We start from the raw sequence: 144179 nt of genomic DNA, 5'->3' as shown, positions 1-144179 counted from the left end.
TAATTTCTAATGGGAACATTTTAATGTCACAGTTTGGTATAAGACGCTAACTGCATGCATTGTTTTGTCATGCTAGATGGGAACATGACAGTTGTTGTTCTCCAGGTAATAGGAGGATGACGTGTGGCCCCATCTCAGCAAAAGTGTGTTTTCAAAGGATTTAACGCAAGCTGACAGATGCCGGATCTAAACAAACACACAATAAGTTTGCTATACAGTGAACTCAGTATATTATTGCAAGTTCAAGAGCAAGGCACAAATTATGCTTCCAGTGCAGACGCACACAAGCGGATGACAGTAGGAGACAAAGAGTGTGAAGACACTACTGTATATGCAAATATTTAGCCCTGCTTAGCATTCAGGCTCTTTTATGAGGGTTTGTACAGATTATCAAATTAGTTTGCTCCATCAATAGCCTCTATCATGTAGGGGAAAATACTGTTGTATTGAGAATAATAGAGAATAATTAGCAATAAGAAATTTGCATAAATACATCAGAAGATATTCCATACTGAATTGCACTCTGGCAGTTGTACGCCACGTAACACAATTTCCACTATAGATGTTAATCAGATCCATGTGAATCACCCTTTAATTGCACATGTCAATTATCTTTGCCATGTGCATTTACTCTAAACAGGGATCGTCAAAGTAACATTCATTTAGCATTGGACATGTTTGCTATTTGAATGAGCCATTTCCCTAAAAATGTCACTTCAGTTCAGCACTTGGATAAAGCAAATGGGCAAGTCAACAAGTGCCAACATTGAGCTGCATTTGATTGAAATCATGGAAGATTTTCAGGCCTCTGATCAGGCTTCGGCAGGCATGTGCGAGCTGCCAGCTCTCCACGAGCAGTTTGAGAGGAAGCTGCTTCAGATCCTCTTTAAGGCTCCTGTTGATGATTTCTGATTCTCTGCTTGTACCCAGAGGTGACCTGGGCATTTGGTGCCTGAGACACTCAGCTGTGGAACGCCACTTCTTGGCACATGAAGATCTGATTACCACACATTTACTGCTCGTTTTGTAGTTTAGTGGGGACAACAGACCATTTATGGAACAGACCATAACAGAATTAGGTGGCATAATTGAAGATTTTTCTTGGCAATTAAAGCAGTCTTATCATTTCTTCAAGACCTGCTGTTACATGTTTGGAGGCAACGGGCAGTATCTGCAGCCAAGCTTTGTGATATAAGACCCTTTCCAGTTAGTGCTCAGTGTGTAAATGAAAAGGATAAATTGAAAAGTTTTTTTTGTTGTTAATAGCTTTCTTAACTTAGCTCCCTCAACAGCAGGCTGTGTAATGACTTGTGAGACTTCTTTTTTTTTTTTTTGCTGGAAAATTGAAAACAAATATTACACAGAGCTCGAGTGTCATTGGGTAAATTTAATAACCATCTGCACCAGTTCTGTGGTACTCAGGCTGACGTTGTTTGACCTCAGTGGAGAAAAGCAGGAAAAAAAGAGAAATTTAACACATCAATAAGTAATAAATATGAATCGATTTCCTTTGGTGTATTCATGCCACATTTAAACCCCACAGTTTTTGTGGTTTTAACATTTTGCACATTTTCAAAAAATCTTCTGTTGTTGGAATATTTATCCTTTAAATCTTGTTGTAAATCTTGTGGCACTTCTCAGCTGCTGCTTGCTGCCATGCTGAGAGATTTCAGCCAAAAGGGGCTGAATGAGGCTAATGAGGCAGATGAGAGGTTAATTAAGTGAAATCAGTTTTTTTGGGGGGGGCTGTTTTCACAAACTGAAACATAAACAGTTTTTAAATCTCATAATAATAATGATTATTTTGAAATGAACTCATGGGCCTCTTGAGTCAATTCCACATGACATGAAAGCCTAATTGCGTTTAGATTGGTGGTATTTACCATCAGCTTTTTACAAACTGAGTTTTATTGTTTGATTTGGCTTATATATAAGATAACAATTGTATTTTAATGTATTACTGCATATTTAACAGATGTAAGGACATTGTTTCTCATGTCACCTTGGATTGTTCCTTATTACACCACACCATAATCCTTCCCCATGCCCAAAGACTGGCAAAAGAAACGTATCAGTAAACATTCACTGATATGTACTGTATAGTACCAACTTTCTCTCAGCAGACAGAATACGTTGAACCTTGAACCAGATGGGCTACAGTAGTAGGACCTGTACAGTACAGGTCCGATGAGTCTGGATTTCTCGATTTTCATCATGAATGTGATGCTATCATGTCACGATGGACCAATGGATGCATTTTCTTTTCTTTTTTTTTAACATATGAAGGAAGGCTCAATTCTTTACTCAATCTCAAAAACTCAGTCAGTCAGTTTGGATGGTTAAACAGTAATAAAAACAGAACTTTGTTTGCGCTTTTCAGAAAATAGTTAAAGAATTTAAAGTGCTTAAAGGACAAAGCACTTTAGTTCTGCTTCTTAGTTAATTGTACACTTGTGACCAATGTAAACTGGTTGATGAATGAATATTCATCATGGAAAATAAGATATTACCATTATTCAGGTGAACTCCATTACTGAGTGCATTTGAAGTAGCACTGTCCATTAACAAAGAAAACAAATGATAATGAACTTGATTTATGTAGTAATTTTTCCATGTTACATCTTTCATTTTCACATAAAAAATGCAGAACATTTTTTAAACACTGTTTCAAATTAGAATTGGAGATTAAATGAAAGAGACGGACAAAACATTCACAATCACATCTCCGTTGCCTCCAGCTGAACATGCTGGCGTTCTCCATTATCTCCCTGATGTTACGTTGATTAGCGCTCTATTTCATATTTATTTTTAATGTGAGAGGTTACAACTCTGTAATTCCATTTGTGCAATATGATTGTGCTCCAAGGGACTAAAATTAAATTGTCAATGTCTGGACTGGATCTGGACATTGTACAGCTCCCCGGCCGCATCCGTCCCTTTAGTTGTCCCTGGTTGGTGAAGTCAATGGAAAATTAGGATTCAATCTTAAATACATACATCATGCAGTTTCTCCTGTTTCAGCCTGCAAACACTCTTTAATATACTCGCCATCAGAGAATGGCTTACTGCTTTTTTTGTTTGTTTGTTTGTTTGTTTACTTGTTGTTGGAAATCAGCTCACATAAAAAAAAAAAAGAAAAAAATGATACAGGATAAGTTTTTAACAAGACATGGATGTGTACTTAGTTTGTGGAGAACAAATTAAAGTTTGAATCACCAAGACGTCTTACCAAGCTTTACACACCCAGGGATGGTGCAGTCAAGACCAGCTATGTGATTTCCCACAAAATCACAAAAAACACTAAGCCATTCCCTGATGGGGAGTTTATCAAAGAGTGTTTGGTGGACTCCAGCACATTAATAAGCCCTGAGAAAAAAAAGCATTTGAGAATCTGGAGCTTCAGTTGAAAAACAAAGAGGACAATTTTGACTTTTTTCCTTGGCTGTGGATGAGAGCTTTGATGTTCATGACATAGCCCAGTTACTCATTATTGAAGAGCTGAAATGGGAATGTTTATTAAATAGTGATAACATTTTGGCATTTTTATCATTGCCTAATAGTAACATTTACTCTTGCTAATAGCAGTTTATAAAGAAATAAAACTAATATTGAGCAGAATTTAATTTGGCTAATTGGCGTGGCCCTCCACAACAGTCCCAGCTTCTCTTGTGGCCTCAGGTCAGGACAATCATTTTGAAAAAGATGATCTGTCCAGGGTGTACCCTGGCTCTCAAACCATTACAACCCTAAGCTGGATAAGTAGTTAAGAAAAGATGACAGTGCTATAAAATAATCAAAGTTAGGTATTCCACTGCCACCACTCTGAAATATGCATGTATGTACCTTCAGTACTGACAGTTATCTTACAATGTGTGGACGTGCTGCAGTTATGTTCACTCTCTTGATCATCAACTATCATGAACTATTCCATGAATTTGTTTTGATACTTTGGGTGAATTTTCATGTTTTGTTTTTTTTTCCTGTCTCAGGCCAAAGTGCATTTTGGTTATTTGAGCATGTTTAGAGTGAAGATAACTTGGAAAACACCGGACACGAAGCCATAGAAGGACATAAAGCAGCTCTGCAGTATCTCCTGTATCACATTCCCATCATCTTATCTCACCAACAGGGAGATAAAACCAACAAAGGAGGGTGACTAGAGGGAGAAGTTGGGTTCCAGTGACAACTGTGGAATATTTGTGAGATCCGAGTTTATCTATCCGATAAAAGCTTATTAATTTTTACACTTGTTCATTATCATAAACATAATTGATATGAGGGGAGTGGTGGCCTAGGGGAGAAGAAGAGGGTTCATCACTGAGAGGACCCTGGTTCAAATCCTCGGGCTGGCATCACTGTGGGTCCCTGAGCAAGCCCACCCCCCCAGGTTGCTCCCCAGGTGCCCCTTGGCTGCCCCCTGCTCCATGCTGTGCTGTGTGTACTACATACTCCATGTGTGTGATGGGTTAAATGCAGAGAATGAATCTCACTGCATGTATATGTATGTGACAAATAAAGCTCTTTCTTTCTTTCTTTTCTTGATCATCTTTGAGTTATTTCTACCCTCATCGTTAGATTTTTGAATGATGCTCACCTGTCTGACAGTTGACAGTGCATGTGAGTTCAAAAACATTTGTACATGGAAATAATCAGGAGCAACCAGGACTTGTGCTACTGCTTGTATTCTGGCCAAACTGGGCATTTGGGGGAGAAAGGGCCTGTAAGACTCCTGACCAAGTAACAGAATGTCACTGGGTTGAGATGTGAGAAACTTCCTGAAGAACAACCACCACTGCAGCACTCCATGAATCTGGTCCATTGAGGAACTCTCAGACTGTGATAAACAATTTTCTGATGAAACTATGATTGAACTTTTTGGTTTCAATTCTAAAACTTCTATCTGGAGGAAGCTGGGTATCAATTAACAATATTTTCAATACCATCACGACAGTGGAGCATGGTGGTGGCAGCATCGTTCTTGGTGTGCATGTGTGGTAGGGATAGGTTCAGCAGCAGAGACAGGGAGTCTGGTCAGGGTTAAGCTGAATAGCAGTACAGTACACCAAGAAGCGAACATGTTCGAGACTGCTCAGGCTCAGGCTAGAAGGTTCTGCTTCCAACATGACAACGAATCAAAACACACAAATGAGACAACAATGGGTGAGCAATATCTTAGAGAAAACTATAGGAAGAATTTTTTTTTCCTGGCACTGTTGAATGGCAGGCGGTTACAGCAGCTCCTGTATTTGTTTTTCATTTCTTTCATTTTAATGACGTCATCATCAGATAAAGTTGATTTTCCTTGCCAGTTGTGTCTTATGTGAAGGTGAAATAGATACTTTTCCTTTTTTAAGTCTTGTCAAGTGTTGCAAGTCAGCTTGTGGTTTCTGGTTCTTTCTGTACTCTTGGCAATGGAGATTCTCATCAGCTGATCGCGCTGGCAGTTCTAGTGCCCGGAGCGAGGCCTATAATCCTGGAGGACCTACGGGGAGGCTGCACAATCGGCTAAGTGGAGGGCTAAGAGGAGGAAATATAAAGCATCTGTTCCAACAATCATCATGGGAAATGTGAAGTCCTTGGACAGTAAGATGGATGAGCTCGGTGAGCTGATTAAGACCTAGAGAGAATACTGAGTGTAGTTTGATGTGTTTCCTGGAGCCACACTCACACTTCACAAACCACAGTGTGACTTTACCTGGCGGACAGGGACATTAATCTGAGTGGTAAGAATAAATGGTGTGTTTTTACTAGTTGTAAAGTGGTGTAATTCCGGTAATGTTATTTTAAAGGGACACATCTGTGGCCTGAGTATTGAACTGCTAGCTGTGGGAATTTGTCCATCTTACCTGCCAAGGAAATTTTTGTCCCATCATTGCTGTTGCTGTTTGAATCCAGTTCCTCCATCATTCCTCCATTAGCTGCTGCAGAAGTAATCCGAACAACTGTGGGTGAATGCATAATGAATGAATTCTGACCACCCTGTGCACCACTTAGCAGACAGGCAGAACAACACTTTCTCTTTGAGGACAAATGCTGACATTTTTTTCTGCTTCATGCCACAGTACCCATATTTATTTGTTAGAGTTTACTTATAAGACTCCTTGTTCTATTTTATTTAGATTTTTATGTATTGAGCTTTTTCTATTTTATCAAGCTACTTTTTTTCTTTAATTATTAAAATATTTTTTGAGCTATTTTGTTTTCTGAAACTGCATTTACTTTGTCAAGGTAGGTTGACTTTCATTTGTAGGGTACCAAGACAGTAATTTCCCCACTTTTGCAATAAATAGGTCATATCTCAGCTTGAGTCACCAGAAGTTCAGTCAAAGATAACACGAGACACTTGAAAATGTCTGTCTTGATCTCCTTTTGCAGCATATCATTCAAAGTTTAGTTTAACATTTACATTACAGTTTAGTCTCATGAATTGTACTGGATCATACTTTGGGTTCTGGGACAGTGAGGGGAAATAATTATTTGATCCACTGCTGAATTTGTAAATTTGCTCAGTTACAAAGAAACAAACAGTCTCAGTCAATTGTTATGGGAGTTTTTTTTTGTAATGGAGAGAGACAGAATATCAACCAGAAAAAAAAAACAAAAAACACACACCATCCATCCATCCATTCACTTCCGCACATCCTGTTAAGGGTCGCGGGGGGGCTGGAGCCTATCCCAGCTGTCATAGGGCGAGAGGCAGGGTACACCCTGAACAGGTCGCCAGCCTGTTGCAGGGCCAACACAGAGGGACAGACAACCTTTCACACTCACATTCATGCTCTCATTCACACCTATGGGCAATTTAGATTAGCCAATTAACCTAACCCCAGTAAGTGCATGTCTTTGGAAAGTGGGAGGAAACCGGAGTACCCGGAGGAAACCCACGCAAGCACGGGGAGAACATGCAAACTCCACACAGAGAGGGAGAGGCCTGGGCCAAGGTGGAATCGAACCCAGGCCTTCCAGATGGTATTCTAACTGTGAGGCAGCAGTGCTAACCACTACGCCACCGTGCTGCAAAAAACACACACATTACATAAAATTTAAAAATAGATTTACATGTCATTGAGTGAAATAATTATTTGAGCCCCTTCAAACCAGTCAGAATTCTGGCTCCCACAGATTGGTTGTGTGCCTATGTGGTGCACAGATTACAATCAATTACAGATACTCCTGATCTCAACTCATTGTATGCATGAAGCACACCTGTCCACAGAATCAATTTCTTCCATTCCAACCTCTCCACCACCATGAGCAAGACAAAAGAGCTGTCAAAGGAAGTCAGGGACAAGACTGTAGACCTGCACAAGGCTGGAATGGGCTACAAGACCACCAGCAAGAAGCTTAGTGAGAAGGTGACAACTGTTGGAAATTTAAAATGACCATCAGTCACCCTCAGACTGGAGATCCATGCAAGATTTTTGTAGCATCCACAAGGTCCCCCTGCACAATAAGGCAGATGAAGAAGCCCAAAAGTACTGTGGTCAGATTAAACCAAATTCAACTCAACCTGACACATTTGGAGGAAGAGGAGTGATGAGTATGACTCAATTGACATCATCCCACAGTCAAGTACAAAGGTGAAAACATCATTCTTTGGGGCTGGTTTTCTGCTAAAGGTACAAGATGACTTCACCCCATTGAGGGGCCAATGGATGGGGCCATGTACCATCAAATCTTGGACAAAAATCTCCATCCCTCAGGCAGAACACTGAATATGAGTCATGGATTGCAAGACAACAAAGGACTGGCTTAAGAATAAACAAATCAGGGTCATGGAGTGGCCTAGCCAGTCTTCAGATCTCAATCTTATAGAAAATCTGTGGAGGGAGCTGAAGCTTCCAGTTGCCAAGCGGCAGCCCAGAAACCTAAAGGATTTAGAGAGTTTCTGTAAAGGGGAGTGTGCCAAAATCCCTCCTGAGACGCGTGCAAACCTGGTGACCAACTACAACAAATCTTACTGTCTTACTGTCATGTACTAAGTCATGTTTTGCTTGGTGATCAAGTGCTTATTTCACTCAGTGACATGCAAATCAACTTATAAATATTATGTAATGTTTTTTGTGGATTTGTTGGTTGATATTCTGTCTCTCTCTATTGAAATGAAGCTACCATAAAAATTAAAGACTTCAAATCTTTGTAAGTGAGCAAAATAACAAATTTAGCAGGGGATCAAATAATTATTTCCCACCCTGTATTTGGCCAGTGATTTTGAGGTACTGAACAGTAATTGATACGACGTGCATCCCATACTGGCAGAAGGTGTGGAAAACTTGACTCCAGGCAGTAATCACTGCAATGCAATGTTGCCACTGCAATGCTTCAACTAACCACACAGTAAATGGTCAGAAAAGATAATGTGATATTTCAGGGTTTTTTTTTTTTTCCTTTTTAAAACAAGTTTGCAATAAATTCTAATTCCATTCATGTCATTATGGGGTATTGAATTTAGATTGGTGATAGAAAATGTGACGTTACAGTAGAATGCTATGGAGAAATCAGTACAGGTCTCTGGATAATCTGCTTTAATGCTTGTTGAACAGTTCTTTGATTGAGTTGCTAATACATAAACAAAGCCTGAATTTGTTTGTTAAAGCTAATAACTGTTTTCATCTGTGTTTTTCCTCTAAGGGTGTGCCTGCATTGTTTGGTGTTTATCAGGTTTATCACGATCCCTTCATCCCCTAGACCATGCCACATCTTTACAAATCACATCCGCCAGCTGTAACATATGCCTGAGAACGTCTCTTAACCACTCCCAGTTTCAGTGTGCCTCTTGCAGTAACTGGGATGAGGTTCAAAAGAGTGTGGAATTGGATGATTTCATTTCTATCTATGCCTTCCAGGTCTCTTTTTTCCTGGCACGTATACAGCTATTTCTCAGCAAAAAAAATGCCAGTGCTTCTACACTGCAATCTTTTTTTTTTTTCATGTAAAGTTTCTCCTTCCTTTTTCTCTCCAGCTATCACTTCTGTTTTGCCTGTTTTGCCTCTTTCCTGGCTGTCAGAACTTATTCTTAAAGGATTGTCTGATATTATGCAAACGCTGTGTAGAGCTAGCGGTAAAAAAAAATAAACACTGAGAAATTGAGCAGGAAATTGCAAACATCCGATGAACAATGCATGCTCTTTGGGGTTACAGTCCTGTGGATGAAGGTCATGAGATTATTATAGCTTTACTGTTCCTGTTAAGCGCTAACACTTTCCCGTTTTTCCAGTCACGGCAGTGTTTTCACATTTGTGAAAATAGTACCTTGATGAATGTTTTAAGAAAATCAGAAAGGAGATCACGTGAAGACAAAAACATCCCTTTGAAATACGGTACAAGCTGATATCTGCTGCACTGTTACTACAAACTCAAGTGATTAAATATCAGTTTGATATTAATTACTGAGGTGTTGTTATTGATGCTATCAGTATTTGTCACCAGGCAGAATCCTTGTGACTTTTTTATTTGGTTAATTTTGAAAATACCTTTGCTTATTTTATTTTTTTAATTGTTTGCTTTTTTTTTTTTTTTTTTTTTTTAGTTAATTGATATGACAATACAAGTGCTAGCCAAGTGGTTACATTTTAAATCAGTGGGCAGATATTACATTAACCACTGGAAAAAAAAAAAACATTAGTACAAGAGAAAGCAAGTGAAAGCCTGCAGCAGCTGAAGAGTGTAAAGGCAAACAACATGCATAGCAGAACATACGCAGTGTAAATGAATAATATACCACAAAATAAACAATGCAGGCAGCTAAAGAGTGACAGTTTCAAATCCCATTAATTCACAGATAACATAGGTGAAACCAGTAGAGGCGCAATCTGTCATCACAAACAAAAAGCCAGCTTCCACTTTTCACGGATCACTTCACATATACTTTGTTCTTAGTTTTCCTCTTGATTGCCTTCTCCGGGTACCGGCCTTATTTTTTTCCCAGCACAAAAGCTTCCTCGGCTCATGGTAATAACTTCCTTTATTCTTAAGTAACTGCTTGTACCTGAGCATAACTGGGCACCTCACATATTACTTCATGTCTATGATATTGCACAGTAATTGTAACATTTCCAAAGCTTCGTACTAGAGCAAATGAATTATTACATACAATAAAAGAATGTGTTGGCTCGTGTCTCCCTTTCTACAAGTTGTGTGATTTAAGGTCCAAAGCTATCTTGTGTCTTTTATTCCCCAAAAGTTTGAAATAGATAAAATAAACAGAGACGATGAGACATGTCCTGGCTAAATTTCCACCACCATGACAAAAAAGAGATTCACAGGTAATTCAGTGTGAAAGTCTGAGCAGCTGTGGTGATTCATCTTTAATGTTTAATTGGGTTGTTATAACACTAACATTAGTGGTGAATAAGCTTCAACTTTTTTTTTTTTTATTTTTTTTTACAGTCTTAGTTGGTAACGCTCAGGAAAAAACATTGCTTTTAGAGGTTCTTTCTTGGGAGTTGTGCACCCTGTACTATTGTTTGCTTTTCGTACATACTCCAGCTGCGTAATCCCTGTCGATCACATTATTTCAGGGATAAAGACCTGAGGTGAGGCATGCTCTGACTACTGATGTGTCCCTGCAATGCCAACACAGAACAAAGCAGCTTTGCAGTAGTAGGGAGGACATCTGTCCTTTTAAGGGGCAGCATTTCATTTGGCTTTCTTCTCATTTGCCACATTCGATCTTATTTGTTACTGCTGCCAGTCGAGGCTCCACAGGGTGTGAGAGAGATCCATTTCCAAGCTGTCGTACGAGGATGCTGTGAGACTTAGAAAATAATAATTATTCAGAAGGACTTCAACAATAAAATGTATTTTTGTTTACTCAAATCAGTTTTGTTGTTTACTAAAATCCTCCCAAAGATGCAAATCTAATGTTAATAATGTAAGAGATTGTCCAAGAGGTGTAGGAAAGGCAGGCAAAGAAAAAGACTGAAAGGAAACAGTCTAACTACATCACAGCTCCTTGTTTTTCTAAGCTGCTGACATTTCGACTAAGTTGATTTTATTAACTCATGCGCTGCCATTTCCATAAATCTCCAGTTGTCTCCTCCCTGATGGGTTCCTTAATGATCTATGTTGGAGCGTGAAATGGATAGAGAATGAAATGTGTTTAATAGAGCCAGATCACACTTTCAGTTGTCAGGGGCATTGCAAATAGGACAATACAATTGAAGAGAAGAAAAACTTCAGCTTTGCTTCAATACGTGAAGAAGATTGTGCGTGTAATCATTTCAATGGCTTGTAAATTAAATGGTTCCTTGGAGACAGCACATAGTGTCCATGTTGTCAGATCTATTATCAGTAAGAGGGTTGTCATAGGGGGGCAACTACATAATTCTGTGTGCTATGAGATTACAGCTGTCCACAGTTAGCCTGTGTGTTATTGACTGTACTCTCTGTTCTGTCGACCTGCTTCATCATGCAGTAAGACCAAGGGAGATGCACATAAACACGAAACATTCTGTGCTGCCCGTGCAGACAGATGCTTCACAGGAACTGGTGCCATTTATACCCATAGACTCCCACATGTGACACTCTTGAAGCTGCTCCATTAAAGTGAATGCACTATTCTTCAAATTTATTAGGGCTAACAAGGTATTCCTTTAAATCCTGTTGTATTTCCACTTAGACCAATTGTCTGCTATGTGCATCCCAATTAAAGTGTTGCAGTTCATGCATAATGTATGCTAATGCAATATAAAATTTACAGTTGCATCACCTTCCACTGCCCAGTGGACATCATTTAGTCTTTTTGAAAGATATGATTATTAATCTAAAGAATTTCTGGGACTGGGAAGCTATTCTTATTCCTTCTTCGTATTCATTAAGAGTTTCATTTATTTTTTGCTCAGAAGACTCTAGTTGTTAAATGTTGTTTTGCTTATTTTGTACTGGTCTGTGTAGAAATGCAAAAGTGCTTATAGCAAAGTAAAGTAACCTTTGTCTTCAACAGAGTTTCTGTTTAATTCCTACAAAGTAGGCCTAAAGCAGCTGCCTTTGAGTACATGTTGATAGTAACATTTTAATTGCAGCGCAGTGGAAGGCCATGCTGTCTGTTTTCCTGGAAGGACAATAGAGGCAATTTAATGTCTGACTTCTGTTCTGTAATATACCTTTGCCCCTAAACTGAGATACTCAGAGAGCAGCCTGCAGGTAGAAATGTTTGCTATTTGCCGTGTAATTGCAGAAACAGTGAAATGACTAAACATCATGCCTGTTATTCTGCAAATGAAACAGTATATACTAACAAAATTAAATGTAGTTGGTCGTTGTTTGCTAAAGCTACAAAATCAGGTTCCAGAGGAAGCAACATTAAAAAAAAAAAAAACAAAACCTGCAGCTTTGTGTGCACCACACTGTGTATGCTTATTAAATACCCCAGGGGCCCATTCTACCACTCTTTTTTTCTACTCTAAGTACATTTCACACTATAGAGTCTATATACACTTCTCCATTTACTATCTGCACGCCTAGAAGTATTAAAGTTCAATTTATCCATTTAATGTGAGTTAAAACTTTCTGAAAGAACAGAGCAGAGTCCTCGAGGACCATGCGACAGATGTTGTCAATTGCCTTCATCTTCTCTGGTTAGTGTAATGCTGTGGACAACAGTTGTTCCCGAATACTGAATCTATATTTTAAGCAGTTCTGGGAAAATAAATGTATGAATTCAGAATGTAAAAGTAAAGTATTAATGTTAAAATAGATGTTTGCATTCAGAGTTGGACACGCTTATGAAATCATGCCAACAGCTCTCCAAACTGCGTTGTGTCTTAACCTCTGTGGAACTAATTAGGACCTCACATTACACTTGCCTGAAAGTATTTCCATTCCCAGGTGGCAACTCCGAACCAATTCTGCAAGTCAGATATTCTAAACAAAACAACCAGTGCAGTCAGTCAGTCTGATTGCAAGACTGACCACAATGCCACTCTGTAAAAGTGACACTGTAGAGTTAATTGCTGCTGACATGCAGGGCACATTTTGGTGCCGCAGTTGGCTTGATTTCCTGTCTTTGGGTCTATCATGAAAACACTCCAGTCTTTCTGTCCACGTGAAGGTAATTGCATTTTAAGCTAAGAAGACATACTCTTCCATTCAGGATTGTGTACAGAGTCATATATGCAGGAGTTATTGGTATGCATCATATGGCCCCTCCTATGCACAGTCCAACAGGCTCAGCACCACTGAGACGGTGTAATGGAATAGCTCAGCCCTCCACATCCATCTTAGCGAGACCGAGTGGAATGTCTCAACCCTACTATCCTCACAAAATGAATGACCACTTATGGTCCTTTTCATACATATGAGGAAGCGATCTGGTTTGTGTGTGTGTGTGTGTGTGTGTGTGTGTGTGGCTTCATTTTATTCTGCTCATGCCCTAAATATGACAGTCATTCGTCTTTTTTGTTTCAATATTTATTTGGTTAACGATGAGTTGATAAGGAACTCACAAAACACATTAGAATTTCTCACATTCAGTTTAACGTTGAGGTGAATAACAATGATGTGTCCAAGTTCTTTTGCACGCTGTTGGTATTTCAGACTGATGGTGATGATTTGACAAGTTGTGCAACATTGAATTAAAATGTGGGCTAATTGTGTAATAACTGCGTTAATTTAAAGTCCTTCTTTATATTGTGTAATTGAGCATTCTCTGGATTTCCATTTTTTTGTGGTCAACAAGCTCTTTGTAAGAGCCATTTCTTTTATTAATTTGGCAACAGGCTTCAATGTCCTGTCATCACTAATAAATTCAGAACCTTCCAAAAACTGAAAATCTCTCAGTACTTTGATCTCCCAGTTATTCTCCTGTTTTTTCCTTTCTGACCATGCTTAGCCTAATGATGCATATCATATTCATTATTCGTTTTTCAACATATATAACAGCTGGCTTTTAGAGACATTTGTTATCGCACAATTTAATAATGTATAATCTTATTTAAGGCATGGTATGCTGCTTTACTGTGACTAATTTTAACTTATTAGCCCCCAAATCAGATTCAAGATAAAGATGTTTTATTAAGTCATTAGGAAGAAATCTCTTTTGCGCGTTCCCACAGGACATCCTCCCTGATATAATTAGTTGAAAATATGAGGAAAGTTATCATAGCAGATGTGAAATCTCTGCATGAAACCGGGCCCCGATTGCACTCAGGTTAAGATGGCAAAACACTGCTCCAATTAAACACTGCCTGAAGTTTCCTTCCAATGTTCATTAAACACTGAGATAAATACAGTAAGCTGCACTATTATAAATGCAATTGATTAAAGTCTCTGTCATGGTAAATGTCTTCATTGCCATCTCTATAGTTTCCTCATTTGAGCTTGTGTTGTTTCTAAATTAGTTGTATCCTTCTTGTTGTAATTATTTCAGTAACTTATGTTCATTGCAGCTTCATCCATGTTAAGTATAATTTGTAATTATGCTTAGCATGGATGAGACAGGAAGTCAGTTAACAAATTAAATCAAATCCAGTTACTGCACTGTGATCAATGCAAGCTGGAAGAAAAACAAGCATATTCACTGGGAGCTTGTCAGCAGAGGTCTTGAAGAATGTGTGAGCAATTACTGTCGTCTGTGCGTGCAGTCTTAGTTAAAAGAAAGTAAACCCTTTTTAAAAGCTACTGTATTATGGATCAGAACATGATGAAAAATAATCTGGTCCACCCTTATGTAGAGTAGCAGCCAGGTGCTGCTAATCAAATGCACTTAATTGTTAATCAGCAACTGTGATCACCTCGATAAATGCTTTACAAATGTTTTGACAGTTTGCTGGTCTGGAGCATTCAGGTGTGCGTTAACACAGTGCCAAGGAGGAAAGACATGAACAGTGATCTTAGAGAAACAACTGCTGCTGCCTGTCAATCTGCAAAGGGTTATAAGGTTCTTTCCAAACAATTTGAGGTAATCATTCTATAGTGCGAAAGATTATTTACAAGTGGAAAACAACAGACAGCTGCCGATCGTCCCAGGATTGGGCGTCTTGGCAAATTTACCCCAACTGTGCAAAAAAACCCAAGAGCTTCATCTCAGACTCTACAAACCTCAGTTAGCATGTTAAATGTTAAAGTTCCTGACAGTACAATTAGAAAAAGGCTGAACAAGTACAGCTTGTTTGGAAGAGTTGCCAGGAGAAAGCCTCTTCTCTCTAAAAAGAACATAGCAGCACGGTTTAGGTTTGCAAAGTAGCATCTCAACAAACCACAAGACTTCTGGAACAATGTGCTTTGGACAGACACAACCAAAGTGGAGATGTTTGTCCATAACGTACAGCACCACAGCGTATGAACCTCATTAAAACATGTTTTTGAGTCACTGAGTTAACCATGAACTCCCCTGTATACCAAAGTTTTCTAGAGTTAAACGTGAGGTGATCTGTGCAACAGGTAAAGCTTGACCCAAAATGTGTCATGCAACAGAACAAAGATCCCAAGCACAGAAGCAAATCTACCACAGAGCAGCTGAAAAAGAAAAGAATGAAGGTGTTGCAATGTCCCAGTCAAAGTCCAGACCTCAACCTGACTGAAATGCTGTGACAGGACCTTGAGAGAGCTGTGCATAAATGAGTGCATATCCTCCGCATTGATGTGAAAGACCAAGAAAGTTATACAGAAAATGTCTACTTCAAATTTTTGCTGCTAAAAGTGTTCAAGGCCAGTTTGTACCATTTGATTACACTGAAGTACCTGGTACCAGATTAATCCAATGTCCCCGTAAAGCGGGTATAAGGTATTTTTACAGAAACATCATACCACATTATGCTTATGCTAATTAGTAGCTGTAAAGAGTCAGAAAGAAGTAATGCGTCTGCAAAACACAAAACAGCACAATACCTTTTTCCAGCTTTATATGCAGTACATTCCTGATTTATTGTACCAAGGACTTTTATGCATGTCTTGAGAAGTCTTCAGAGCAAACAAGTCATCAAATTTTAAAGTAAAAACATAAAAGAAGGAGTGAAAATGATTGGTACAAACAACCTTAAAAGGTAGCCTAAAGTATCAACTTCCTAGTCTCCTTTGTGCTACTGATTATAAAGAACTGGAACAAACAGGTAGTGACAAGTCCCTGTGTGGGCATAAATACAGGGTATAATGGATGGAAATAAAAATAGTGGACTTCCCTATTTTGCTTGGAATAGATGCATAGTCCCTACAAGTACCCAGAGTATGCACTTGTGTCCTTCAACAAGAAGCACCCTAATTGCTAAAATGAAATTTCCAAAGTAGATGCACGGAACTGATTTGTACCACTGGAAAGCTTCACTGAGGAACGTGTTGTGTTTTTAGATGAAGCTCAAGCTAAAGCAGTGTTTGCTACTACACGGGAGGATTTCAGAGTTGCTTTGAATTTGCCAGTGTCGGCATTAAGGACAGGTCCCAGGAGGCCAGGTCCACCCATAAAGGTCAGTGTGTCCCCTCAGCTGAATTCTACTAACATTGTTTTACAGCTATAAGTAAAATTAAATCCTATAGTTTGGCCATGAAAAAGTTAAATAGCCAAATCACCATTAAGTTATTACAGTAACAACTAAGCTCATGTAAATGATCCAGTAGCTTCTTGCATCTGCAGCAATCGCAGCAGCGTGACTGGGGAGGGTGCAGATTTTGGAGTGTATGCAAGTCAGACTTTGGGAAGTAGCCCCATATGTCTCTTTGGAATGAAAAGAAAGGTCATTCTTCAGCTAGTTTTTTATCTCACTCAAAACTTGTGAAACAAATGGAAATGTGTTTAATTCAAATCTGCATTTAGAAAAAAAATGCCTCTCCTGTTTTGCACACTATGCCATCAGAAACAGATATTTTTGCAACTGTGGCTACATTCCTCTACCATATTATGTATTGATGATTATAATTATGCATACTGGTTCATGATTTCAAAGATGCTATTTATGCTTGAATTTCTTGATTTGTGAGTTGAGCCAAATGCACCATTGTCAGGTTGGTTGCTCATACAGCCCTTGTGCTCTGGTGCTGACTATGGTGCTAGCTATACAGTAGCTACAGTAAGACTGAAAAGCAGTCATGGCTTACTTGGGGCTTGGGGGTTTCTTATTAAAGACTGTGGATAGTGGTTCTTTTTGTTTTTCATTTACTTTAAATTGTTTTTGGTTTTTTGTTTTTTTAAATCAACCACAAAACTGTATCATGATCTTTTTTTACCTTTCATTTAACAGCTGGCTTTTGTGGCTAATTAGCTTACAACCTTCAATAGAGACCGAAAATGTCTTTCTGGGCCTAGGTACCTCATGCTAATGATATTTTGTGGGGCTACACATTATAGCAAAGCATTGTGTGAAATCAAGAATTAAGATAATAAACCTGTCTCATCTGTTAGCTGCATATGCCCTGTGTAAACACAGGGAGGCTTGATAAACAACTTTAATCTAGTAATTGAATGGGAGGGTTTTTTTATCAAAAGGTCAACAACCCCTATGTGAAAAATGCTGACACTTAATTGAATACATGATGAATAGCTATGTAAAGGGACAATAAGGACAATAGCACACTGAGATCTCGATTTACTACTGAGGCAGATGAACCAGGTATCACGTAAAGTAGTGACATAAGTGATGTTGACGTCCATCTGTTCATAAACCAATTAAAGATCCAAATTGTTCATGCCTTATTGCCACCAACAGCAACAAGATTATTTCTAAATCACTTTGTTAACATTGAGAAAAGCTCTGAATTATAGTCTTCCAGCTGTTCTAAGCATTTTAAGAGAGAAACAGAATCACATCAGCTGCAGGGTTTTACTATGACGATACTATCATCATTTTGGCTCTTAAAAGTTATGTTTGGGGAGTCTAATGGTTTCTGAGTATACACATTAAGCAATGCCAACATGTTAGTGTTTTAAGTCTTATGAGTTGGTTTCAGCAGTGCTATTGATGTTTGAGCTGGTTTCTGCTCTGGATTGTCTCTTTTCAAATAGAAGATAATGAAGGGAAAATGATGTGAAAATGACACGGCATAACAGACCCTCGGCTGCTCAAACTGAAGAAAAAACCTGACGCTAATGCAGGGTAAGCATGATCCTCAGTCTTGCTCTTAATGGGGTGATAGAGGACTTACTGATAAGCTAATAATAGCTTTCATTTGGTAAGAGGATTATGTTTTGTTTCAATTAAATGGGATTATTAACCTCTGATTCTATCCTCTTTGGTGTTGGGCAGGATCATGAGAAAAAGTTCACTTTCATGATTGCTGCCCACTGTCTAACAATAACTCTATTACACTCATATGACTGTTGAAGCATGACGCTGGGATGAATAGTGGGTGTACTAAGAAACTCATGGTTCTTTTTTTTCTTTAAAAAACCCCACAAAAACTCATGGTTCTGTAGGACAGTTATATAATCATAAATGTAAATGTAAATGTAAACATAAAAGTGGTAAAATTATCTACTAAATCTCAAGTCAATAGTCTAGCTGTCTCTCCTGTGGAATATTTAAACACTCGGCAGTCAGATGTCGTTTTAAAAATGTGATTTGACAATAAAAGATGTTCTGACTCAGTATGCCTCTAACCTCCTGAGACCCAAGCGCTTGTCTCCTAGCTACATTGTATTGCCAAAAGTATTCACTCACCCATCCAAATCATTGAATTCAGGTGTCAATCATTCCATGGCCACAGGTGCATAAAACTAAGCACCTAGGCATGCAGACTGCTTCTACAAGCATTTGTGAAAGAATGGGTCGCTCTCAGGAGCTCAGTGAATTCCAGCATGGTACCGTGATAGGATGCCACCTGTGCAACAAGTCCAGTCGTGAAATTTCCTCACTACTAAATATTCCACAGTCAACTGTTAGTACTGTCATTCCCAAGCCACTGGAATTGCAACAAAGTAGTCCATGTAAAATCACAGAGCAGGGTCAGCAGATGCTGAGGTGCATAATGTGCCGAGGTCACCAACTTTCTGCAGAGTCAATCACTATAGACCTCCAAACTTCATTTTCACAGATGAGGGTAGGTTCACCCTGAGCACATGTGACAGACATGAAAGAGTCTGGAGAAGAGAACATTATGCTGCCTTTAACATTATTCAGCATGACCAGTCTTGGGGGGTCCGGGGCATATCCATGGAGGGACAAACTGACCTCTCCAAGCTAGGCAACAGCACTCTGAATCCCATTAGATACCAGGATGAAATCCTTGGACCCACTGTCAGACGCTATGCTGGTACAGTGGGTCCTGGGTTCCTCCTGGTGCACTACAATGCCTGGCCTCATGTGGTGAGAGTATGCAGGCAGTTTCTGGAAAATGAAGGAATTGATACCATTGACCGGCCCCCACGCTCGCCTGACCTAAATCCAATAGAAATCCTTTGGGACATTATGTTTCAGTCCATCCAACACGCCAGGTTGCGCCTCAGACTGCGGTGGTGTTTTTAAGTGCAATTAAACAGGTATGACACTGTATTTCTAGTGGTGCATTAAAGTATCTACTTTGCTAAGGAGCCAAACAAATCTTTAGTTATCCTTAATCCTTAATTAATTTAACAGAATAACATAATTATTTGTGTCTAAAAAGAGTTACAGTATGTTTATCACCTTAGAAATAGTGTTGTCAATTATTTTATTGTTTGTATTGTCCTAAACTTTATAATATTTTATAACAATTTAAACTAGTTCTGGGCCCCTGCTATAGGTCACCTGGTTGAGCTGGCAACCTATGTACCAAAGGTGTTCCAGGGGCCTGGGTTTGAGTCCACCCCAGACTATTTCCATTACTCCATGATGAGTTGTGTTATGTTTGCTTTTTGTTTAGTGAAACCACAACACAATGTAGGCAAGCAAAACTAGATGCTGACTTAATGACTATAGAAATGAATTTTATCCAGCATATTAAATCCTCCAAAGATAATAAAAGCAAGCCAGTATGACTGATGTCTGTCATCGCCTTTAAATCCTCAGCAGCATACTGTTTTCTTGTTGCAAGTATATAAAATTAAAACAGACTTTATATAATAGCTTTTCAAAGTCATACTAATCTGACCAGAAGACGGAAACAAATGGCTGATGCTATGAAGTTCTTAGAGAGTTGACAGTATCCCTTTAAACTTTGTCGTTAATGATATGTTCTTTAGTATTTATATTGGCTGCATTAGAATATGGATTTGTTTACACTGTTGCTGTGTACATTTGCCACGTGTTCACTTAGCATTACATTTTTGTATGTATATTGACCCTAAGTCAGATAAGCGGTTAAAAAAGTGGTCCAATGAATGGATCTGTTTGTTTGAACTTCTTTTTTTCTTTTTCTTTTTTTTTTTCCAGAGAGGCCGAGGAAATTTGTTGTTCAAGAAACCAGTGAACCAGCGAACTTGAATCGTTCATGTTTGCCCTTAAAGGAGAACGCAGCACAAACACTTAAATTAAAATGCACAGCCACATTTACTAGACGTGAGCACGTTAGGTATACTAATGATTGTTGGCTGGTAGAAGAAATAATCTTACATTTACAGTAGAAATGGGAGCCACAGGCATACTGCTGGACAGATATTAGAGCCAGTGATGTAGTGTTTGTTTTTGTACCTCATGTAGAAGTATTATAGACTTCAAAATTTCCAAGATACACAGGTACACAAACACACACAGGATAACAAACAGTCCAAAGGCCACCAGCCAACTGGTGTATTTTGGAGGTAATGGTCCGAGAAAGGGGACCTACCAGTTGTTCAAAGAGCTCTAATTATCCTCCCTCACGTACCGCTCTGTGCCAGTAGTCAATAGCCAGGTTTCTTGTGTAAGTCTGTGTCTGAGGCCTTTTGAATAATTTAAAAGAAACACTGGCTTTACCAAGTGCCACCAAATCTGAGCTTCCATTTCTAAAGCTCTTGGTTCCACAAACATAGAATATCAACCCAAAGAGAAGATGAAGAAAACAAGTAAATAGTGTGTTTCAGTCTCGTTTACAGTCACATTGCAAACATCAGTGTGACGGATTTGTTTTTGGCTGCATGTTATCAGAAAAGCACCATTGTGCACCTAAATATGAGAAAAAAAAGAATTAAAGACAATTTATAAATGCTGACTAATGGTTGACTGATGGTGTGGCAGGTACACGTGTGACAGAGTCTCTGATTGCCATAAACCCAACTCTGCTGTTTGCTCCATTCACTGATAACAGACTCTAAACACTATCACACTGAGGCTGTGATGTATTTTTGCAGTGTGTCTACCACTTGAACAATGATGTCCTTGACTGCCTCTCAGTATTGCTGCTGCCATCATTCCCTTGTTTTTCCTATGGTTTGAGGTCACAGTGTAAATGGAAAACAAACATTTTCCTGTCACTGGGAAACAGTTAAAAAAAACTTGGCATCATGTTGATATGAAAATTTGTTAGCATGTTTCTGGATTATTGAAATCTGTGCCATACTTTAGCAAATTGTTAAAAAAAAACAAAAAAAACAATAGCTGCAGTTTAATATAAATAAGGATCAAATTTAACCTTACACTGAAGGACTTATTGAGCAAATCTAATTTCTGTTCTGTTCTTTCCTTAAATGTAGGCTACTTCAAATAATAGATACTAAATCTTGTTCATAGGCTAAATTACACAAAATACAGCTATTTGGTCATTAATCAAAGTGTCTAAATTTAAAATGTTGACCTCATTAAAGCTCAGGGGTCACCTAAGGTATGGAAAAGCTGCGAGCATGCCTAAATATATTCGGTTAGACTTCGATCTCACGTTTGTTGATAATTCTTATCTTCTGTTTTAATTTAATTTGACTATTTATTCAATGTAAAATGTACAATGTACTTTTTTTTTATTACAGCTGCAGTAATAAGCACTGCTGTATTCATGCATTTCAAACGGTGGGATATAATGGATAAAACATTGTCCATTGTGATTATAGCCTTAATTTATCTCACCAATCAAAAGAAAAAAAAATACAGTTTTCTGGTCTTAAAGACAATAAGCTGAATGCTCCTGCTTTTATATACTAAGGCATTATGCATGTGGGAAAACCCAGTCACGTTTATCTGACATGAATGCAGAGTGTAATGAAAAGTAATCCTCAATATTACACATAGTAAATGTCCAGTCTTCATCCCTCTGTGACATGAGCCATCTGTAGAGATTCCATAATCACCTTTTTTTTTTCTTTTTTTTTTTTTTTGGCAAACAGGCCAGGTATTATCCATGGATTGTGTTAGTAGACTGAGTCAAACAATGCATGTTTTTTTTTCTCAACAAACATAAAACTGGCATTAGTAAGGGTTATTGTTGAGTTGTTTGGTTTATTTCCATTTAAGATCCTGTAAATTCCCTTCAGAGCAGGCAAACCCACAGGTAAGTAGCTTTTCCAGATGCACCACAGGAGGTCTTATTGTGTTATTGTTCTGGACGAAGATGTCTCACATCCAGACTTTTAAAATAGCCCATGCCTCAACTCAGGAAGCTCCTGTAATGAAGTATGGCATTCCCTTAGATCTGAGGCCCACATCAGGAACTCCGAATGCAATATTGCACAACGAGCCTGTTACCCAACAAGTTACAGCTATCGCAGCTCCGTGCTGAGTGAGGTATGTCTCAGGCTGGTGCGATGCATGACTTAGTTCACTTGTTTAGACAATCTATCAAGCTACTGAAACCTGTGGCTGTGATCTCAGAAATCGCTAGCATCCTCTCCTCTGTGAAGACGCTGCTTCTTTGCAATGTTTTAAGTGACAATAGCGTGCAGAATATATCATACTCCCACTGAGCTAGGAGTGGCAGCATCCTGATGCACTTTAGAGTGCATTAAAATGCTTTTTCATGCACCAAATGACACAAGATCACCCAGAAGAAAATGGCTGAGAACATCATGATCTGAGTTATTACAAAAGCAGCAGGAGCCAAAAGTATTAGCGTGCAGATTCTTTGTATCCTACTTCAATAGAGGTTTGGGCTTGAACCTTGTCTCTAATTAGATCTGTCAACTGAAAGCCCAATATGTGTGGGAACAGCACAGAGAACTGCTGAGCAAATGGAATCAGTCATGAGGAGGGGATACATATGCTGAATAGGTTTTAGTGGCTAGAAAAAGTAAAGACCAACCTTATTTGTTTTAATAAGGCTGGATGTGATTGCAGCACATTTATCAGCACTTAAGGAAAAAAAGCTTTGCCTGTGTTTACTATAGCTCTAGTGTCCACACCTAGCTGTAAACTTATATTGTTTTTATAACAGCTGTCTCAGTGCCCTATCAGCTGTATGTCTGTACAAACAGCAAACATCTGTCAGCTCAGGCCACTGCGTCTTTCTACTGTAACCTGGGAAATTCAGATTACAGTGGAACAAAGACAGGTTAAAAGGTAAGAAAACAGATGCAAAAAAATTTTTTACAAAAGAATCTTACATAACCAGCTTTATAAAAACTGGATATGTTCATTTTATTAAAGACCTGACATTATAAATAAATGATTTATGCAAATATTTCTGCAAAAGAAGACAAGTACCTAAGTTTGACATCCATGATTTGTAAACTTTATGATATAAGAATATATAGCTCTCAGTATGTGTAATATAATACAATATACAGTGTTGTGCAAAAGTCTTGAGCCACCCTTCATTTCTTTATATTTTGCTTCCAATGAGCTGGACCTTACTGTAATTTTTTCAGTGGTCCTGCGCCATAGTTCTCCAGGCTTAAAAGTTTTTCTTTGGATTTTGGCTGCTTTTTCACTCATTTTCAAACCAGTTCTCATACCTGACCATTTTTCAGGGGATGTTTTGTTTATTTGTTTTTTAAACCACTTAAGACTGACCTATGATTCATTCAAGCATAAAAAGGCACCTAACTAAAGGGATGAACATATGTCATGTCTACACATAACAGACAACTGAGCAAAGAGTCATTTTTCTCTAGAAACGTTACATACTGTAATGTCTTCCTATTTCTTTAGTTGAATCTATGAAAAATGCCAAGAGATAGCACTATTCGACACACGCAATAAAAGCATTTGTGCACAAATAAGATAATTCCCATAGAGCTACCAGCCAATACATATGGAGGAGGTCAGGAAAGAGGTACAACATTGAGTGTCTACAGCCATCTGTAGAACGCAGTGGAGGCTCTGCTATCATTTGGGGCTATTTTTCAGCCAGTGTTGGTGGGGAGCTTATCAAAATTGATGAAATTATGAATGCAAAAAAGTTCATAATTGGCAGTGCAGTAAAAGCATACTTGGATAGAAAAACACAGAATGGAACACTATCAGTGATGGACTGGCCTCCTCAGAGCCCGGATCTCAACATTATTCAAGCAGTGTGGGATCATCTTGACAGAGAACGAAGGAAAAAAGGCAGCCAACATCCAAAGAGGAGCTTTGAATGTCCTTCAAGAAGCCTGGAGAACTATTCCTGAAGAACACTTAAATAAATGACAAGAAAGCTGCCTAAGAGAGTTCAGGCTGTGTTGAACAATAAAGGTATTCATAAAAAGTATTGACTTTCAATCTCGTTAGCTTTGTAAAAACTCTGTTTTTGCCTCATCTACTGTATTTCCATGTATGTTTGCAGATGTTTCAATAAATAACTACATTTATTTTCCTTTTCCTAACAAAATATAAAAAAAATGAGGGGTGGGTCAAGACTTTTGGAAAGTTCTGTACATTATTAGGTACAATTTTCCCTTTACTGGGTTTATAATGTTAATTTAATGTTTGGGGACACTGTCAGAAATGTGTTTGGTTCATTTGTATGTGTATGATTGAGGTCATAGTTAAAGGGGATGCTGTACTGAGAAACATTATTTTAAGATTTGATTTTAATCTCAGAAATGACTATGACAAAGTTTTTTTTATAAAATATCTACTACAATAGCTAAATAGTGGTGCTACATTTTTTTAATTACTGTGCAGTGTTATTAATTTCAGTATAATGCAACGTCTAGTACTTGCGCTCCCAGGGTAATATTAGTTTGTAGCCAAATTGTTGGATTTCTTTTTAAAGTGAACTAATACTGACTTTCAAAATAAATGGGACATGTGGACAGAGATGTGTCTGCAAATGAATCACTGCAGTTAGAATGTGTGAGGAGCTTTTATTATGGTATTCTCTGTAGGCTGTAACCTCCAAGCTGAGTCTTTTTGAATTATAACATTATACATATGCAGACTTAATTTACCATCTTCTTCTCCTTCATCTCCCAGACATGGGTAATACCTTATGCAAATCCATTCCAGTAGTTTCCGATGAAATTTCTCCTTCAACGTCGTTAATATCAGGATATTCTAAAGCATCATATTTTCCATCTATAATCTTTCTTGCTTTCCGAATGTTTCCATGACGGTTTATGCTCACCACAAGGAACCTGGACTCTCAGCCTTGTCAATTTTTCTCTCTTCATGGGAGGAAGGATCCCTTCTTCCACACTCCTCTCTGCTTTTCCACTCAAGCCTTTAACTGTTGCAGCTTTCTTGCCTTTTTAATCAATCAATCAAGCACAAACTTCGAACCAGACTTCCTGCTGCTTAGCACTCGAAATGAATTCACAATGATCCTCACCTAGTTAAACCAATGAGCACCATTTGGATGATTTATTGCTTCTTTTATTTGTACTATATTTGGCCAAAACTACACAAACTAAATGCTGAGACAATATCAAAGAATAAACTACACACTATTACCTGTGTCACATTTCAGTGGCTGGATCTGTAATAGATGCACAGCAAAGCAGTGTTCTTTAGACAGCCTGCAACTCAGACTGAATCTGTGCTCCTTCCTCAAATAAAAAGGTTTCATGTTATTTGGGTACATAAGCAAATTAATAGCATATCAGGGTGCTCGTCATCATCTCCTGAAGCCAGCTGTTTTCAAGTTCATCACCAGGAGGTTTACTTGAAACAAAAACAAAAAGAGGATACCAAGGAAACTTGGAACATTTCAATAAAGCCTCTCATAATTGTAAGTGTAAGTTACAAGAACTACTGAATTACTGACATTAATACATAATTAGAATTCTGTGTAGGAGAGCCACAATAATGCATTGTTATTACTGTTTTTCTGTGAACACAAGGGTGTACACTATGTTTGGCTTCCTTTACAACTTGCAGTGTTCTATTTTTTTCATTGCGTGCCACAGTTATTACAATATGGATTAACCAGAAGTTTACCAGGACCAATCTGTTCTCTAAATGAGCATCCCTACCTGCAGATAGAATCATACCCCGGAGATTGTTTTTTGTTTGTTTGTTTGTTTGGGGGGGGGTGCCTCTGTTTTCGTTAAGTTTAGACATAGAATGACTTAGATAGAGCTTCATTTTTCATGGTTTCAGTAATAAACAATGTTATGGGGCAGCTACAGTTAAAATAAATGTTAACTTTCTGCTCAAAACAGGAAACAGTGGTATCTGTTGTCAAATGCCACTTCTTTGTTGACTCACCCATTATGCCTGACATCCACTTGTACCTCATTTAATCTTTGGCATTTCTCATGATTACTACCGCTATTATAGGTAAAGGCTTTTAAATAGGACATATTTTGGAGGATCCAGGCTCTGAACTTATTTCATACAACCCTAAACCTAATTTCAGTGCTCTATATGTCCTCCTGAGACCTTATGTGGTCACAAAAAAAATAATTTAATTGACATACTTTTTTTTCCTCGGTTCTCTGGAGGGTATGTCTACTCACACAGATATATTTATACATAGTCTGCCTTTTTGGTAACTAACTTGCAAAACCCAGACTCCTTGGCAATGTGACTTGAGCCTTCCAGATAGTATCAAGACACTGCCTCTGACAAAACCCCCTTAAAGCTTTGCAGCCCTGATGGACTCAAGAACGAACTTTTACTTTCATATTAATTTTCAGAACCATTTTGCAAACATTTATCACTTTATTCAACATTTACTTCCACAAAACATTTTAGCACTCATCAAACTTTCTGCAGAACTGCACATGGTGATGTACTGGATGTATGAAACTTTTCCATTTTCCCTCCTGCTATACTGGGACAATTTCTCTTCCTATTCTGTTATTTTCAGACGTCCCTATTTCATTACTCGCTCGCTGACTCAGTCTATATGGCTCACCAGAAATCTAGTTAACAACCCCATTAAATATTTTCACTGCAGATTGCACAGTGGATGTAATTTATTGCAACGCTTCTTTCTTCCTTGTCTTCTTAATCTGCAGTCGCTGCTATGTCATCTTCAGTTTTTACATAACTGCTTTCAAACTCCGGGGTGCCTCTGCCTTTTTCCAAACCCAAAGCCACAAAAGTGGGAGGGACCCTGTGGCACAGATATATTTTCCCCACAAAGCTTTTAAGTGTGTGTTGGTAGAAATGTAAACAGCATGCAGTAGCAGGCAAATCTTATTTTTCAGTGCGCTGTGATAACTGTGTCAAAGAAATAATATAAAAGAGTATTTTTCTATGTTTTTTAAACAATGTGGTCATTTAAAAAAAAAAAACAAAAAAAAAATCTTAGGACTCATTAAGTATAATCATCTGCACATTATTGGTTTCACATTGTCAGTATATTATTTCTCTATCACTGGGAGCTAAAGCAGGAGCGTGGCACAGTATTTCACATGGAATTTAGTACAAGTCCTTCTTACAGTATGTGTTTGCTGTTGTTCTTCTTCTTCTTTTTGTTTACTAATTTCTGTTAACTCTCCAAATTCATCTATCACAGTTCATATTGGTGTGCGACTTGTGTAACACCCTTCACACTTAAGTGGTATTAATCACCAGTGTCATTTTAGTCCCCAAATCCCAGCAGAGCTCTGCACTTGGCAGCACATGTGGGAAGAAGAAAAGAAGCATATGTTCAGGGGAATCACTTAAATGTAATACAGAATTATTAACATGCAGTCACAAAACTAATATAATTTCAAAGGCAAACGTCTTCTCCCCATCAGTGAGAGGTTAAAAGTTATCATTCTGTCTTCCTGTACTATATAGGAGCCTGATTAGGTTCTTCTTCTGCTTATACTTTGTTTATACACAAAGTATAAACAGAAGAAGAACAGCCAAAAGCGTTTTTTTTTTTTTTTTTCCTCCTGTCAGAATGGGGCTGGTCATACAAGCAAAAACAGTGTTATTCTTGTCATACTGAGCAGTTAAAAGGGACCCTTAGAAAATCAGTAAGACATTTCCAAAACTTAAAGCAGCGGAGTCATGCATCTGATGTGAGATGCCTTTTGATTCAGCCAATAAAAAACATATGCTGAGAGCACCAAGGTGCCTTTAAGAATAGCTCTTTGTCAGGTCTTAGTGCCTCTCCTGAAAAAGCTTGTGCCTCAGACATTTCATATGCCAGCCAGCACTTCCTCCCATTCATAACCAGATCAGCTTCAAAGGGCGAAGATGATGTCACACTGTTGAATCCATTACCATTTATGGCCTGGCTTATAAAAAGGAACTGTTTGCTTTTTAAAAAAAAAAAAATAAATGTATATATCATTTCATATATACAATCAAAATGTTTTGGATCTTTGTTATGCAAATGTTTTCATAGCACAATTTTAATAAAGTTATTCACCTGTACTTTCCTGTACTCACATTTAGCCTGTGGCTTGTTTGGGAGCTTCTGTTTATTAAACAGTTGTTTACTTATCGAGCTGTTCTGAAATGTTAGTCTGCTTATCTTGACGTCAGGATCCCTTCAGGTCCCCAGCAGAATGAAGAAATATTTCACTCTGGCTGCACAGACTGTTGCACAATATGAAAATAGCTTAGTGTATCTTCTAGATCAGATTTCAGTTTGCAGATTGTGTTTTCGTCTTAGCTTTCTTGATATTAAATCTGACAACAAAAATCTTCGCAAATGAGGTTGTTTGGTTATAACATGTGATCTGAGACTTATAGCAGATCAGAGACGAGTTGGTACTCCGAGCTGGAAGGACCACTGACGTTACTGAATAGTTGATATAGCCACCTAGCGGTGGTGGTGATGAGTAAGACTTGTCTGTTTTTACCGAACTGGGGACTTTATAACAGGGGCTTATGCTGTAGCGCCGGTCATTCGGATTCTTACCACAGATCATGGTGGAGCTTTCCATTCTGTAGTTTTTTCCCCCTGATTGTAACATTTTCCAAACCTTGATTTTGAAAGCAGATGAATATATAATTTTAAGCTCACAGCCTCTTAATTGAGATATAATGTTTTTTGTTTTTGGAGTATTCTGCTCTACTCATCTATTTTAGACCCAGTTGTTGGTCACTGCTGTTGTCTTCTGCCGCTTAAGTTTCTTTTTCATTGGCCTTTTTGTGAACCGTTTTATATAATTTAGATAAGTGGAGGCATTTTGCTCCTCTCTCACACGCATATCCTGCTTTCAGGGGGGAAAGGGTATGGGTGATTGAGGTTCAAAGAGCGAATCCCTTCCTTTATTGATAAGGAAACATTTTTGAGCATGATTATGTCTTGCCACTTTTGAGGACGCAAGGAAGACTTAAAGACCCTCCAGGTGACTCTTTCAGCTATTGCATGACTGCACAACCCTGACGCATCCGCGGAGGACGAGACTGCGGCAATGGAAAGTATTTCAAATGAAAGTGACATTTGGCAGTTCAATGAATCTTGGAGGAACTCGAGTCTCATTAACGGAACCGGTGGCTCGAATCAGACAAACCCCCTGAAGCGAAATGAAGAAGTGGCGAGGGTGGAGGTGACTGTGCTCGCCTTGGTGCTCTTCCTGGCGCTCGCGGGTAACCTGTGCGTCCTGTTGGCTATCCACACAACCAAACACAGCCAGTCTCGTATGTATTATTTCATGAAACACCTGAGCATCGCCGATCTGGTTGTGGCGATATTTCAAGTTCTCCCTCAACTTATTTGGGACATTACATTTCGGTTCTATGGACCAGACATCTTGTGCCGGTTGGTGAAATACCTGCAGGTCGTTGGGATGTTCGCCTCCACTTATATGTTAGTTTTGATGTCCATAGACAGGTGTTTGGCAATTTGTCAGCCGCTCCGTTCTTTGCACAGGAGAAAAGACCGTTTATATGTCATATTTTCTTGGATCCTGAGTCTGCTCTTCAGTATCCCGCAGATGTTCATCTTTTCCCTGAGAGAGGTTGGCTCGGCTGGATCAGGAGTGTACGACTGCTGGGGCGACTTCGTGAAACCTTGGGGAGCCAAAGCTTACATCACTTGGATCAGCCTCACCATATACATAATTCCAGTGGCCATACTGAGCATTTGTTACGGGTTGATAAGCTTTAAAATATGGCAAAACTTTAAACTGAAAACTAGACGGGAGCAATGTATAAGCCTGACGCCTAAAACCACCAAAAGCAACACACTGGCCCGTGTAAGCAGTGTAAAGCTCATCTCCAAGGCGAAGATCACAACAGTGAAGATGACCTTTGTGATCGTGGTGGCTTATATCGTGTGCTGGACCCCCTTTTTCTCGGTTCAGATGTGGTCTGCGTGGGATCCAGCTGCCCCCCGTGAGGGTAGGGTAAATCTTTAAGTTTAATAATACATCAAGTGTGCGCCAGTGCGCAAAAGCTATTGTGCCCCGTGCGTCATTACGCAGTTAAAACAGTTTAAAACATGCAGTTCCCATCAGCGTTTTACGCAGTATCCACGCAGTATTTCCAAGTGAAATGAAAGAGTTTTTTAATGTGGTCATCTTTCCTTTGTGCACCAGCTTTTCGCGCACGAAAAATGCGAGTTAACCGAGGCACATTGACAAAGAAAAAACCATTTAAGCTGCGTGTATTTGGTGATTCGTGTCTAACGTTTTATATTGACTCAAAGAGAACCGGGTTCTCCATGTTTACCATAAAGGCAAACTGTCCAGGGTGGGGTACACATGAGAATTTACGGCCACCGCGGAGGAGGTTTGACTGTAAAACTAACGCAAAAAACACAGAAAAAAAGATTAAAGTTTAATTTGTTTGACAATAAATGTTTGTAAATGCAACGCCAATGTGACATTTGAATGTGATCTTAGCAAAATTAATTACTACAGTAGAAACATCTTAAAGTGCGTGATCCATCTATTCAGTTGGCTAGCTGAAAACTAATTTTATTATTTTCAGTAACCTTTTTCTTATCTTATAATACACAGTTTTGCGGTTAGAAAGATCAGTGTTTGGGTCTTTAAAGGGCAAAGCAGGGTTTTTCAAGTTTCTTCTCAGCTTGCCTGCACTGCAGAGACTAACTGACGGCTAATCATTAACCAAATTAGTGTGCGCCACCACGCGCCCAACAGCTTTCATTTGCGCCTGTGGGGTCCACTGACATTTAGCTACAACGGGCCAATAAGCAGCCATCTACTGTATGTGGTCTCATTGTGTATAGATCTGCAGGGCTATGGCCATACCCACTTAACAACGTAAGATTTAATGAGCCACAATAGAGTTGCGCAACTGAGTGGCATGCAGTAAGTATAAAAGATTAAAAGTACAAATGTATGAACCTGATGATGAAAGAAAAAGAAAATCTTTTTTTTTTAAAAATCATTAAACTGAGAGATTTGCTAAATAATGTGCTTGCATCTCCCTGTGAATACTAAAAAACACTCAAAGGACATTGAAAAACTTTATTTAATCATGTTTTCTCCAGTGACAAAAAATGTGTCCTTTTCCACCCAGCAAACTAAGATGAATAAACTGCAAACTGTCATGAGGTCCCTATGAGCAACAAGGAAACATTCTATGGTGATGCAAACTTTCACCGTTCTCTTCGGCTTCTGTGGGTTTGCATTAAAAAGGTTCAGCTCACTGGATCCTCCTCAAGCTCCAGTGTTCACACCAGCTATTTACTCTTATACTTAAGTATCAAAATAGGAGGGGTATTGTTTGATAGTCTGATGAAAAAGGCTAATTGATGTAGGGCCGCCATAGTCATAATTAGAGTAGCGAGAAAAGAATGCTTCATCCTGCGAATGGAAAATGAAGTGATTCCTTCGTTTTCTTTTGCAGAGGCTGCGTCAGTGCAGGGAGGAGGGTTGATGTCTGAAAGTGAACAGCACTCAGAAAGTGCAGAACTGGCAGTGACACATGCCAGTGTTTATGCACTAAAGACATATTGGAATGTTATCTGTTTCCAGGTGTGCAGATAAACTTTTCATTAAAGTCATAAAAAAAAAAAAAAAAACATAAACAAAAAAAAGTAAAAAGACCAGGAAACAACAGGAAGACGCTCTTCATTCAGTATTTGTGTTTCAAAAAACTTCAGTAAATATCAACCAGCACTAGTTTCACATAAGGTTAATAAGTAAAATGTAGCAGTTTTAAGTGCAGTCTGTAATCTATTTGTCAGCTTTCAAATGGTGCCAAATTATAATCATTCGTTTGTTTATTCTAATATTTGGTTGGGATACAGATGGATTACAGATCATACCTTTAGAATTGTTTGCATTATAGTGGAAAATTAGTGACAATCATACAATAAAACCAAATCACTGCTTATGGCAATAATCAACTGCCATAAGGGAGAAATAGCTACCCTGCTTTGTCCTAAAAAATTCCAGACTTTGGCTGTGACTGCCTGGCATTCCCTGTTTAGTTATAGGGCCAGGAAAGATTTTGGCACGCCAGTTCAAAAACCAATTTAAATTTGGTCACTGCATATTTTTTTCACAGATTAAATTAATTAGATAAAACATGTTAATAAGCTAATTTTAACGGTTCTGATTACAAGTGGATGGAGCTAGCCTAGCTGTTTCCTGTTGTTTCTAGCCATTATGCTAAGCTAAGCAAAGCAGCTGCAGTGCAGACGTCACAGTGGTATCACTCTTTTCTCATTTAACTTACAAACAAACCAAAGGATTCTTTGAATCCAAACATTTTTATACTGTCTATGGTTGTGCAGCTTCCATACATTTAGTGTATGAATATCTTCACCGAGCCAGTCAGTCTTTTTGAAATGTTTAAACAAAGAACTACATTACTCCACTGAGCCAAGTTCCTCTCAAACTACTGAGATGTCAGTGTTATTATACTGTGTTTATGTGAAGGAGACAGGGCTTTTCACAGATAAGAATTTTACCTTCTTTTTTTTTCCTGGCACCTGGTTAGGCTTATCAAAGCTATTCCTGGAAATGTCATAGGACAGTAAAATGTCCCATTCCTCTCAGGTTTGTTAGAAGGACATCAGTAGCATCTGTGATTTCACATTTAACAGCCAGACAGACTTCATTATGTAGAGGACAAAAACAGAAGAATGTTAAAGCCTGAGTCAGACACTCACAGAACCACCCCACCAAAATAAAAAGAAAATTTAACACAAACCTCCCCGCTGAGCCTGCCGCCCTCGGACACAGACTCACACGCTATATACTATTGATCTGCATTAAGTGCTTGAGGAACACAAAGCCCAGTTGTTCAGTCTCCAAGTGTTACATTTTTAAAGGTCAGTTCCTTTACGCTGTCTTCACAAGAAGTGAGGAAATAAATGTAATTTACCTGTAAATATCACATATTGTAATAATCAAAATGAGATTACTGCTGATGTTTTTTTTGCCTGCAGGAAAAAAGACTCCGTATTAGACCATCTCAGTAATGAATTGCTGAGAAGTCTTATGTGCTGGCTATTATCTGTTCTGGCAGCCAGACAGATGCGCCACCTGGGAGATGATTTCTCTTATTCTTTTCATTTGCCAAGTGATTTATCATTCCCTTGTGAAAGACACCAAGAGCTAATTCATTAAAGACTTTTTTTTTTGCAATAGTTCCCGATGTATTCAGAATCAGTGCAGGCTGTGCTCTCAGTATTCTGATGATAAATGTCTGAAAACTGCTAGTTGATCTTTTGCTCTGTCCATCTAGCACACTATTCTAGCAATTGCTCAATTGCCTATGACTCTCAAAGAGGAGTTGTCATAAATCCAACCCTTAATGGCTGACAGCCACCTACTTTTAATCATGCACGTGACTTTTATGCCCTTCCAAAGATCATTTACAATGATTTTTTTTTTTCTTTCAAGCTTAGGGATTGTTATTAAAGACAACATGAAAATGGCAGGAGCATGAACACTCTGGGGGGAATGATTTGCAATCAGTGAGATGAGATAAAGTGCAGGGTGCGACATAATTATATAAATTCCAAACTCATTTGTTAAATGTCATTTGAAAAGTGTAAATGGCATCCTGCATGCTGCTGCAGGTTACTTGGTGTAAGGAATCATGACGACATAGCACTTCTCTCATTCTAACTTTTAAGTAGGAATTTTCTTTGTTTCAGAAAGTCATCAGGCAACTTAAAAAAAATAGGTCACCATTTCAGCTGTTTGTGTTATGTATTATCGCCTTTGTGCTTTGCCAGCATCCTGAAATGTGGACTGCTTTCAGTAATGTCTGAAATGCATCAGCACAAGGAATTATATTTCAGGTATCAAGCACTGCTCGAGCCACTGTGCGGCTTTTAATAATGACTGGGATTCCAGTGAAAATGCCAAACTGCTAAGAGGAAACAGTGAGTCCGCAACCAGGCTACCTGCTCTGTGAAGCTAAACTGATACGGCGATACCTTGAGACATTAAAGCTAACATATAGATATACACTATATTGCCAAAAATATTCACTTACCCATCCAAATCATTGAATTCAGGTGTTCCACAGGTGTATAAAACCAAGCATCTAGGCATGCAGACTGCTTCTGCAAACATTTGTGAAAGAATGAGTCGCTCTCAGGTGCCCAGTGAATTCCAGCGTGGTACCGTGATAGGATGCCATCTGTGCAACAAGTCCAGTTGTGAAATTTCGTCACTACTAAATATTCCACAGTCAACTGTTAGTGGTGTTATGACAAAGTGGAAGGGATTGGGAATGAGCAACTCGTCTACAAAGTGGTAGGCCACATAAAATGACAGATGCTGAGGCGCAAAGTGCACAAAGGTCAGCAACTTTCTGCAGACACAGTTGCTACAGACCTCCAAACTTCATGTGGCCTTCAGATTAGCTCAAGAACAGAGTGCAGAGAGCTTCATGGAGTGGGTTTCCATGATCGAGCAACTGCAACCAAGCCTTACATCACCACGCACAATGCAAAGCCGTGGGATGCAGTGGTGTGAAGAACGCTGCCACTTGATGCTTGAGCAGTGGAGATGTGTTCTCTAGACTCATACTTCTCTGTCTGGCAATCTGATGGACGAGTCTGGTTTTGGCAGTCTCCAGGAGAACAGTACCTGTCTGACTGCGTTGTGCAAAGTGTAATGTTTGGTGGAAGGGGGATTATGGTGTGGGGTGTTGGGCTCAGCCCCTTAGTTCCAGTGAGAGGAGCTCTTAATGCTTCAGCATATCAAGACATTTTGGGCAATTTCATGCTCCCATGAAACAGTTTGGGGATGGCCTCTTTCTGTTCCAACATGACTGCACACCAATGCACAAAGCAAGACCTATAAAGAGCAAGTTTGGTGTGGAAAAACTTGACTGGCCCGCACAAAGTCCTACCCTCAACCAAATAGAACACCTTTGGGATGAATTAGAGTGGAGACTGTGAGCCAGGCCTTCTTGTCCAGCATCAGTGTTTGACCTCAGGAATGCTCTTCTGGAAGAATGGTCAAAAATGTCCAGAAACACACTCCTAAAATTTGTGGAAAGCCTTCCCAGAACAGTTGAAGCTGTTATAGCTGCAAAGGGTGGACATCACATTAAACCCTATGGATTAAAAATGGGATGTCACTCAAGTTCATATGCGTGTGTGTGTGTGTGTGTGTGTGTGTGTGTGTGTGTGTGTGTGTGTGTGTGTGTGTGTGTGTGTGTGTGTGTGTGTGTGTGTGTGTGTGTGTCAACTTATGGACTGTGAGTGACTAAAACGTAGATGAAAATTACTAATATTTATCTTCATGTGTTTTATTTTTGTTTTATTCTGGTGGTATCAAAGTGATGGACTGACTGACCAGTAGCCTAAAAATAATAATCAACATTTTTTTCAAGGCAGACAAGCAAAAATTAATGATTGCTCCATGATGGTTTAATCTATGGCTGTCATGATGTCAGATTTTTTCTGCATGATTATCATTCATGATATCTGTAAAAAAAAATAAATAAATTGACAACAACAGCTTTGCTATCAGTTAAAAGTTACTGATCTTTACATTTGTTAGGTTTCTTTTTTAGCAAATGAATTATAGTGAAAATAGGAGTGAAGGGAGGTGGGGAGATTGTGGGAGCAGAACTGTAGAAAAATGTACAAAAATAAAACGTGCAGTTATATCAGTATTATCACATGTATATTATGAGCACAATATCAATATTTCATTTTAAAAAAATCACAGTTATGATTATTAACAGTGAAACACAATTCCTCTAGTTCAATGTTATCATTCACTGGGACACTTAATGGAACTGTCCCATTAATAATCCACCATTATTAAGGTTTTATGACTCGTCAAAATATCTACTGTGGAAAAACTACTGTCAGCCAGTCACCAGCTTCATAATTTACTGGAATACAAAATTTCACAGAGTAAACAAGCTGCCTTTCAGTCCAGATTTTGTGTAACACTTTCATTTTTGTTATCACGTCACAGTGACTTCTCTCTCTCTCCCCACTCGCAGCCATGCCCTTCATTATCTCCATGCTGCTGGCCAGCCTCAACAGCTGCTGTAACCCTTGGATCTATATGTGCTTCGCCGGGCATCTGTTCCAGGATCTTAGGCAGAACTTTCTTTGCTGTTCCACTCGCTACCTCAAGTCATCCCAGTGCCACTGTGAGCGTGACTTTAACTCCAGTCACAAGAGCAACTCATCAACCTTTGCCATTAAGAGCACAAGCAGTCAGAGGAGCATCACACAGACTTCTACCACATAAGCCCTTGCCCTCTCTTTCCCTTCTCATGCTGTGCCCTCAGCCCTTCACTGCGTGCTGTCGACCATAAAATATCCAGCAGTTTGATTTCTTTAAATACCTCCTCACTGAGGTTTGCTATTCAGAAGGGGGGAAGTAAACAAAAGTCTTCTTCTTCTTCTTTTTTTAATATCAGCATGAAGTGAAAATGAAATTGTGAAAAGAGAAAACCTTCTGCAAAGTATTACAGGCGGGGGACGGGCGGGGGGTAAAGTGTTGTTCTTTAAAACTCACAGAGGTAATCACAGACTAAGCTGTATAATCAGCTGAATCTTTTTGAATTTTTTTTTTTTTACATTTTTCTTTTTGAATATGCTTACAGTACATGTTTATGTGTTTGAAATGCAGAAGAAGTAAATGAGTATTTAAAAAGCTTCTGAGCACAATCATCCATCAGTTAGTGTCACCAGCAAAGCTTGTGGATCCTATTTGTCATGCTGTGTTATGATGAAATTGTTCTTCTGTTGTAAATATTGTGCACCACATTGTTCACCTTGTTACGTTTTCAGAATACTGCAACCTGTAAAATGTTACTTGAGCTCTTGTTAGATGTGACATGGTAAAAATTTTATAAATGGATTAAAAATAAAGAATAAAAGCAACTAAAAATAAAAATGCAATTATGATATAATTGTTTAAATCCAGCTGATGCTCATTAGTTTTCCTTTTGCTTCCTGAACAGACACAAAAATTTCTGGTACCCTACAAATTCTTCAAATGGTGAACATCCTGTTCAGCCTCAGCCGCAAAATTCAGCACAGGGTTGAGACCTGGAGACTGTACACACCACAATAATGAGTCACTCATGTTTCTGGGTGATACCTTGACGCAACAGTACCTGTGTGTGACCATGTTTTAAGACGCACTTACAGTCTTGATTTATTAATTACAGCACAATGATTATCAATACTGGTAATCAGAAGCAACTTGAATTAAAAGCCAAAGCTGTAAAATAAATGGACTCCAACACAATATATATGATGTCTGTTTGTACAGTTCAGTTTTTTTAATAATATAATATTATATTATATTATATTATATAATATACTAATATTGTAAGTGCAGAAACATTCCAAAATACAACCTCATATGTATAATGGATGTCATCGTGATCATTTCCAGCTTTTCAAGTTAATATTATTCAGCTGCATTATATTGTTCAAGTCAGGCTTTAGATTTAATAATGAAGTGTCAAAATGATGGATTTGAATAGGCTAATATTTGATTTGAACAATTATACACTCACTGGCCACTTTGTTAGGTACACCTCTTCAAATGTTCATTAATGCAAATATCTAATCAGCCAATTACACTGCAGCAACTCAGTGGATTTAAGCATGTAGACACAGTCAAGACAACCTGCTGAAATTCAAATCAAGCCTCAGAATGGGGAAGAAAGACTTTGAAAGATGGGATTTTCCTGCAGAATCATCTCTAGGGTTTATCGAGAAGGGTCCAAAAAAGAGAAAATTTCCATTGAGGCAGTTCTGTGGAGGAAAAAAATGTCTTGCTGTTGTCAGATTGGACAATAGAATTGCAAAACCATTATCTGGTGTAGCAAGTCCTGATTTCTGCTGCGCCATTCAGATGGTAGGGTCAGAATCTGCATAAACAACATGAAAGCATGGAGCCATCCTGCCTCGTGTCAATGGTTCAGGCTGCTGGTGGCAGTGTAATGATGTGGGGGATATTTTCTTGCCACACTTTGGGCACTTTAGTTTCATTGTTTAAGTGCCAGAGTCTGTCCAAGTATTGTTGCTGACCATGTCCATCCCTCTGATGGCTGCTTCCAGCAGGATAACGCACCATGTCACAAAGCTCAGATTATCTCCAAATGGTTTCTTGAACATGACAGTGAGTTCACTGTACTCAAATGGCCTCCACACTCACCAGATTTCAAGCCAATAGAGGACCTTTGGGATGTAGTTTGCATTTGCATCATGGATGTGCAGCCGAGAAATCTGCAGCAACTGTGTGACGCTATCATCCCAACGTGGACAAAAATCTCTGAGTATCAGCACCTTGTTGAATCTGCGCCACAAAGCATTAAGACAGTTCTGAATGCAAAAGGGGTCCCAACGCAGTATCAGCAGGGTGTACCTAATACAGTGGCCAGTGAGTGTATATATTTCTAGTTAACAGGTATACGTATGTATGGTTTAATTCCTGTATGACTTCCTTACTGTGATGTTTAAGGCCACTGATGGCATCACTATGATTAAACTACTCATAAATGAGCAGATCAGTAACTTCATTTATGACTAGTTTATGGTTACTTAAAAATAAATATGGAGAGCAATCTATGTTTGTGGAACTTTTTTATTTATCTTTGGCAAGAGGCAGAAAAAAATAAATACATGTGAGCCATTATGTTGTATAAAGCGCTTTGAGTGCTTGAGTAGAGTAGAAAAGCGCTATGTGAGAACCAGTCCATTTACCATTTACCAAATAATGAGTATTTTAGTCATGGCAAACATATATTTTACTTACTGAGTGGCTTTTTTTTTCAGGACATTCAGCAATTAATTCAGTGCTCTTGAAAGTGAAAATCTGCTTTTGCAGATAAAGCTCTGTGTTCAGTTTTAATTTGCTTTGCAGTGGACTCAACCCGGGAATCCCTGGTAAGAATCATAAATATCAGTAAAAATGTGTGTCTTGCTTATTAAAATGTGTCGTCTACAGTGACAGTTTAACCTAATTAAGTTAGGAAAATTAAGAGTGCCATTCTAGCGAAATAAAAGCGATTAAAGCTGTTTAATTTTTAATAAAACGTGATTGCATGTGATTGGCATTAAACAGTGAGATAACACCTTAAAGAGTTTGCTGTTTCTCAGCAGTAACTGTATATTTTCTAGAGCTTTGCATGGATTAAACAAAACCAGTGTATAGATAAAACACACTGAGGCATATAAAAAAAAAGAGAGAGAGAGCGTGGTGACAATGAATTATTGATCAAGGATCTCACACACACATGAAAGCACACAAAAGATACACAACAGTAACCTCTGGTGGGTCACAGTTCACAGGTCACCTCTTCCAGAAGGACGGAAACACAGATGTTTGGTGTAGATATTTTCTGATGCCTCTCAGAAGGATTTGAAAAATGCACATAATATACTCTCAGTCAAACCTTGCAGCAGTGGTGTAACATATACTCATCAAAAAATAAGTTTTTGTTTCATTCCACATATAATTCAGCTTCTCACACTACAGGTCCTAAAGGGCAGCAAAGGTGTGTTCTCTGCCAAAAATAACACACTGTGAAAAATTAACACAGATCTCACAGAGAATTTATACTTCACTCCATACTTATATATATGTATAATTGACTGAAATATGCAAATAAGCATTTTTATTATTCATCTCATCACACTTTGAATAAAGGAAGAATTTGAAACATATGTGCACGTATAAGTCATCAAAACAGTGGGTTCTGTAGAGTCATCAGAAATTAGGGGGAAAAATATCAGAATACATAAAGAAACTGGATCAAACAAAGATAAATTCCTTTAACTAAATTCTTTCACGCTTGTTAGGGAGTTCCAGACACAGCATCATCAATATCATTTTTAAGATAGCCAAAATGCAATGCAATAAAGCAGCAACATCCACAGGCACAGCAGTATTGTGGACTTGTGCAGTGAACGAGGGGCTGTTGTCCGAGCTTTTTGTGTCACAAATAATAAATGAGGGCAGTCCTTTTCTCCAGGAGTACCAGAGCTGTCAGAGAACCACATTGCCTGCTTCAGCTGTCACAAAACGTCTGCTGGCAAAATCCACAGTGGGCATGTCAGAGCTGTGAGTCTGACGCTGGGAGGGTCGGGAACAACATGTCATGAAGGGTGGAGGAAGAGAATTAGACAGCGAGTGAGATGCCATGTCTGATCTTCTGGTGTATAAAAAGATACCAAACTTAATCCGATCACACTATCAACACTACTGAATGAGTTCTTAGACTTCTTTGCGCAGTGCAACACGAACACTGCTGAAGATCTTGCCCAGGGCTTCAAAGAAGGGATCGCAGAAGGTCTGGATGCAAAGGGAATAGATGCGGCTGACGCACTGCGACTCAATCACACAACTCTTGATGCAGGGCACCACAGCCCAGATGTGGCAGAAGGAGATACAGGCAAACAGGAAGCCCCAGAGCAGGGCAACGGGGATCCCAAAGACAGCAGACAGGATGCGGTAGCACCAGTATTTGGACACAGTGAAAGTGGTGTAGCTGAGCTTCCACACCCCATCCAGGCTGTGTGTACCATCAGGCTCTGCAATGACATCCTCAAACTCCACCTAATAAGACATTTTAAAAAGCCATTCATTAATACAGATACACAAAGGCACACTGCTTTTATCCATCTATCTCCATGAGACCTCTTTGGGCTCCAGGTAACACACACCGGCCAATGATATGCTTAATAATTAATAACCATCTGCCTTAGAAAGATGCAGAGTGTTAGTGTATGCAGAGAAAATAATTACTCGTTGCACTTCATGTGGTTTCACACAGAGAAAAACTGAGGAGTGTGTATAATGCAGCATCTTAGTAATTCCAAAAGCTTTATTGCAGCACAAACCAAAGTTAACCTTATGTAAAATTTATGAGAACTACTTTACACTGGTCTATTTCGTTTTCAGTTTCATAAAGTGCAGTCTTGGAAAAGTTCCATTCGCAGCTCAGACTCAGCCATGAAATGTTACTCAGCTCAAAGTAGTCACATCAGGCAGACAAGTTTGCATCTAAAACATTTTCTTTGCTTCCAGTACATTAGTTATGATCAGTGTGGGAAGTAATGAGTCTGTTTCCCACAGAGATAGCAGGGTGAAATTATCCTGTGAACGAATGAATGAATGGACATGCAGTGCTGTTCTATATTTTTCTGCATGGTCTGGGCCATTTCAGGCATTAGAGGACTATTAGAGTCATAGTCTGCAGAGGCAAGATCAGTGTTTTTAGAATAATTTAACACCCAGGTGGTTCATATAGAAGCTGTAAAATCCTCCGAAGAATTCTATGACTAATTCGGGGACATTCACAGATCATAATGACTCATTTTATTTTAATGAAAAGAAAAAGAACTAGAAATGTTAGCAGGGAAGAATTTTATGAATTTAAAATATAAGTGCTAGTTCATCAATCTAATTATCGCCTGCACAAGAGTATTTGGAATAAGGATAAGAATAAGGAACTTACAGTTTATAGGATATTCAGCCAATATACCTTAGTGTTGTATACGTTTCTGACAATTGACACAACCAAGCCTGTAATTCATGCATGCGCGCCCATATCTTACACACTATACACAGTTGTAATCCTTGTTGACCATGCTTACAATAGTTATATTAGTCAAACGATGTATGATCTAAAAGTATGCAGAGTACTGTCCTTACATAAAGGATTTTGTGGAGATAACATGGCAACAATCACAGTATAAACAGTAGCTTAAATAACACATCGTGGCACAGTGGATCAGTTTCAGGCTCCCCTGCCCCTTCCCAAAATAAACTTTGTGTTCTGCACAAGCAACAGGAATAGCTTTGAGTCTATTTAGAGATTTTTTAGTCAATACATTGACATGTTCTCATGTCTTTTTTTCCCCAGCAACCACTTTTTCAAAGCAAAACTCCCCATTTCCATACATGCAAAGGCAGGTTATACATTCTTAAAGCTTTCGGTGGTAGGGTGTTGAGTCCATGCTGCACAAACCTTCACCACATCGTCATTGATCTGCTTGGGATCTCTGTTAATTAGATCTATCTCTTTGGTGTGGCTGTCCTTCACAAACTTCTCCTCATTGGTGTTGTATTGGTACTGATCCGCCATGGTGGGGCTGCAGGTCCTGGACCGACTGAAGAAAGTGAGGATAAACCTTCCTGGATCAACCTGCGTGCAGCAGCCTCGGTTTACTTCTGACCCCTGTATCACAACTGTGGCACTCCCGCTGACATGCCAGGGGACAGCTGCTGCAGACGTCCTGGTAAAAATGGAGGCCTAACACCCCCCACCCTGCACGCACAGAGAAAGTTTACACTCACACACTTGCACACAATGTAATGCACACAGACATAAAAGGAACGTCTTAAAGGAGAACCCAGGGTTGTGTCACATTTCACATGGGGCTGTTGGGTTGACTGGGCTGGGTTTGCACGGAGGCACCAACTTTCATTTGAAAGTGAGGCAGAAAGTCTCATGCTCTGGCTTTAGTTTGTACAAAATGTCTTAAGACTGAAGTTCATTTTAGAAGATTGATTTTGTTGTGTTTGCAGGTAAACATGCAAAGATTACAGCACTCTATACTATTAATATAGATTAACCCCCTTACCCCGAGGAGGAATTAACATAAGCTTTGCAAAAATTTGTCATCCTCCAGCTTTTTTTTTTTCCTAAGATTAAATTTTTATTATAAATCTGAGACACTGCAGTACTGTAGATTACTTCGAAGCACTTGTCAGAAAAGTTTTGTCATTATTACATGCTAAATATGTTTGCAATTGCCAGTGTTTCATTAAAAATATAAAGTCCCAGAACACACAAACAGAGTGTGGGAACACTGAAGAAAGTGCAACTCCACTGTCAGAACTCGGAGGTAGAAAAGCAATAACAAAAAAGCAGAATTTGCTTTTGTATTCTAATCGATATATTTGCTTTCATAATGGCAAACTTAACAACAATGTGACTCAGTCATTACATTTTTTTATTCTGTGGTAAACAGCATGGAGAGCCCCCACAAAACATGTCCTTAGCCGTCTCATATATTTATGATTTTAGTGACAGGGAATACATAAAATTCAATAGTCCCCAAAATAAAACCACGCTTCAGTCTTCCCTAAGCTGTGCAGTTGTGACTATCAGTCATAGCTTTCTATATCAGTATATTGCACAAACAAACTCAAATAGTATTGCAGCAAAAAAGAGGTAGGGAATAGGAAGCAGTGCAAAGATTGCCCTTATGAAAATTGTTACGAAGGCTATCAGCACTCCCACCAGCTCTATGTTGCTATTTATCTCAAACAGTTGTGTGTAAGAGAAGTACAGGAAGCTCGACTTTGGATCTTGGATCGGCATTCCTTGCCCCAGTTCCCCGTTGGTAGAGACAGAGATGAGGAGGGAGAGGTGGAATGAGATCAGAGTGCATGTGATTGGGTGCCAAGCCAATTAGGGGAGTATTCTTGGCACTGAGGCAGACGGACAAAAATAGCTCTGCAGAGAGTCATGGTGGGCATACCTCTGTCTCCATGGGTGTCAATGCAGTTAGCTGAGACTGCACTGGCTCTTGTCTTCCATTTAATGTACACAGACACACAAGGCTCTCACACCTATATTTAGACTCATATAGAATGCAATGTGTAGAGTTGGTATCACTATCTCAGGTTATATTACTCACACAGGTGCAATGAGCACTGCTGGGTGTGTAGCTTGATACAAATACAAGATATTACTTAGAATTTAAACATGAACTTCAATAACAATAAATTCTCATTTTGTTTAATTTAATAATGAGTTTGATGCTACAAGCTGTTAGGTGAATAGTTAGTTTTGCACGTTCTACATGTTTATATGGGCAACAAGGCATTCTCCTACAGTCCAAAAATATGCTTGGCAGGTTAATTGGTGTATCTAAATTGGAATATGCAGATGTGATTGGGTGCCAAGGCAATCAGATGTCTCTGTATGAATATGCAGATTTCAGTTTACACAGATGATAGGCAGCGTTTGGCTATCATCCTCAGATAATAGCAGATGGATTCCCAGGTTGCACGCCTTCTGGCTCCTAAACATCGATGTCTTTCCGTTTACACTTCATTTAACTTTGAAGGCTTTCTGTTATAAATTTGTTATTTCCACGCCCCAGTCGAAAGAAGGCTCAGAGGAACTTTTTTCACAGAAAAATAAGTCTGAAATGAGTTGTTGGTCCCCACCTTCAATTGTCATCTTATTTTGTAGAACCCACTGTATATAGCTGAACTCAAAACTCAAAGCAGTTGTTAGCAGGTGTTAATATTTTATTTTTTTCAACATATTTGCATTTGTGTTGCTGCATCATCATCGACCTCAGATACACATCAGTCCATCCAGAGGGCTGTTTAGTGGCTCAATTTTATGGGTAGATAATTTTTGCAAATTAACAGCAATATTTTTCATTCACTTTGCTTTCAGCAGAATCTCGTTTACGTGTGTGCGCCACACGTTTTAGTATCGTTTATTTTAACTCTCCTCAGGAAGTCTTTTTTGTGTTACCCTTATCTAGAAAACTTAAGAAGAAGAAGAAGAAAGCTTAATAGCTTTATACATAACACAACATCGTAATGAGAAAGCAGAAAGCTTGAGGAATATTTCAGCATGACAAATAAAATGACAGGTGAATAAAAACAGAACAATCAGAGATGGTTAAAATACAGATCATCATTTCCCTCTAAGGAATTAGTATGCAGTCTGCAGTCCACCTCTTTTTACACCATGATTTCTGTTTTAACCAAACACTTCTATCATTGTGTGTTTCTATCATTTTTCATCTTTTGCCAGAAGGATGGTGACTTGACCACAGCACTTCCCAACACTGGTAAAGAAGGGACTGATAAGAATGTTCGCTATGCTGGCCCACACAGTCTGTACCCAGTGCATATTGATGAGAAGGAGCTGCACACATGGCACGATCAACCTGCAGGACACAAAGAAGAGGACAAAACACGAGCTAATTTAACAAAAAGAAAGTAAAAATCATTTTGAGACTCCTGGAATGTTCAGCTATTCATTCTTGTCTGTAAGGCTGCCTCATCTCAGAGTAAGTGTCCTACCAGATATGAAGGCAGCTGAGCACAGCAAAGAGGAGTCCTGCTGCCAGTGAGACTGGCACAGCCAGCAGGAGAGAGATGAATCGGTAGCACCATAGTCTGGATACCTCAAACAGGGCGTGACTCCAGAGCCACACTTTATCAAAGCTGCGCACAGAGGGGGGTTCTGCAATCACATCCTCAAACATGATCTCCACACACGCACGCGCATGCACACACACACACACCCACACACACACACACACACACACACACACACACACACACACACACACACACACAGTACACTGTAATTGAGTCCCATGCTTTCATTAATGCAATTTGCATTTTACAAATAAATCTGAAAATAAGAATGAATGATGATTCCAATAAAAGTTCAAGCCACTCACGCCACAATTTTTATTAATTATTAGCAATTAAAAAAAAAAAACCATATTGAATTCTGGAAAAATAAACAGCATCATCAAACTAACGCATACGCATTCATCACATTCAACTTAATTTCACCTCTAAATTTTCTGCCTGGCCTACATAGACCCTTCCCAGGCTGTCTCATAGTTTCACAAGCATGAGAGGAAAAATAGCACTATTAGAGTTAGATTAGATCTGATTATGTCCACTTGAGGTCAGTATTGTGCAACACATTTAAATTTAACTGGCAATTTGAGTTATCAGCACTTCATTAACTGAGGTGGAAAATAAGCATAAAGAATGTCTTCAACGTGCGCTAAATATAGCAAAACAAGTTCACAAATTAACTTCACAAACTTTTCTGTTTGATGAATCACCTATAAAATAATAATTTAACTGTTAAAACTGTACTTCTCTGTGCAGATCAGCTTTCCATGAACAGAGGGGGGAATGTATGCACAGCATGTGCAGCAGGGTTTTTTGTTGTTGTTTTTTTCTTTTACTGACCTGTCATAATCTCATGTTGGTTCTCTAGAATAAACTGATTTCACCCTATCTTGTGTCCTTTACTGTGTATTCTCTGCTCAGGTTCATGCAGGTGCACATTGGTTACCTTAAGACTGGTGTTGACTCTTTTGGGATCCCTGTCATGAATCACAGGCCTTGTGTCACTGTGGATGAAGTCCAGATCTTCAGAGTGAACATCCACTTTTACTTCCTGCAGTTCCCCCAATGGTCTCTTCTCTTTCAATCCCTCGTCCTCCATTTCCATTAAGCTGAGTTGTGTCCCTGCCTGCTATCATCGAAAACATGGAGGATAAGCAAGGTTGTAGCTGTGGCTGGAGGGTGGCTGGCTTGTTGCTGACACCCAGGTGGAACATAGTATTCTGCTGACTGACTTGACTGCTGTTGAGGAATGCCTTTATTGGCTTTTACAGGCGTGCCTTGTCATTTTGTGACACACTAGATAGGAAGTCTCATTTGTGCCTGCATGAGAAATATCCATCCCGAGTGGAATAAAATCAATCTTGATTTCCCACTTAAATATGGAAGGGGCGATGATCAGGGGAGTACTTTGGTACTCACCTTAAAGAGTTATTTCATCATAGGGACAGTGTTTGGCAGTGTCGGTCCATTAAATATAGACTCCTCATCAATTCTGCAGCTCCTTGCTAAGAGCTGTTCAGCAAATCGTCCATTTGAGCTCAAACTTGGTTCCTCCGCTCCCGGTCCCTATTCTCACAGCAGACAGTAAAACTATCCCATTGACTTTTTTTTTTTGTTATTCTTTTGTCTAATGTGAAACTCTGCTTGTGTGTAGTCACTTTTCATCTCAGCATGGCAGCTTGTATACTGTATTTCTGAAGGGTTTTTTTGTCACTTGTGTGTGTGGCGTAAGTCTGTTTTTAACATGTTCTTCGGCAGTGCCATCTTCAAGCTGTCATTAGGAAGTTCCACTTTACCCAGTTCCATCTCCTTTACTTCCAGTACTTTCAGTAATTTTCTTGACTGAGTTAATGAAATGTATCTTTCAATTCATATTCTGGATATGTATCATACAGCTGTGCTTTAAAGAGTCTGTTAGATCTGGCCATTAAACATTCCACAGACAGACAGCAGTCTCACATCCGTATAAAGCTTAATATTCTCATGATTGGATTTACATTTTCAAAAAACCATAACCAGGCACTTTGCTGACATCATTCTTATTATGTGTTAAAAATTAAATCAAGCCCTCTTCTTGTTAGAGATGCCAAAGCAAAAGGATGGGAGAAGAATTGACTGGTATATAGCACACTCTGTTGGCCATGGTTTATCTTGCATTTTCTTCTTTTTAATACATCCCTATTACTTAAACTAGTTATTAAATCAGCTATTCCACTCACACATGCCTAAACAGCTCATTTTCCCACATGCTTAGGGTGCAGCTGTACTGCGGTGGTGTTGGCAGGATCTGATTAGCTGATGATTAATAGCGTGTGGAAACCACAGTGATGAAAAGCCTCTAGAAGACTGTGTTGTGATTGTGTTCACAGTCAGGAGATTCTCTTCTTATTAAACGATGCTTACAGAGTTTTATCTATCTCATATTAGGTTTATAAAATTATCATTTTAATCAAAGTCTTATCATCATCCTAAAATTAGGAGGAAAATCACAGTAAAGCGGCATATACTTGCAATTTAAAAAGTTATCATAAGCACTGCAAAAGTACCCAACCAGCACTAAATTATCAAGTTCACTTTATCCAGATTAGGTTCTGCCAGCGTATGCTTTATGAATCTGGCAAGCAATAAATGTATCCACTGGTTCATATTCCTGCTAACACTGAAAACATAACATTAAATAAAACTAATAGTAATGCCTCAGCCATTTTCATGACTGGATTTTTTTTTTTTTTTTTTCATGCCAGGTGCAAAAAAAGAAAAAAAAATCATCAAAGTGTGCACAAGTCTATATTGTCTTTCATCAGCTTATTCCAGATCAGGCCTTTGAAATGTTGTGTCAAAGTGAGAGTGCTTTCCTTTGCTGCTATTCAGCCACATGAGATAAGACTCAACAGATATCTAAAAATGAGCGCTACTCCTCCATCTATCCCTCAGTTTCCTTTATCTATGCAGGTATGAACCATTCCTGGGTCTTGAACCTCTAGAATTACATTTTCAGATTGAAAGGGTGGAAGATGCACACATAATATGAGCATCAACAAACAGGCACAGAGGCACCAACACCAATAACCCAGTGCTGTTCCATACTCCCTACAGCTTTGTCAGATTTGAGTTCACGGGTCAAAGTGCCATCACACCTTTTTCCCATTTCTGTAAAAGAAATACATTTCAAAGCTGTTTCTATTGCAGCTGTGTGTGTGGTCGTGAGAAATGATATGACGGCGATCCAGACTGTGCACTGTAAGAAAATACCCCATCAAAGTACAATAAAGTACTGGGAGGTAGATTTGACAGTATTTAACTGATAGTGTGTTTACTGTAATTTACAACTACAGTTTCTTACTGTAAAAAAAATTACATTACAGTGCTGCAGTGTTAGCATTACATTTAAAATTGTTCCATGCTGCTCTTAATGTTCTTCATGAAGAGCTTGTTAAAACATGTACACTATAACTGCATGTTCTCTTGATTTTCTTTAACGATGAAAAAATAAATTTCCTGGGAAAGCTGCTGTAATCAGAATTTTACCAACATTCCTCAAGGCCACAACACAAACACTGGAAACATGACAACAAGAAAGGCTAAAGACAGAATAACTGAAATAGCACCATGAAAACAGCTTATGAATAAATAATTTGAACTTAAACGTTTACATTCAAATTAGTCTTTGTGTTTGCCAAGGAAAAATACTGACTTATGAAGTAAAAATGTACAGTAGCCTGCAGTTAATATTATTTTCCTCAAAGACATCAGCATTTACACAATTTCCTGTATTTTTACAGCGATGTGTTACAGTGTGTCCTACTACGAATCTCTTCGTTGTGGTGCGTGAGCGGATGTCATGTCCTAAATTCTGGGTATTATCATAAAATTTGCCTTGTTTGTGTTGAGAAGCAGTCTCATCGTTAATAGAACTGCACATATGAGTAAAAGAAAAAAAAAACAAATCCCTTGTGTTCCCATATGTTGTGCTTCTGTCTCATCAATATCCACCTGGTAAAAAAAAAAAAAAGCTACCGCAGTATTCACCCCAGTATTAAGTATACAGCTACAGTTATGTAAGGGTGGTGCATTATCATCACCACAGCAAGTGAAATGGTGTTAGCTGTTATTTGCTGTAACCACACTATTCTGTCTTTTTACCTGTTTGTGAAAGACTAATACAAACAGGAGAGGCCATAAAAACAGCACTTTGTCACCACTCCCAGAGTATTATCATTGCCCAGTAATGATTTCCATTGTAAATTCACTATCTTCACCTCACCATACATATGCCACTTATTATGGTAGTCCATATTTGCAGTGACTTGTGTTACCTACTTTCAGCCTTTCTTCACATGCTAATGTATCTGTATCTGAACTTCTAGATCTTTTCAATGTGAACTCCAATCAGGATCTGATTCTAAAATATACATCCAGCCAAAAGGTCGCTGCTGCTGCTGAGTGAGTCACTCGCAGCCACTCAATTTCTATGACGACAGAGGCAGGTGATGATCCATCAGCATATCTGTTTGCACAGAGGAACTCAAAAGTATTACCTATCAGATTCACAGGACATCTGAATACACTAAGTATTGGCACTCTGATGAGATAAATTGGTCATGTGTGACAAACACAGGCTCCTTTATCTTAAATAGAAAGGATCACAGCTTGACAACATTTACATTTAGCACTTTCAAAATGACAACACAATCAATACTCAGAAATAATGTTATGATAAACATTATCTTGTTACTGACAGAAAAGGGGGAATTCATAAGGAATATATATCACTCATGACCTTGCAGTTGCATACCAGATTTACATTTATAAACATATAGAAAATGTATACAAACACTGTTAAAACTGGGCCAATTACAAAGTGAAAAGTAAATTTACACCATTTCAATACTTCAGTATAAATAGGAAAGCCTATCATAATTAAAAGCTAAAATATGCTAAAGATTATATGTGTACTTCAAAACATTTTTTTCAACACTACTTTAAAACAATACTATAATGTCCATATGTATATTAAAAGGATTATTGTAACTGTTTCCTCTGTTTATAGTAGCCATTAGATTTTGTCCTCTGTTTTTGCCCAGCATGGACAGGGATATATTGATTAAAACACAATGTCTTTCAAAAAGAAACGACAGTGACTGCATATTAGCACTGTAGTCCAAAACATCTACTTATCAGTGTCTAAGCATGTTCCTCGGGTATTTGTCCGGGTATCTTGTTTACTTGGTCTACAGTGTGGTTAGTGGATGGCTGAGGACTGGAGTTGGCACAGTTGGAGCGAGTTTCAGCTGCATTAGTCGTTCTTTGGATGAACTGCAGGAAGTTTTCCTGAAACGAACCCTCTTGGCTGGATGCCCCAAGTTCCGCAGGCTGTGTAAGGCAGCAACGTCTAAACTTTACCAGCTCCTCTCTGATCTGTCTGTTCAACAGGCCGTAGAAGAATGGGTTGACAGCAAAGGAGGAGTAAGCCAGCCAGGTGACGGCTTCTTCTAAGTCCCCAGGACTCTGCATGGAACCGGTCAGAGACATTTGCAGGTGGAAGATGAAGTAGGGCAACCAGCAAACCAGGAACTGGCCTACAATGAATACCAAAGTCATTGCAGCTTTGCCTCCACTGAATGCCCTCTCTGGAGACAGTCTTTGTGGCAGAGTGCGGGTGGTAGTGATTATGGTGGTCTGGCTGTTGATGGAGTCAGAGCGATCCTTGGCAGGGCTTGAATTTGCCCATGTTGGTACTGCAGGGGCTTGCTGCAGGGCTGCAGAACGAGCCACCTTGTACACAGCACAGTAAACAGCAAAGATGACCACTGCTGGAGCCAGGAAACAAACCACACTGAAGAGCACAGCAAATACTCCTCTTAGGCGACTGTGGGTTGCATGAAGAGAGCAGTGAGCTGCTGCAATAGAGCTCTGAGGTCCATAAGCTGGCCATCCAAACAGTGTGACAACAGCTAAGAGGACTGACTTAACCCAGATTAGTAGCATGACACCAATAGCGAGATTGATGGTCATCTTGACTTCATAACGCATTGGGTGTACAATGTAAAAGTAACGTTCTACACTGATGGCTGTGATGGTGAGAATGGAAAGACAAATAAGAAAAACATTAAGAAAGATGTAAACCTGACATTCCAGAACGGTGAACACAATAGTTCCAAAGAATGGTGAGCTGGATATGATCCCCAAAGGCATCAGGAGGATGGCACACAGCAGGTCAACTGCACAAAGGTGACACACAAACGCGAACCTCTTAAGGTGCGGAGCACGAGCAATGGCCACCATCACACCAGTGTTGGCCAACAAAGCAATGAGGTTGAGGGTAACCATGCAGAACAACCCAAAAAGATCTTTGATCTGTGACTGGGAGCTTGTGACAACACCCACTTCAGCAGGAACGGTAGGATTGAGTTCCCACTGGGCAGTGGTAAGATTCAGAACAGAATAATTTGCCACAGTGGCTATCATGGACTTGGTCTTGTCGTCCATTATTCAATGACAGCTTCCTCCATTTGTATCTCAGATTTCTTCATATGTGGATCTGTGTTGAAAGGAAATAATGAACATCTATGAACATCTTAAAAGCAGTTTAGATTTTTTTTATAAGGTTTAGTCAGTGTACTACACTGCTGTTAGATGGAAGCGTTGTGACGACCCTAAGTAACCCTCTCCTTCAATAGTCTGAGTCATTTGCAACCAGAATTATTTTAACAGCTATTTCTAAGTGGTTTTGCAGACTGACTGATTTAGAACCAACTGCAAATTCAATTAAATCAATGGTAAATTAATTTTTTTGTCAGGAAGACATTACTGATTTCTCTTTTTTATTTGCAAAATGTTGATTGATTAAAAATAAATGATGTTATGTAGTAGTTATAATCCCAACTGTGACTGGACAAAAGCTAATGTGCACATGAGATTATGATGTCACACTGACAAAATGAAGTGTGACATCATAAACCCACTGATATCGTAAAATAGAGACAAGTACAAGTTTAGACCTGTTGCATGAACACACTACCTGATAGTGATAAATAGTGATTACGGCAGTGCCCTTTTAAGCATTTCTCCACCTTTATTTCTTATATTGTTGGGAAAATATACTTATTGACTCCATTTTTTGTATGCTAAATATAGAAACACATACAGCATTGAAAAAAGATCATACTAACATAACTTACCCATGCCCCACCCTCTGTTTCTATGGCATAGTTAAATCCAAATAGGTTAACCAGGTGTCAGTGCTGACAAAGCTTAAATCCCACATATTGTTTACGTAGTCTGGGCTTTTTTTCTTAATTCTATGTAAAAACAAAAGTTTTTAAGAATAGACTTCCAGTTATCAGAAAGGTATATTCCCAGTTCTATGATGGTTATGCTTCATCTCTTCTCTCACCCCTCCTCTACTAACATCCTCACTGCTGTTTGGTGCTGTGTACGGCGGTGACTGTCACACATTGTATTGTGTGAGTGATGTTTTTTTTTTTTAACCCTTTCAAACAGACACACACTCCACTGTCTCCCTCCAGTGCGCAGTCTCCCCTGGGTCCTAACAGCCACCAGCTCAAAGATGAAATCAGCGTTTAACCTCTCACAACGAACTTTGTCCTAACTCACATTTACACTACATCTGTTTCATTTTTATATCCACTTTACCTATAATCTACTGTTTCTATATATACTCCTAAAAGTACTATGTGGCAAAAATAAAGTAGCCCCAGTAGAATATTTTCCATTTATTGGGTCTTAGGTCATCTACTCCAAAAGTATTAATCCATTTTGAATCATATGCTTCATAGAGCTGGAACATAGTTTGAGCTAAACTGTGTTTAAATGCTAAAAAGAAAGAAAAAATCTGATAAGCAGTGTTTGAGCTAGTGTCTTGCAAAATGAAGGGAGTAGCTCAGTTTCTGTTATTTTCCTTACAAAATCTAAACCCCTTTTCATAATAAATTACATACAGTGCTTAACAAATGTATTAGACCATCCGTCATAAAAACATGTTTAAACTAATAATTACATTGCTATTTATTAGGCAAATAACAAACCGAATTGGCATTTTTATACCCAAATTTGAGCCGGCACACTGGACTTCTCTGAGAAGTCAGAAATTAATCAAAGATAACCATTGAGCGCTGAAACAAATTTTTCTGTTCAGGAATGCAAGGAAATAACTAATTTGGGATCTTAATCTTCAGTAATGTGCTTTACAATTTTTTTTCTGCCTTTCTGTAAAATAGTAAATTTGAAAATTCATGGACAACAACAATAATTATATTTTAGCAATAAAAATATTATTTTGATTACGAGCTTGGTCATACTGGTGGATTAACCATTACAGAAACATAAAAAATTATTTTGGTAATTACCAACTCTGTTAATTTAGGGCAGCTGTTGGATAAACTTTACACTGAGTGGTGGTCTAATAAACATAAGCATTTCTCCATTTCTCTGGAATATTTTCAGACAGTTCTTTTCTCCCAAAACACATTATTATAGCATTTAATCAATGTAAATCCATGACTGTTTAGCCACAGACAATGCTCAGTGTTACAGTAAGGTTAATCCAAATACCTACATCTAAATGGCTTACCCATCAGCAATAATAGTTAATAGTGAGGGATTTCTAAAAAGCATAGGCAATATGAAACACATGATTAACACCACAAATATTTACCTAGTAAACATTTCTGGGCGCTCTGAGGTTTATTTTAATTATTTACCTGTTTCCAATCACAGTCAAGTTTAACATTTAGTGCATTACTCTTATGGCATCACTGTAAACAAATACAACAATGAAAAAGGTCTGACAAGCTCTATGGTAGTGCAAAACAAACAAAACAGCTTCAAAAGGACACAAGAAAAGTTGCCGGGGCACTTCAGTATATTCTATGTCCATGTTATGTCATAGTGCAAAATGTATTATATTTTGCAGCATTTTTTTCTAAAATGAAGTTTCGTTACCAACATCATATGGTTGTATATGGAATTAACCAAGAAGGCATACTGTAAAGCATGGTTCTCAGAAGAGCCCTTGAAAGATCTTCAATATTAGTTAAAACTTGCAATTTAAACTTCCGTAAATAGGACTATGCATAGGTACCGTTTTTGCTTTTGTTCCACTGCATTATCACTACTCAAAATGCATATTTAAGTGCACATTCAAGATATTTACTTCTTCAAGCACAGGCCTGTTTACATCATTGTCAGTTAGCCTAAATAATGAATATACAATATACAATTCAGTTGTCCTCAAACTTCAGCTGAAAAAGAAAATTCATCCACGACTTGTCAGCAAAAAAAAGGTGTGAATTTAGCTCATTTCTTTTTTTTCCCCCCCTTAAAAAAAGCAATTCAAGTCAGTTACACTAATGTAATTCCAAAGCAAACATGTGCATCTCCCTCATGGTAAAGTCTTTACATTGTTTTAGTGTGCGTAATAACAGTGCAAACTACACAAACGTAAGTGTAAGGCACAGAAGTCATTTATGCATATTAAAACGAACATATCCACATTCACTTTAATAAGACCACAACCTTCTTAGATAAGAAAACAGCATATCAAAGGACTGTAGGAAGCCCATTACCAAGAAGCAAAGAGAAAATTTCAATTTAAATGGGCCTGCATTTTTTCTTCTTTGGTTTGAATTAGCCGTGCATGTTCAGCTCCAGCAGGTAGCGAAGGCGGCACTGGCTCTCTTTGTAGATGAGATATTCACTGTTGCTGAAGCTGCTATCTGAAAACTGGGGCTGCCTTATCGGTCTACCCTGAGGCACAGCAACCTTGTTATCCTCCAGGGTGATGAAGATATCCTCGGAGGGATCTGAAATCAAAGACTCACAGAGTGTCATAATGAACTAGACTCAAGTGGCATTCATATCGCACTTTTTTTAGATTTAAGTGCACTACATGCCATACTTATCTGTTTCCACACACAGGATTTTATTATTAGCTCGGCTGGTTTTTTGTTGAGCAATTGTCATAAGTATTGGTGTCTCAAATGTTTATATTTTTATTAATTCTGGGGAAACTACCATAATCTTGTATATGAATAGCATGTTTCTTTTATGCAGTGCAAATTAAACTTCATCAAAATTCCCAGAGAATTTTAGGGACCAAAGATATGTGGCTTTCGCAACACAATGATAGTTAACTTTTGATATGCTACATTACTTTATAAAAGGTATTATTTTACTGTATAAATAAAACTGAAAAAGTACTGCACCTGGTTCAACATGGCCTCGTGCCACCACACTATCATACCCCGCTGGAGGATTCCTCAAGGAGGAATCATCTCTGGTAATGGTATGCTCTTTGCCGAGGGCAACCTCACTGAGAAACATCACTCCGGTATTTTTGCAAGGGCGCACTAAAAATGGACAACAGAAAGTGTAAAATACAACATTATGATTTCAATAAGAACCAAAATCTGTTACCGTCTTGCCTCCACAGCCTTACCGTAGCCCGCAGACTTGCAGTTCTCAGAGGCAAAATAGATGCCACAACCAACGCGGCCTCCTGAATGGGGCATTATCCTCAGACCACTCTTCAGGATAGCTGCAACCACTGCTATGTTTGTACCATGCCACAGCAGACGCCGATTCTCCAGATTATCGTTCTCACTAAAGCGCTTCCCCTGCAATGTACAACATGTTTTAGGTCACAGGATGCCAGTCTTTGGTGTTCCATTTAACAAAACTGCCTGCAGTGCCTACCTCTGTCTCCCGATTGACTTCCCAAACATTGAGAATTTTTGGTTTGTAATAGTCATCTGAAGTCGCTTTCAGGTATTTTTCTATGATCTTCAAATGCAAAAAACACAAACAAGCATATAAAACAACTAATAATGCACATATTACAGCATGAATAGTAGATCTAAGTTACAGTCCATGGCCTTTGTATTTGCAGGCTCTTATCAGTTAGGAGACAGCACCTTAAACATTTCTGTATTCTTTTCCATCAGAGTCAGCCTGCATTTGAGAGAATTGTAGTCTTGGTCTAGACGGTGAGGAACCACCTCTATCATCTCTTCCTGAGCCTTCTCAGTCTCAGACTTCAGAGTCTGGGCAAGCTCAATGTCAGCAAGCACCTTTATAGAACACATAATAGGGAAACGGACTTTAGGAGTGAGAACATGTCAGAGAAACTGAGCTTATTCTAATATATGATCTATGAAATCTTACCAAAAGCATCTCCTTTTTCTTCTCCACAATCTCTTTGTCATTAATGGTAGGTGGTCTGTTCCTGCCAAAGTTATGAGGGATTGCGGTGTAGAACTTTGAGGAAAGTTCTTCTAGATGTCCTCTTCCACTTTTTTGATTCATAGCAGCTTCAATCTCCTCCAAAACTTCAAAGCCTTTTGCAATCTGGGCCTTGCTGAGCTTGCCCAAAGGCATCTTTTTGATGTCTGCATAATAACCACACACACACAAAAAAAAAAAAAAACTAAATTCCCAAGCACGCTTCCATGACTTTTTTGCTCAGAAAATCTTAAACAATTTTAAATGTTAAACAAAAATTTAAGGCAGGGGCATTTTCACATAATTAGACAAGTAACAGATGATCCATCCAACCATCTTCTTCTGCTTATCTTTTTTTCAGGGTCGCAGCTGCCATAGGGCGAGAGGCAGGATACACCCTGGACAGGTCGCTAGCCTGTCACAAGGCTGACAGAGAGACACATAACCATTCACACTCACATCCACATGGGTAATTTAGAATCACCAATTAACCTAACCCCACTAAGTGCATCTCTTTGGACTGTGGGAAGAAGCCAGAGTACCTGTAGAGAACCAGAGACCTTCTTGCTGTGAGGCAACAGTGCTAACCACCACCCCAAATAACCCATCAATGTATTGTAATTCCAGTGGTCATCAAAGAAACTCCTTTGGGCTTTGGTGCTAAGCTTTAGTAAATGTTAGCCCTAACAGGACACGCTTGCGAACCGCACACCTTTTCAGACCAAATCAGATGGGTACTATAAAGTCTTCATGGTAAACAATTTATGGTTGTGCAGTGGGTTAAGCAGAATAACATGTGAAGCCAGAAGTCAGCATTGAGAGCTGCGAAGCACATGCAGAAGCACAAAGAGGGCATTGCTGCAGCAAGAAGCCCATGTAGTTTCAAGTCTTGGATTATTTTTTACTGTTTTACTTATTTAATTTTGCCTTTTCTAGATTGCTGCCTACTGCAGGTTTAATATAACAACAACTGTGCTGGCAAAGCCCAGAACACTGATCACATATGTGCAAAATGCTCAGATAAGGACAGATATGCAGATGTAGACTTTACCCTTTGTTTGCAACAATGTTTAACCATTTATAAGTCACATTCTTTTTTGTTTCTGACAATTCTTAGTAATAAAACAAGTTAAGCTTAATAAAAAGGAGTACTTTTAAACTCTGCACCCAGTTTATTTTCACAGGCCCTCCAGCCCAACGGACAAATTACACAGCTGTCATATTAAACACAATGAGTGCTTGCAGACTGATTGGATCTTTTGTGTGAAATTGTTTGGCGAAGGAGACACACCCACCTAGGTTCATACATTCCATCGCCTCCTTGAACATGTCATTGCTGAAAATGAGCTGGATGAGGTTCTGTGTAGCTTCATCAAGGGTGCAAGGTAGGACGTTCTTTGTAACCTGGACTGGCTTGCCATCAACACAGTCCACCTGCAATGTCCAAGAGTACACTCAGGGCTAAAGCTGATACAGAGTATCAAAGGTCTTAAATATTAGAAACGCAGTTGAAGAGTTTGGGGGTTTTTTTCCCAGAGACTTTACTTCCCACACTACAGTGAAGTCTGTAATTAATACTGGTAAATATTAGTTTTAAGGATTTGAGGTTTCATAGCCACACTCAATGCTCCTTGTTCTAATGACACCGATATTTCAAAATTACCTTGACCTCAGCATCTTGCTCTCCATCCACCTCTATCAAGGTGTACTTCCCAGGGTGAGAGACAAAATTTGCCCGGTCGCTCCAGTTGTTCTTTGTCTTGTCCTTAAACTTTTTCTCAAAGTCCTTGACAGCATTTTCAGCCTTATCAAAGGGTGGGCTGAGTTTATTTTGTCCCGCTTCCCCCTGGAATGAGGCAATAAGGGGCAAACTGATTTATGTGAGAACAGGAAGCTCAAGCTGCACAAGTCAATGGTGATGGTAATGTGTTGTTATTCTTTACTGCACACACTGCAATAACCATGTAAGGTCAAAAATCAATTACAGCGGGGGTGGGGGTCAAGCCCTTTAGAAAAATGGAAAGATACAGCGTGTGAATGTGGGTGTGCCTAAAATACCCAAAACAAAATGCATAAATAAATAGAACAAACTTACCACTCTGCCCCATCTGTTCCATGAGTAGTACTTCTTGTTTGCTCTGATAACTTGTATGACATAAAACTTATTGTTGTTATGTCCGATATTTGTCTGATTGAGCATGCAGTCGTAATCCTCATAAACCTGGTGAAGACATTACAGAACATTTATCAAAATCAGCTTCCTGCTTCTGCAGTAAGAAATGCCACTGCTGGTGTCCTACCTCTCCACAGGATGACAGTGAACAGTGTTCATCCACCTTCTTCTTGCCTTTTACTTGTGGCCCTGCAGCCAGAAGGGCCTCTTTTGCAGAAGTAAAGGCATCCTTGGCCTTTGGTGTTTCGGGCTCCTCCTTTACCTTCTTCCCACCTGCCTTGGCAGCAGAAGCAGCTCGTCTCTTTGGTGCCATGGTCCTGACTGAGTAACCTGCACACAAACTTGTCACTTGGTCTCTGAGCATAATGGCCGGACAAGTTCAGACATGCCTGCACTGCTCCTAGAGCCATCTCTGGCTGTTCATCAAAACAAGCAGCCATTACCAAGTAATTACTGGCTATCTGCCACAAATAAAAAAATAATGCCCTATACAGCAACAGTAGTTTTGAAGTGTTTTGGAGCAGCGCAGCCACTGAACCTCCGCCCCTTCTTATTTATCCTAAAAAAACGACCAGAATTTCCTTCTGTCCAGGGCTCACCTTGTAGCGATTAGTGGTGTTAACAGCAGACCGAGTAAGGCACTAATCCTCCCCGAAGCAAACCACCGGCTGCGAGCGGGTTCCTCTGATTTTTTCTGGTAAGTTTGCAGTCACTTTACAATATGCGGAAGTGCTGGAGCTCTCCTCCTCTGCTGGATTCAGTGCTTAAATTACAGTGAGCTCACAGCTATGCCGCCACCTAGCTAGCTGACTCCGGTATGTGCTTTTGGGTCCTTGAGACAGAGGTGGAATAACGAGACCCAGAGCAAATTAATTCCGTGATTACAGAGGTTTAGTCCCCCCCCGAAAATGGACAAAAATCCTGTCCACGATTAACATGTATTAGCACAACTATGCGTTTCTTTTTTTGTAATTTTTTGGAAAATATGTTTTTATAAATTTGGAAGCGTTAGAGGAAAAATAAACCTCATACTTGTGCATGAAGTTTAAAAAATCTTTTTGTTAATTACATTTAGTTATGAGTGGATACGCAATTTTAAAAGAACTTGCTCTCTACAATATCATATTCACAGCTCCGAAAGAAAAAAAGAAAAAGAAAAACTCTACCCTCGCAAAAATTGAAAAATTACCCTTTTTTTTTTTAATTAAGGAGATTTAGAACTGGGCACAAATCTCCCTATAACTGATGATCTTTAAAAATTATTCCAGTTATTTTTACTTTATGTTATCTTAAAGCCCAGAACACTGATCACATATGTGCAAAATGCTCAGATAAGGACAGATATGCAGATGTAGACTTTACCCTTTGTTTGTAACAGTGTTTAACCATTTAAAAGTCACATTCTTTTTTGTTTCCAACAATTCTTAGTAATAAAACAAGTTAAGCTTAATAAAAAGGAGCACTTTTAAACTCTGCACCCAGCCCAACAGACAAATTACACAGCTGTCATATTAAACACAATGAGTGCTTGCAGACTGATTGGATCTTTTGTGTGAAATTGTTTGGCGAAGGAGACACACCCACCTAGGTTCATACATTCCATCGCCTCCTTGAACATGTCATTGCTGAAAATGAGCTGGATGAGGTTCTGTGTAGCTTCATCAAGGGTGCAAGGTAGGACGTTCTTTGTAACCTGGACTGGCTTGCCATCAACACAGTCCACCTGCAATGTCCAAGAGTACACTCAGGGCTAAAGCTGATACAGAGTATCAAAGGTCTTAAATATTAGAAACGCAGTTGAAGAGTTTGGGGTTTTTTTCCCCAGAGACTTTACTTCCCACACTACAGTGAAGTCTGTAATTAATACTGGTAAGTATTAGTTTTAAGGATTTGAGGTTTCATAGCCACACTCAATGCTCCTTATTCTAATGACACCGATAATTTTTTTTCCCAAAAATCGAAAAATTACAGATTTTGTTTTTTTGGTTTTTTTTCTGTTTTTGTTTTTTTAATTAAGGAGATTTAGAACTGGGCACAAATCTTCCTGTAACTGATGAGAAAAAATAATTTAATAATCTTTCAAAATTATTCCAGTTATTTTTACTTTATGTTATCTTATATAGAGTGCTGTGAAAAATATCTGCCCCCTTCCTGATTTTTTTTTTTTGCATATTTGTCATTTAAATGTTTCAGATCAAACAAATAATATTAATATTAATATTAGACAAAGATAAACCAAGTAAATACAGAATGCAGTTTTTAAATGATTTCATTATTTAAGGGGAAACTGCTGTCCAAACCTACGTACCTGCCCTGTGTGAAAAAAGAATTGGCCCCTAAACCTGATAACTGGTTGTGCCACCATTAGCAGCAAGAACTGCAATCAGATATTTGTGATAACTGGCAAAGACTCTTTCACATCACTGTGGAGAAAAATGCAGAGTTGTTATAATTCAGCCACACTGGAGGGTTTTCCAGCATGCCAGCTGCCTGTTTAAGGTCATACCAAAGCATCTCATTCAGATTTAAGTCCAGACTTTGACTAAGCCAAAACCTGGCCAGATATTCTCCTTCAGGTTTTACATAAATGTTAATTACATTTAGTTATGAGTGGATACGCAATTTTAAAAGAACTTGCTCTCTACAATATCATATTCACAGCTCCGAAAGAAAAAAAGAAAAAGAAAAACTCTACCCTCGCAAAAATTGAAAAATTACCCTTTTTTTTTTTTAAATTAAGGAGATTTAAAACTGGGCACAAATCTCCCTATAACTGATGATCTTTAAAATTATTCCAGTTATTTTTACTTTATGTTATCTTAAAGCCCAGAACACTGATCACATATGTGCAAAATGCTCAGATAAGGACAGATATGCAGATGTAGACTTTACCCTTTGTTTGTAACAGTGTTTAACCATTTAAAAGTCACATTCTTTTTTGTTTCTGACAATTCTTAGTAATAAAACAAGTTAAGCTTAATAAAAAGGAGTACTTTTAAACTCTGCACCCAGCCCAACGGACAAATTACACAGCTGTCATATTAAACACAATGAGTGCTTGCAGACTGATTGGATCTTTTGTGTGAAATTGTTTGGCGAAGGAGACACACCCACCTAGGTTCATACATTCCATCGCCTCCTTGAACATGTCATTGCTGAAAATGAGCTGGATGAGGTTCTGTGTAGCTTCATCAAGGGTGCAAGGTAGGACGTTCTTTGTAACCTGGACTGGCTTGCCATCAACACAGTCCACCTGCAATGTCCAAGAGTACACTCAGGGCTAAAGCTGATACAGAGTATCAAAGGTCTTAAATATTAGAAACGCAGTTGAAGAGTTTGGGGGTTTTTTTCCCAGAGACTTTACTTCCCACACTACAGTGAAGTCTGTAATTAATACTGGTAAGTATTAGTTTTAAGGATTTGAGGTTTCATAGCCACACTCAATGCTCCTTATTCTAATGACACCGATATTTTTTTCCCAAAAATCGAAAAATTACCGATTTTGTTTTTTTGGGTTTTTTTCTGTTTTTGTTTTTTTAATTAAGGAGATTTAGAACTGGGCACAAATCTTCCTGTAACTGATGAGAAAAAATAATTTAATAATCTTTCAAAATTATTCCAGTTATTTTTACTTTATGTTATCTTATATAGAGTGCTGTGAAAAATATCTGCCCCCTTCCTGATTTTTTTTTTTTTGCATATTTGTCATTTAAATGTTTCAGATCAAACAAATAATACTAATATTAATATTAGACAAAGATAAACCAAGTAAATACAGAATGCAGTTTTTAAATGATTTCATTATTTAAGGGGAAACTGCTGTCCAAACCTACGTACCTGCCCTGTGTGAAAAAAGAATTGGCCCCTAAACCTGATAACTGGTTGTGCCACCATTAGCAGCAAGAACTGCAATCAGATATTTGTGATAACTGGCAAAGACTCTTTCACATCACTGTGGAGAAAAATGCAGAGTTGTTATAATTCAGCCACACTGGAGGGTTTTCCAGCATGCCAGCTGCCTGTTTAAGGTCATACCAAAGCATCTCATTCAGATTTAAGTCCAGACTTTGACTAAGCCAAAACCTGGCCAGATATTCTCGTTCAGGTTTTTCTGGTAGAGAAATCGTCCAGGTCCTGAAGCAGCAAAGCAGCCAGAGGCCATTACACTACCACCACCATGTCTGCCTGTTGCTATAATATTCTTTTTATGAAATGCTGTGTTAGTTTTATGTAAGATGTAACAGGATTCAAACCTTCCAAAAGTTCAACTTTTGTCTCATCAGTCCACAGAATATTTTCCCAAAAATCTCAGTGATCATCAAGATGTTTTTTTTTTTTGGCAAATGTGAGACCAGCCTTTGTGTTCTTTTTGGTCAGCAGTGGTTGTGCTGAGTCTCTTTCTTATTATTGAATCATGAACTCTGACCTTAACTGAGAGAAAGTGAGGCCTGCAGTTCTTTGGATGTTGTTCTGGGTTCTTTTGTGACCTCCTGGATGAGTCATCGATGAGCTCTTGGAGTAAGTTGGGTAGTCCGGCGACTCCTGGGAAGGTTCACCACCACTCTTTCCTGAGTTTTCCATTTGTGGATCATGGCTCTCACTGTGGTTCGCTGGAGTCCTGAAGCCTGAGAAATGGCTTTGTAACCCTTTCCAGACTGATAAATGTCAGTGACTTTGTTTCTCAGCTGTTCTTGAGTTTCTTTAAATCATGCCATGATGTGTTGCTTTTTGAGATCTTTTAGAATACTTTACTTTGTCAGACAGGTTCTATTTAAGTGATTTCTTGATTCAACAGGTCTGGGAGTAATCAGGCATGGGTGTGGCTAGTGATATTGAACTTGGCTTTCCAAACTGTGGTTAATCACAGTTTATTCATGGAGCAAATCCTTTTTTTTAAGGCAATGTACACATTATATGCTAGAAATATGCAATAAATAAACACAAGAAAGGTCACAAAGAAAAAAAATGGTGTACAGCATACACTCACCAGCCATCTTGTTAGGTACTCCTGTTCAACTGCTCATTAATGTAAATATCTACTCAGCCAATTACATGGCAGAAACTCTGTGAATTTAGGTATGTAGACTTGGTCAAGATGACCTGCTGAAGTTCAGACTGAACATCAGAATGGGCAAGAAAGGCGATTTAAATGACATAAAGGTGGCGTGGTTGTTGGTGGCAGATGGGCCGGTCAGGTCTGAGTGAAAATGCCTTGTTGATGCCAGAGGTCAGACTGCTTTGAGTTGAAAGGAGAGGAAAAACAGTAACTCAAATAACCACTCCTTACAACAAAGCAGATGAGCATCTCTGAGTGCATAGCATGCCAAACCTTGAAGCAGATAGTTTACAGCAGCTAAAGACCACACCGGATGCCACTCTTGTCAGAGAATAGGAAACTGAGGCTACAATTCACACTGGCTCATCAAAATTGGACAACAGAAAATTAGAAAAACATTGTCTGGTCTAATGAGTCTCAGTTTCTTCTGTGATGTTCAGTATGGAGGTTCAGAATTTGGTGTAAACAACATGAAAGCATGGATCCATCCTCTCTTGTAGCAGCATTTCAAGCTGATGGTGGTGGTGTGATGGTTTCAGGGATATTTTTCTTGGCACGCTTTGGACCTCTTAGTATCAACTTAGCATCATTTAAATGCCACGGCCTACCATGTCTATCCCTTTATGACCGCAGTGTAAGTCACAAAGCTCAAACCATCTCAAACTGCTCACCAAATCTCAATCCAACAGGGCACCTTCGGGATGTGGTGGAACAGGATATCCTCATCATGGATGTGCGGCTGACAAATCTGCAGCAACTATATGATGCTATCATGCAACTTGCTGAATCTATGCCACAAAGAATTCAGGCAGCACTGAAGAAAACAGAGGGTCCAATGCAGTAGTTGCAAGCTGTACCTAATAAAATGGTTGGTGAGGGTATGTACAGCTGGGTAGCATGTGTTTTTTGTGTTTGTCCAAGGTTTAGTCAGACATATTGGATAAGCAATTAAGCAATTTCGCTGTAACTTAACTTCATAAACACTGTTTAAAAGCCACCCAACATGATAAACTAAAATTAATGAGCCACAGTGGTGGTTTCCTCAGGGTGGGACTATCAGTTCAAGAGTTTACCAGGACTGCTGCAATCAACTGTATTACACAATTGAGTGATATTGAAAATTAATCACCACCACAAAATTGTTTGTCTCTTTATAATAAGTTTGATATGCTGTGACTCTTTTTTTCACAGTAAGGTGCAAAGCAGAACATGCCGAGCCTGTTCCATATAAAAGCAGTAATTTGATGATGTCCACTGAGCAGATCTAATAAAGTAAGACGGCGCTGCAATTATTCATGTACTTTCATCATATGGAAATGCTCTGTACAGTATATGAAAAAACCCCAAAGCTGCCTTCGTGTTGGTCAAATTACTGCAAGATTAAAAAATGTGGACACAAGATGGCAGTGTTAAATTGCTAATACTGTTTGAGTTTATTTTCCAAAGCATCAGGGCCAGGACAGCTTTGGTGGATTTTATCCCATGTCAACAGATGATATTTGTGCAGGTAATTCTCATTTTAGTGGCTGTTTGGTCTAGGCAGATGGTGTAGATTTAAGCTGTTAAAATTTGGACAGCAGAGATTTCAGATCCCAGCTGATGGAAATTTCATACACACTCCATCATTTTAAAGAGTCATAAAACTTGGCTTTTGTATTCATTGCTGGGTTTCTTCTTTTGTCCGAGCGTGAAGATAAAGAGGGCACCAAGTCCCAAAGCGTTCTCGCTGGTCACATCAGTGTTTTGTAAAGTCCCGTGAATAAATTACTGGAGTTAAAGGGTGACTGAGAGGCGAAGTGCAAAAATACTGTATGTGTGTAATCCGTTTTGCATTTAGATGACTCCTGCAGTTGACATGGGTGAAAATAGCACATTATAACATAATGCAACAGCATACTTTACAGATTTGGCTACTAAAAATGCTATGTTTATTCCATTTTTTAGATCATTGTCAAGGGAAGCAAATCAACATCTCAAAGTATTATTGCATATATGACCCTCTACAATATGCATCTCAAAATGATGCGCAAAGAATCAGACTCTGAATCGTTTCAGTTTTGATTAAAAAAAACACCTTTTATTTACATAAATTACAAGAAAGCACAAACTGGTTCACCAGAATCTACATTAAAAACGTCTTGTATATATTACATTTAACAGATTTACTATAATTTACTCCATTGTTGCAAGTAAAATCCTCAAAAACAAGGGCTATATGCGACTTTATTGGCATCTCATTTAAAATATGCTACGAGTCAAAGAACAAAATAAAATAATCGGGACATTGTACTCACAGCACTTTGAGGACAACAAAGTCAGGACGATCATCCGTGTGACCTCTTTGATATCTGAGACACCTGATTCAGGACTAGTGATTATATAACTTTGTTTACAATGCTTGGCAAAAAAAAAAAAAAAAAAAAACCTCAGCTGATCTTCACAAAGAGGATGTTGTGGAGTCCACCACCTCGCGTCCATTACACACTGTTGGAACAACATTGGAGGCTGATGCTGCAAAACATAGAAAATCAGGATATTTAGTATAGCATAAGCAATGCAGTTACAGTCCGTGATGTATGCCAAAATCACTGTACTATGAACAACTCAGAGGGGCACCCAGGGGGGGTGCATGCTCCCAGATGAGTTGGAGGCATGATGATTGACTAATGAATAAAGTGAAATTTAATCAAATGTTGTGTTTTGTATTTAAGTGTGTATATTTAAGCATTGTATTTTAAAATTAATTATCCTAAAAACACAGTGGTCCCCCAGTTACACATTCTGTTCTGTTTTTATTTCTTTTTTCAAAACTTATAGAAATATTCCAGAAAAACACTTTGTTTATTTATTCATTTTCTCATTTATTTTTAGCTATGCCAGATCTGCACTATCAAAGTTTTTCCTGCATGGAGGCATTTTAGGGTTTTTGGATTTTTTTTAGCCAGACGGGAAAAAGAAAAAGTTAAACATGTATAACACCCAGTGTCAGAAGTATGTCAGAGAAGTATGACAGTGATGTAACAATACTTTCATAGCAATAGCAATTGTATTATCTTTTTTTTAATGTTTGCCTCAGTTACAAGAGTTTTGCTATGTATTGGATGGTACCTTGAGAAAAACTGGAGCCGGGGCCAGTGTTTACACTGAAGCGGGTGGTGGCCACCCTGAGGGTACTGACATTCTTCTGCGGCTGGAACAGGATGATGTGGATCTTGGGAGCAAAGAGGCAACCCAGTACCACCGACCCACTGAGACTGACTGAGATGCACATGGTAGTGGTTTGTACCTGGAAGAATAAACAAAATCATTTCACTCCTTAGTTGTTAACTCTATATATGGAGGACCATTTTTGCAGCTCAAGAATATTCATTCTGAGTAGAAAAAAAGCCCTGAGGTGAGAAAAGAAATGATAAGCACATCACTTTCATAATTTAGAACCAAAGCCAGGTGCAACAGAGGAAGGGGGATGTTATCAGCTGGGACTGCTAACTAGAGGTGTTAAGCGATTTGTTTATTTGCTTGTCAATCAACTGCCTAACCCTCACTCTCTTTCAGCTCACCCTGCCCACATCCTGCTATGTGCCTTCAGTCTGCTTCTTGATTTCCAGCACTTTTACAGCCTCCTTTTTTTTGTTTTTCTCAGTAAAAAGATATAACACAGCAACATGGCAGGTGCATTTCTTTTTTGCAAGACGCAGCAGGTGTCTGTCATCACCCTGAATGCTAATGTCGGTATTAAAATAATGTGGGCTCTGAGTGTGGTGCTGTGCAGAGAATGATATAACTTCAGGCAGGGATATAACTGATGCAGAGTCACTTTGCCTGGTTTGTATTTAAGGAACATTTAATTACTGTGTCCATTTCTTACTATCAATTTGATATTATTCATGACCTGATTATACATTTTATGACTAATCAAGAAAAATATCTACAGGAAATTATTGATATACGGCTACATCTCACATCTTTGAAACATAGTGGTTAATGACTACAGGTGGTGTATACCATGTAATGTGAAACAACTATATCACCAAACTGACCTCCATATTTCTAAGGTCCCCATGTACAATGAATTCAACATTAAGATTCTCCTCACACCATCTTTGAAATACAGTGCACACCGACAGACTCAGGTCCTGTGTTGTAATCTAAATTCACAAAGCCTCCCATTCCCACCTTTTACTATATATCTGAATTGTATTTTTGAAAACACGGAGTAACTGTAACGCACTGATGCATAGCGGCTGTTTGAAAATAATAATGTAAGCAATCCCAACGTTGGACAAAGCCTAAATACTTTTGGCCTTGAATAACACCGTGGACAATACTGCATAGAAATAACCTGTTAAGTGGTTTTTAATAATTCACAAGTTGTTGCAGAGAAAGAGCGGAGGACAAGGAATCTGCTTTTCCCCTTATATTTCCCCAGATGTGTTATATTCTGGAATGAGGAGAGCAGGACGTAGAGCACGGCTGCTACGCTCTCTCTTCCTTCTTGTTTTTGCTGTGTTGACCTTTGACGGCACAGTTTTTGTTGCACAAATACAGCATTGCTGCTTGATATAAATGTCTGCTGTGTTCAGCTCACTTAATTCCTACAGAGACCCTCTGAGATGAGAGATGAAATTCCTGTTTTTATTGCACTTTGCACTGTGCGTTTATTGAAAAGCTTTACATGAGTCTAACTAGCCTGGCATGGGTGCTGAATTTGCTAAAGTCACAGGTAATTTAAAGATGGAGACCAGTTTGTGATTCCTTCAGTATTTAGATGTTGAGAGATCTTGTTTTTTTTAACTACTTCAGTTAAAAGTTTGGCCAGTGAACATTTACTTGCAGTACATTAGGTATTCAAGGAATTTGTGGTCCACCTCTTGTTGAGTTTGACTGTGGTACTATGTGGACTGATAATGATGTTAGCTGAAGGAGCTTAATTGAAGACAAATCAGACATAATTTAGGAAAGGTCTGTTTCAACACTCTTCACAAGCAGTACTTACTCTAAGTACTTTCTCCAGCCTTCAGCGATTTCATAGAAGCACTTTGAGTTTTAACAGTAGCAGCTATTTTTAATTAGTTTGCATTTGCTGCTGAGATGACCAGCACTGGCATAAGAGTGGAGCCCTCTTCCCCCCAGGGGGGGTGAGGAGCATCTTCAATATTTCATATGATAATCAAATGTGTTATTCATGGCTCAGTAGATTGTATTTAGCTTTGTTTAACATTTTATGACTGCCTACAACAGATCTGTATTTGTTATTCAGCTGGAGGTTTGCATCAGGCTGTGACAACAATTTGAGAAGTGGTGTAAAGCAAGGAGAACGCTGGTAATGTGTCCCTGCCTGTGAAAAACTAGAGACACCGTGCCAACTCAGTTGCTTCAGTAATTATTCATCGGTCAAAGGGGAGATTTGGGTCTATCTGATGAGCCCGTTCAGGCTGCGAATTGTGTTGCCTACGGGGCCTGGAGGAAGGGTTCCTCTGAGCCTCACTACAGTCCCAAGACGGAGAGCACAGCTGGGACTCAGCAGCCCAGTCTTTCACACTCCATTCCACACAGCTACGCACAGGGACATGCAGGGACTTTCAGTTCCCTTTCAGCCCTCATGGTTGAGCCTGTCTTCGCCATGTTTCTGAAGAGGCAGCTGCGTCAGGAGGTTCCTCTGTCTTTCTCCCTTCTGCCTCTGTATTGTTGCACGTTGTTCAGATCCCAGTGGGATGAACCCACACAACTCAGGCCACCTTTTCTCTGAAATTCTATCAGTTCAGTGTATGATGCTATTCATGCAGATGTCTGGCTGCCTGCCTGCCTGCCTGCCAGTTGTTTCATTTATCATAAGTGCTGTATAAAATGGCAGTGAAAACAATGTAACCAAAACCACAGCAGAGTTTCACTGGGGGACATCTACCTTTGAAGTTCTGTTAAAGTTCTGCACAAGGTCCATAGTCTCAGAAAATGGGTTACTCCTCTCACTTCCCACGTTATTATTTAAACATTAGAGGTAAAATAAGGTAGTGAGAGTGTGTAGATAATTATAAAAAATTAAAGCAACAGTAATAAAGAATACATATTCTTAAGAGCCACAGGCAATGCAGACAGAGCTGACAACTGGATCATTATTAACTGACAACAGTTTGCGATTTCATGAGTAAAAAAAAATCAAATTAGAGCCCAGAAGAAATCATTATCTACAAGGATATATTCTGGACTATAGGAATCTAAAGTCATCTGAATAAATAATATATTGCAAATGATTACCATTGCGCGTGTGTGATTTAGAGAAGTAAAAGTTCAATGATAGTAAGAAGCATGTGCATGTACACAGGTATAACCTCACTTAACTCACCCTGTAGTCACTGGCAGTAACATAGAAAATGGGCTGGAAAGCCAGCCAGATGATGCAGGTGGTGTACATGGTAAACCCGATGAACTTGGCCTCATTGAAGTTTTCAGGGCATTTGCGGGTCTTGAAGGCATAGACTGTGCAGAGGATAATGAGGATGCAGTTGTAAGTGAGAGACATGAGCATGCTGGAGTCCTTGCTGTTACACTTCAGGGTGACCACATCTCTCCTCTCTGGGTTCACTTCCTTTCTCACCCCTGGGGCCTCCACCAGCAGCCAGACCACCACCACTACCAGCTGGCAAGAGATCAGAGCACCACAGATGGCAACCTGGGAAGCTGGGCTGATAAATCGAGGCCTCTGGGCTCCATCCTTCACTCCACTGAAGATCCGAGCAATGCGATTGGTCTTGGTTAAGAGGGCTGAGTAACAGACGGCAAAGGAGGTGCCTAAGCCTAGCCGGCGCAGTGTACACACAGCTGTGGAAGGTTTGGCGATGTATATGAATGTCATGCAATAACACATCAGCACTCCAAGCAGAAGAATGTAGGAGAGTTCGCGTCCACTAGCTTTCACCACAGGTGTCTCATTGTGCTTAAGAAAGAGGCCAATAACAAAGAGTGTACACATGATCCCTAGACATGCGATGGTGACAGGGCCAATGGCCCAGGCATCTTCCCAGCGGATGTACTCCTCAGGCAGATCATAACAGCCTGTCAGATTGGCCAGGGGCCACTGTCCAAAGCTGCAGTCAGCACAGGTAAACTCATCGTGCAAGTACTGGTAGGGCTGACAGGGGATGCAGATCCAGCAGCACACATCTCCCGGCTGCATACTCTTTATCTCGTTCTTCCTGCAGGGGTCACTACACTGGGAGGTGGGCACAGCATCAGCAGACCAGGGAATCAGGGTGTTGTTCAGGATCAGGCTTTGAGCCCAGTAGCCAACTTTACGGTAGACATAGCGTTCCCCATCTTTGTGGTAGTGAAAAATGTTGTAACGACCAAGGCTGTCTCCAAAAGCATCAAAGCGGACTATATTGTCTCTGTCTGGGGGACGAAAGGGGGCTGAAAGGAATAGGAGAGGACAATATTATGTAATAAATAACAGATGTAAGGGACTCATCAAAAAACATTTGAGACGGTAGAGAAGGTATGAAAAGTAAGGTATAATAAATATCCAAATGTGTTAACTTTGTAACAGTTGGACTGTTTCGGAGCAACAGGACTGTGGAGTGTGCACTCATATGTTACAGGCCATGTAACTCATTCTGTTTATTCTGAAAGGACAACCTTATCTTTTAAAATTTGCCTCACAGTATAGACTCATTCGTGACTGTGACAGGACACAGGTGCAAACTGGCAATTTGCATGATGGAAGTCACAGTCTGAGTCTGTTTACCTTGATGGAAAGTCCCTGGATTTAACAAAGGAATGAAAATTCCAGACACATGGAACATTATATGAAATAATGTTCAATTTCTGGATAAAATTAGAGCTGAAATGAGCTAGCATCTAAAAAAAAATTGAAAGGTTACCTGGTTCTGAAAATACTAAGTGTGCTAAGGGCTGATGTTAGTGATGATTTTCATTAGTGGTTAATCTACCTGCTATTTTCTCATTTATTCAATTGTTTTTGTTTTTTATGAAATGTGGAAAGGCAGTGATGATGTCTATTGTTTATTACGTCTGAGATCATATTTTAATTACATTACTCATTTAATTTTTGAGTATTTCTTAAAATTACATTAGTACAATAAAATCTAGTAACTGCTTCAATTTGATTACTGTGATTGTGCATTGCATTAAACAGAGATTTCTTACATATGCTATAGAGTTACACTTCCTTTTTTCTATATTTTCATTTACACCCTACATGTCTATCTGTAATGATTTTAAAATATGTACAGAACTTAGTGGTCCACCTGTTTTTGTATGTTTTCTCCTCAGAGTGTTGCGGTGCCTCTTGGGATAGACTAATTTAAGGCCTTTAATCTAGTTTTAATTCTCTGGATAGTAAAAATCCTTTGGGTATTTTTTTTATTATTATTTTTAGAAATTGTGAAATGCAGAAGAGCACAGCTGGATATGAGCGCAGCGGTCCACATTTATCTCATATCAATGAAAATGATGGTGTTTCCATGAATCAAAGCTAATTTACAAATGTAAGAGCATTGGAGAGGCAATCATTTATGATGTGTGTGCACTGATGCTATGACAGTCGTTGGCATGTGTTTTGCGTTGCAGTGATATTTTCCTAGGCTGTGTCTGCTGTCTTTAAACTGAAGATCCCATTGCTCTTTTCACACTTATGCATGACAAAAGCAGCCTCCAAGCATGAGTGTGGAAATTGGTTCATCTTTGCTAATTGAATCATTATGGAATTGTTGTCTGGGTGCAGTGAATAAACATGCAGTTACTCTTGCACTAATTCAGTATTTTATAGAAATCTATTGTAAATTGATTTAACTCAATCTGACAGCATCAAGTACATGCAGTGGCAACTGGTATTATATTTGGGTTTGTATAGAAAAATGTGTTTCTTTAAAGCTTAAGTGATATTAGTTCACTAAGATTTTACTCACCATCAAACTTGACCTTGAGAATGTAGTCTCTGTAAAATTTTCGTCCATTGCCAGGTTTAAGAGCCTCACACACCTTGGTGGAGTTTGGGCACAAAGCCTGCCTCATGTTGTGTAAGGCAGTAGCCATTGCATAGACAGCATTCACTACAAACATGATCTTAGATTCTGGTTGAAATGGAACTTCCCGGAGTGAGTGTTTCCCACAGCCCAGATCATGGAGGCTGCACTGGAACTGGTTTTCCCAAAACTCTCTGAACCAGGGATTCCTGGTATTGTTGTATGGATGCAGGGAAGTGAAGTAATCATTAAACTTGGGAATTTGATAGGAGGAAAGTTCAATGGTGAACGCCCCATCTGCCACAGCTTCACTTCCCCTCACCACACTCTCCTGGGCTCCCCAGCCGTCGCTTGCCACCCAGGTGAAGGTCACATTCATGCGGTTGGCTGCTACCAGCAGCTCACGGGCATCTTCGCTGCGTGTGAACAGAATGACCACCTTGGCGGTGGACTTCTGCTGCAGAGAGCGGATCACATTTTCATAACTCCAGCGGCTCATGGAGCGGCTCACCTTGGCTGAAGTGGCAATGCAGATCTGGCGGGCACGAGCTTCCTGCTGGAAGGCATCAATGCCAGTCTCACCATAGTCACCTTCCGACGCCACCGTCGATACGTATGTCCAGTTGAAGTAACGGAGGATCTCTGCCATGGCCTTGGCCTGGTAGAAGTCGGGTGGCACAGTGCGGGCAAAGTAGTCATAGCGGGACTTGTCGCTTAGCTTGGCACTGGTAGAAGCATAGCTGATCTGAGGGATCTGGAAAAGACGCAGCAGGTTGGCTACCTGAAGGAAGGGAAAGACAACAAATTAGCCTTAATGCAGTATCAATAATATGAACATACAGTAGCAAGAATAAATTATAATTATAAACACTTTTCTGTATAAATGTAACCTAAACATTTATACATTTATACAAGTTCTAAAAGTAGATAAGGATATGTTGAAATAAACAAATGAAATAAAAATATTTATTCATTGAGGAATAGATGATTCAATATTATAAATCTATGAGTGTGAAAAGTATGTGAAGCTCTGGGATTGGCCGCTAATTTGATGGTGAAATCTGAATCTACTTCTATTTAGAGAACAGGGATTTATGACAGCTGGATTTTCACAACACATCAGGATGGGAAATGCTTACATGGCCTAAAGAGTTTAGACTCCACCAATTCACAGTTAGACAGATTGTGTACAAATAATAAATACAATTAAATCTTATAATAACCTGGGAGGTCACAGGGGGAACCCAGGGTAACTCCTACGCAACTACAAGCATCTTTCACTGACTAATGTTCAAATTCATGAGACAACCATCAGGAGAAGACTGAACAACAATAGTCTTTAATCCAGGGCTGCTAAAGTCAAGCCAGGAAGCTGTTTGACCAATGATTTATGGAAGAATGAGACTGAAATAGAAGTTTCTGATTTAAATGAGAAGCATTATGTTTGGAGAAAGGAAAACCCTGAATGAATTCTGAATTATATTAGCAAATTCCAAAGGTAAATGTTAGGACATCTGTCTGTGAATTGAGTTTTATATGTCAAGCAACAACACAACAACCCCAAGCATGAGTTGTTCTGTCAAATGATGGTCAAAGAAAAATAAGGGTAATTTTTTAAAAAACAAATCTAATCTAAGAGAGCTGTTGTGTGGCAAACAGTTCATGTAAAAAAAAAATCAAAAACAAAAAAACCCACCAACATCCCAGGTTTGAAGCTTTTTTTATTATTCTTTTATTATCAGCTTGAAACAATTAACTTGTTAAAGCTACACAGAAAACATACACAGCTCTTGTTATAATTGCACATTATTAAATATATTAATGAAATTAACTACACTACATGTTTTCCCCCTGCAGATGCAATTAGTCTCCCCTCATCCAGTCTCTTATTTATTAACTGGACCCCTGCTAGGCTCTTCAGAACTTAACACTCCTGTTGAATCAGTGGTGAGATCCTGTATTTAACAATTGCAGGGACTGCCTGTCTACCTCATTATTTCTGATCTGTGATGCTTTAAACAAAACTAAACCGAAAATATGCAGTGCACAAATGGCTGAGTGGCTACAGGTGTTACACAAAATAAACAGAACAAAAGAGAACACCATCCATCTAGCCATCCATTTTCTTCCACTTATCAAGTTTTGCTTTGCTGTTGAGAGAAGAGAGAAGCACAACGAGACAGGAGTAGAGTGAGACTGAGGGTAGGGATGAGACTGAAATGACGTCAAAGTATCAAAGAATCTCAAAACTTTGTGTTTTCTGTGTAATAGGCTTTGTCAGTGTTGTGACACTGCATGCTGTGTGTGCAGAAGCTGCTACTGACTAACTTTTGCTTCAGGCACTTCAGTGGAAGCCTAAGGGGAGCCAGTCTGATCAGTCAAAAGAATGCCAACCTAATTATGGCTGACTTTAATGCCGACTCTCACACCAGCACACTCAAGGCGCTACATCTCGAATGCCAATGAGTCATCCTTGAAAAAGTCAGAAAGGAAATTCACATTCCAGTCCATCCAGTGTGAGTTCATTTATCATTCTTATATATATCGACTGCATGTAGCTGTAGTGAAAGCAGCCGGTTTACATTACAAATAGTGTATAACAGTGGAGCTGCAATTCTATAAGTATGGCTGAAGGATATGGGGGAATTTATTGCCATTTTAATTGCAGTATTACATCTATTTGAAAATAAAGGGACTAGATTGTTCCAGACAAATTCAAATGCATTAATTTATCTAAATCATAATTAAAAGGAAACCTAGATAAAGTAAAAGCAAAGATGGCCAGAATCAGGCAATTTATAGTATTCCTATAGGCAGGCAATATGCAAATTGCAGGTTATTGGTCACAAAGATGCAAAATTACTTGATTTGGATGGAAAACAGTCAGCAGTAAGGAAAAAAACAGGTCAAGCCGAGCACAACAGGCAGATACTTCTTAGATTAGATTTTGTCTTTTAAGAAACTCAAAGCAGTGCACTGAAATAGCTCCATAAATCTGTTGTGATTTGCTTCGATTTAAATCATCAGATCTTTCTTCTGCTGGATCATAGTGAGATGAATAATAAATGAGCCAATAACTGTGGTTCCCAGACTGCTAATTTTATTGAAATTAATGACAGAACGTTTCATCCAAAAATGATGAGCCCAATCAAGTGCCACTGGTCTTTTTTTTTTTTTTTTTTTTTTTACCACCACTCAAACAGACACAATATTAAAGAGTTTGACTAGTGGACAAATTAGAGCTTTTATTTTGAGTATTCTGTGGTGTTGCTAATGAAAGCACCATTAAAATCGAGGTTGTTGAATCACTTTTTCAGGTCAGCTGGAGAAACTCTGGTTATGCAGACAGGCTAATACGTAATCACATTTTAACATAAAATCATCTCTCTGTTTAAACCACCTTGACATCCATTCGCAACATGTGGTAAAACAGCTGGCAGCAGTCTGCTTGCTTCCTTTAGGAAGAAATCAGAATATAACTGAAAGTGGCAAGTGACACAGAAACACAGATTGATCTTTTTTAAATTGCAAAACCAGTTCCCCCTATGATTGCTTCTAATCAAACCAATCCATAATTCTGTGGTGAGAAATTAAGTAAATGTATGCATTTTTTCTCCTAATTTACAGTTCACAGGAGGATGTCAGCATGTGATCCCTGACTACTCTTCAAATGCAAAAAATGCTACTCATGGATTGTTGACACATGAATTTTTGTTTTTAAACATTTTTAGTAATGTTCCAAAAAAAACAACAAAGCTATCCAGGTTTGTGGCAGGTCCTTAAAAAGTTCTATAATGTCCTTAATACATATTTACTATTAAAAGACTTTAAAACGCATTACAACCCCAATTCCAAAAAAGTCAGGACACTGTATAAAATGTAAATAAAAGCAGAGTGCAATGATCTGCAAATCTTATGACCCCATGTTTTAGTCACAATACAATATAGAAAACTTCAAATGCTTGAATTTCACACTGTCTGAAGTTGTTTAGGCTCCTTGTGGGAGAAAATGGTAGCACATCATTTCAATTTAGTTGCCACTTAAAACCAAGAGAATTTGTGAGCTCTTTCAATCAAATGAATGCATCAAATATATCGAGAGAGAAGTGATACAGCTTCAGGCCCTTTGGAAGTTTCCTTTGTCTACAAGCTTTTTTTTTATTTACAAGCATTTTTCTTGTCTGCAGGCATTAATCTTTGCTTGTTTTCATTTGACTGGAACCAACCAAAAGCAGCTCAGTGTGGCATTTTTAATGTACTTTATATAATTCAGTTCATTACAAATTACAAATTTGGAATGTTAGCTGTGTTGTGCAGTCTGCTTCCACCATGGACCCCAAGTGCTTTCGCAGGTAAAGTAATGGCAGTTTTTGAAAGTTATAATACATATTAAATCTTTAGGCTTTTTAAAATAATGGAAACCAGCTCAGAAAACCAGCAGTTAAATCTAAGTCTGGACTGAATATAAAAGATGAACACAACCATTGTGATGTCACCTATTAGTTTGTTAAGTGACAGCTTGAAAGCCCTGACTTGAGTACCTTGGTCATCACCATCTTGATTTTTGCAATCCAGGCATCACAAGTGTGACAGCCCACCCTCCACGCTTCCTGCTTCTCCGTGTTTACTTTCAGCAGCAGTCTCAGTGGGTCATCAGAGAAGTGGTTGCACCTGAGAAGTGGGACTAGTTAAGGGTATAAAGCTTGCTCTTTCAATCCGTTCCCTCTATCCCTCCACCTTCTTGTCTTGTGGTTTCTTAAGTTATTTTGTTTGTGTTTCCTTATCCAACACCACTTAGGATCATCCATGCAGACCACGCACCACTGACACGCCACACTTTCACATCTCACTTAAAGTAACCATTTTACAAAACATAAATATTCTTTTATTAAATAAGACTCAAAAATAGGGATTTTAACCAACAACTCCTCACAGAAAAGTATTTGTTGAGGTAACATAAAGTGTGCAGTAGGGTCATTTTCTCTTACACTTCTATACAGTCTGATTTCTTTCTGAGGGGTGTGCTATGAAGTGAGATTAATGGGTTAGTGAGCTATGCTGAGCTTAAAATCAGTTTTCAGTGGCTTGAAAGTGGTTTTCTTTTTACCTGATCAGGAGCAGGTTATGTTCAGAATTTTGATTTAAAATCGTCTGGAAGCCCCATGTTTTTACTGATTCTTTTATTTATTTCATGTTTTAAGTGTAACATAGATTCTCTACTGGGGGAATACATTTTTTTGTGTGCAAGTTGTTAAACCGTATTCAACTAGCATCAGGAATGAAGTCCAACCGTAAAGTTACAGCAGCACAGACTGTGCGTCTGTATTCATTTGGTGATGAAGCTATGGGATGTAATGTTTACACCGATCAGGCTTAACATCATGACCACTGACTGGTGAAGTGGATAAGACTGATTATCTCTCCATCTTGGCACCTGTTAGTGGGTGGGATATATTAGGGAGCAAGTGAACATTTTGTCCTCAAAGTTGATGTGTTAGAAAAATGGGCATGCATGAGGATTTGAGGTTTTTTTTTTTTTAGTTTGACAAGGGCCAATTTGTGATGGCTAGATGACTGGGTCAGAGCATGTCAAAACCTGCAGCTCTTATGGGGTGTTCCTGGTCTGCAGTGGTCAGTATCTATCAAAAGTGATCCAAGGAAGGAACAGTGGTGAACCAGCGACAGGGTCATGGGCAGCCAAGGCTCACTGATGCACGTGGGGAGCGAAGGATGGCCCGTGTGGTTCGATCCAACAGATGAGCTACTGTAGCTCAAATTGCCGAAAAGTTAATGCTGGTTCTGATTTTTTTTTAAAAACGGTGTCAGAATACACAGTGCATAGCAGTTTGTTATATGGGGCTGCATAGCCACAGAGCGGTTAGGGTGCCCATGCTGGCCTCCAAATTCCCCAGATCTCAATCCAGTCGAGCATCCATGTGATGTGCTGGACAAACATGTCTGATCCATGAAGGGCCCACCTCACAACTTACAGGACTTAAAGGATCTGTTGCTAACAACTTGGTGCAGATACCACAGCACACCTTCAGGTGTCTGGTGGAGTCCATGCCTCGATGGGTCAGGGCTGTTTTGGCAGCAAAAGGCTGACCAACACAATATTAGTCAGGTGGTCATAATGTTATACTTGGTTGGTGTGTATCAAGTTTCAGAACTCTAATGCGTAGCTGTCATAAATAAACAGCAGCACCGAGAGCACTTTCATCCTTAAAATAATTAACTTTTAAAATGTTTATTTTACTGCTCTGTGTGCTAGATCCCAACATTAATAATTTTCTGCAGCATTACTCTCTTATTTGCAATAGTGTTGCATTTTACTGTTAAATTATTTATGTTCTTTATAGATTTTTATCATCATTTTGTCATCATCTAATAATGAAATCTGATTGGATGAGGCAGCACTCATAGATAAATGGACTGGTAATTACATCGTGACTTTCTACTCAGCTGAGGACTCAACGCACTTTTCTACTACAAGTCTCGTTCACCCAGTCACACACACATTGATTACTCTGCTGTTTTATCTATGCCTAAGCACTTTCTAACATTCACACACACTCACACTCGGATGGATGCAGCAGGGGCAGTTCAGGGTTCAGTTTATTGCCCCAGGGATTGTTTTCTGTGAGTCATACGACACGTGAAACGCCCTGTTTTTTATGTGAGTGTACACACACCCTGAAGCAGAAAGCCGGGCTTAACAGAGAAAGCTGATAACCACCACGATACCTGTTATCTCCAACTGGGATTTTAGGTTTTGTCAAGACAGCTAATGCAAAAAAGGAGCCTGGCTGTGTTGAATCTCTTTTCCTTCTGTTCACCATGTTCTCCATTACTTAAGAAACAACGGCCAACACATGAAAACTTCTGTTGGTTGCGCTGATGGTTTAAAGTATGTATTATATGCTCAAGCATGATTAATTAGTGAGATATAAAATGAACTTGAAAAGTTTTAAATAGCTTTAAGGTTTGTATTCACTTTCTAATTTCTTTGGTATGTTTAATAGAAAAGCAGTTGAAAGGCTGAGAGGGCAAGAACCGGGGGATTCGCGGTTCCAATCAAGGCCTGTGACACTGTGATTGTTAAGCTGAGGGTCTTAACCATCTCTGAGCTGTTCTAGACAAAGACGGTGCAGACTGTGTGTTGCTGTATTAATATAAGCAGACATCACATGTGTTACTGAAGGTAGGAAGACAAAACGGTAACGTCAGCGTGCATTTTTAAGGAACAATGCATAAACTACGTATGCAAACTACAAACTGCATTAACAATAATGACTGTTAAGGTCACTTTTTTGTAGTTTTCATTTTCTTTGTTTCTCATATTAATATTTTTCCTTCCCTTTTTCTTCTGTGTTCTCCAGTCTGTCTCCATTGTTGTTTTGTATTTTTTTTGTTTGGGTGTATTCTAGTATTGTGATATTTATTTATTTTAGTAATACTTTTTAGTAATTTTCTTTGGGTTTTTTTTTTTTTTTGGCCACAGTGGCTTTTATGGGCAGTGGAGAGAGACAGGAAATGGGGGAGAGATACAGGGGAAGACACGCGGGCAAATTGGCGACGGGCCGGGACTCAAACCCGGGCCACCTGCACTGCAACGCGGTATATGTATGTGGTCGCCGGCTTCACCACTAAGCCACCCAGGTGCCCGTAATTTTCTTTGTGAGCATTTGGTTGCTTTCCTTGGGTCTCTGAGTTGTTCCCTGCATTTTGTGTTCTGAGAACATTCACTGGTCAATTCATTAAGTATACCTTGCTAGCACCAGGTTGGACACCCGTCTTCCTTTAGAACTACCTTAATGCTTCATGGCATAGATTCAACAAGGTGCTGGAAAAATTCCTCAGAGATTTTGGTCCATATTGACATGATAGCATCACACAGTTGCTGTTGATTTGTCAGCTGCACATCCATCATACCAGTCTCCCAAAGGTGCTCTTGGATTGAGATCTGGTGACTGTGGAGGCCAGTGAACTCACTGTCATGTTCAAGAAAGCAGTTTTACAGGATTTGAGCTCTGTGATATGGTGCATTATCCTGCTGGAAGCAGCCATCAGAATAGTGTTCCCCTGTAGTCATAAAGGGATGGATACAATGGATGGATACAACAATACTGCATAGGCAGATCATGGTGTTTATACAAAGTTTATACAAAGGGGCCCAAAATGTTCCAAGAAAATATCCAGCACACCATAACACCACCAGCAGACTGAACCATTGTTCAATGTTGAGTCAAGGCAAGATGGGTCCATGTTTTCATGTTGTTTATATCAAACAGACTCATCAGACCAGACAACATTTTTCCAGTCTTCTATTGTGCAATTTTGATGAGTCCGTGTGAATTGTAGCCTCAGTTTCCTGTTCTTAGCTGGCAGGAGTGGCACCCAGTGTGGTCTTTTGCTGCTTTAACTGATCTGCTTCAGGGGTTCAACACATTGTGCATTCAGAGATGCTCTTCTGCATACATTGGTAGTTACTTCAGCTCGATGTAGTCTGTCTGTTCTCGGACCTCTGACATCGACAGGGCATTTTCTCACAGAGGGCTGCTGCTCACTGGATATTTTCTCTTTTTCAGACAATTCTCTGTAAACCCTAGAGCTGGCCATGCAGATAGATCAGCAGTTTCCGATATACTCAGACCAGCCTGTCTGTTGCCATTTAAAGTCACTTAAATCACTTTTCTTTCCCATTCCGATGCTCGGTTTGAACTTCAGCAGGTCCCCTTGATCATGTTTACATGCCTAAATCTATTGAGTTTCTTCTATGTGATTGGCTGATTAGATATTTGTGTTAATGAGCAGTTGAACAGGTGCGCCTATCAAAGTGGCTGGTGAGTGTATTCCTTTGTTGGACTGTGTTAATGTTCTTACCTGGATTTACCAGTTGACTTTTGGTCTCTGGTTCCCCTGAGTTTACACCATGTGCAGTTTTTTGCAGGTGGTTTTTATAGTTTGCCTGTTTTGTGTCTGCATTTTGGGCCCTCTGATAGAAACACTATTACTAGTTAATTTCTTTTCATAACTTAACCTCATCATAAGCTGTGTGGTATCACTGGGTCGGTCATAGCAAACTTTCCCAATCCTTGCTTGATTTCTGTCATCATGTGGATTTCACAAAGACCTGAAACATGCTAATACTGTCTAAGATCACCCTAAAGTCACTAAGAGAAAACAAACACGGGCACATGTATGTTAAGCAAATGTAGAACTACATTGTAAAAATTTGTTTGATAATATATTATAGTGATTTATATAAAATGTCTTTCTAGTATGTCTAATATTCAGCCTGTAGTATCTACATTTGTTGTCATAATTTTCTCTATGCAGGTAGAAAACATTTATCCATACTGCTGAAATTTCTCAGTGCACACAGTAACAGTTCTCTGTGGGGTGTTAAATGGAGCTCTAATCTACTTACACGTGGCTTATGAAATGTTGTATAGCACAGTGGCAGGCATGACACTGATACAACAGGCTTAATGGAAATCATTATATAGATGTTATATGGCATATATAAAACCAAAGCCTATATTATACATATTTTACCATATGGTAGATTTAGTGTAGGGGCCACTGGCAGATCAGAAGAAAAATAGGATACTGCGTGCATGACCACAACAGACGCCCCCTTTGCTTATCCATTTATGATCCTTGTCATTTAGATTTTTTTCTCAAACATCATTATGTTCCTTAAACCTAGAAGGCTTTTGGCAGCTGGCTTCAGCGGCAAAAGGATTCTCAGTTAAGAAGTAACTCCGACAGGTTCAAAGGAATACAGAATAAGACAGGAGAGGGCAAGAATTTGAGGAATGAATCCTGTCACTGGAAAATCTGTGGCAAAAGAGGGAGAGATGTGAAACGCATTAAGTCAATGTCTGCAGGAGAAAAGTTTATATCCTGCAGCCTTTTCTGCAATTTGCTCTCGGAGGGTGTCTTTCTGCTTACACCTGCAGGTTTTAAGGAGGTCCCAAGAACGGATCTGTAGGCAGCTATATATAGACAGACCTGCATGTCCCCCATTGTCTCTGCTGTTGTACATTTATTTACTGTCATTATAAATATGTTTATACTGGAAATTAGAAACTTTGATTAATTTAACTCTTAGTTCCATGGGTAATTTAGTACTTGGTTAATTTACTGGTTAGTAGCTCATATCTCACAAACAGGAATTCATTTGAAAAGTAAGGTATAATGTAATCTTCCCCCTGTTTAAAACCTGAAACTTTACAGTCACACCAGTGATTTATGTATATTACTACTACCACCACCACCACTACTACTACTACTACTACTACTACTACTCCTACTACTACTGCTGCTGCTGCTGCTGCTGTTGCTACATATGTTTTGGGGGGCAAGGGTCAGCATTTTGGTCTTTCTTGTTATTATTTTGACAAAAAAAAAAAACAGTTGGTGGTATAATAACATAAAATCTTCTTCTTGCACAAAGGGACACTGAACACTTGTTAAATTGATGAAGTGTCATCCAACCTGTAAGAATGGATGGAAAGACTAAAGTACAATGTAGGTAAAGTGTGTGATATTGCTTCTTAACTGCCTTTGGTTTTAGCTATACTGTATGGCTTACAGTCTCTCACTGGGATCATCCTGCCTCAGACTGCACCTTATTTAATTAAGAAAATTAAAAATTAGCCTAGTGTGGATTTACAGCTCAGGGTCTGGTTCTGAGCAGATTACTGTGAAAGTGGTTTCCTCCCAAACAGGGAGAGCATCCCTGATCTAGTAGCTGCATTTGATACCAGGATGGGCTGCTCTTCTCAGCTGTCATATACCGTTAGGTGCTAGGTGCACCATGAATATATTTCATACTGCATGACTGAAAAGTGAAAATACAGATGTACAACACAGCAAAAAAAAAAAGAAAAAAAGAAAAGTCTAACATTTTTTTTACCTTAATAAAAATCCTGTGAATATTTACAAGTGTATGGAAATGACTGGTATGGTTTATTAAAAATCAATAGACATGCTGTTTATTAAAAATACACTTTGATCTTTGGGAGATTCAGCACATTTCATGCATTGTGAAACAAACCATTCTAGCCTCTTTCTGTCTCCCTCAAAACAACTTCCCTCTCATTGCCTGCCCCACAGAAACAAAAGGTGTGAACAGCAGCTGGGTGGGGCTTCTCTGCTCTGCTGCTGTGTGTCTGAGATAAACATATTACAAATATCACGGATTTTATTGCCATACAGAGCCAATAGTTTATAAAAATGTTTATAAGAGAGTGTTAATAGCAGTCTGATGCCTTAGCTTTTGGCTTCTTGGGAAATTTGGGCCATTTTTATTGTGACCATCCACCATTGTTACAGTGTGTATATATGGGATAAATGAACTGAAAAACAGATGCCCTTTAACATACCAATGAGTGGGTGGGATGTCTTCAAAAGATCTAAAAAAAAAGAGCTAGAGATATACAGGAACACAGAAATAAGAAACTGAAACAGTGTCCTCGTCCAGAAAATATCAGGCCTTCTTTGTAGAGATGTCATGATTTTTTTTTCTACATGAAAAGCCCATCTGCTCTTCCCAGAAGACTTTTTCTGTGTGCTTCTACAGCAATAACACTGTATTCCCAAAGCAGCAGTCCTTAGCTCCACTCAGTATCACACACATACGGCCCACTGCAGCACTGTGGAACACTCAGGCAAACACGTACACGGGGAGTGGACATGCATGCACATACAGCACACGCATAGTGTCATCATTAGCGCTGGATCATTATCAGTTTATTTCTTGTAATTTAGTTGCTTGGCAACAGCTTTAACAGGATGGAAATATGAGCTGTCACATACTTAGAGCAAGGTTGTTTTTGATCAGGTCCTGCCCTCTAATGCTACTGGATAATATGAGTCTCCTTTATGCTGCAATAGTCTTTCAAAACCCCCAGAGCCACACAGCCATTCAGACCACGCTACATGAGAGGCTACGGCTGCACTTCCATTCATTTGAATGCACTCGCTCAGCTTTGACATGTACCGCTTTTAATCATTTTATTTTCCTGTTATTATTTCATTTTCATCTCTTTACATCTAAATCTTATCTGCCACACAAACCTGCCCAGTACAATCCAGCAGGACATCATCAGACACAGAGTAACAAATCTGGGGGTTCAGCTGACTTTAAGCCATGTTATCATTCATATCTGATATCAGAAAAAATGAGCGATATTTATTTCAATCGCACAAATAGTGGATTTGGTCAAGCCACTGAATAATCCAATCACGTGAATTATTTACAAATTCAGAGCACATTCTTCACTTTTATCCATGAATAATGGATTTTCACAGCACAGCTTTACCGATACGTTTCATCATTATCATTCTCTGGAGCTCGCATTCTGTCATGTGCGTATCCATGTTTAAATCCTTCATATGACTCATGTATGCTCCAGAGATTGGCACAGTCTACCTGCAGATGAAGACAATTCTAAAAATAGGCTTGTTTGCGGGTGATATAAATGACATTCTCGAGCTGGGTGAAAGCTCATAAATATACCCTATTATTTCGTGCGTGCATTTTAGTCTTCAAATGTCAAGCAGACTGTTCATATTAGGATTGAAATTTTTATATTCCAGCATACATCCCTGTGAATCCTTGATTCTTCTCCTGTGTTGTGAATCAGTTAAAGTGGCCACATTTTAGCAGAAAAAAAAAAAAAATCACAATTATCCACAAAGTTGCCGTCATACAGAAAGCGCTTTTATCCTAATACCCTAGAACAAGCCGTGTTTCTGCCTCCAGACAGCAATTTTTGTATGCTACTCTGAAACATCACAGTGTGATATTTTCCATTGTTTGCAGATTGGTTCCAGAAATTTTTTATCTATCTGTGTTTCATGCCTGAGCATTGTTCTTTTGTGAGCACTTGAGTATTTGACATTCCAGAGGTGTTGTTCTTCTAATGTGCCCCGGTGATTATGTTTTGCCTGGGGATGCTCTCTTACCAGTGAGTCACATTCAGCAGTGAAGACTGCTGTCGGGGTAACAAAAGTGGAGTCCCGTCCGTGTATTAATCAGAATCCAGCCCTGAAGCTAGATGTTCCTGGACTGCAATTGTAGAATATAATGCAGAGCCTTTCCTTAACCCACCCATTTAGGACACTGCAGAGTAATAAAGCTAATGTCTCCTGTTATATAAAAGCTATATCCACAAAAATTTATATAACATGACACTGGATGTGGACTGACAGAATGCTTTAGTGCCTTTGCTTAAAGTATGCAATGATATGTCTAGTGGGTAAACATGTATCTCGTTGGTGCTCCGGCTCTTCACACATGAACAAAGATGCTGAATGTAAGCGAGCATGTCATCACAAGGTCATTGCTCACATTGCACTGATGACCCACTGTTTAGGAACTCCACAGGGAAAATGGCTAAAAATTTGAATCACACAAATATTTCTACATGTGCATTTAGTCAAACTGTCCAGATGGCATCACAGACTTCCCCCTAACTGTTTAAGATACAGGCTCGGGTTGTGAAATGCTTTGACGCCACATGATGCCATGTGACTCACTCCATCTCCTTCACTCTGTGATCAGTTTTGCATGTCAGCGTCTCCGTGTTTCTGTGAAGCATGAGCTTTCATTCGACCCCCCCCCCCCCCCTTTTTTTTTTCATCCTGTGTGCGCATGCACACCTCTGCCAAACTACCACACAGGCCGACTGCAACCACAGATGGGGAAGACAGGACCTACCCTCCAAGATCGTCATCAAACTTCGCCTCCACACTTAACTCAATCTGTGCCCATGTAGCTGCAGCATGGCTAGGCTGGCAGCCAGATCCGCCCCCATATCTGCGATTGTCACACCACAACACCAGCAGCACAGCAACACGCTTCTTCATTGTGACAGATTTAGACAGCACTCAGCGTTCTCACCACCTGTCAGTACGACTTGTTCCACCATGTCGCCAGAGCGATAAGGGTCTTTAAACTAATAATGCTACTTGTCCTGTAACTGCTGTGCCTTTGGGGTGAAATACACGCATGTATATTAACTCCATGCCATTCACAGTTTCACACAGCCAGGCTGGTTCACCAAAAGGTCTGACAGGCTATAGATTATATACAAATGAGGCCATTATAAAGAACAGACACATTATGCGGAGAGGGTTTCCAGCAGCAGCAGCACAGAAATACCACATATTTCTCATGCCCCAAATGCATATGTTTGTGGAAGAATACTGTCCCAGAAAATAGTAGTAAATCTTTAAAACATCAGGAAGATTAAATATTATTATGTGGTCAAAGTTCATTTTTAAAATGCTAGCAAGTGGGTAAGAGAAGGGCAAATTTATTTGCATAATTACATGCTCACCAACCAGGCAAGAGAAAGAGAAGGCTAGCACACCCCATAACTGAACTTCATTACAAGTTATTCATGGCAGAAAAAAAAAAAAAAAAGACATCTGTATCCTGTGGCGTACTCCTACTGATGAGGAATATTCAGTGAGAAGCTGGGGCAGACCTGAGACCTCAGGCTTGTAATAGCACACCCATAAATTACCGCAAGACAAGGGCACTCTCTAAGGAGCCCGAGATGCAGAGTTTTGCTAAAATTACAGCTCGTTTATCAAGTCCTTTATTTTCAAACTTTCCTTTTAACCAGGACCCTATAGGTGCTATAGGTGCAACTTCTCCCCTTATATCACTTCCCTATAGCTCTCCAGGAGCTCTCCCCCATTACAGGGTATCATTGCATTGTATGTTTGATTTTTTTTTTTTTTGTCCAGACCACAGTAAATGAAGATGCATTTCTATAACACTTTTCTAGTCTGACTTACCATCATTTACTCATTGAAAAACTTTGAAATTAGACGTATCAGTTTTTTTTGCAGAACAGAAACAGATTTTTTATGTGCCCACTATAGCAACTGAAGCAGCTGTTCACAGCAAACAATTTATTTTGGGCATATCATTGTTTGGCATGTCTATATTGTGTACAAATCACGACTGAAAAGTGTGCATAGATGCTTCCCCCACCATACTGTCCTGTCATACCCACTAGGGAAAGGCTCCAAACAGCACACTGCTACTGAGAGGGCTTTCTACAAAATGTACTGTTTATCAGTGACCTGAATCCAATCATTGTTTTTGGATGAGCAGAAGTATGCTTCTTTTCTTTCAACAAGCAGATATCTGGAACGTGAAGCTGCATATCTCAAGTGAGGTGAACCGTACTCTTCAGATGAGACAGCACACTCAGTCGTCTGGCTGGCTGAGCCATGATGATGAGTTTGGTTTAATGCTTTAAGGCATGTATATTTGTGGATGTTTGCAAATCTCGGTTCTACAGGACACACAGTATCTCTCTTCACAATGACTTGAAATTGCATTTATGTGGCAGCCATATTACAGCTGAAGATTGGGAGACCCAATTAGCAGAGCTTTCATCGCATCAGCTCGAGTGAGCCAAAAGGAGCACTGCTGCTGAGAGTAATCATGCCGTCACTAGTCATCCTGTCAGCCCGTCCTGAGTGCAACATCTGTAGCATGTCTGCCTCTGACAGGACCACTGCTGAAGTGTGAATTACTGGGAAAGAGAAAGAGATCTTCTAAATTAGATCAGCCAAGCACATGGGTGTACAGGTAAACAGATCCTTCTTGCGGAACTGATACTCATTAAGTCCCTGTGTTAACATCTCGCAAGGGGTAATTGCACGTGGTACTTAAGTCTAAATGGACAGTTATATGACAATCCATCACAATCACTCTTGTGTTTATACTCCCTCCTCTCTCTGGCTCTCTCAAGCCTACAGTAACTGCTGAAAATGAAGTACACCTTTTGCAGTTGGTCTGTCTGACAAATATAATGTAGCATTTGACCACCTCATTTGATGGCATTAAAAAAAAAGATTATTTTTATTGCAAATTTAAAAATTAAAAAAAAAAAAACATAGTTATTGCATTGCAAACACACTTTTTGTTTTCATTCATCCCTACCTGAATGGAGACATCACTGTAGGACCCTCCTATGACCCCGGAGATAGCCAGAGGGACATCATCATGGATGGCATAGGAGCCATCAGGGCACGTGTACTCACTGTCATCAACTTTGGTGAGGGAGGCCCTGACAAACTCTAGAGACTGCTCCAGAGCATAGGTGTCCTTAGAGCATGTGTCCAGTATATGAGCTCCCAGTCTGAGCCCAGGAAGGATGTGCTCATCCTTGTTGATTTCATCTAATGCCAGGAGCATGGCTTCCAGTCTCTGGATCCCTCTCTGAGCGTTGATCTTCCCACAGTCCTCTGCACCCTCACCTTTCTGGTGTACGGGGAACAGGCCGCCAATCATCAAATCTCCATCCAGTGTGATCTCTTTCTTGGAGTCAGTGTTGTAACCCACCACAGGCAAACCCTGGGGAGCCTGGGCGAAGAGAGTCACACATAAGTACAGCAGGCTGAGGTGAGGCAGCCAGAGGGGTCGGGGCACAGGGCGCACCCCCAACACAGGGGATTTCCCCACTGACATATCCCTGGGCAAAACCAAGTCACCGTCCTGCCTGTGGTTTCTGGTCAGCGTCCAGTCGGGTTTTGAATACAGCGGCACTGAAGAAAAGAACAGTAAGGCGCAGCAGCCCCACCAGATCTCAAAGCTCCACTGTTTTTATTCTGACAGAGGCCATTTACAGCATCATTGCCATCCTCCTCGTCCTTCTCTTCTTCAGAGTGTTTGTAGATTACAGCCTGCAGATCAAACAGAGAAATTCAATCACAGCTTTTGAGCTGAAGTACAATGATCCCTTTGTCTCACAGACTGTGTGTCTGCCAGGGACAGACTCATCCCTTGCAAATATTTGACATCTACACATTAGTAAATATTTGTATCCTTTGATGCTTATTGGTGATAGATGTGACAGGCAAGACAGTGTAAACAAACACTGTTCATTTGTTAACTGTCACCACATGTGCTACTACTCAGCTGGAGTAAGTTCACCAACTTAGACTTTTTTTTTTTTCAGTTTGTTTTACAGTTATTATAAAGACTGTTTCAATTTCAAATGTTTTGATTGTATAACCTTGAAATAGCCAGCTAATAAAGAAGATTAAGGACAGAGTTCACATTAGATCAGAGTTCACTGAGAATAACACAAACGTCCTCCTAGTAATGGCTTTCTCGTGTTTTCAAGCAGCATACGGTTAATCTCTCATTGTCAAGGGCCTCATTTAGAGACCATGTAAACTACAATTTGGTTCTCCTTTTTTCTTCTCCCTCTATTTCATCCTCTCTGTCTGTGTGACCTCATGTTGCTCTTCTTCTAAGGCAGATGATTGTACAACTCTTTTATAATCACATGTGCACATGCTCCTGTACACCGAAAGTCTAGAGAGATAACAAATCATGTCCCGAAGGAACATTTTGTCAAACCACATTATCTGCTCACAGAGTCTTGCGAAAACAATATTTATGCACAACAAAAGAAAAATACACATGCAAATAAAGTGAGATAAAGTACTCAAATCTATTTTGAGCAGCCAGATTCATTTTGTTGCCAACAAATTGATTCAGTGGGATTTTATCGAGATGAGCAGACTTTTTTCTTCAGTCTGTGTTGTGGTACATGATTTATTGTCATACAACGTTTGATGAAACTCAAAGTTAATGTGAGAAATTCTCTTCCCAGATATAAAACATTTTAGTAATATGAATGTGAATGAGACAAACAGTGTGCACTGCAACTGCCATTCTGATGTTAAAATAGGTCCTTGAATTATAAAGCCAGTTACACTGTGTGTTTATTAAAAAGGGTTCTCAAATGGTTGAGCAGACCCCTGCTATGGTGGAGCATAAAGTGTGTGTATGTTTATGTATGTAAAATAGTGATAAAGTAAGATAAATCCAGAGAAATACTTATTGTGCTGACAGTTATTTAAATGAAATTCAAAATACATGCAACTTCTCCGTTTGAGAAATTGCTGCAAATTATAACAAAAAGGGCTCATTTCTGCAGTGCTAGAAATCTGTACAGTTGTTGGAATAATATTAGTATTAATCTTGTGCAGATCTGTACCCCATGTAGATATTAAATATAGTTTTAAGTTCAGAAAATCAAATTTTATAATATTATTGTTTAGTGTTCTGCTGATGGTGCTGGAGTCACGTGACCATTAGCCAGTGTGAGAGAGGCATACTGTAGTTGCTTACTCTGGGTTCCTCTGTGACCTCTGAGACAGTTACAGTATACACTCACTGGACACTTTATTAGGTACATCTTGCTAGTATCGGGTTGGACTCCTTTTTGCTTTCAGAACTGAGGTGCTGAAAGCAGATTTTGGTCCATATTGACATGAGAGTCCGTATTGACACAGTTGCTGCAGATTTGTCAGCTGCACATCCACAATGTCAATCTCACGTTCAACCACATCTCAAAGGTGCTCTGTTGCACTGAGATCTGGTGACTGTTGAGTAAAGTGTGCCAAGAAAATACGCCCCACATTGTTACAGCACCAGCAGCAACCTGAACCATTTTCACCCAGAGAACTGCCACTCACTGAATAGTTTTGCTTTTTCAGACCATTTTCTCTTAACCCTACAGATGATCATGTGCATGAAAATCCCAGCAGATCAGCAGTTTCTGAACTATTCAGACCAGCCCATCTGGCTCCAATTACCATGCCACAGTCAAAGTCACTTAAATCAATTTTTTAACCCATTCTGCTGCTCACTTTAAACGTCAGCAGGTCCTCTTGACCATGTCTTCATACCTAAATGCATTAAGTTGCTGACATGGGATTGACTGATAAGATATTTGCATTAACAAGCAGTTGAACAAGTATTACACCTGTATTACAGCTAATACAGAATCAGAATCAGAATCAGAATCTTTATTGTCATTGTACACAGAAGTTGCACAACGAAATTTAAAATGCATTCCTTTTTAGGTGCCTCAGACAATAAATAATAAAATAATAAAAATATGAGTGATAAAAATGATTACTAAAATACAGTGCACAATAGTAAATTAAATTAACAGACGAATCTAGCCCCAATACACAGTTTCTGGTGAATGTACTAAAACTGATTCTCTGATTATTATTTTTAACATCTGCACTACAGTATGAAATTTTTTTTAATCAGTGACTAAATTCTAAACAACCCTGTTTCTTTTACATTATTTTTGAGCCATCGTTTGTCTTAAATTTTATCTTCAGCTTCAGCATTAATGACTGAAGCACACTATGACACATTATGGATGGATCCTATAAAAAGGCCATAACAATAGCAATTATACATAATGAAGTCTGTTCTGGACTGATGGAAAACCTTACCAGTACAACTGATGTTCAATGATTGTGCAAGTATCAATTTTCAATGTGTGAAGAACTGCGGGAGTGAAAATGGGGCTTATAAATGTGCACCCAGCTCCACAGTGACAGCAAAACAGAGCCAGGCATACTTGTGGCTTTATAAATCTGCTGAAAAGAACGTGTATGCATATTTCTACTCTCTGTGCGTACACAGGCTTTTAGTTGTTAATCTACATAGAGTTTTATGCGTCTGTTCCCTGGTGTCAGTTCCCACAAATCCCAGAGGCTTAATTAAGCAGCGTGTTGAGTGTGGGACAAGTTTATCGGAGTAAATTATTGAGCTAGAATGATCTGTCTCAAATCCATTGTCTCACCAAGTCAAGTAGGCTGACAAGCAGTAATTATCTGTATTGATGAGAGATTATGAAAACAGAGCAGGGGGATATTAATGCTCATATGTCTTCAAATCCATTTAAAAATACTGACTTACCTATTAAAACAACATAAAGCTCTCAATGGGATCAGGCTGCAGACCACGTTCTTCGGGGTTTTTCTCTGTTTCTCCGTCTACCCTCTCTCTTTTTCAGTCTTTTTCTCTGTTGTTTCCATGGAAACTTGCCAGTAGATGGAGAGGGTGAAGAGAAAGTGGAAGACAGACCAGGACAAGTGGGCCAGTCTGATCATGCATGGTGCCTGGTCTTATGGGAGAACTGGGAAGCCTGCACTGTTCACTGACCAAACTTATCAAGTTCCTGCCAGAGCTTTTCATGTTTTGCCTTCTAAACAGCAACCCACCCCCAAATGAAACAAATAGCTGAATAATACTGCTAGCAATGTTATTGCTTTAATGTATTATCTTCAACAGATTCTTAGATGTTCAAAAATTGTTTGATGAAGAATTATTGCCTTAGAGATGCTTCCAGTTGCATATGCAACATGCATTACTGGGAAATAAGATGTGACGTGTAGCGTTACACTTCAGGAACTGTCAGTGAAACTTAAAAGGTCCTTTTTCTTCCACAAAAAATAATTGTGTGGGTATCAGACTTTTCCATTTGCTTCCTCAGCAGCTTGTCAACAAGTGAAACTCCACTACAATAGCCCGCGCTACTTCCCGCGCGTACAAAAGCAACCACAACAAGCGAAGGAATATGACTTTGTACAACGAGAACATTTTAATGTTTGAAGAATGTATTCCGGATTTAGTGTAGCTCTCTGGCACATTAAAACACCGGTACATAAGTTTTCACCAAATGTCTGGGCTGTAAGCTGACTAAATGTATTTATACTGGAAATTCTGCAGGGGAAAATTGTCTGCTCTAGCTCTGGCAAAGCACTTAAGTGCACAGTCTCAAGGGAGAAGGGTGACAAAAGGATTTCTGACAGACACATTGTCAGTCTTCTTTCCGATCCTGCATTCCCACTGGGAGCCTACGTGTTGCCAGTGGACTCCATTTCTCTGTTCAGTACACTCCAGTATGCAACCTATTATGGTAGCAGACAGACTCCTGTTGGAAAACCAATCTCTAAAAAATTCCAATATGTCCATGTGGCGTAAAAGCTGGGATTCCCCCTTTCCATCTATATGCTGCAATTTTAGGAAAAGAATTTTAGGCCAGGACTATATAGGTACAAACCTATTTGAAAATAACAATCAAAAGGAAATTGTTTACATTTGTGGCTGACTGCTCTCATGCCAGTGCAGTAAATGTGAAGTTACCGCCTGGTTCATATATTTTAATGGCTTTTTGTTTCCTCAAACCAATACAATGTTTCATGGTTAAGCTTTGCGATTTGCTTCTTGTATTGTAGATCAGTATAATGTAAGTAAGTAAGTAAGTAAGTAAGTAAAATTTTATTTATATAGCACCTCTCAAGACATAGATCACAAGGTGCTTCACAACATTAAAACAAATTACAATTGGAGTAAGGAGGACAAAAAAAAAAAAAATATATATATATATATATATATATATATATATATATATATAAAATAAAATAAAATAAAATAAAATAGAAAATATCATGTCAATGTCATTCCAAACTGCTTTGTGTATACTTAAATGACAGGCGCCAGGAGCAATGTTGACACTTTAGATGTAATACACCACACAGGATTCTGTCTACATGTTACCATCAACGACAAACTGTACCTTTCATTTTTCCTCTCTCCTCCTATCCTGCCATCTATGTCTCTGTCTTCACCAGATGGCCTTTTTAATTCTGAAGTGTAAAGCCTGCCAGCCTCTTACACACTTCAAACCAGACTGTGTGAAGTAATTTTTTTTTTTTTTTGAGGGGGGGGGGGGGGGGGGTGCCAATGGGGGCTGAAAAAATACAACAAAAGGTAGCAGATGTGAGAGGCAGAAAAAAAAAGCAGAGAAAAAAGTAAAATGGGGGAGCGGACAGCCAGGTTTGAGGAAGATGCTATCCAGACTGATTTTTTTTTATGACACTCATTTGCCCCAGGAGTGCAGCATTAATATGGTAATATCCCCCCCAGGCAACAGAAAGTATTGAAGACTGGAGGTCATTTTCTGTACATGCTGCCATGAGTCTGGATGAGCAGGTTGGAGATCCCCAGTGGAATGACTTGGAGCCTTGCTAAGAGGAAGCAGAGGAAATGGAAGTCAGGCTTCCCTAAAATCACATTTCCAGCTGACAAAGAGAGTGGTCCTGGATGGGGGCGAGGCTGAAGGTGGTCTGTTAATGGGAAAGAGGGCTCAAGAGTGCAACAAGTATACGTACACATTTTACCATGCACAAATGGAAGCTCAAGCTGGAAGCACCTGAAATTCTATTACAGTCTGGTATTGAATGTTTGCTTTATTTTCTTAATATTTTATTCCTTTTTTTTCAAGAATCTCACATGACGCAAATACAGTCTAAAATTACTTAACTCTTTAACTAAACTGTGTTCCAGAATTACATTAATTAAATAGGATCCTGCATTATTATAAACATTAATACTGTCAGATATATTAACAGGTCAGCAAAGTGATGCATATTATTCTATAGTTTAAAATTTAGTATATAGTTTAAAACAAATGCACCACTTCCTTCAATTTGACTAATGTTTGATGAAAAACTTACAGTCCCCAGGTTGCCTTTGTACACACAGGAAATAGCATGGGCTATTGCACTGGAGTTTCACTTGTTGACAAGCTGCTGAGGGAGCAAATGGAAAGTCTGACACCCACACAATTATTTTGTGCGGAAGAAAAAGGACCTTTTAAGTTTCACTGATGGTTCCTGAAGTGTAACGCTACATGTCACATCTTATTTCCCAGTAAAATATGTTGCGTATGCAACCGGAAGCATCTCTAAGGCAATAATTCTTCATCAAACAATGTTTTGATGAAGAATTATTTTCAGTATAAAGGCTGGAAAAATACAGACACATCCATGCCAAAAACGTGGCAGATACTGGGCTGAAATCAAGCAGGCAACAGAAAGAAAAAAGCCAACAGCCTGGATGCTGCGGGCCTCCAGTTTGATCTCCAGATTGATTCATTCAGTTTTTCGGCAAAGGGAAAACCTCATGTGTGATTTCTAATAATCAGTGTTTAGTTTTCAGCAGCTTGCCATGTCTTTCAGACTTGAATTTACTGCCTCCTCTTCATCCTCTGTCTACCTGTGAAGGGGGAATCCCTCACTTGTGTTGAATGGTTCTTTGACTCCCAGGAGTCCTGTCCTGCTTCCCTCATCAAGCATTCATCCACTCTTTTCATCTCTCAGAGATCATCGCTGCCAGGCTTCTGGTTGGTCTGAGCACGGTGATGGATGCATGGTGCTTTTGTTTCAGAGGTTTGCATTTTTCACAAGTACAAATGATTGATGATTATTTGTCCAGTAACTGGACTTGAAACACATGTTATTGAGGGAATTTATGTTTGATTATTTTACATGTGACAAAATGAGAACTCACATTTAGTTATTTTTAGATCTTAAAATTATTTATGTAACTAGAAATCCCGATCCCACAGCAGGACTGCTTTTCAAATCGTGCTTTGATTTTTCTCCATTAGCACTCATTTTGGCTATATGAAAGTTTTATTGTATTCAGACTAGGTTGTAATATTTTTAGTGCAAGGTGCAAGATTAAACAGTGTTTTTTTCAGAGGGTTATTATGATCCCTTCCACGATTCTCATTTTACTAATAAATCCTGGAACCTGAACTACAACACTTTACTTGGCTTAATTTAAAGACTCTTTCAAACGAAAGGAGTAAACTCCAAGTTCCTAATCCACAGTTTTTGTAAAAATAAATGAAATAATTAGGACTAAGCCATTGTCATTCATCATTCAAGGTTCCTTAATTTGTGAGTGTAGTGTCATACAATAAAATTATCAGTGGCCTGGTAACAAAACAGAGAATTAACAATTTTTGGCAAATCTGAATTCAAATACAGATTTGTGGTTATACATGTCATCAGATTTTTTTCAACTGAGCATGTCTCATTTTAAAAGTTTTGACTTGAGCATTTTGGCCATCACTATCTTGTTTTTTCAAAGAGCAAGGAGTCTATTTGAACTCAAGGATACTGCATAATCTTGCAGTAGCGACTTGTTAATCACTGCTTCATCAGCTCTCCATATTTTACAGGTTGTATTATAAAGGCATCAAATTAGTGACTGAAACCATAAACTTATCAGGAAACTTTACAGGGGTCATAAATCAAGTGACAAACTACAGACATTTTCTCATAGGCTTTTATAGTCATTTTGCAGCCAGGGAAGTCGCCCCCTGCTGGATATTAGATGCATTTTTAAGGTACTTCTGTCTCGACTTCAGACTCAGAAGCTTAATCCATATTTTACGTACAATCCATGACAGGAATAATTAGATCTTGTGTGTAAAATAACCAACGCCATCTAAGGGCTCACTCGCACTAGAGTTAAAATAGGAAGGCAACCTCCTTGCAACTTTGAAAAATTAGTGGTTGCCTGGTGATTGCATTGAATTTTTTTCACGTTCAGCAACTGACTTGAAGTAGTTGCAGTGACCAACTGGTTGCTCAAAGGCTGAGCATTCAACACTCTCAACTTCTGGGTTTCTATTTTCGATCACAAGGCAATTGCATAGGTCATCTGATGGGAGGCAACCTGTCTCCAAACAATCGCAGTGCAACTTGGACCGACTGTAATGACTCTCAGACAGATTGGTACAAGTCTGCAAATAACTATCATCTAATTTATAAATGCAGACAGATTGCCAACATGTTGCAATCAGTCTGAGCCACATCTAATGTTCAGATGTGTCAATAATGCAGTGACACATCTCTTTACAACAGGGGACTCGACTGGTTGCCAGTTGGTAGTATTCTAGTTACTTTTATATGAAAAAGCTGGGTTGCTGGGTGCCAGATTAGCTCATGGTGTGACCAGGCAACCAAATGCTGTATGGCTAAAAGTCAGCCGTCCAAGTTTGAACCCGACGTGTAGCTCTTTGCAGGTTACCAAGCATCTATGTTACTTTGGAGTTACACTGGCATCCTGTGGAGAAATTTGTTCCAAATCTGTGAGGTTCTGCCTGGGCTCTGAATGTAAGTAGTAGTAAGATGGCAACAAATTTTAATTTTTCCCCAATTTATCACAGTTAATTGCTGTATTATCACAGATAGTGTATATGTGCCAACCTGGCCCATTCAGTCGCAAACTGATAGCAGACTGAGTCCATCTCATTGCGGTTTTGTCACCACTGTGATGCACCAAAGTTGCGTTGAAGACAGCAACTGACTGCAAGTGGTTGCAAACCTGGTCTTCATCGTCAAAGCAGCCATCTCAAAGGCAATAAGATCTCAAGTTCATCGCATGGGATTGCAGTAATTTTGGTCACGCTGTGGTCGGTGACTACTGTTTTCCCTCCCTTTCTGTGTACTTGCAACATAGCTTTAGTGAAAGCTGATACCCTAATTGTATAATTTATTCATTTTGAAACATTTTACATTTTCTTCAGCACTTTGTGGTAGATAAATGATTAATTTTATAAATCAGCGACAGGAGAAAACAGTCAGTAAACAACCCGATATGTAGAGCAGCTTTACTGCAACAACATGCAGTGCAAAAACAACCAAATTTCAATACACACTGAATCTGAATGGAGTGAATTTCCATCTTTCATATTTTAATGCAGCCGTTCCCATTGTGGAGAATAAAATAAGGGTTGCAAGATGAATAGTAAGTTACAAGACTTATTGCTAGGATAGAATTTAGGAAAACTTTTTCTTTTTAGTTAGTCAGTTGTAACAAGTGGTCACAAGGTACTAAAAGCAAATGAAGGTTGGCTGTTTTAATTAACATTAACATTAACATTGGGTCTCCAAACACTAATCAGCCATAATGTTAGGACATGCTTTCCTAGCAGCAGGTGTCACCACTTGCTACTTTAAGACACTTACTTTTAATAGTAAATTTGCAGCATTAGAAGCAGAGCGAGGTCATTGGGATGACCCCTTTCATCACTGACTTTTTCTGCAAACATGTACAGTTGTATCTCCTGGACCAAAGTAGAAACCAGACACCCATGGTTAATCCTCAAAGTATAATCCCATTCAGGCAGAAGTTGGAAATTTATTTCAGCATGAGTTGGAAGTAAAAGGAGTGAAAAGCTGTTCATTATTACTCACAATGGAAATTATTGGTGCAGCTGACCTAGGACTCACCTAGAAACCTCTCACACATGCACAGTCAGTGCGGCAGTCAGTTTTAATTTGATTCACGCACACATCATTAATTAACTGGAAGCTCCTCTATGCTTTCACTGGGATCCATGTTTAAATATTTCTACTTGAGCAGAACAGAAATCAGCTGAAGGTACAATTTTTTTTTTTTTTTTTAAGTTAGTGCTATTCATCCATGCTCTTATAGAGGCACTGCATCATCAGTGAGGGGGAGGCTGGTTTTGTATATTTGCATTATGATACGCTGACTGTGGATGTATATTTGAGCTGTATTTTCATTTATATCAAACAGAAATTAAACTGGAAGTTTCCATGTTCATTGTGCAAATTGGAGCCGAGACTGTTTTCTGTCATTCCTCATCTTTCACAGTCACTCTGCCTTCGCTGTGTGCAACACATTAGATCCCCAAATATACATGAATACCTATATTAACATTAGTGCAGTGAGATATTAAACATCTAACTAAACACATGAATGAAAGGGACTTTATATGATCAGTCTATGGATCTCACCTGTATGTATGTGTGTTTTTATGTGACCATAAGGAAGGGCGAGCTATTGAGCTTTCCTTTTGATAGCACAGGAGTGTTTCATCTTGCTTGAATTTAATCACTTATGGCTGGCAGCAAGTGCAACTTGTGTGTATTGTAAAAGGTTTGAATGATGATGAAGTAACGAGACAGGCATCTCTTAACATGACACTAAAATTTAGAAAGGGAGGAGGGGTAAAGTTTTGTCATGCTTCATTATTAATAACCTGGTAGTAAACGACACATTGGTGCAAATGTTTCCATAAGAATAATCTGGTGTGCAGATCGTGCAGAGAGTTTTTGGTTTCTCCATGCATTTGAGCCATTTTTGTATTTATTTTTTCCATGCTGCTACCCAGCACTGCTCTAAGTAATTAAAGTAATTTGGGCTCCCTATCCCTATGTCACACTGGCAGCGAGTCCCTGTTATCATCAAGTGAAAAGTAACAGGTGAACCTGACTGCACACAGGACTGAGCTACGTGTAGGGCTCACAGGTTAGACAGCCTCGCCTCTTTCTGCCACTTTTTGTTTCTAGATTCAGATGATGGTGGCAGAGCGTGTTCCTCTCCAGTCAGCCATGACCTGAATAATTTACAGTAATCAACATCTTCAGCCATGAGAGCTGGGCTCACATATTATTCCAGTTTCTTAGTCTTAGAGGAGCGTGCCTGCTGTAATTATGTTATGTAAGAAATTCAGAAACGTTCATCTGATGTAATAATGGTTGATTAAGCAGCCTAATAATACACCTTTTGGGCTTCATCTAAATCTGGGGTTTGACTTAATTGACACAGTGAGGCTTTTTTTTTTTTTCCTTGTTTGTGTTTTATCTGCTGAACATGCAGCAACACAGTTGCCCCCGTGGGACTGGAGAAAGAATCCACAGTGCGTTTTGCTTCCCTTAATGGCTTTGTCCAGTATTGAGGATGCAGCCTCAAACTAATTGCACGGCTGTGCATTTATTCATATTCCCCACGAGTTTGAAAATGCATTTTTATCGCTTGTTGAACAAATAATTACACAGACACCCTGTTTCTAGCCACTCACACAGGGCATCGCTGGTCTCGGCTGCTGAACAGTTAATATGAAAATGCCTATTTTAATTCGAAATGGAAACATTATAGATGGCAGTTAATTTCAATTCATAGAAGAGAATCAAAGTAAAAAAATAAAAAAAAAAATCAAAACCCCAAGAAGAACCTCCTTTGTGAAGATCATATTCTTTTTACATGTAACTAATTTTAATCAAGTTTTTGTCTCACTTTTAAGTCACACACGTGATTAACCAATGAGGGAAATGAGGAGATGTGGTGGTTATTGTGTAGCAGTTACTGCGGCGCCTGTTTAGTAGTTTTTCAGAAGCCTCGCTCATTTGTAAAGCTTTGCAGCTAATGGGCATGCCCGGAGCCAGAGATGCAAACAAAAATCAGGTCAAACGTGCTCGTCAGATGATAAGCAATGAAATACAATCCCCAGAAATGAATTCCTCCAACATGTGTAGCCTGCTGCATTTGATGTAAACCAACATAAAATTTTTTTTTTTTTTAAGGTGATGTCAGCCTCCCCCATACAAAGTCAGAACTGGACTTAAGTGCCTTCCCTACAAAACAACTAGTTTAAGTTCCGAAAAATCTACTTTGGAGGCATTCAACGGACAAAACAATTTTAAAAAGAAAGAAAGAAAAGAAAAGAAAAACACGTTTTCTTACCTGCTAAGGGTTCCTCAGGTTCCAGCGCTACCGTGCAGTGAATCCTCAGTGTACACCGAACGCATATTTTTCGCACCACCGTTGGAGTTTTTTTCTCTTTTTAAAAAAGATCTAAATCAAGTGTGCCTGCGAACTACAGAGGAGCTGGATGAATCGAGGAGGTGAGTGAAGCTGTCTGAAGTTTGAGCCGCGTGCCAGGCAGCTGTCCGTGGTGCTGAAAAACACACACACACAACCGCACAAGGAGCCGCCGGATTCCTGGAGGAGCGATCCTGCAAACAGCGGTTCAAAAGTCACATCTTCTAACCGCGCTTGAAATAAATGCAACTAACGCCCACATCGTTGCTCTTATCGAAAGAGGGATGCTCTCTCTTGAGCGAGAGATTAATCATGCATTAAAGGTATTGTTTAGCCTGGTGGGGTGCCAGTTTATCGACTTGGCGCGGAAGAAAATCGACACAAAGTTTAAATTCTACCTGTTACTCGGCTAGCAAAAATCTCCACCAGCTGGCAACGGTATTTAAATATATAAATTCATATATGTCAGCTGATAAACGCGCTTGCTGCGGATAAGCACAGCAACCTGGGAGAACTCTCAGAAGGTTTTTCACACTTGAACAAAGACGCAGTTGCTCCACGCAGGAGCAGTCCTGGATATAGCAGTCTGCCTCGTCGCAACTGTGTGCCAAATTATGTAATTTAGAGCCTAATAGACACGACTGTGTGGCTTCCTGCAGACACAAACGGTCGGACTGTGTGGATATCAGAGGAGAGAAGCTTTTAAGAATCGCCCCCTATATGTTCACACGAAGGGGGGGGGGGGGGGGGGGGGGGGGGGGGGTGGTACAGGTGTATTAAACCAGCCATTCTTTGGAGACTGATTATCAGCAGATGTGGTAATTTTATTTGGGATCGGCAAGCAAGTTGTGACACGGCGCGAGAAGAGTGTGAGGTCAGTCCCAGATGGCACGTCGATGCGTGCAAGGGACGTGAGTTTCGAGAGGAATGAGCTGGGACCCTTCCCCCTCTCCTGTCAAAAGCAGTTTCACACACGCAGTCGTGGGCATCTAAATTTCTAAAGGTTTGCATGATTTGTACGTTTTCTAGTCAACAAATGAGGTCATATATGAGTCATGGAAGGCGATGGAGGACAAAGTGAAGGTAAAAACACTGTCGCAATAATTAGAAGTGCCTCCACCCGCCACCATAAGTGCTCCTTGGTTAGATTGTCTGTGCACTTCTCTAGTGGGAATCATGGCATTAGACCAAAAGATCAGCGCTCTGTTGATGGTGGTTGTTCAATAATATTGAGGTGGCGTTAAACCGGGCTGGTATCTGCTGAATGTGAAGGCCAACACATATAAATCATCTTTACATTCATTAACCCAGTGAGGAAGCAAATGTAATTCTTATGCTTCCTCACTTATTTTTTTTTGTCAGATGTCTTTAATGTCTTTATCTTCTGACATCATCTATGTCCTTTTCTTTTCTCGTTTTTTTTTTTTTTTTTTTTTTTGGACTTCCGGAAAGTTAAAAGAGCCAGACAAATATTACGTTTTGGGATAACATTTGTGTTTGAGAGTTCTAGTTCCAGACCTCTAGAAAAATCACAGCACATCTGAACATTAGAGATGCCAAATGTCAAACAAAGCTTTTAGAAGAAGCACATTGAGAAGGAATCTCCAAATTAGCTATTTTGGTACATCGGGGTACCCATGCATGCCACATGAAATTTCTTTCAGTCTGCCATGGTGATGTCAAAGAATGTGAAACATCTTGAAAGAGCAAGTATTGTTGCCCGCACATCCTCTGCTGTGATGCGTAATGGCATCAACTAACCTGAGCAATGCTTTTTTTTCCTTTTTGCTGTGCATCTGTATTTCAGGATATGCAGGGCCTTAAGTACTTGGACAACAACATAATTTCTGTAATGTTGCCCATGTACGCCACTAAAGTGGATTTTAAATTAAGCAATCAAGATTTGACTGAATAAACTTTCAGAGGGGTTTAATAAAGGTATTATTCAGGATTTACAGCCATTTTTAAATGTAATACCCTATTTTCAGAAAGTAATTTGGCAGTTGAATGACAAGCGTTTTCCTAGCCAGGTTAATGTACCAGAGAAGTTAAAATTTAAGTTCAACACATGGAAAAAAAAAAAAAAACTCTATATCTTTTATCTGCTTAATTTATCGTGAAATAATGAGGGAACAGACCTCAACTAGCCATGAAAATGCTTGTCAGTCAAGACCATCCTGCTCTTTCCATCTTCAACTCTGCCACATCCAGCTCAGCCTCCTTTTTGTCAGTGCCACCATCTCCAAACCATACATCACAGCAGGTCTCACTACCACCTTGTAAACCTTCCCTTTCACTATTGCTGCTGTCCATCACAAATCACCCCTGACACTTGTCTCCACCCGCTCCCCCCAGCCTGCACTCTCTTCTTCTCCTCTCTTGTGTACTGTCAGTTGCTTTGGATGGTTGACCCCCAGTATTTAAACTCATCTACTTTCAAGACCTCTACTCCATGCAGCTTCACTGTTACGCCTGTCTCCTCATTCACACACATATATTCTGTCTTTCTTCTACTGACTTTCATTCCTCTTCTCTCCAGAGCATACCTCCACCTCTCAAGGCTCTCTTCCACCTACTTTTTACTCTCACTACAGGTCACAATGTCATCCATGGAAACTCCTGCATGACCTCATCTGTTAGCCTGTCCATCACCACTGTAAACAAAAAGGGGCACAGAGCTGATCCCTGATGGCATACAGAGGCTAAATTAGACACACACACACACACACACACACACACACACACACACACACACACACACACACACACACACACACACACACACACACACACACACACACAAATCACTGTCCAAATACTGATGGACCTAACTGTAAGTTGTATACAAGGATTGTACAGCTGTGAAAACCTTCTTTGGTGGACTAATTATGTAATTTGGACATTGTCTTTAATTAACCTACACATCTAATTTGGCTGGCATTCATAACAAGTTCTAAATATATTTGTCTTTATTTACTTAAGCCAATATCCTGAAGACTAGCAGTCTGACCAGGAGCAAGAAAGACTTTTTTCTCTCTCATTAATGGCGTGTTAATCAGTAAAATTACCATGGTTACAATGGTGTTGGATTGGAAACAAAACATTTGTACTTATAGGTCATGATGCTCATTAGGAACCACAGGCTAAAGAACAAATATGTCCATCAAACTTCAATAGTCAGCTGGAGCTCATTCTTCCTGTCATTTTATGCACACAGCTGATTAAATAAATTGTGAAACAAATGCCAAACCACTCAGTCAAATGCTGCCCAGATCGATGCCGCTCCTGCATTTGGATAAATAACATTTTGTAAGAGCAATCTTAAGAGTGTTTATGCTTTCCAAAGGTATCTAAATTTATATTATTTTGTACATTCTGATTAAACAGTTTAAGTGTGCCAGGGGAACTGGCTCACTTAAAAAAAGAATAATCTTAAAGCAGATGTGCATTATTTAACTCAACTGGCACTGGAAAACTGAGATAATGAGCTATTTCTCTTTTATGCAGCCTATGAAGTCATGCATTTGCCCTACAAAGCACTGGCACTAGCAATCATTACATTGTAAAGCCATGAAACTTAAGCGAAAGCTTTGAAAACATATTATTAGGAGATCACAGCTTCATGCGTGTCCCACTGCCACGCACACTTTGTTACCTCTCTGCATCCCTGTTGAGAAACACACAAATGAATATGGATTAAAAACAGGAGAGCAGAGATCGTGTTTGTTATTCCTTTCAAACTAACAATTCTTTGAAAATTTTATTACACACAGGAAGACATGGCAATGCATCGTACATCATATCCAACGTCAACCTACAAACATGTTACAACTAGTTTTTGATAACAGGTGAATTTTGTCTACAACAAGATAAACATAAGAGAAGTGTGGCTGAACAAACCACCCACAGGAAAGGAACAATACATTGAAATAATTCAATTCATTTTTTTGCAGTGACAATAAAATATTCTGTACAGTTTTCAGGGGAAAGCTTACATATATCTTTGAAGTTTATTCTAAATCTTAGTCCTGATGACTTGGAGGCATTGATGATGTTCATTTAATAAGCCTTTTTCTCCATCTCAGATGTTAGAATTTCCCCTTATGTAAATAACACAATGAAACAGGTCCATGAAAATTTCTACAGTAGCAGCAGTGCCTGCACTTTTTCACCCAATCATTACATCACGACACCAAAGTCAGGTTACGCGCACAAACACGTGACATAAATTTCCTCAGGACTTGACCTTGAGAGTGGGATTGCAATATCACCTGTCAAATATGGGCAAAAATATACTTTCTGGTGATCCACGATAGTTGGTGACACTGTGTATCCTTTGCTTTTAATACTAATCTTAAACTGAAAGGTTACTTATGATCAGAAAAGGAACACAAGTGATTCAAACAGGGTTACAGTTTGAAATGAATTATCTAATTAAATCTCCCATTTTCTTCTCTCCCATTTGTTGTGCGTACTTCCGTACAGACAGAGATACAGGATTGGGAATTTTTTTTCTTTTTTTTTTTTAAAACTGAGATTACAGTATAACAGAAAGTACAGGCTTCAAAAAGAGATTTAGAAGGCGCAGAAATACGGCATGTTGGTCATCACATGAACAACTTTAGATCCACCAACAAAATTACATGACAGATAACCAGCAACAGCACAGCTGAGAAGCTCTCCAGCATGCCAGTATTACATGGCTACATCCCTTATCTCTTCAGCATCCTCCCTACTCCTCTCCTTCCCCTAAGCGCTCCTTCTTCTCGGCCACAAGTTCAGCCGCTTTTCTTTCTCCGCCTTCGCCTTCAGGGGTGTCCTCCTCTTCCCCATCTTCCTTCTTCACTCTCTCTTCACCGTCCCCCAGCTCCTCCTGATCCATGTCAAGCTCTTCAAAGGATGAGCCGCTACCCACTGAGTCATTAGAACCTCTGTCGCTGTTGTCCCTGTGTTTAAGATCTTCACTGGCATCCAAAACGTCTCTCAGGGGCAGTGAGGAAGCCATGGAGGCGGCTGTGGAAACAGCCAGGGATGTCTCTCTACTGTCCCAGGGCACGCCACCGCTTACTGAGCTCACATCACTGTGGGAATCTGCACCTGCATCAATGCAAAAATAAATACATGGATAAGAAGAAGAAAATGGCTCTGGAAAAAATTCTGCTAAAATAGTTACTGCATGTAACGCCAGTTATATGAGTATATCTGTAGCCGACTTCACAACTGGTTGTGCGGGATGGCGAGGCTAGTTTAAGCCCCTTGTCATATCTTGTGATTAAAAGACCCTTATGCTAGATCCTCTGTGGCCACGTTGCTAATATGGTTGAAAAGCATCATCTTCTCCATGTTGGTTGGCCAAGTAACATTAACAATATGCTTAGCATTAAAGCTCATCAAAGATGATGCAAGGATGTGAAGATATGGGTATATGCACTTACATACTCCGCCATCCTTTGATCAGAGATAAGAAATATAATGTTGGCCTCGTGAAACTTAAGAGAGCTCACTGCTTAAAATTCAGCAGATGCAGCTCAGTCAACTTTAACTAATCCGATGAGCTCAGAGGAACCAAAATATTATTGAGACATCAGTTATATAAAAGTCATTCACGTTTGCACTACTTGCATGAAATTGTGTAATGGACTATAATTTTGCAGAGAGGGATGTTCCTGCTGTTCATATTGCATATCTGTAATCACAAAGAATGTCCATTAGCCTGAATGATGGAGATTTCCTCACCCACATGATCAGCTTGCTAATGCTCTCTGTCTAAACCGGATTCTAATTGGCCTTTGATCTGTGACCCAATAACCACTTATTGTCCCTGACAAATGTCATTCACACTGAGTTTTTGTGTGAGCGATCTAGAAGGTTATTGCTGTAATTTGTAGGTGGACAAAAAAAAGTTGGCATTATTTTTGTGTGTGTGTATGTGTGTGTGTGTGTGTGTGTGTGTGTGTGTGTGTGTGTGTGGGGGGGGGGGGGGTGCCTTACAGGAAGGCTGAAATAAAACATTCAACAATGCAAAGTTCACAGCACGAAAAATCCTCTGTGTGGGTATTAGATGTAAGCAGAGACAAATGAAAGATACAAGGCTTTTTTCTCCTTAGCCTCCCTAAAATTACAAATGAAAGCTGGCAACAGGGCGAGAAATGTGAGAAGCACATCACACCTCCCACCTACAGAAGAAATATTACTCAGTGATCTTTCCGCAGTTGGTCTTCTCAAAGATATTTCAAAGAAGCAGAGGAAAAACCCATGTGAAGAAAACTCTCCAAAAACAAACAAAAAAAAACTCCCCTGCATAAAACTGTGATTTCATGCTGATAAATTATATGCATTCTTGGTGCAAAAGTCTTGAGCCACCCCTCATTTCTTTATATTTTGTTTCCAAGGAACCAGACTTTGTTGTAAATTTTTAAAAGTGATCTTGAGTTAGTTGTCAATAGCTGTCCAGGCTTTCTGAAGCTTTTCTTGGACATTGGCTGCTTTTTCATTCTTTTTTTGTCCAGTGCTTGTACCCCACCATTTACAATATTGCCAAATGCACTTACCATGCCTCATTTGTTTCTGCAAAGTAGAAGGACACCCTTGAAATTAAATGACAAATAAAATCAGACCTGACTTGGCTTGACTATCCTATTAGACACTAGAACACTTTTATCCACATCACTGTCTTTCTGCCTTCACACTCCAAATGAATCTCATCCACACATCTAAGTGTGTTTGCACTAAATCTGTCATCAGGGACCCAAACACAATAAACAGGGAGTTTCCAAGCTGCTCAGTGAGGTTTGTCATTTCTTTTTATTCATTTGAATCTCAACAATCTAATTATCACATCCAGCAGATCTGATCTTGTCCGCAGTGTAAAATATTTGGAAAGTCCATTTAGGTTATGATAATAACTATTTATGAGCCTGTTGATTAGCTAGCATGTCCAAACAGACCCAGTGGGATAGCCCTGAGTGGAACAAAAGAGGTGATTTCATATGGTGATACTGCTTCAAAATGCATATAGATGGGTTAATGTAGTGATTCATAGTATATTTCATTTGTGTGTTGCAGTGAAAAGATTGTTCCAAAGACTTTTTTTTAAAACAATATAAGGGGCTTTACAGGAAATAATGGGTCTATTTAGGGTAATTGGGTGGACAGCCCCCCAAGGAAGTGCCTCAGCGTACTGTACTGGACAGCTTTCACCCTTCACTACAACTGCAGTCAAGTCCTGAAATTGGTGCTGTGGTTGAAGCCTCTGAAAGTCTTTTAGGTAACATTTGCCTAAATTAGTTGCTAAATTGGGCCCATTGGGATTATTAGCAGAGAATCAAGGTTCTTCAAACTGTTTGAAACAGAGGAGAGGATTTTTAAGGAGGTAATTAGACACAGACAGGACTAAGGCTTGCTGAGAGCTTGGAGAAGCAGAGTCTGAGTGGATTGCGAGAAAAGTGCAACACGGCTTGCATAAACAGACGTTAAGAAGTGATACACTTGATGGATCATCATGATTTACAGATGAGAGCCAAAGAAGAACAAGCATTTTAGTAAGATCATCATAAAAAATGCACTTGCATTGTGTTTAATGAAACTTCTTAATTTAAGATGCTTAGGTAAAGGTTGTTTTTGTTATATTGCTTCAGTGCGCAGTATATCATCATAAACTGTCTTTTGTTCTTAAAATAAAACAGTGTAATATAAAAAATACACACACACACACACACACACACACACACAGACTGCATTATTCATAGAACTACTTGATATACACTATACACTCACCAGCCACTTCATTAGTTGCACTTTGTGGCAAGAAAGCCTCCACACCATTACACAAGCATCAGCCTGAACCATTGATACAAGGCAAGATGGATCCATGCTTTCATGTTGTTTACGCTATATTCTGACCCTACCATCTGAATACTGCAGCAAAAATTGAGACTCATTAGACCAGACAATGTTTTTCCGATTTGTTATCATGTACTTTGGTGAGCCCATGTAATTGTAACCTCAGCTTCCTGTTCTAACCTGATAGGAGTGACACCCAGTGTAGTCTTCTGCTGCTGTAACCCCGTCTACTTCAAGGTTTGATGTGTTACACATTCAAAGATGCTCTTCTGCATACCTTCTCTGTAAACCCTAAAGATGGTTGTGTGGGAAAATCCCAGTAGATCAGCAGTTTTTGAAATATTCAGACCAGCCTGCCTGGGACCAACAGCCATGTCACACTCACTTAAACCACCTTTCTTCCCCATTCTGACACTCAGTTTGAACTTTAGCAGGTTGTCTTGACCATGTCCATCTGCCTATATGCATTGAGATGCTTCTATGTTATTGCCTGATTAGATATTTACATTAACATGCAGTTAAAGAGGTCTACTTAATAAAGTGGCCAGGAGATGTAGCACAGCTAAGTTTCTGAAATATTACACATGTTATAAAGTTCAATGACCCCTAAATTTTTTTCAAAGTAAAAGTTTATATCCACATTGAGGGTGATTTGTGTTCTCAGAAATTAGTGCCTGCTGTGATCACTAAATAAACTTAAAAGTGTTTTCATTTTGAGTGTTGACTGCTCCCTCTGGCTAAAGCATAAAGTCTATGAGCCTGAGTGTACGGGCAGGATGTTCTATAATGTGGATTTTGGATGATGGATGAAAAGTTAACAGCAATCTCCTGAGGGCTAACGTGGGAATTCCAAGCTAGCTTGTCAAAGATGTTTCCCACTAGGAAAGCTTGTTTGAAAGTAAGTGTAAGTGTAAGTGTGTGTGTGTGTGTGTGTGTGTGTGTGTGTGTGTTTCTGACAGTGATAAGAAACACACATACTGAGACTTTAAGCCTGTTTTCAAAACACGCCTTAGATTATTGCAATATAATTGGTTGATGTCAACCGATGTAACACTGGAAAAGCTTATAAACAAATACAACAAAGCTTTACCTGATTTGTGCATTACATGTGGAGATAAAAAGGCTACACCTTTTCACTGATTTTGGCACTGTGTCCAAATAAAAGCACTCTGAAGGAGAGTTTGCATTCAGGACATCATTTCTATACAAATACCTTCTGACCCTAAACTTTTTATATTAGGTTTGTATCTGGCTAATTATAAGTCACCCAATCAAAACAAGTTTTTAGAAATATGTTTATTATTGGCAAGAAGAGTTATTGCTCTAACATGGAAGAGGACTGACAGTTTTCTACCTTAGTTACAGTACTGCCAGTAGAAAAAAATACTTATTTTTATTAAGGGGAAGCACTCAGTATTTGGGGCCCTTTCATAATTGAGAATTGATTCGACCTCAGTGTTGGAAATACCTGATGATCTAGCCATAAATAGCCTTTTGTGATATCCAAATGGTGCTCTAAAATGTCTTAAGCGGCTATGCACAATATATAATGTGAAATAAATGGAGAATTGTCCATTAAGGCGATCCTCAAACGACCCTTTTTTTTCTTCTTGTTCTCTTTATACAGATGTATAATGTTGTGTATGATGTCTGGGCATTCATTCAATAAATGAAGTTTGTGGCACCTGAGCCCTAAAACGCATAATTTATGGACAGTAATTCAAAACCACAGATCACAGCCATGATGTAGGAAAACTGCCCACAAATGGGTAAACACTCCAGTACATAAGATATACCTGTGGTACTGCTGATGCACACCTTAACAAGGAAAGCGTCTCTGGTTGAAGAAAAAGTGTTCAAAGGCATTCAACAAACATTTGCAAAGAAACTGGTTTCTAAGCCAATTTTCACAAGTGTAAAAAAGCAGAACATTCAGCTGTCTAATAAAACTAAACCCTCAAAAAATAAATAAATAAATCCACCACTCTTCAAACTCCACTTATGCTTCGTTTCTACTACCAGCAAACGCACAATAGCTAAGTAGTGTCAGCAGTGTCAGCGAATGGTAAAGAGGCCCTACGTGTTAAATGTTTCAAAAGGCGCATAAAAAGAAATATCAATATTCTCTAAACAGCGTTTAAAGTGACTCTAACATATTTTTAGACATGTTTATCTGAATGTCTTTGATTTGGTTTGTTTACAGAATAAACTGAAGAACTATTTGATTCAATGTGACGAATGAAAACTTGACTTGTACTATACCATCCTGATTACCACAACAAAAGAAATAGTTTGAAACCTTGAGAAATACTTTTGTTTTCAATGATATAATATTAACAGGCAGCCAGGGGACACTCCAGTAAGTCACTGTATCAGGAAACAGTTAGAGGCTGTAATTCTCTCTAAAATCCCCCATTTGCGTGTATTCACCCAAAAACAGCCATTGTACTGACCACCTTGCTGTTGGCTAGCTTTGAGCGCAGTGGACACACCACTCGTCTATGTGGGAGTGTGTCTGTGTGTTACTTCTGATCTTAGACCCTAACAGAGACTCCACGTTTCTTATATTTTACTCCATTCTCTCTCTTTCGTCTCTCCTTTTGCTCACTCTTGATTTTTTTAAGCTCAAATATTTCCAACTTACATGAACACATCAAGTAAATTCACATATAGACATGTCCTTCCTTTGACATTATATCACAACTATGTCACCTCTACGTAAAAAAGAACTTTTACATTTCTGTTTCTGCAAGCGTGAAAGATAGGAGACATGTTAATTAGTAATCTTAGTAATGATAGAGATATCTTTGGACAGAGCAAGGCTAGCTGTCTATCCCTGCTTCTAGTCTTCATGGTAAGCCAAGCTAATCAACGCTTGGCTGTATCTCCAGACCGAACACACCACCACGACGGTTTGCTGGAACAAAGACACAGCGGCACAACAAATTAATGAAAGATTTGGAGGCCAGTGTGTGCATGTGGATGTAAGTGTGTGCAATATTGCAAAATCACTTTCTCCTCATGTGATTAAGAAACACGGCAGATCAAATTAATTTTATCTGAATTGGTGTATTCAAATGCTTTCTAGCACTTTAGTTCTTTCTTATTAACTTTCTCATTTGTTAGGAAAGCAATAATCAAAACTTTGTCTCGGTCTGGTGATGCTGACAAACTAATTTAAAGTTGTGAATAGCTCAGACTCTCACTTCACTCTCTCGCTCTCAGAATGTAAGAGGCTCCACAGCAGATAAATCTGCTGTGCTTGGAGAGTGGCCTCCACCTGTCTCAGGTAATGATACTTATTAATGGCGATTGCCATCTAATCATGCTCAGAACATTTTAGGCCTTCTTCCTGATAAGTCTCCTACATTTAAGCTGTGCTTACAAGGGATGTCACACAATCTATTTTTAAGCCACCTGATGTAAATCAACCCGTCCCCACCCGCTACGTCCTAGCAGAGCAACACCATTTATGTTCTTCAGAGATTTGTACACTGATAAAGTCAAGACTGCTCTGAGACCAGCCCACAGGTCGGTGGTTTTTCAAACAGTAATGGCAGCACAGAAGACATTGTGCTTGAAGACACATACTTGTAATGACAGAGCAATTACAGAGTCTCATGTATCACCCGTCCTCTGTGATCCAGGGCAGGAGAGAAGTCAGTGCTGTGTCAGACAAAATAAAAGTTGTTACACATTTCTTCTTCTTTGTTTGTTTCGAACTGACACAAGCTGTAGGGTCAACGGAGCAGAAACGTATGCTTCGTAAGACTGAAGTTAGATGACAGCAAAATAACCCAGTTAAGTGCCATATGTTGGCTGTTTTTTCATGTGGCATTTGGTATCTCTTAATTTTTTTTAAGCTAGTTTCCCTCATCACTGACTCATCGCTCTAATCAGCACATTGTGGCTAGAAACCACTAGCCACATGGCGAGCTTAGTGGTTTACTCTTTTGTCACATACTCCTTGAATAGAAAGATGCAACTGCACATCAGTGCAGCCGGGTGAGGATTTAAACCACAGGTACCAGCAAAAATATATGTTTAGGATATGTTCAGTTACCTTATCACTCCATTACTTTCACACAACTTTTTACAACATATATGGCTCAAATTAATTAACCAAACACTTGAATCACACATCAGATCTTAATGAATCCCATATTAAAGTTGAAAATCTTCACTGATATACATCATCAAGCCTTTAAGGGCTGGATTAAAAAAATAAAAATCACACCAAAAATCAAAGCTAAAATTGTTCAAGTGGTCCCTTAATTTTTGTGAGCCGTACACTTTCAGACAGACAGGTTGACAGCTCTTTTTTTGTTGTTTGAGAAACCTTTTTGATGGACACTGTCATTAATTGCCTCCAGGGGAGCTGACATTATCTGAGGATGTGCAAAATTTTTTTACCTGTAATGTCAGTTCCTCTGTCGTCATCCGAGTCCTCTTCTTTCACATCTGTTCTGACCTCCTCTTTCATTTCTGGTACAAAGAAGTCCGTCTGACGAGACAGTGGAACCATATAGTTGATGACATCTGAACGATAGATCTCAATATTTGGGAATGCACAAAGCTTTCTCTCCTATTAAAATGGAAAAAGAAAAAGACACAAAACAGGAAGTTAGATTTACAGTATACTAAAATATTATTATTAAAAAGATAAGCACATATATTCTGTAAAAGCCACAAAGACAACCTTAAATGTCACCTCATGTTTGCGCAACAAATTTGCACTTGTGTCTGTAATTGAAAAAGTGCTCACCTTTTATAATTACACTGAGCCTGGAGAGGAAAGTGAAAAATAACACAAGCACAGACAGAATGAAGTTTGACTAGCTTTAAGCTGTGAGAAAGATCAGATCAACAGAGGCCAGATTATCTGCTTAAGTGACTGCTTCACTCACACACACACACACACACACACACACACACACACACACACACACACACACACACACACACACACACACACACACACACAAAATAACAGAATTCAGAATTGTATGTATTCATCTTCACAATGATCAAATCCAAGTGACGGTCTCTGTTAACATGCCCTTTCTTTAGAGTGCCACTGCCACCAGGGTCATTGCTTCTGAAAATGTGATCCCCGCTGGTGAGGAATAGGGCCACTGCAGCTGGAGTGTGCATGACCAGAGGAAAAATATAGTTTGCTGTTGCCGTCAAGCTAACAATTATTTAATTACAATTCAATCTGCATCTTTGGTGACTGTAAGGTATGAACTTTTTTTGGCTTATGCTGTTGGACATGCCTGAAAACAAGTTTAACAAACATTGATGTAAGGCCGTCATGTTTCATTTGCATGAAAAAAGGTCTAAGCTGACTCAATTAATTTCAAGCAAAGAAGCAAAAAGCAAAGAACAGCTTTTTGTTATTTTGCACTACAAAAGGTAGACAGATTTAAAACACTCAAAGGCCTCATAAAACTACTATTAAACCTTCTCTTTCAATGCTTCTCACATAAAAACACTGCAAAGCGTGCAGGGACCAGGGACCAATGTTGTAGAGTGTGATGAACACCTCATACAAGCAGAAAACATTTGAGATATGCACTTTAAAATGTCTTTGCTGGTATAGCACTATATCTTTCACACATTAATATGAATATACTTTATGCCCTCCCATGTGAGTTCATTAAAGTTGCATTACCATCCACATCAATGTGTCTATACTCTCCCCCAGAAGTGTATGCAGTGAGTGGAGAGTTTATAAATATTATACCATATTTTCCTCTAAAGTGGACATTAGCCTTTCGTAATTTTTCTTCATGCTTTCTTATAGCTCTCAAGGGACTGCAGAGGAACACAGCAGAAGCAGAGGTGAGCTGCAGAAGGCTGGTCTCAGCTGTGATCGGCTATAAAGTGACAGATGAATGTTGGAACACACAACCATAGAGTCACAAATCAATCAAAATCTCTACAGACTGTACAGGACAAATACACACACACACACACACACACACACACACACACACACACACACACACACACACACACACACACACACACACAAAATTTTTTTCCTGGAATATTTAGCATTTTTGTATTAACTTCTCTATTCCTTCTGATCCACAAAAATAGTTGGCTTATTGTTCCACCCCGGTTAGAATACACAGCAGGTTAAGGGTAACACTGTGTACATACTAAAGAAAAGAGAGCTGATATGACTGGTTACATTACATAATTCTTTCTCATTCCTCACATTAAAAAGCAGATTTATGATTGTATACAGCTGCTAGCTGTTGGCACAGCTGCAGCTGCTCTGTCTGGCTCTTATAGGTGAAGCTGTGGCTGGATACAGTTATTGCTTAGACTTCAGATAGCTACAATTGGGTTTTGAATCTGTGGTGCTATCAATATGTATGGTGGTACCGTTATTCAAATTCAGTGACAAATGTGTTACCCAACCCCCCACCCCCACCAAAAAAGAAGGAATAAAGTATTATGAATACAACACTCAGCCAGCACATTCATCACTGCACACACACAACTGCAGTCAGTGTTGTTCTCAAGAACAAATATGCCACAGTCAGAACTGCAACAGCCAAAGCAAAGCCATGGCTACAGTGACAGCTTTGTCATACCAAGGCTGCACTCACAATTACAGCGGTCACTATGGAGTGACTAATAACCTCTTCTGGTTCTCCTTCTAAACACACTGCTCAAATTAAAAGAACACCTTTTAATCAGAGCATAGCATCAAGTCAGATAAACTTCTGGAATATTGATCTGGTCAGTTAAGTAGCAGAGGGGGTTGTTAATCACTTTCAGCTGCTTTGGCATTAATGAAATTAATAACAGAGATTGCACAGGTATTCCAATTCCTCCAGGATGGCACGTCAATGTGTGCTATTGCGAGAAGGTTTGCTGTGTCTCCCAACACAGTCTTAAGAGCATGGAGGGGATTCCAGGAGACAGACAGTTACTCTAGGAGAGCTGGACAGGGTCGTAGAAGGCCCATAACCCATCAGCAGGACTGTATCTGTTCTTTTGTGCAAGGAGGAACAGGATGAGCTCTGCCAGAGCCCTACAAAGTGATTGCCAGCAGTCCACTGGTGTGAATGTCTCTGACATCCTCTAGTGGGCCAGGTGCTTACTGGCTGGCATCGCTGAGCCCAGTTGGCATTTGCCATAGAATACCAACATTGGCAGTTGTGGCATTGGCATCTGTGAAAAGCACTGGTGCCCTGTGCTTTTCACAGATGAGAGTACATACACCCTGAGCACATGTGACAGATCTAAAATGGTGTAAAGAAGCATGGATAGCATTCTGCCTGTAACATTGTTTAGTATGACTGGTTTCATGGTGGGTGAGTGATGGTCTGGGGAGGCATATCTATAGAGGGACACAGAGACCTATACAATCTAGGCAACAGTACCCTGACCACCATTAAGTATCAAGATGAAATCCCTAGACTCACTGGTACAGTGGGCCCTCCTGGTCCACAACAATGACTAGCCTCAAGTGGCAGGAGTATGCAGGCAGTTCCTGGAGGATGAAGGAATTGATACCAGTGACTGCCCCCTATTCTCACCTGACCTAAATCCAATAGAAAGCCTCTGGAAGGCTATGTTTCAGTCCATCTGATGCCACCAGGTTGCACCTCAGACTGTCCAGGAGCTCAGTGATGCCCCGGTCCAGAGCTGGGTGGAGATCCCCCAGGACACCATCTGCCATCTCATTATGAGCATGGCCCAACATTGTCAGGCATGCATACAAGCATGTGGGGGGGCACACAAACTGCTGAGTATCATTTTGAGGTACTGCAATGACATTTTGGCAAAATGGACTAGCCTTTGAATGTCTTTGAATTTAACCTTCTATTGGTTGCTAATTTTCATTTCCATAAAACGATGTGGGATCCTTTATTTCTTAACACATTACCCAGTCCATATCAGTATAGATTTCCAGCATGTGTTTGTTCCCCATTGAGATTTGATGTATTTCAAAGTGTTCCATTAATTTTTTTGAGCAGTGTACATTGCAACAAACCTTTCCTGGGCAGCCACAATAGGATGCACCAGCCCGGCTTTACATTACTGTATACTGTACCTATCAGATTTTCCCTATTGGTCAGAGGAATTGTGAAAATGATTACAAGGTGGTGCCAAAGTTTTGCAAGGGGATTAAAAAAAAGTAGTCCAGAAAAACCTGACATTTCTGGGTCTAGATACTGTTGTTTTTGTTTCTTGTTTTGGCCACATTCCTGACATTTAAAGACATAAACATTACGTAGACAACTGATATCAGCAAATGGCTACAAAACACTCAAAAGATTTCATAGTTTTGAGCTGTGCTTTGGGGCATTGAATCACTACAAATGTGCCCTTTACCAACACCAAAGCAACCTTTAACCATCACATTTCTCCACCATGCTTGAAAGATGGCTTCAAGCACTACTACAGCATCTTTCCATTTGCTCCACATATAACAGCTCAAACACACATTTATCAAGTTTTTCCCAAACTTTCTCCATCCAGTGTCCGAGGTTGTTTTTTGTTTTGTTTTGTTCTGTTTTGGGGTTTTTTTGCCAATCTTAATCATCTCCCTTTTACTGGCTATGTTTCAGTCCATCTGATTTGGCTTTTTTCTTTGCAACTATGCCTAGAAGGCCAGCTTCCAAGAGTCCCCTCTTCACTGTGTGTTGATAATGGTGTTTGGTGGATACCATTTAATGAAGCTGCCAGTTGAGGACCTATCAGGCGACAAATACATCAAACTACTTGTCTTCTTGCTTAGTTGAGCTCCAGGGCCTCACACATCTCTTTCTATTCTTGTTAGAGCAAGACCGCACTGTTCTGTGGAAGGAGTATTTCACAGCACTGCATGCGTTTTTGTTTTTTTTTTCAGTTTCCCACACAGAACAAGAATAGTCATATTTACTGCTCTTTTTTTTTCTGTCCATTTTGAGACTTCGTAAAACCTGCAAAGAAGTTCAACATTCATTGAATGAAGTATTTCAGTTTTCAGCTGTGTTTAAAGGAAAGGGTTTTTTATTGATCAGTTACGATTTCACTTGCATTAGATAACACAATGTGCCATTGAAACACAGGAGTGCTCTTTGCTGAGAAAAACCCTCTGTATGCCCACGACAATGTTCCATTAAAATCATTAATGGCATTTACCAACATTTGAATTTTTTTTATTAATGTACTTTTCTTTCGAAAATAACAACATTAGTAAGTGATCCCAAACTTGAGCGATATATTCAGATCTTATTTTTAGGTAAAATTAGTCAAATTTCAATATAAGAACACTCAATTGTGAGTAAAAAATATGCATTACTACTTGTATGTAAGTAAAAGTACAAAAATATTAGAACGAAATTCATATAAAGTAACAAAAAAAAAAGTATTCAAAGTACTGGATATTTTTCCATCAAAAATAGACTTCAAATAAAAGGAAACGCTCCAGTAAACTATAACTCTAAAAATGTGCTCAAGTGGCTTTCCACCATTAAATAGACTTAAACGCTCTCATTCTATTAACTTTTTTCTTTAAGAATAGTGAATAAGGGAGAATAACATGTACAAAAAGTGCTTATGGTTCAGCTCTTTAGTTAAACCTCTTAGAACTGAAGTGACCACTGAAATTTTTAAGAAGCCATTTCTCCCATCTGTGTAAGATGGTGCACTTTTTACATTTCTGTTTGCTATTTGAAAAAGGTTGGAGGGTTTATTTCTATAAATCTGCTGCTGGATAAATGTATTTTTATGTTAAACAGCAACACTGCTTTCTCCTTTGGTGCACATATTCTTTCCTACAAGGAAATGTTAACACACTCGCACTATTTATATTACACAGTATAACTCAACTATTTGAATTCTTAAGCTCGCACAGCTCTTCATCTCACCATGTGAATGTTCTCAGAGTTTCATAAAGGTCTCCTCTATAAATTTTACGTGAATGTATAGACTTGCAGTGTTGTCATGGTTATGGTACAAAACAAGCTATTCTGGGCTCTGAGGGGGAAATAAAGAAAGAAGTAAGGTGGATGGTCTAACAGCAGTAACCTGGCTCCAGTTCCTATGGGTCAGGGTGATCTAAGCTGACTGATGGGTTTTAATCTAATCCTTGCAAAATAAGGAGCTAGTATGAATCACCTGGCTGCTAAACACAGAGGCTCCAGCCTTGGGGCTCCCTATGCAAATGAGTGCCCATCTCCTTGAACCTGCTCCGATAATGAGCCAAAGACAAAGACAGTTCACTATACTGTAGGCACACATGCATCTCCAAGGGATACTGTAACAGATAAAAGGAAGAAAACTGTATATAAGAAAGATGTATACCAATGTATCTGCATTACTGACACTAAGTAACACTACAGTCCATCTATGTAAGAGGTTTCACTGCTTTTGCAGCAGTGACAGCAAGATTGTATTTAAAAACATGACTCAATCTGATGATTTTTTTAATAGTTACCACACCATCAGGGAGACAGGATATAACTTTCCCTTATCTTTTGTACAAATGAAGACTGAAAATGATCAGACCTCCACAACAGTATGAGATGTTATTCTACAATATGTGCTGTTTGGGGGTTTGTTTGCTTGTTTCAACACAGGAAATGCATCATACTTTCTTTTGCAAATGTATCATAGAATGAATAAAAAAATAAAACAACACCACAGTATGTGAAGCTAAGCAAGGCAGAAGACAATGCAGTGTCAGTAATCTGGCTTGCAGGATGCCAGTGTGTTAAAAAACAGCCTATTAGACAGCAAAGGTTTCTTTAAACTTTTAAACAATTTTTGATTCTGGACCTTTTAATTTTGTAATTAAGAAAACCTTTAAATGCACATTTCTGATTAATCAAAACTGATATATTTGAGCTTACTCATCTCATTCCTGAGTAGAAAAGTTTCTGTACTATTAGTGCCATATTCTTCTTATTCTAGAGATGTTTTATCACTTAATCTTGCAAAACGGATTCAAAAATCCTACCAGCTGATTTATGAACATTAATGTACACCATTCTCCTGCAACATTAAAACTCCCTGTGCAATATTGCTTAGGTCCCCATGATGTCACTAACATAGTTCCAAAACGTCAGGGTATGGACCACTCGTGTTTAGAATCGGGGCACTGGCAATGGAGGCCTTGGGTCATGTGGGTGGGGCCTCCATGAATCAGGCTTGTACCAGTGCATCCAGTGGATGCTCTGTTTTGGCAGCTGGGTCATCATGTTCCTTGAGCTGGGGGTGAGATTGTTTGATATACAACTGCTGTTGTACTGTTGTTACTGGTGTTACAGGTTGCTTCACTGAACTAGGGTGTAAACTAAGCTTGTTCCATGCTGTACACAGTGTATTTAATTTTTCTTATCTGTTTCAGTGATGACAGTTATCTCATCTGACAGCCAGCAAAAGGACAAAAACACACTACTACATCTATTATTAAACAATGACATGCACAACAAAAGATGTCTCATCTCTGGGAGGTATGTTTCACTGACCAGTAAACTATATTTCCTCTCAATGGGGAAATAAATAAAGAAACAGCAGACGGATTAACTGTCATAATCAAACCCCGCTCCTGGCTTGAATGTCTTAATTATACAACGAGCAAGATGTTCTCTTTCCTCCCAGTGGCCTTTTGTGGTTTCTGTCTGTCTACTCTCTGATTGGGTGCCATCCATTTCCCGAAAGCATATCATGGAGTCAACAAGCTTCCACTTAACCTGTGTCTTGAAGCTGCTGGGAATGAAATGTGCTCTGCTGCAGGATACAGAGGCAGATGTCTGAACCATCGCAAAACAGGTCAGTGCTTCCTTGACTGTCGCCTCCTAGCAGACTCAAGGGTTATGATCATCACAGGCAAACTTTTCAAAGTTCCTCTATACCTTAGGCAATTTCGCCTCTTAATAATTACCAATCTTGCTTGGCTAAAGAGTACTAAACTGGCTACTTTTAAATTAGTAGCTAATAGGTTCAAGTATTTACTATATAAACTAGCATCTCTGAAGAGAAAGCTCCTGCACTTGCAAATAAACAGAAGATAAACCCCAAGTTTGTGATTAAACAAATCAGAATATATTGGAGTTGTCAAACAATTTTTAATTATGTGCAATCAAGTACGAAAGGCACAGAGGTTTTCATTTCAATCAAAAAATACACCTGCTAATTTCACTATTGTATGTGGTTAAAATTTCTCTAGGCAAAAAAATATTTTAATTAGAGAACTCCGAGTCCGGGGTTTGACTGGGATGATAGTTCAAAACTCTGGAGTCCAAATGGAGAAAAACGACTCTTTGTGTTGTTTGGTGACGACAGTAGAAAAAAACCTGTCATATATAGAGGAGCTGTGGCACAAAATTTCAGACATGCAGAAGTGGGTGATATCAACCATATATGTAATTTTCCATATTCTGATATAAAATAGAGTATGGTCCAAAAGATGAAATAGGAAAGAAAACACGAAATATAAGAGAGAAAAAAAACATAATTGTTACTACAATATAGCAGTTCATTCTTACACAGAATATTTTATCTTGTAACCATGTAGGCACTTCCTCTTTAAAGAAAAGTATTAATATTAGTTACCTGGCCTGTGTACTTTACAGGATATTTAACTAGGAAGTTATTATCTTGGCTTTGGGTTGCTTCTTGTATCATATACCTCAGTAAGTAACAGGTAATGTATCGGGTTGTATCCTAAAAGTTGTTGGTCTGGATTCAAAACTATTAGATCAACAGAAGTACTGTGATATTTACAGGATCACACAAAGAGTCAGTGGGAAAAGAGGCGTGAACTCAATTAATACAGAAGAAGTTAATCCAAAGAATGAGATGTAAGATCATGATTTAGCAGAACGAAGGACACAGGCTGAAGCATCAGTTCTGTGGAAGTGCCCTTGAACATGTTGAGTCTCATCCCCAGGGTAGTACCCTGACTGACCTTTTATTAATACTCACTGGAAGATAAAGGCAGTAATTCCCCACTGACTCAATCGAACCCCCCCCTCCCATTTTTAATTACTGCTCATAAAGCAGCCTTCTAGGAGTAATATAATTCCTACTGTAACAATCAAGATCAGTCTTGTCGTGTAAGAACAAAATATATACCATGTTTCATATCCAAGCAAGTGGACCTGGTTTACTGTTACTTAAATGAAAACACGAGAAGTAACAGCCACACAAATAATTGGGTAAATTGGTAAATAGAGACAACAGTCAATGTTTTTTGGTATTATCTGAAAGGATTTCTAGACCATAAAAGTGTCAAAATGACTTTAAGAACTTAGTAGTTTCTTAGATGGTGATATAACTACACCTGTGGATAAATAAATTAAAAAAAAGCATTTCCAATCTGTCTGAGTGCAGTTGGTGTGTGTGTGTGTGTGTGTGTGTGTGTGTGTGTGTGTGTGTGTGTGTGTGTGTGTGTGTGTGTGTGTGTGTGTGTGTGTGTGTGTGTGTGTAGAACTGGGAGAGAAAGAAAACGATATAGGGGAGGGTCTCCTGAGGGTTTGTAGTCTTTGACCTGTCTGGCAGCAGCTCAGTGAACACACCGTATCGCTTCCTTCAATAGAAAAGCCCAATAAGAGGAAAGTGAACATGGATAACAACGCCCCTGGAGCTTCATTTACTGCACTGCTTAACTAACTCTGAACTGGCCCCCCAGAGTAACGGGGCCATAAATACAGCAGAAGTATTTTACCCTTTCACATATTAAACATATTCTATCCTCTCAGGTCTGATGAATAATGCTAACACAAACAATCATCCACTTCCAGATGTGTCTTGAAAGATATGATATCAAAGAAGGAGACTTTCAAAGATCTGAGCATTAGGTTGGTTCTTCCTTTCATTTCTCAGCTCTCATCTCTGTGTTTGTGATCAGCTCAGGAGACGTTCTGGCTGTTGGCCAGAAAAAAAAAAACAAAAAAAACAAAAAAAACAGAAGACCCAGGAGAAACTCACTTTCTAAAGGCAGAAGACTCACAAAGTCAAGAAACAACCCACAGCATATATCAAGAGGTCTGACTTGAGATTGACCGAGACACAGGGGTCATCCTTACCTCACTCTGTTCCGTATATTTTCAGAGATGCAGTATGTTGTTTGTCAGGTCCCATGGATAAAATTTAAACTGTGAGGGGTGGATGTGCACTTGATAATGTGCCCAGCATCTTTTTCCAAGACCAATATTACACAGTGGGTTTTATTTTAGGAGCAATACGATGTGTGACTTTACTCCTTATTGCAACTAGTGTGATTTAATTGGGGACAATTCCTGTGATCTATCTTAATACTACTTAATAATTAGAACTGTTCACATCAAAATTAAGAAAAATCCACTATTTTGTTGTTTTAGATGTTCTATTCCCTTTTTAAACACACTACATAGTTTACACAGTTGTTCAACAATCACAAAAAGAAATGGATCAATTTCTCAAAAGACAGCACACTCAAATTTGAATGATTTTCAAAGACATGATCATTTTCATTTTTTAAAACTCCTGTTAGGAATCATTACTCCTACCTCGAACACCATGTCTCAGCTTGATGCTCATTGTCTTGCAGAAATGGAGATGTAAGAAATTCTAGGAAACAAAGGCAGACTAATCTGTTCTAAGGAATAAAAAGTCAAATTATCACAATGTATCACAACTCCTGGTACTCAGTGGAAATCAGTAAGATGTTAGTTAAGAGTTTAAAATGATGTGATCCTATCGGTGAGTTAGTGTATGTTTCATAAGTGAGTAGCCAGCAGGGAAGCCAATAATTGACTGTCCCACATGACTGAACGCAATTTGTGGCAGGCAGCCCATGAAGGCAGATTACAGTGCAGTAGGTAAAAATCCATCCTCACACTCACCGCTGTTAAAGAACACCATCACACCTGGTATAGTAATGTTACCTTGTCAGTTACTTTTGGACTTGTTTAATTGTATAGGTGTTGAAACCATGTGAGCAGTGTGGCTCTAAGGATGATGATGTGTGTCTTTTTTTCCTGTCCCACATCTGTTCCCATAAATGTCGGTGTGGCCTACAAATATGCACTGTTCCTTTAGCACTGACCTTGGTAAACTTGGTTTATGACAAATAAAATTAATCAGATGTCAATCTGTACATGCTGACAAACTGTTTAAAACTGTTTAAGCATCAGTATGTTATCCTTATTAAATGGTGGCAGTATAGATACTGCCGTCACCATTAAGATAGTAAATAATACTAATGTGTTAACTTGTTACTTGTGTGGTGTGCATTTTTAAACAGGGCAGTCTTGTCTGAAGTCTAACACAGCAAGTTTTATGGTTATTGGAAATGAGGACTGAAAAATGTGATCGTGACTGCCATACTAGCTGTTTTATTTTGCAAAGAATTTATCAGCTTCTGATCAAATAGAATAAATTCTACTATGAAAATGACAATTTAAGCAAAAACCAAACAATACATGCAACATCAGTATCTCATCCAAATGTTTCTCTAAACTGTTTAAAGTCATTTCTAATGCAGGAAATATCTCCTGATGCAGAAAATATAGCAGCTTGAGCAAATATCCAGAAATGAAATGGCAACAATTCAATTTAATTTCTGGAATTAACAGAGCATAGCAGAAGATCTCTCCTTTAAACACACCCATCAGTTAAATAAACTAGAACTTTTAAGATGGAAAAACGCTATAGTCCTGTCAGCAATAAGGCACAGTGACAGCCTACCTTGCTGTCAGAGGAAACATGTGAGATACGGCTGTGGAGCAGCGGTGAATAATGAAAAGAAGACAATGTTCATTCAGCCATGTAGCAGTCTACTACCCCATTGCAAGCTGGTAAAAGAAGCTGGCCTCTAGCTATGGGTGTAAGTCACTTCATCCTAATAGGGTATGTAAAGAAAACAAACCCATTCATACACGTATGAACATATGGACACACTTGGGCACATTTATTTATAGATGGATGATTTCTCGCCCCAGCCCAAAGGCACAGAGAAATGAAAATTAATACAAAAGGTAGGTGACTTCTGGTGATAATTGGTGACAGTCTCCCAGGTTCCCACTATCCCCTGGTTTATTTACTCCCACTGCACTATTACAGCCACAATCCACCCTCCTCACACCCTTCATAACCTCCTGACCCCTTTCTATCTGTGGAAAGAGACAAAAACTCTACTTCACACCTCTGCAGAGGTGTCCAATTCAGACTGTCCCTCATGGTCACACACTTCTCCGGAACAGAGCATTTTCATTCTGCCTCCAATAAGGCTATTTTCTGCATCCCTCTCAGCAAGCCCAGGCCTTCTCCATCACCTCCATGCTTCCATGCCCCAGTGGAAGTGTGCAGAGATGGCTGGCTGGAGAGATCTGAGGACTGAAAATTGCATTGCTGCAAAAGGCAAGGGGTTTGTAGCAACCTCTCTGTGCACCTGTGCAATCAATAAGCACACACACACTTGATGAGCTACAAGTATAGTGACTGTCAGCAGCTGCTGTGGTCTCCAGAGGTCCCCCAGTTGATCTGGTGAGCTTGCAAGAGGTAAAAAGCAATGAGAGTGGCTAATTCCCAAAATGTGCAAAAAGCCCCAGCTTACTTTTTGTTCTCTTCTTATAACATGGGTACTTTTGGACATACAAGATGAAATAAAAGTAGAAGAACAAGCTAGTTAATACAAAACTAGTAAAAGTTACTACTGATGCTCTGCTCCACTGTATCATAATATATGCAGTTTGTAAATCACTGCTAACGAATCAAACATTCAACATTAGTTTGGATTCAGACTTATGTCTTTTAAACTTCTGCCAACCCCGACCATATTTAGCTGCATTAGCGATATTTGAGCAGCTGGACCACTACTTTGGTTCAAACTGAAATATTTCAGCTCTCAAGATAATTTACTTTTGAGGGAATTCTTACTTCCAAAAGGATTAATTGCCTTTTTTGGTTTTTGAGGGTACGTCTTAAAGTATCAAATGGAAAGCAGAGCAATTTGGTACAGATATCCAGAAAGCTAAGAAAAATAAGTCCGCAAGCAAATTAGAGCAGCCCTGAACCTTTCCAGATATTTCCCAGCAGGGAGGCATGTCTGAATACAAATACCTGAGGGAGTTGTATCTGACATTAAACAGCGTTTAGCCCGTCACCACAAACTAATTTTGGTGTTCAATAGCACACATGTGAGAATACTGCAGGCAATACTCTGGTGAATTCTGGTGTGTACTACCTCATGTACACTCTGTGTGAGCTACCTGCCTAAACGAACCATGTGAAGTATTTCAGTTAAGGGAAACTCACCTATCTTTACTGTGTGCCACATGCATGTCCCATCCTGATTCTGCAGACATCTTCTAAAATTTGTGTGTGAACTCCTAACATGGACCCCTCCCTAATTCCACCAGAAGACTAATAGTTATGATTTCAAGTGAAATGCCCCCACAAGCATCAGATGGATTTCCAGATATTCCAAACATTACAGCTGCTAAACATCAGTATGTTGTAATTGTCATCACCTTCAGTTCTCAATTCAAGGCAGAGGATGCATCACACAATATGCAGGCAGGATAAAGAAGTTGTTCTGATAAAATTTACTAGAGTTAAATAAATGCAGGCAGAGAAGGAAACTTAACAAAATGCAGCAACAAAGTCCAGGAAGGCTGAGTACAAGCAAAATCCAGCAAAAGACAATCTATACAGTTACCAAAAACCAGAGAGCAGTGGCTTAAGGGAAAACACAAGGACACCCAGGGATGGACAATCAGAAGAAGATACGCTGACAACTGACAGCACAAGATACCAAGAGAGCTAATTGGGTAAGAAGGCACAGGTGAACCTAATGAGGGTGGGGAAAACAACCAAAAAGACAGCAAGAAGCAAACCAGAGACAAATGAGGTAAGTAGGTAACTTCAAAATGTAATTGGAAGTAAATAAAAAAGAAAACATGCACACAGGAAAGCACCGGAGACATAGGGAGATGAAAATCAATTAGAAGTGAGGAATGGTGTCAACATTTAAAAATCAGCCTGGATTCCAGCAAAGTACTTATATGTAAAAAAAAAGAAAAAAAAGAAAAGGGGGCAGTGTTAAATGGGTCTCTTACCAAGTTGCATGTAAACAAGCTGAGGGAGCTGCACACTTCAGCTCTAAACACAGCCTTCGAGAAGGATACTTAATATGCCTTTAAGTCCTAAAGTAAACACATACTTAAAAAAAAAAAAAAGCAGCTTTTATTGTGGCAGTGAGATTTCCCTCTGAAAACAGATTTAAGAGAAAGCACGAGGCCATTAAGAAAACCATTGGAGAGGTTTGCAGTCAATTAGTCCTGTACATTAAAGCTTCAGGATTCAGTGAAGCACTACATGGAAAGCAGGATATGGAAATACATGAATATAAATAGCGATCTGCTTTAAATAGGCAGACAGTCACTCCTTTATTTGGGATATTAATCTGAGAACCTAATGTTTGAGATATTCACATCTCTGTTCTAATGAGATACAATTAGGATAAAGGAATGAGGACAGCAGCTGTGACATGGAGAGAGAACGGACCGTCTAGTCTTTGATTTTGCTGGCATCTCATCTGCAGAGCACCTTAAATATTTGCCACAAAGAAAGTCTCTACAAAGTGCTGCAGTTTCTTTGCACAAGCAAAACTGGAGAAAATTTTTTTTTTTTTTTTTTTTTTTGGGGGGGGGGGGTGCAAGAAATTATTAGAAAATAATTTCTGACCTGTCAAGTGAAGAGGGCTGAATTCTATGGAAATGGCATTTTGCTAAGTTTCAGCAGTATAATGAAGCTCTGCAAAAACACAAAACCTAGGACAGATCATTTGAATAGTGTCTATGTCCCAGTGGCATCCTTAGAGACAGCCACACACAGCCAATCAATTTATATACACAAATCTTGTCCAGACACAATTAAAAGTTCTGAAAGGCAGCAGCAGAAGAAAAGTACCGCCCAAAGATAGAAAAAGGTGTGATTAATGTAGCAGCGATGTGTTTAATGTGGCGGTAATGAGTTCTGCCTAGTATTTTGTGAGATTTGGCCAAAGAACAAAATGACAGACAGAGTACATTACAACAAAGAGCTGTGAGTTAAAGACCTGCACATAATAGAAAGGAAGTAATGGGTGATGAAAATCATTCTTGCCACACATAAAAATTTCATAATCAACAGAGAGAAACAGAATTCTGTTTACCATGGTTTACTTAATTTACTGTCTCCCATGAAGTCCACAACAGCCTGGCCTAGAAATGAGCCATCAGCCATTCAATATCGTCTCTTTGAATAAACCATGGTTACACATCCTTGGCATGAACACAGAAAGAAGGTGGACACATCAATCTCAATAAAACAAGAATAACAAGAAGGACCTACAAACGTTGTGATCTCCAATTTTCTTGTTTGCCTTGAACTTAAAAAACATCCACACTTAACTTATATTCTGTCCAGTACTGAGGCTAAAGATGCTCCTTTAACACCTCTTTCACTTTCACAAACTAAATTTCTTAAGTTTGTTGTCTATATACCTAATACCCGGACATACAAAGCTTGCAGCTAAAATCCAATTACAACTGATGATTAACAGACATTATAAGAGAAACACAGCACTCAAAAAATCTAAAATTTAAATCTATCTTTAAATACTGTCTTTAAGGGTGGGCCCAGCCACTTGTATCTGCAACCTCATTCTTTCAATTACTACCCAGAACTCATGATCACAGGTTTGGGTTCTAACACAGACCAACTGTCCACAGTTTTGCCTTCCAGTTCAGCTCTCTCTTCACAGGTCCTGTACAACGCCCACATTACTGCAGATGCAACATCAATCCACTGATCAACCTCAAGCTCCACTTCCTAAAATACTTGAACTCTTTCCCTTTGAGCAGCCATGTCCTCAGACGCGAAGGTGCTGACTATCATCCAAGCTGCTTTAAACTCAGCTGCAAACCAAAACAGACACCCTCCTAGCCTCAGCTATGCTTTGAGGTTCTGTCCATGAATATCAAAAACAGGAATGAGACAATGGCTTGCTTGACTTTGTACCAGAGAGGTCATCACAGCTCTCACTTATTCAAAAATCTTACTGATTGCAACCATTGCCTTGGACCCTGTACTTGGACCCTGTACTCCCACAGCAACCCTCCAGTTCTAAGTGCTCTTTCAACTGCATGAGAATATTCTCAGCCAGGATCAGCATTTCTCCTCCCTGGCCAAAAATGCTCTGAGCCAAGCCCTGATTTCCCTTCCTGAGTTGAGGCCAACCGAAAATCCTCCTCCATGGTCTCCCCCAAACTCCTGCCACACCTGAGATTTTTTTTTATTATTTTTTATGCCACCACCAGTTGGAGCCTTCCCACATTTTTTTCAGCCAATTTCCAGCTGCACACAACTTTATAAGGCTGTGAATGAGTGTGAAACACAAAGGCAACAGAGTACAGTCCTCACAGCAATAGTACATACAACATCTGCAGCACAGCAAAGTGGCTAATAGGAGTTTAATTAACTCCAATAAACTACACATGCAGCCAAGAGAATTATAATCACGAAGGCAAACAAACTTCACTTTCATGGCCACAATCAGTGTGAGTGCAATGGAGAGAACTAAACAGGAAACTCAAACTAATCTTTTGACTAATGACGTGTTTTAAGTGGTACAGAGGGTAACAATCTGTTTTTCATCACGCCTCCATCCTTAAAGACCAGGGAAAATCACAGGGAGGGATGGTCCAGTGTCAGACACAAGACAGAAACTGTTGGGTCTGGGTTAAAGTCGCCACTGCCCTACTGCTGTCCACAGGGCAAGAACCATGTTTAAGCCACAGGCCACCCTTTATTAAAGCTCTGTCAGCATGGCACAACGGCAGCCTAATGGTTACAATTAGCAATCCCTTCTGCTGACAGAGCCCCTATCTGAATGCCCCCTCTGTGATACTTGCAGCCTGATCCTGTCCTAATGATTGTATTTTATGGGTGCAGTGGAAAAGAAACCTGGGCTAAAAGATGGAGCCAGAAGATGAAGAATAGAGGAAGACCAGACTTAGAAATAAAGAATAAAGCTAAAATGGGCCAGAAGTTGCAGATAAATCTAATCACGAACAGAGCTTTGAGAAAATAATACAGAACGTGACTCTTGGGTTTAGACAAGCAATAGTATGCAGTGCTGTGATACAGTTTAGTTATTGAATAGAGAAAAACACTATCATATAATAGTATAATAAAAAATGAGAGAAAAACATTGGTATTACAAACAGTTTTGCTGCAATGATAAACTCACTGATACAAACCATCTTCATGATGTTGGAACTTTTTCAGTTACAATTTGCAAAACACGTGATCTATTGCCACATTTTTCATGTCTATTACAGTGAAACAATATACAGGACAGAGAGGAGAACAAGATCATATTTTTATACTGACTGATAAAATTATGTTGGCTGTTGTTGTGGGAAAAAAAATGAGAAAAAAGTGCCATAAACAAAAGCTTTAAGGTGCTCGTTTCAATTTGTTTACCCACCTGTTTTACCCCCAATCAGTCATAGCATCTTCTATGGATGAACAAAGCAGCTTTTTTTTTCTGAAAGTTTCAGCAAGTTTATTTATTTATTAATGCTAGCTTTTTTCTGCTGTTTTAAAACTGCTATCTAAATAAAATGTAAACTGCTCACTTTTATGCACTTCTTGTTTAGTTATTTAGTTATTCAAAATAAAGTTCAGATGGTTATTGGCAGTCAGAAGCAAACAAGCCATCTGGACGCGTGGGAGTTTTCCTGGTGGACCGGAGGACCAGTGAGCTGGTCATGAGTTGAGCAACACCAAATATGAAATGAGATCAGAAAATTCTCATGTTGTTTGACCAGTTGGCTCCATGCAGATGTTAGTCTGGCAGTGTTTAAATTAGCATCTGACAGTTTTTTTTCCCTGCCAAGTTCACTATGGTACATTCTGCCTCAAAAACGCACACCTGTCAATGAATGACATTTTGTGTTGCAGTGTCCTTAATTTATATTCAAGTTATGATGTAGAAATTAAAGGAAAAGTGGTTTAGTAAGGTGCTGAGACATATGCCAGAAGAGCATCAATAAATTCAGCTCTTTGAGTTTCTGAGATATTCTCTCATTTGGTGTTTTTATGATGGTAGCGGAGAGTGCTGTCTAATGCAACATCTGCATATAAAGCATTTTGTTCAACACAAATTCTGCTGTTAAGGACCAACCACACAGTAAGTAATATGCTTGTCGCACAGCACTTTGTCACTGACAGTTGGCTGCTAGCAGACCTTTTAGGCTCTGGCTGCCTAGGTAGTACTCTAATAGACTACTCTAATATAGAGTATCTACCACCCTGGGACTGAATGAGAGTCTATCAATGAGAGTGATATCCTTTATTATAATTGGTAGTTACTTCAATCACTTGCTCAAAATTGAGAAAAGTTTAACTCAAGAGCCACCTGTTTCACCTGTCGTTACTTGAAGTCCCTGAACGCAAGTGATTTTCTGCTAGTTAAGTGTTAAGGCCTCACACAGGCCTAGAGACTGGTTGGCAGCCACTGGCAACCACCACTTGCAAGACAATAATAGATATTCTGCTACCAGCTGGTAAGTGGTTGCAGGAGGTTGCTGGCAGTTGCTGTGAAATGACTGCTAAACCCCTAGTCATGCAGACAGCGCTGCAGCTGTTGGCAACCTCCAGCAACAACCAATTGGCGAGTGAATACAAATTTTTCCCTATTGACTGGAGTGTCGTCAACTGGCCTTTAGGCCAGTCACAGCCTTAGTTGGTCACTAGCAGACGTTCTAGGCTCTGGTTGAATAGGCAACCCTACTATATCTGTATTATTTTTTTTTAAATACTGTTAATCACTTCAATAACTCAGTTACTGAAGTTATAACAGTTATTTCACCTTTCATTGCAACAAGTTATTGAATTCTTCCATGGTTTCTTTTCACAGCATCACTGCTAGACCTTAGCATATGTTTTGCATATTTCCCTATGGATGCAGGTAACTGGAAAAGACCACTTCCATCAGCACCAAGCGAAAAAATCTCTGCAGGAGTAATTGTAACAAAGCTAAACACATAATATTACCAACAAAAACTCTACATGTATGTGCCTAGTTTTGAACAAATCTAGATTGAATCAAAATTTATATATTTAAAACACAAGCCATTGTGTGTTTTTCCTTAACAACATGTATATTTGTTACCCTGGCAAAATGTCCTAGATACAACAAACAATCATAGTGTTAAATTTGCCACGTTCCAATATACTTGCAAAGTGGGAGAAGCTGCAATTTCCAACTGCACAGCCTCCCTACAGTAATGTAATTTCAAAACAATCACTGGCACTTGATAAGCAAACGGTACCCAGTGAGTTTAAGCACCCATCTATGTAATTGATGGACTTCCTCTCAGACCAATCTTAGTCACTGTTGGAAAAAAGAAAAAAAGAAAAACACCTTCAAAACAATCTCAGTGTTCCTCTCAGAGCTGTGTCCTTTGCCCACTACAGTTGACTCTGATAACCATCAATTGTTGTGTCAAGAATCGAATTGCAGACAACAGTAGTCAGCCTGCTCTCAAACATCACGGAACTGGCTCATAGGGAGGAGGTCAAACAACTTGTGAGCTACAGAAACACTAACAATCTGTCCATGGATGACAACAAAATGAAAGAGATCACTGCTAACTTGGAATCGGAATGCATATCACAGGCAAACTGGTCTGCACACAAACCATGCCATCCCGAACTACAAAAGCCTGACACCATTTGCACTTCTTGCGACAGATGAGGACACCTCATCGCACACCTCCCCCCTCCCCGCTGCTCCTTGCTGCTTGCTACAGGTGTGTCAGTGGCATCTGCTTTGCCTCTGGATTCTATAATTCCCTCTTTCCTCAAGAAATCTGAATTCTTAACTGGCAAAAAAAAAAAAAGGTTTATTGCATGTTGGATGAGTTTAATGTTAATAATAAAAACAATAAAGGCAATGAAAAAGTTTATAAAAATGTTATTGACCCAAAGTTCATTTTTAAGCTGTATGTACACCGCATATTTCCTGTTATACGTCATCCAAATAATAATACAGAAAGACTTAAAAATGTCCTTCCCTTTTCTTATTACTTTACTCAACTCAGACTTTCCCTCACTTTTCCCTAAAAAAAAAAAGAATACCACTTTGCTCCAGAGCACACTTAAGTCTGACCCATCCTCCCCCCTAAAGCTCATTCAATTTGGCCACACCTCACTGAATCTAAATTACTATTTAAAAAGCTAAGAAAATCCTCATCAGAAAAGCCTTGTGTCAGAGCAAAACCCTTCCATTAGCATGTCTGTTTCAATGCTTTCCATCCCTATTTCTGTCCATCAGTCTAACTACTGTCACTCCACCTCTGATAGGTTTTCATTATGTGCTGTCCCCGAAGGTAAAACGTGAACTTCCAATATTGTTCCACTGTCTGTCTCTCATGAAATTCACTGAGCCTTATACTTTTAAATAACTACTGGCTTTAAGACAGTAACTCCACTCATCAAAGACACTTTACTTCTTTGTGTTTTATTTTTCCTTTCTTAAAGTTCCTGAAACTTTTAACATAGTTAAAAAAGGGCAAAGTTTATTTGCAGTTACTATCCTACATTGTTGATGCTGCATAAAAAATATAACAGTTCACATTCCGTGTTTCCTAAAACTCAAAGCACCCAGGAGAGTAAACTCCAGACACACTGGCAGGATGGACGTTTGTCCATTAATTGGTGTGCTGCTGCACTTGATATCGCTGACGTTTCATTTTGGACTTTTTTTTTTTCTACTGTAAGTTTGTGTTTCTAACTTGTCACCAAATTACTAATTAGACTGCATGGTCCCTCTGGAAACTAGACTATGTCGGCAGAAGAGCTGCTTACAGTCAAACTCAAACTTCAACAGCCCTGAGGCTTTGGTATGTCTATTCATGTCAGAACCACAGGTACTGTCAGGCCACATCAATTAGACATACATTATTTAGTCTTCCTGATTTTGGATGCTGCTCTAAACAAAAGTAAATCAATACATTTTCTCTACCTGACATAAGATATTGAGCTGTATTGCATGATGGTGTCGGACTCCAAAAGCAAGGCTTTTCAAATTTAATATATTGCAACATTTGTTCATTTTACTGTAGCACATCTAAACTCTTTCAGATGAGCCTTCAAATAACCTGTAGTTTCAAAGTAGAATCGGGAGCTTGTCAGGTAGAGCTTTTCTGATTTTCTACGGGTGCTGACAGCAACACAGAAGATGGAAAATGTCAACACTGACTGCTTCTTAAAATGAAACACATGACACTGACTTCAGTCTGGCACTTTCTTAAAAGACACTTCTGCACAGGAATGTGAAAGAAACTGAAACGCTGAACAGCAGCTCAGCCTAACAATCACTGACACAATAAGATTTGAATGACAGCAGCAGGGAAGTCAGGGAAGTGCATGTTCTTAAAATCCAACCTAGTACACGTGCAAGACAAGGCAACCCACTGCTTAAGTCTGCTTGACTGCTAGTGTCAAAAGTTCTGGCGTATTTATCAGTAATTTGAATTCTTACAATGAGTGAGTCATTATCATAGCGCTACAGTATGCACTTTTTTCCAGTAAGAAAAAAGGTAAGAAACTTTAGGAAAACAGAATAATTGTTTAAGAGGCAGTTCAGAGATATCTGGGAAGGCGGGACAAGCATCTAGCAGTGCCAGTTTGCCCTCTAAAGATCTGTTTTTCCCCACACTGTCCTCACCCTGGTTGTCTTGCTTGGCTAGGACAGGTATGTACTCTCTCTTGTCAGCTGTCTGCCCACTTCCAGGTATGTGGTTTAGTCATTTGTGTTTTACCCTCCTCTGGGCAGCTGATTTAACTGAGCTTGTTGCCAGGGCAACCACCTCTGCCAAAGAATCCCCCTTTGTGTTTTCCATGGAGACCGGATACTTTGATAATCTGAGGGATTGCAAAAGACATGGGGGTAGCGCGGAGCGGCTGCCAAATGTCTTGTGAAGCATGCGAGTTTTTGCAAAAGAGCAAAATGGAAAAAAAAGAAGAAATGCCAACAGTGATATTGTGTGTTCTTCAGATGTCTGTCTTTATGTCACCCCATTTTTGCAAGATGTGAATAGTTTTTCCCATTTAATTTTAGTAGTACTTTACATTACAGCTTGGTAACAGTATAATAGTAATCATTTGGTAATTGTTTGATAACAAAGTAGTGTGCAAAGTGCAGGCTTTTTTTATTTGAAACCCATTTGATATCATTTTGAGTATAATTTTTTTTAATCATGTGGATTCATTCTCTTTCTCTTGGCAATACTTTGTTTAAAGATATAAGGCATTTTGGGGTCACCTTGAAAGAAAGGCAAACTATAATGTGATATTTGTAATCCCCAGTAACTAAGGCAAGTTCATTTTAAGCACAGTTTTAAAGATAAAAGACATTTTATGAAAGTTTGACCTTGAAGAAGAGGTCAGAAGTCCAAAGTAACGTGACATTTAGAATCCCCGTATATCATTTCCTATATGCTTACACACTGTCAATACAAACAATGGCAGTAAGAAACATGGTTTTCAATAGCTCTTACTATTATCACTTTGACTTTCAGATCTATTGACCTTGAGGGAGAGGTCAGAGGTCAAATATGACATGATACTTTAAAACTTTATCTGTACTTTCTATATGTTGACAATACACACCACACCTGTAAGAATCATAGTTTCTAACTTATAAGGCATTTTGTCAGTTTTCCAACAATAAATTAGTAAGTTGACTCTGAAGACCTTGGTGGATGTAAGACAAATTTTAATGAACTGTTAACATGACCCCACTCTGCACCCCTACAAAGTTTTACCGGAATTCATACAAAACCTTTTGAGCTATCGTGTTTACAGACAGAATGACAAGCACACAAGTGCTACCAAAAACATCCCTTGGCAGACATAATAAAAAATTCTACTATTAATATTACTCCGATACCTTCAAAATCACAATATACTGTACACTCATCTCACACTTTATTAGGTACAGCTCACTAGCAGTGGTTGGACCCCCTTTTTGATTTAATAACTGCCTTAATTCTTTTTGGCACAGATTCAAAAAAGTGCTGGAAACATTTCTCTGAGATTTTGGTCCGTATTGACATGATAGCATCACACAGCTGCTGCAGATTAGGTTGTCTGCACATCCATGATTCAAATCTCCCGTTCCACCGCTTCCCAAAATTGTCATGTTGAAGAAGTTTGAGATTATTTGAGCTGGCACATCGCAGGCATCAGAAGACTGACATGAAGGGATGGATATAGTCAGCAACAATACTCAGGAAGGCTGTGCCATTTAAACATTGCCCAATTGGTACTAAGGGCTCCAAAGAGTACCAAGAAAATATCCCCCACACCATTACACCACCAGCAGCAGCCTGAACACTAAATTCTGACCCTACCATCAGCAATTTCACCTCAGCAGGTCATCTTGACCACATCTACATGCCTAAATGTACTGAGTTGCTGCCATGTGATTGGCCAATTAGATATTTACATTTGCATCAAGCTGAATAGGTGTAACAAGTAGCCAGTGAGCTAACAATTGGTAATGGCATAATCATGCTTAAAGTGCACTCCTTTTAGGTTAAATGCTTTATATGTTTAATGCTCTTCCTTATTACCTGGAAACACAGGTATGAGTTTCTGTATATTAACCACAAATCAAAATCAACAGCTAGTTTCTTTTTAATTTTGGTGTAATATTAGAATACATTTAATAAAATAAGGATTTTTTTTCAAGCACAGAACAGTGGAACAACATAGCTATGTGTGCCACATTGCCAAGAGGGCTTGTGAGGAGATGTCTGTAGCCTATACCAAGGTCAAACTACCTTAAGCTTTGTAGTCATCATTTCAACATCTTCAGTATCATGGCTTGCAGAGGCTCAGAGGACCTTTTTTATGAATATGACAGTCTTATTGTTCCTTTAGCAACAAGCTGATCTCCACACTGGATGCTGCTCCTTTTAAAAAAGCAACAGTGTAGTTCCAGGCTATCTATTAAAGTAACTTACAAGAACACAGTTCTTCTAGCTAGTCATTTTCATCCTCAGTCTCTCAAAAAAGGTTTGCCCCCAAGACAGCTTCATCGTGTTAATTGGATTTGTGATAGTGGTGAAAATTATGTTAAATATGCTGTTGAAATGATGAAACATTTTAGAGATGATTCACAAGCCTTGTATACTGCTGCCAAACTCAAAATAAAATAAGGATCAAAAACACAGAAAACCCCATGAAAAATTAATTTCTAGTAAATTCCTTTGTTTACCAAAAATCTCAATCAATATGCGGTATATTGTCTACTGACAGTACCATAAATTCAGGAGAAACACTTAATATGAGAAATAAAAGCAAATGCTAAATCATCAGGGGGGGACTGCATACTCCAGTGTAAGCTACACGCAAAAGTTCTCATTTGAAGCTTTATATCATTACACTGCACCAACAGAAAGGTAAACAAAAAGGCATATATTTCGGTTGCCCATAGGCAGAAAAACACAGAAAATGAGCATATATGCAAATTAATATAGAAAAAAGGAAACTGTAAATCTGTTCCCTGCTCTCCACATAAAACTGAGAAACAATTTATCTTCATTTTCAGTGAAATATCCCCAGACATAAAAAGTCTAACTACTGTCCCCAGTAGTTAGACTTTTTATGAAAAATCCCCAGACATAAAGATATGAAAAACAATAAGCTGCCTTCAAGTCTCAAGGGACAGTGGATCCATACGAAAGTATTCGTCATACTGTGCTGGTGACAGCAGGGAGACAAATGAAGGCACGGTGGATTCTCAACAGTGGCAGAGTGATGCCATTATGCTAACGTTATTAATGTACAGAAAACAGGCATCAGCTCATCAGCAGCTGATTGAAACCCACATCCAGTTATAAGGAATAAAACACACACGTACATACCTACATACACAGACACACACACAGTTACAGTGCGAGGAACACGTCTGCAACAAATTCCCACTCAACGTGTAAAGTGTTCCAAGAAAATTCTATTTATGGTGCATCCACTCCAATTAGCAGACTTGTGCAAAAGCAAAGCAGCGCGCCCACACACAGCATAAATTCAAGATCTTTCGGTGGCTGATACTATCAATTCATAAGTTTCTGGTTCATTGTACTACTTGTAATAAGTACAGGGTTTAAATAATGCAAATCATTCTATTTGTGTTTATTCTTTACACAGCATTTTAACTTTCTGGAAACAGATTGTACATAAAGATTAGAATTGTTAAATTAATAGAGGTTTAGATCTAAATCACTTAACATACAGTATTATGGAGTAAAGTTTTAAAAAGTATTTTAAAGAGGTTTAATTAATTTAACTTCTTATATACTATCTTTCTTGAATGTATGTCAAGAGTTATTGGCCACTGGAATCCTTTGCCCACAGTGCACTCGCCATAAAGAGACATTGTATCTACTGTAGGGCCTCAGTCACACAGGCCTTGGGACCAGTCGGCAACCCATTGGCGACCACTGGTTGCTAGGGAGAAATGTGTATTCCCTGACCAGTTGGCAAGTAGATACTGGAGGCTAGCTGGCTGTTGCTAGGTGAAATCTAGGGGGTCACTGACCGGTCTGACTGACCTACATGAATTGACTTTAGCAACCAGCTTCACAGGGACAGCCAGCAACCCACTCGTTAACAGTTTTCTCCCTAATGCAGTGGTTCTCAAATCCAGGCCTCGTGGCCCAGTGTCCTGCAGCTTTTAGATGTGTCCCTGATCCAACACACCTGAATCAAATGGCTGAATTACCTCCTCAGTATACAGTCAAGTTCTCCAGAGTCCTGCTAATGACTTCTATATTTGACTCAGGCCCTAATGACAGGTGGTGGTCGGGTTGCCACCAACCATCTCTAGGCCTCCGTTACTGAAGCCTAGAGACTAAAGAGTAAGAACTGGAAAGACAAACATTGTTGAAGAAAAAGAAATTATATTCTGAAGTGCAAAGGAAACTATAATCTTATCAGTATCATATGTTAAACATTTAGCTATGCACATAAAAACATGTAATTGTAAATTCAAGCCAAACACACAGATACTGGATTTCATGCAGGTGCAAATATGAGCCACAGAGTGTAAGAGCATCTGCCAGGAAAAATTCAGAAAATAAAAATCTCCATATTAAGATCAACAGTCATATAACTGCTAGCTCTGATAGAAGCAGTAGCTGGCAAGTCCTCGAGTGATTTAACATGAAATCCCATCTGTCACCGGCAATACTGTCCCTGACCTGTGACGCCGACCCTACCACACTAGTCTATAATCCCCATGACAAAATGGAGTTAAGAACAATTGATTGCAAATGTGACTGCGTGTGGATCAGATGTCATTAATTAGATACAGTAGCCAAATACAGGTTACGTGTTAATATCAGGTATAAACTTGGCCTGGAATGAAGGAATTTAGCTCAGAAGAGAAATCTTTTCAGCCCTGTGGACAGGAGAACAAATACAGCACTCAATCACACTTTTAAAGCACATTTAGGCACGTGCTTATTGTTTTCACTTGAGAAAATATGAACCTAATTTTCAATCAGAAGTATATCTTTCACCAACCTGACCTCTGAGATATTTTGATGCTCATCTGTATGTTATCCACTTCATTTCAGATCTGCCTTTGCTGTCATCCTCTGTGATCTGCAGCACAGCTGACTGGTGTCCTGCTGTTAAGCGTGTCTACTCCTCCAAGCTTGAAGTCAGTAGGTGAAGTGCATGCCATGAGCCATACATATAAGAAGTCATAAATTTACACACAGGAGACCAGAGGGGAGGAGGATTTTAAGCACCCTAGTGGTCTACAGAGTAGTATGTAATCATCACTCCTCTGCTCGTGCAGCACTCCTCATTGCACTCGGGTGCATCCCATACCCTTCTGCCATCCCGCTCAGTAAACCGCTCAGTGCCATGAAGATGTTTATGGTATTTCACACCCTGCCCTGCACTGCCTCATTCCTCTGAGCGACAGCTTCCTGAATGGCATTAATAAATTGAGCCGCACTGTTGGCCGTCTCCACTTCAGTTCACAGAGGAACGAGCACTCATTCAGCAATTATAAGTGACCGAGGTCAGACGTCTAGGTTTGTCTGTAGCATTTTATCAGCTGAAAAAGTAAAATGTCCACTGTGTGGCACAAACTTGTACTCTGCATTCATTTCTCATTATCCTGTTGCAGTAACAGTTGACAGAATCAAGCTTGTAAGATACTGTCGGGATTTAGTCACCTGTTTGTATACAGGCCTTGCATCAGACTCAACTGTTCATTAAATTTACTCGCTCACACATACTTTATCATCGTGTCTGTGAAACATAATTTTTAATCATTTGTTTCTCAGGGGACTCACGGGGCTGTTTGACACAGCCTCACACTTTGACATAATTTCTGCGTAACATTCACCTTTACTCGAGCTGATACTGTTTGCAGCCTCTGTGGAAAAACAAGAAAATTAGAGCGGTAAGACTGGCCAATACAGGGACACGCACACGGTGGTTTTAGAGGTGAGTTGTGCAAAGGGATGCGCCTTCAGAATACTGATCCATAGCCTGTAGCGTACTGAATCTGCCCCGAGATAAAAATCCCTCCCTTCTTCCTTTCTCTTCCCACAGCAAAATGATTTAACATCTGCGCCAGGGAAGAGTGCTACTTAAAGGGATGTAGATAAGTGTTTGTCTTTGATTTGGCACATAATATTAATATAGTAATTGGATGTTATCCCTGGGCTAATTTCTGTTGCATGGCTCACTTGGTTTATTTTGAGTCATTACTTTAGTCATATTAGCTATTTATCCAAACGAATCATACAACAGTCAATAAACAGGGAAAGGGCAAAAAATTAAAAAAAAATACACAAACCACTTCAGTCAGTCAAATCTAACTAATTTTGCACACACTAAAGAAACATTAACCGATGGTGATGTTGAGTGACAAAAATGGACAAAAATAATATTACAAGATGAGGAAAAAATACAATTTTACACTATACCTATAATACTGTGCAAAGACTGACTCTGTCTGAATCCCTTACCCACTTCATCCAGGACAAGGTAAACAGTTCAAAATAAAACATTTCGCAAATGCAGGAAAATTGGTTTGGTAAAAAAGGGCAACAAGTCATGAGCACTTGAACGTATCAGCAAAACCCAGAAATAATAACCCTGAATTGCTTAAATTGATATTTACTTTTGTGTTACTGTGCTGTGGAAATAATGGCCTCAGTCAAAAATATAATTTTACAGTACACATATGATACTGTGCAAAGGTCTTGAGTCACCCCTCATTTCTATATATATTTTCCTAGCAAAAAGGGAAATAGATGCAATGATTGAAACATGCACGCATACATTTGAACTACGGTACAGTTCCAACACCCTCTTAAAGTAATGGCCTAAGTCATTCTTTCAGTTTTTTCAGAAAACACAAAAAACTGAAGCAAATATTAAAAATATGATGATATAGGTGAAAAAATATTTTTTGTCAAAAAAAAAAAGAAGAAGAAGAAAAAAAGACTTAGGCCATTATTTTAGGAAGGTGGTGGTATAAGACCAAAACAGAGTTTGTGCAATTCTTTCTGCAATACTTCAGATTTAACAATGAATACTAGTTATATTACCACACACTATGTGCCAGATTTGACAGACATCTAAAAAATTACCTTTATCGCAAGTATGTTTTTTAAGACAAAAGGAAAGTGGTGCATAGATAAGAATGACTCTGCCTGAATCCCTTACCACTTAATGCAGGAACAAGGCAAACGGTTTAAAATAAAACATCTAGAAAATGCAGGAAAATTGGTCTGGTAAAAAAAAAAAAAAGGGTAACAAGTCATAAGCACTTGAACATGTCAGCAAAACCCAGAAATAATAACCTTGAATTGCTTAAATTGATATTTACTTTTGTGTTACTGTGCTGCGGAAGAGGATGTTAATGTTGGTTTATTTAGCCCTGGTGTATTTGACTGTCACTCAAAATCAATGTCAGTCTATAATTCTTTAGCTGTTCAAAATAAAAACTATTTCAGCATGTGAGTTCTGTCAAAATATGTGTAAAATAACAGCATGAAAGCCATTTACTTTTAAGTGTTGTTAAATATTCCTGCTGAGCACATTTAATTAAATTCTCTGCCATTTTACTATTGTTGACACTCTGGAAGAAGGAAACCACGCCAAGCACTGATTGCACTAATAAGCTGAGGGACTGGATTAATTACACTTGTAATTTTTTTGTTAATAAAATAAAGCTGAACTTGAATCTATACATAGAAAATTGGATATCATAATAATAGTAATAATAATTTGATTCCATCATCAAGAGTTGTCAGTTTTAATTCTGGTAGGAAAAGTCAACTATAGATTTAAAATGACCAGCTGAGGCTATAAATATGCTTGCTCTTTTTCTTCTTTTTTTTATCCACCGCTCAGGCACTTCTAGTTAGATGCAATCTGCATTTCACTGCACTGGCATATGCAATGACAATAAATTGAATCTAATCTAATCAAATTTATAAAACGAGTAACCGGGGGATGTTGTGTTGCTATTGAGGCTGAATAAAAATGTACCACAAAAAAATATCACATTGTTTGATAGACCCTCGTAAGCACTTATGACCAAGACCTACTCCCCAGCTGGACAATCCTGCTGACCATAACATGCCTGGGCTTTGATAGTGGAGCTGTTGCTGTTGCAGTGAAAGGTGAAGGATGAACCACAGCTTTCATTGTCCTCTCGGGAACAAAGGCCCTCTTTGCCAGTTCTAACACATTATAAATGCATTGAGCATCAAACATGGAGACATTATATAGCACTCAATAGCATAAATATCTCTCATTTTTTGTTGGTAATAAACAAAAACAACATACAGTGCTCATATGCTTATATTAACCCCATCCTATATTAAGACTTTTAAACATCATTGACTATAAGCTATGTCTTGATGTTTCAGTTTTCATATGTTCTGCAGGTATTCACCATGTTAAGCTGAGATGAAAGACCTAAACAAAACCAGGTATATAATTTTTCAAAACAGAAGATTCTTACACCACACACATTTTTTTCCTGTATCCCATTTGCTGCCTGTGTGAATGCTCTTAAAGATCCATGAAGGATAAGGAAATACATAAACCATGATGGAAGCTGCTGCTTTGTCTGAATAGGAGATCTATAGGCAGTGCAGGTTTGAGAGCTGTCTGTGTGACGCCTGCGGGCCTGGCGTCACACATGCTAATGTGGCATTTGGGTTCAGAAGTGAATGTGACAGGAGATGATGGGAGTGGGCAGGGGACAGGCAGGACCCTTATTATCACTATGATAAGCAGCTCTTCCTCTCTCTTAATTTCATAGGAGGTCAATCTGAATACAGACTATTAATCCGCTTGTGCCCAACTTACTTAGTGTAAGTAGCCCCTGATTTAGAATTGGTAAATGGAGAATACTAGGCATGCAAATTTTAAAAGCATCCTGTGGTGTTTTTAGTGAACATTTCCACTGTGTGACATGAGATTTTCTGAGGCATATACTACATAATAATGTACTGTACAGAGGTAGTAATGCACAAAAAAAAAATAAAATAAGAATTGTAAGTAAAGACAAAGACAAACATGTATAAATTGATGAATAAATTGTAACTAGTATGCTAGAAATGTCTGTGCCTGTTTGTCTGGCTTCAATCATGCTGCTATGATGACACTGCCACTCGATGCTTTATGCAAATGCTGTTTCAACATGTTGGGTTACAATATGCAAATACGTTCTCAAGATACACAGATGGGCATCCATTGAGGCGTCAACTGCTTTGAGATCCAAACTACATTTTTTCATAGGGTACAAGACATGCCATTTAGAGACATTTATATAACAAAAAGCAACTTTTGCAAACCATTAAACTAATATTTTAATAATGGTCAAATGTTGGGGTTATAACTAAAGACTTAAGATTAATTAAGGTTATAAC

At 39.1% G+C, this 144179-nt stretch overlaps 7 protein-coding genes across 7 annotated transcripts in view; 1 reads left to right on the top strand and 6 right to left on the bottom strand.

Moving 5' to 3' along the window:
- Positions 1-29022: 29022 nt before the first annotated feature.
- On the top strand, positions 29023-37393 carry oxtra (oxytocin receptor a). The gene is made up of 2 exons (XM_030729987.1): positions 29023-30407; positions 36465-37393. The coding sequence occupies exons 1-2, from the start codon at positions 29480-29482 to the stop codon at positions 36716-36718; spliced, it is 1182 nt and encodes a 393-aa protein (XP_030585847.1). The 5' UTR covers positions 29023-29479; the 3' UTR covers positions 36719-37393.
- A 1703-nt stretch (positions 37394-39096) lies between these two features.
- Positions 39097-42750, bottom strand: cav3 (caveolin 3). The gene is made up of 2 exons (XM_030729988.1): positions 42462-42750; positions 39097-41047 (listed from the first exon to the last, which is right to left on the bottom strand). Exons 1-2 carry the CDS (start codon positions 42576-42578, stop codon positions 40706-40708), a joined length of 459 nt encoding a protein of 152 aa, XP_030585848.1. The 5' UTR covers positions 42579-42750; the 3' UTR covers positions 39097-40705.
- A 2030-nt stretch (positions 42751-44780) lies between these two features.
- On the bottom strand, positions 44781-46825 carry LOC115780866 (caveolin-2-like). Its single transcript, XM_030730287.1, has 3 exons — positions 46572-46825; positions 45551-45738; positions 44781-45414 (listed from the first exon to the last, which is right to left on the bottom strand). The coding sequence occupies exons 1-3, from the start codon at positions 46728-46730 to the stop codon at positions 45258-45260; spliced, it is 504 nt and encodes a 167-aa protein (XP_030586147.1). The 5' UTR covers positions 46731-46825; the 3' UTR covers positions 44781-45257.
- Positions 46826-50408: 3583 nt separating this feature from the next.
- Positions 50409-53031, bottom strand: gpr61l (G protein-coupled receptor 61-like). Its single transcript, XM_030730212.1, has 2 exons — positions 52807-53031; positions 50409-52166 (listed from the first exon to the last, which is right to left on the bottom strand). The coding sequence occupies exon 2, from the start codon at positions 52112-52114 to the stop codon at positions 50810-50812; it is 1305 nt and encodes a 434-aa protein (XP_030586072.1). The 5' UTR covers positions 52115-52166; positions 52807-53031; the 3' UTR covers positions 50409-50809.
- A 969-nt stretch (positions 53032-54000) lies between these two features.
- On the bottom strand, positions 54001-59809 carry parp3 (poly (ADP-ribose) polymerase family, member 3). The gene is made up of 11 exons (XM_030729375.1): positions 59639-59809; positions 59167-59369; positions 58962-59087; positions 58530-58712; positions 58162-58300; positions 56810-57033; positions 56560-56715; positions 56342-56428; positions 56085-56262; positions 55852-55995; positions 54001-55449 (listed from the first exon to the last, which is right to left on the bottom strand). The coding sequence occupies exons 2-11, from the start codon at positions 59350-59352 to the stop codon at positions 55274-55276; spliced, it is 1599 nt and encodes a 532-aa protein (XP_030585235.1). The 5' UTR covers positions 59353-59369; positions 59639-59809; the 3' UTR covers positions 54001-55273.
- A 6711-nt stretch (positions 59810-66520) lies between these two features.
- Positions 66521-101667, bottom strand: grm2a (glutamate receptor, metabotropic 2a). Its single transcript, XM_030729121.1, has 6 exons — positions 101287-101667; positions 89056-89798; positions 73020-73857; positions 70439-71502; positions 67204-67381; positions 66521-66606 (listed from the first exon to the last, which is right to left on the bottom strand). The coding sequence occupies exons 2-6, from the start codon at positions 89581-89583 to the stop codon at positions 66533-66535; spliced, it is 2682 nt and encodes an 893-aa protein (XP_030584981.1). The 5' UTR covers positions 89584-89798; positions 101287-101667; the 3' UTR covers positions 66521-66532.
- Positions 101668-105119: 3452 nt separating this feature from the next.
- The window catches only part of tex264a (testis expressed 264, ER-phagy receptor a), a 71498-nt gene continuing 32438 nt past the window's right edge, over positions 105120-144179 (bottom strand). Inside the window, exons 3-4 of the mRNA XM_030728439.1 lie at positions 113620-113791; positions 105120-106461 (exon numbers count right to left, since the gene is read on the bottom strand). Coding sequence (XP_030584299.1) covers positions 106097-106461; positions 113620-113791 — 537 coding nt within the window. The 3' untranslated portion in view covers positions 105120-106096. The remainder of the gene's footprint in view (positions 106462-113619; positions 113792-144179) is intronic.

The sequence above is a fragment of the Archocentrus centrarchus genome, chromosome 5 (genome assembly GCF_007364275.1).
Source record: "Archocentrus centrarchus isolate MPI-CPG fArcCen1 chromosome 5, fArcCen1, whole genome shotgun sequence".
NCBI lineage: Eukaryota > Metazoa > Chordata > Actinopteri > Cichliformes > Cichlidae > Archocentrus > Archocentrus centrarchus.
Note: the sequence above shows the minus strand (reverse complement) of the source record. Positions and strands in the feature narration are given on the sequence as shown.

Coding starts and splice junctions, on each gene's coding strand:
- oxtra (XM_030729987.1), top strand. CDS start 29,480: ATGGAAAGTATTTCAAATGAAAGTGACATTTGGCAGTTCAATGAATCT. Junction 30,408..36,464: donor TCCAGCTGCCCCCCGTGAGG/GTAGGGTAAATC, acceptor CCCCACTCGCAG/CCATGCCCTTCATTATCTCC.
- cav3 (XM_030729988.1), bottom strand. CDS start 42,578: ATGGCGGATCAGTACCAATACAACACCAATGAGGAGAAGTTTGTGAAG. Junction 41,048..42,461: donor TCAATGACGATGTGGTGAAG/GTTTGTGCAGCA, acceptor ATGTCTTATTAG/GTGGAGTTTGAGGATGTCAT.
- LOC115780866 (XM_030730287.1), bottom strand. CDS start 46,730: ATGGAAATGGAGGACGAGGGATTGAAAGAGAAGAGACCATTGGGGGAA. Junction 45,739..46,571: donor GAGTCAACACCAGTCTTAAG/GTAACCAATGTG, acceptor GCGTGTGTGGAG/ATCATGTTTGAGGATGTGAT. Junction 45,415..45,550: donor CTCAGCTGCCTTCATATCTG/GTAGGACACTTA, acceptor TGTGTCCTGCAG/GTTGATCGTGCCATGTGTGC.
- gpr61l (XM_030730212.1), bottom strand. CDS start 52,114: ATGGACGACAAGACCAAGTCCATGATAGCCACTGTGGCAAATTATTCT.
- parp3 (XM_030729375.1), bottom strand. CDS start 59,352: ATGGCACCAAAGAGACGAGCTGCTTCTGCTGCCAAGGCAGGTGGGAAG. Junction 56,716..56,809: donor AGAAAAAGGAGATGCTTTTG/GTAAGATTTCAT, acceptor TGTTCTATAAAG/GTGCTTGCTGACATTGAGCT. Junction 55,996..56,084: donor CTGCAAGTCTGCGGGCTACG/GTAAGGCTGTGG, acceptor GTCCATTTTTAG/TGCGCCCTTGCAAAAATACC.
- grm2a (XM_030729121.1), bottom strand. CDS start 89,583: ATGTCAGTGGGGAAATCCCCTGTGTTGGGGGTGCGCCCTGTGCCCCGA. Junction 73,858..89,055: donor ACAGTGATGTCTCCATTCAG/GTAGGGATGAAT, acceptor CCCTTCCTTCAG/GTAGCCAACCTGCTGCGTCT. Junction 67,382..70,438: donor TTACTGCCAGTGACTACAGG/GTGAGTTAAGTG, acceptor TTATTCTTCCAG/GTACAAACCACTACCATGTG.